We start from the raw sequence: 110,794 nt of genomic DNA, 5'->3' as shown, positions 1-110,794 counted from the left end.
TATCCCTCTCTCCAGAATCTCCACTTCTAAGCTTCTCACAGAAAATGGAGGAACTGGTGTATGCTGGGACCAAACTCTCCCACTCGTTCGCTGCAAGCCCCCAGATATCAACTAAAAAACGGCAGGCCCCACAACCACCAAAGACAGCAGGCTCAGATCTCCCTCCTCCTCCTGTGAGAGCTCTCCGACCGCTGCCACAACGCCAGGGCCGAAACCCTCCTCCATCAGCTGTAGGTGAACCAAAAACAACTGATAACAGCTCTCAGATATGTGTCGGGTCCCCGCTATATTAGCAGCAACACTCACAAATGTTCACAGAACAAGCGGGAACCCAGTGTGCCTGTAGCCTTCTATATTTCTGTTTTGTCACGTGATAGAAAGTCTAAGGCCTTCTCAAACCGTACGGCTGACCCATCTAATCTGCGGCCTGTAATGCGTCAATCTAAGATTGCTGTAGAGACAAAATGTAAACATTCGCTCACTAAAAAATAAATCATTTCTGATCAATGATTTTATAACCACAAACAACCTAGATTTTATGTTTCTAAATGAAACATGGCTTGAAGACAGCTGCAGTGCAACAGTCCTCAATGAAACAGCCCCTCCTAACTTTAACTTTACAAGTGTCTGCAGGACTGTTAGGAGAGGTGGAGGTGTAGCTGCTCTATTTAAAGATGTTTATCAATGCAAGCAAGTGTCATTTGGTCAGTATTTGTCTTTTGAATACCTAGGTATTGTGCTGAAAGGTGCTCCACGCATTCTGTTTATCATTATTTACAGGCCTCCAAAATACTCTCCAGCCTTTGTTGAAGAGTTCACAGAACTGTTATCAATGATTTTGTCAGAGTTTGACTGTTTTACTATTGCAGGGGATTTTAATATTCACATAGATAATGCAGAAATCAAAACTGCAAAAGAAATTATTACTGTTTTAAACACTTTTGATCTGATCCAGCATGTGCATGAACCCACACACAATTGTGGACACACTCTAGATTTACTCATCAGTAAAGGTCTAAACATTTCATCCATTGTTGTTAAGGATGTAGCACTATCTGATCACTTCTGTATTTTCTTTGATATATTGATCTCTGTTACCACTGAATCTAGATCTGTCTCTGTCAGAAAGAGATGCATTAATGAGAACACTAGTGCGCTATTTATGAAGGCTATGTCTTTAACACCAAGCATTTCTGCAGACTCTGTTGATCTTCTCTTGGATTCCTTTAACTCAAAAGTTAAGAATGTTATTGATGATATTGCTCCGACAAGGGTCTGCAAGAAGAATGGCAGACAAAAATCACCATGGAGAAAAACAACAGCAGTTCAGAGTATGAAAAGACAATGCAGAAAAGCTGAGCGGATGTGGCGGAAGACAAAACTTGAAATTCACTATAGCATCTATAAAGACAGCCTTCATGCTTTCAATGTGGAACTAGCCACAGCTAGACATACCTTCTTCTCAAACCTTATAAACAGTAACTTAAACAACTCTCACACTCTTTTTGCTACTGTGGAGAGACTGACAAACCCCCCAAGTCAGATTCCCAGTGAAATGCTCTCCGACAGTAAATGCAATGAGTTTGCTTCCTTCTTTTCTGAGAAGATCAATAATATCAGAAAGGAGATTGGCATATCTACTTTTGCAGAGGTCACACAGATTCGACCGCAATTTCAAAAAGAAGTGACTATGTCTGTTTTTGGACAATTTTCAATCTGGTTTCCGAGCACATCATAGCACAGAGACAGCACTCATTAAGATAATAAATGATATTCGCTTCAATTCTGATTCAGGCAAAATATCAGTTCTGGTACTACTAGATCTTAGTGCTGCGTTTGATACTGTTGATCATAACATACTTCTAGAGAGACTGGAAAACTGGATCGGGCTTTCTGGGATGGTACTCAAATGGTTCAGGTCATACTTAGAAGGGAGAGGTTATTATGTGAGTATAGGAGAGCATAAGTCTAAGTGGACGTCCATGACATGCGGAGTCCCACAAGGCTCAATTCTTGCACCGCTCTTGTTTAGCCTGTATATGCTCCCACTAAGTCAAATAATGAGAAAGAACCAAATTGCCTATCACAGCTATGCTGATGATACGCAGATTTACCTAGCCTTATCTCCAAATGACTACAGCCCCATTGACTCCCTCTGCCAATGCATTGATGAAATAAACTGTTGGATGTCCCAGAACTTTCTTCAGTTAAATAAGGAGAAAACTGAAGTCATTGCATTTGGAAACAAAGATGAAGTTATCAAGGTGAATGCATACCTTGACTCTAGGGGTCAATCAACTAAAAACTAAGTCAAAAATCTTGGGGTGTTTCTGGAGACAGACCTTAGTTTTAGTAGTCATGTCAAAGCAGTAACTAAATCAGCATACTATCATCTCAAAAACATTGCAAGAATTAGATGTTTTGTTTCCAGTCAAGACTTGGAGAAACTGGTTCATGCCTTTATCACCAGCAGGGTGGATTATTGTAATGGTCTCCTCACCGGCCTTCCAAAGAAGACCATTAGACAGCTGCAGCTCATCCAGAACGCTGCTGCCAGGATTCTGACTAGAACCAGAAAATTTGAGCATATTACACCAGTCCTCAGGTCCTTACACTGGCTTCCAGTTACATTTAGGATTGATTTTAAAGTACTTTTACTCGTTTATAAGTCTCTAAATGGCCTAGGACCTAAATACATTGGAGATATGCTCACTGAATATAAACCTAACAGACCACTCAGATCATTAGGATCGAGTCAGTTAGAAATACCAAGGGTTCACACAAAACAAGGGGAGTCTGCTTTTAGCTATTATGCCGCCCGCAGTTGGAACCAGCTTCCAGAAGATATCAGATGTGCTAAAACATTAGCCACTTTTAAATCCAGACTCAAAACTCATCTGTTTAGCTGTGCATTTGTTGAATGAGCACTGTGCTACGTCCGAACTGATTGCACTATGTATAATCACTTTCTATTCTTAAATGTTTTACATTCTTTTAAAATAAATTTTTAAATCACTTTGTTTTTATTGTTGATTTTTATTATTTTTAATTTCTTATTATTTTGAATGACTATTTCGCTTCCTTTTATGTAAAGCACTTTGAATTACCATTGTGTATGAAATGTGCTATATAAATAAACTTGCCTTGCCTTACATGCTGCTAACTCGGAAATTTCAAGATATGCGAGCAAAAAATGCTCCTGACACTTAAGCAATACAACACGAGCAAGAGTGCTGTTTTTGTTTCGTTTCTGTGTTCGATCCAAATCCGCGTTGTCTTGGGCGAATCACTGATTCACTGAGCCATTCATACATTCAACAGTCATTTGATTCGCTCCTGAAGGATTCAGCCGTTTTGAAAGAATCATTTGAATGACTCAGTGATTCAATCACGAACTTCTGCCACCTGCTGGTCGTTTATATGTTTCCCGTCTAAAAGTAGGCATATTACATTATTTTCCAACATATTTCTATATTCAGAATTTAGTATTTAAAACATGAATCTCATAACATTATTTATGTAATTATAAATACAGTCTAAATTAATAAATGCCACATCAAAATGTCACTTCATGCAGCTTCTGTGCAGTTAACATTAACATTAATTAAGTATTCAGAGAATAATATTGTCTGTTTTCACTTACATCTATTTATTTATTAAATTTTGATTCATTTTGTAGAATTTAATTATAAATTAAGCTGGTATAGTATCATAAGACATTTTTATGGTATCGTGACAACCCTATTATACACCACATTCCTTGTTTCAGCTTAACCTAATTCCCACATTTCCTCCGTCGAGTTTAATATCTTTTTTTTTTTAGATTGTTCATTCATTCATTCATTCATACAGTAGGCTAGCGTCACTGGAAAAGACGCCTAGTTGGTATGAGAGGGTCACAGAGCATTTTCTTGAAAAGGAACGTAGGGCAGAATTTACATATAAATAAATGGACAATTTTTATGAAGTAGGCCGAAAATGAGCTTTCCCTCTTTGAAAGACCAGCAGCCACCACTGATTATAGGATTACTGCTGTTGCTTTGACTAAATGATGCAAGAGATGGACAATCATTTCTAAGGAATAAGAGGAGATATTATTAAGGGCATTAAAGCCTGCCATCTAGCAACAGACACCTTTCCCGATGATGAATATCTCATGATTCTTCTATAATTTCTTTCACGTTATAAAATGGTGGCTCATGGTGACAAAAATCCAATTGAAAAGAAGGAAGGAGAAGGAAAATTCTATTATTCATTGTTTGCTCATTAGTTTGTAATGTATGTAAAAATGAACACTAATACTAATAGTCACAGTCAAAGAGGAGAAAAGTGTAAAGGGATTGCAAGAAAAAGGAGTGGAGAAATAAGTGGATAAAATGTATAGAGAAGACAAATGGAGCACATATTAAAAAGAAAGGGATATAAGAAGATAAATGAAGATGTTAGATTACACAAGAATCCAGAAATATGTGCAGTTTCACATGCACACATCACTCCACAAACGCAAACAGCAAATTATTTCATATTTAACATTAATCCCCCCCCCCCCAAAAAAAAACAAAATAAAACAAAAAAAAAACACTCAGCTAGCATTTGGAGTACTCATTGTGTACAAGAGATTGAAAACTGAAAGTTAGAAATTTAAAGTTTATTCATAATGATTTAAAAACTTTCAATTTGCTCAATAAACTTCCAATAATGGATTCCATGACTGTTCAGTGACAAAACTGTAAATAGTTTTCACTAATCTATGCCAAGCAAATATGGGTATAGATTTTGTGAGTTGGCTGAGGAGCTTAATATTACATTTGACCCATCTGATGTTCAAGACCCCCTGTGCCCCCCCACACACATCTCGACATGCTTCATGTTTCTGTCTCCCTCTGGTGGTGTGATGTTTTCCTAGTGGTCTTGGCCATATTGGTCATGTTAGGGCATGTTCCAACTCTTAATTTTTTTGGTCAGACTTACCTTTGAGAGTCATTTTGCCATGCCTCTGCCCTACATCTTATCTAGGCTTGAAGTTGGGATGCACAATTTTTAGTTTGGAGATGACCAAGGACATCTTCAGGGTGAGTTCAGCCCTGCTTTTACATTGTGCATGTGACGCTTCTATTTATTGCTTGAGTAGTTATTTTGTATGAACAACATTGAGCTATGATTGTATGAATGCATTGGGTGAAGACTATTTTGCTACCTATGGGCCTTTCCAGTCTGTCTGGGGTGAAATCCTCTTTTTATAGGCCCTTGTAAACAAATAAGGCAGGCTGAGGTTAGTAGTCACGAGGGCTATGTAACGTTTGCCAATTTATCTGTCGGATCATCTGTCAGTTTAGACAGCACGTTTCATATTACTCTGCAATTATCAGAGTAACATGAAAAACAAAGCTCTTTTATATACATATAAACTAACAGATCACTGCAACATTACTTCACCAACACAAATGAGGTGTAGACAAAGACTGTGGGAGTGACCTACCACAATAGATGTTTGAAACTGATGCTCATGTTAAATTACATTAATTGTTGTTTTTCAAAAGGGTAAAAGGAGATATAATTAAATTCCTTCAATTCGGTTCACTGAAAATCTTTTCAGTTTTACAATACTTGCTCTCAATGATCTCAAAACACCTATACACTGGGAGTCAAAAGTTTGGAACAATTAAGATTTTTGAAGGAAGTCTCTTATGCTTACCAAGCCTGCATTTATTTAATCAAAATACTGTGAATATAATAATATTGTGAGATATCATTAAAGCTGAAAGCTGAATTTTCAGTAGCCATTGCTCTTCATTATAACAGGATACTTCAGAAATCATTCTAATCTGCTGATTTGCTGCACAGTGTTAAAAGCTGTTGAAGCATCCAGTTGAAAACAGTTTTTTCCCCTTCTTTTAAGGAACCGTGAACCGTGGTTTTAAAAGTTAAAAAAAGAAGCATTTATATGACATCCAAATCTTTTGTAACATTATAAATATATTCAGTTACTTTTTATCTTTTTTTTTGGCTTAATACAATTATTAATTTCTTTTTAAAAATAAAAACCTACTATGTCCTTTTGAATAGTATCAACTGTTTTCAACATGAAATAATTAGAAATGTTTCTTGAGCAGCAAATAAGCATATTAGAATGATTTCTGAAGGTCCGTGGGACACTGAAGACTTGAGAAATGATGTTGAAAATTCAGTTTTGCATCACAGGAATAAATTAAAATATAAAATATATTCAAATAGAAAACAGTTATTTTACTCTGTAAAAATTCTTTATTTGCAACCATGCATTTATTTCAGTTGCAGTAATATGTATTCTGAAATTTCTTTTTAGAATGTAGTGGTAAATCAAATCATCCCACAAGATGGGTTTGTAATAATTGAAAATAATGTGACCTTTGCGTGACACTCAGTGGTGATGATCACTAGTGGCCAAGTGACCAAACCAAAAAAAAAAAAAAAACACTCCTGTGTGACCTGCAGATGGCAGTATAGACCCACTAATGGAAAACCAAGCCCTTCACCACATCTCTGTCCACAAGTCTCCAATCCTCATCCCCACCCTCCACCATATTTTGCATGTAACATTTTATCAGCTTAATTATTTTTATCTTTTATTCTTCATAATAGAGAGCTGTGCGTTTTTACACTGATACCTTATTGTGCTTAATGTAAAAAAAAAAAAAAAAGCAAAGTCAATCACTAGAAAAAAATTCCTGTCATCTGATTCATAAGCATATACATTGTTTATTATAGATACTATATACCAGAATATCCTGAAGGGTTTAGCAGTCAGCCCTTGTGAGCTTTGTGTGTTTGTGAGAGATTGAAGTGTGCAGTGGAGCTGAAAAATCCCAGTGTGGTTTATGAGAGTGAGGGGCCTTCTGAGGGAATACAGGAACAGACCCTTTCAAATTTCATCCTTCAGCGCCACACTCTCCTCCTCCAAACGCTTGTGTGTGTTCAGTGTTTTAATGTGGACCATAAAGAGTTAATCCCAATCACAGATAGATGTCATAAATTCCTATGTAAACAAAAAATGTGAAGAAAAGACAAAGTGCTGTTTTCTGTGTTTGGTTTGAGGACAGAGTGACTGTACAGCATTATATATGTAAGTGTGTGACAAAGATGAGGTTCGCATGTGTTTATGTGTGTTTGCATGAGAACACGGGCGTAATGAGTGTTCCACCTGAGCACACAGAAAGAGAGGGGCAGTAATTACTTCGACACGGGGGGTCGGCGTCCTTTCACACCTACACACACTCTTTTCAGCCCTTTCTCTATTATTCTGTGACAAGGTAAGAAGTGGTACGGACCATGGGAGGCCTATTTTTTTAAAAAAAAAATACCCGCTCTGTAATTACTGGGAAGAGAAAACATTGCTGCCCCATCTCTGAGTGACATTCTCCTTCAATCATCCTCAGAACACTCTGCATAGGTTTTCGTAATTCTGTAATTAAATTTGGTATTCAGTGGGAGTTTATTAATAAATCAAAATGTAAAATTAGATTTTTATCGACAGAGACCATCATTCGTTTAATTCTACATTTATTTATTTAATATTTTCGCTGATTTTATTATTCTTTTAACTACCAAAAAGAGTGCAGTACTCTAAGCTGAAATGACCACATATTACCATGCTTTCATTCTCCAGGATTCTACAGAGTTTTAGACCCAAAGCAGTGCAGAAAATGAGGGAAAAAAGATGAAGTGCATGGCAATGGTTTCCCTTTGAAACTCCGATCATGTGGAGATCCTGGCTGTGTCCCATGACTGAAAAATGCTGCATATAAAAGGTAGGAAGGCAACAAGGCATATCCAAATCCAATGATTGTGTCACAGCATGTCCACTGAGATACCTTCATCTTATCAATTTTTAAAGGCAGCATAGATGTGTCTTCCTCTGCCTGTGATATCCCACTATCCTGTGCATTCAATTCCATGACCGTTGAGCTAATAATTTGGCATCTGAAAGTTGCGATTGTTGGTCAGTGTGTCAATGTGTGTTTTTTCTTCCACTTTTTTTTTTAAATTCTATGAAATTAGTATGGTAGCAATTAAATATTTGCTTAGTTAACACTGACAGTCTCTCTATTTTATTGTAGATCATTAGACCGTTATGCCACTTCAGAATCCTGTCTGAAATCATGTTCGGGAAGCACCTTCGTATAAAAACGCTGCCTTACCTGTTAGGGCAGCGAGAGAAAAAGTCAGCTGCATAAGCTTTCAGACGCAGCCGCAGTGTAATGTTATTTAAGTTAAAGGTCAACAGATTTTCAAAGTTCACATTGATTCTGCGAGCTCAAATCAGGCTTTATGGTCAAAGTTAGTTTTGGCTAGTCTCATGGGCCTATCACACTGAGTATGAATGAAAACAATAGATCACTATGGAACTATTCACACCCCGCACGATTAGTTTTTTTCCCCTCATCGCTCCGCAATGAAACGAGCCCCCCTATTAGATTCAAGCTTTAGATCACATGTCCAGAGGTGCTGCTGTTGCACAAAAGGCAGATTGGTGGCTCTATAGCATAGAAAGCTCTTTTAAAAACTAGTGTAAACACCAAAGAAATGTATTGTATATATAACCATTAAGAAAAATGCAATATTTTATTCTTCAAGCACAGCATACTACATTTTTTGTTTTTCTAACAAGGCAAATAGAATGATAACATACTCACCGCAAATCTATGGAACTCTCTGTGCTATTCTCTTTCCTCAAGAATAGGGTGTACTTTTTATTTTCCAATTTCTCATTTAGTAATAAAAATCACAGCTGCTGGTAAAGAAATCAATTTGCTTTCTTATTGTGTGCTTCTTACTGGCCCGGTCCCAGAATTAAATCACTGAGGGTGCTTCTAAAATTAGTGATGGTGCTCTAGCCTTAATGCACATCTATTTTGACATATACATTTTGACCCATCCACTGCTATGGTTATCACTATGCCAATCATTGCTTTTTCTCGAGTGAATCCGGCATTAATATGCAGATGCAATTTGAGTGGTGAGTGAATTCTGCCTAACTTAAACGCTTGACCATTGCATTCAAGAAATCAACACATGTCTGTGATTGGCTACTGTTGCTCAACGCTGCAAAAACATGTAAACAGAAACCTTTGATGCTCCACAGGGTGCAAACATAAATACGCATTAGAGCATTTGCCAAATATGTTTTGCCAATAGTCTATTTTTACAGCCTCAGTTGAGTGTGCACTTGCTTTTGTTTTAGGATGCTTAGCACCCCCATAGAACCGAGCCTGGCTTCACCAACATTTGAGTGATTCTTCTTCTCAGTGGTCAAAGACAATAGGCTGAATAGTGTGCCACCTAGTGTGTAGGTGTAAAATGCATTCTTAGTCAGCGATTCATCTGTGATTCGCTTTGTTGTATTGCATTGTGCTCAGTGTGAAAAGACCTTTACAGAGCCAGAACTTTATTATTATTATTTTATTGCATAGAATTTGCAACTGTGGTAACTCATCCAAATAAAAATTCAATGGGAAAGGCTGTATAGTCAACAAGGCAGTAAGTTTACTTGCTACTAATACTAAACCATTTATATCTTTGAAAATCTTTGGATTCTTTGGACTTTGTGCTTAAGAATGCAGGAATCATGTGCTAATGATGGGTCTTCCATATGAAAAACTCTTCTCAAGTTTTTGCATAATGATGCACTTAATAGCTGATGGCCATTATATCTCTTTTTCTATTGTGCTATTCTGTCAAATCCTCCTTCAAAGGGCAATGGGTCATTGGCAATATTAGTCATTAGCCATGTTAGTCCAAAATGTGCAGTGTTGGGGGCTCTCCAGGACAGGTTTAAGAAGACCTGCTTTGTTACACATTTATTCTAATCTCACACACTATTTTGGATGGATAGTTTGCACACTGGCTTACTAGAAACATCCAAGCAAGTGTGATGGAGCAGTTTGGAGCAGAGCTCTGCAGAAAGGAGGTCCTCCAAGAATAGCACTGGAAGTCCAAGCTTTAGGCCTACTTCCAATTTCTAAATGCTAATAATTTCAATAATTTTATGTTAATACATTTGAAGTTTTGTCAAATTGATAAGTTTGTCCTCAAAAGCATTCATTTTTGTAGCCTGAAAAACCTTGTTTGGACAGAATGACAGACCAACAAAAACCTGTGCACAGCCTAAGGTATGGTTCAATTTACTGTCTGCTGTTGTGTTTCACACAGTGTTGAGTATTCTTTGAGTATACTTCTCTGAGTATGACTTGCTGTCATATACATTTTTTATTTAGACCTCTGTATTTCATTGTTTTTATTGGCATATTCCATCCTCTTCTCCGAGTAACTCTTAAAAGCAATTGTCCAAATGTGATTATTGCCACCTAGTGGATAATTCAAATAATAATATGCTATGTGCAGGAAGAACACTGGCAAATGGACAACTGAAACATTTAGTTAGTAATCTTCAATTGCGAGCAAATGTATATACAGTTTTATATATATATACATGCGATTTTGGATGTGATTAATCATTTGACAGCACTGATATATATATATATATATATGTATCCACTGCTAAGAAAATATATCGTCTAGGCAATTTTCATTGTACTTTGATTCATGGCCCACTAATTTTAATCTTAAATACTTTAAAACTAACATAAAAGAGTAGTCTGGGAGGCAGATTGGTTTTTGGCTGAAGTCTAATGGCATGATCTCAAACTAACTGATTAACTGGAAGTTATTTCTGTTTGTATTATTCATCTTCAAAGCCTCCTGAGGGTCCGTTACACATACAAACTTTTAACAACCCTTAACCGCAGCGAGGGGGACTGAAACTCTCAATGTGCCTGTGTTTGGAGAGGAGACTCTCAGTGTTTTTGTATTTCTGAGTGTGAGTGTTTGCCGGTAGGAGGGTCTTTTGTCTCTCTGATTGTATTTAGCAAACACACAGCAGGTCTATCAGCATATGAACAGCCCAACAGCAGAGGTTACGCATAACAGAAAGGAAGAGAGCCACGAAACCACAGAGTGCACATTCTACACGCATCCACATGAATGCGTGCACATCTATGCAGGCACTCATAAACTTACAGTGTTTACCCTGGACATCAGCCCAACACACCAGTGCTGTTATTGAATGCATTCACTGAATCCTTACATTCATGAACTGCACCCGATGCACACCTCTGTTGTGTGTGTGCTGTTTGAAGATGAATGTTAAACACACACGCTGAGCATGCCACTAAGTCTTTCATCATATACTTTTGCAGCATTTCCTTATGGAGCTGTCAGAATGATTAGAAGCTGAAGAGCAAGTATGCGACAGTGGTAAAACTGTTATGTTTAGCAGCACTTTCACTGGAATACCTTATTATACCTCAAAATTTAACACCTTACACACACAAAAAGCACACATTTTTTTTATGCCTTTCTTATTTATATTTTTAAAAATAAAGTAACAAACTGTAATACTGGTGTTTGAAAGAGTTTGAAACAGTTACTTGTACTATGCCAGTATGGCTGAAAGCATTCTTGAATATGGCTTTTTTCATGATGCATTTTATATTAATCTTTACTAGCTAGTTAAATAGTGATGGGAGAAACTGTGTTTTGAAAAATGGAATCAATTGAACCAATTTTCTTTTTTATCTGTTATACACTAGGAATGGAAGAAACAAAGTTTTTCAAATCTCAGCATCAAATGAATCGCTCGATCACAAAATGATTCACTGTTTCAAAGCACTTGAAACATCCCAGACTGGCAACACCTGCTGGTCAAAACTATGTCAATGCAACGAAAACTCAGTCCAAACATGCATCAGGACACCTTTTACAAACCAATTACAAATGTTTTTCATGTGTAATCTATGAAATGTACACTACAAATAATAATTTGTTTTCTCTTTTTCACATGCAGTGCTGGTTTTGTGGGTTGTTAGGCAGGGCTTGGCAAACTAGATCAATTAGAATAAATTAAAAATCCATCTCCTTTTGTTTTATACACCGATACGTTTTTAAAATGAACTAAATTAATTAAAAATGACCTCCATTGTGAAACTGAAATGAGATCAATTAAAACCATTATAAACATGGGTTCACTAGATCAATGCTATCTAGCAGTGAACCATCTGATTTTGAAATGTTTCAAAACCAAGGTTCATAAATGTTTTGAAGCTTCATGAAACAGTGTTGAAAGTGCCCAAATGATTGTCATTAAAATTTAATTTAATTATTAAAAAAAACAAAGATTGGTTAAAACAATGTTAGATCATTGTTAGTTCAAGTGTTCAGCAGATCATTTCCCGCTATTGGTGAACAATTGAAATTTCTGTATATGGTGTAACCAAACCTCGTTTATTGACTTTGCCAGTTGGATATGGGCTCCAAACTACTGATTCAAAACAAAATATTTGTTACGGTATTAAAGCTTCATTAAGCAGTTTTGAAAGCATCTGCCACTATCTAAAAGGCATCTTATTAAAAGACATGTTATTTGGGTTTACTCAGTTGAATGTGGTTAGGTTCTCCCTGTGGAGCCACTGTCCATCACTGAAGCAAGTTCAGCCAGTTAGTTATTTTTAGACCTCACAATCATCAACAAAACCTCATTATACCTCATAACACTCCACCATACTTCAGTAATTACCAAATGGCTCATAGCATTGTATGTCCATTTGCTATCTGAATGGAAAATGGCCTGACCAGCATGTGAGTTAGTGCTGTGCAGGGTAGCAGATCTCCTGCTGGAGCTTTGACCTTCTTCTGCTGACTCTGTAGCGAGAATCACAGGTCAGACAGTAGGTTATGGAGGCCATTACCATTGTGTGTTGTTGTGCTTGTACCGAGATTCTCATAACAATAAGGCTTGTGACCTTTGTGTTGCCTTTCTGCTGTCCTTGGCAACCCCTGACCTTACCAAAGTTCTGCTTCTAGCCATTGATCTATAGCAGGGTTCCTCAAATCCTTCCCCGGAGGGCCAATCTGCTGCAGAGTTTAGCTCCAACCCTGATCAAACTCACCTACCTGTGATTTTCTAATGATCTTGAAGACACTGTTTAGCATGCTCAGGTGTGTTTGATTAGGGTTAGAGCTAAACTCTGCAGGAGTGGGCCAGATTTGAGGATGCCTGATCTATAGCCTGTATTCTGTCAGGTCCTGTAGTAGAGAGGCTGACTGCACTCTCTTTTGTGGTTATGAATATGAAACTCTTGTATTCATGAATTTCGAAGTGCAAGCAGCAAAATCATTTCAGTGTGCTTCTGAAATACTTCTAAAAAGTGCTTCCGACGTACACAAAAGTGTGAGTCAGGCCCTCACACTGTCTGCCAGTAAAGTCTGTCTGTAAACTCTCTCACCTTGAGGCTGAAATATTTTCTTTGCATCTGTTGCTAGTTAGAATTTTACCTTTATTACACACATTCTCAGCATGGCTGTCTCTTGTTAATGATAATGAACCACTTTTATGGCTAAATAGGTTTTTATCAACAGCATATGTGACATGGTGTCTGTTATCACAGACAATAATTTTAAATTGTCCCCCGGTTTCTATAAAGAGATAATTGTGTTCATTAATTGTGTTACGAGTAATGCACTTACAGAAGTCTAATGGAGCAAGCTATATATGTTAAAGTTGCTCTAAATAACTTTTTTGTTATTAAAAATTACAGAATTTCTATTAAAAATCTATTTTCAAACTGTGTTATTGCCTTATCCCAATTCACTACGGCTTCAATACTGATTTAAATTTTGAGTTGTTGGATCTGATTTGGTCAGAATTTTCAGGCTTAAATAATTTTGATTGCATGTTTACATCCATAAACAACAAGAAAGTCAGTTTATCATGTGTGTGTGAATGCTTGAAGCCTGCTGCTCCAATACTTGGCATTGTACACAGAATTGGAATTAGTCAGCTATCTAACATTTAACATGGACATGCCATGCCGTTTGGTTCTCTCACTGACCTCTGGAGCTTCACCCACTGTCAAAACAAAGAAACCTTGAACAGCGGGTATCAAGCAGGGAAAGCGACAGATGAGCTCCTATGACTTTTTGTTCTGATATTTTTTTTGTTGGAAGATCTTCTTTCTGTCAGTGAGGCAGATCTGCTCTGGTGATCACCATAAACATGTCGATTCTTCAAAGCATGAACCTAACTCTCAAACATAATCAAAACACAACTGATGTAAAAGAGCTACTTTGCAACAGACATGCAATTTTATGTTTCAATCACAGATGGCGATAGTGAGGCCAAAGTTTAGTTGTGTAGTTGTGAAAAATATACACTAGGTCCGTTCAATTTGGCAGTAAGTGCTCTGCGAAGTGGACTTCACAGGGTGTTCCACCATCCGAAGGGAGCGAACATGTTCAGTTCGAAGGGCACTGTGAACAGCACAGGGAATAAGGGAACATCGACACATTACTTCACAGGAAATGGAGAGGGAAATTTACCCTGCTGTCATTGCTCATTATCCCAGTACTGCATCTTGTTTATCAAGTACTTTTTTTTATTTTATTGAGTTTCATTAGTCACAGGTATGCAGTTATTCACAAGTATAAAGTGCTCAAGGTGCAACAATTACAGTACAACTATCATGATTATGGTAAAATATAATAAAATATATATCTAATCTCATTTATTAAAACATTTTAATCTCTATTTTTAAAATATCTCTTTTATATAATAATAATTATTATTAATATTAGTATGATAAAATGAGATTTAAAAGAGAGGTACAATTTTTTTTTTATAGAGATTTAAATTTTAGATCATTTAAAATAATTTACAATATATATTTATTATTATCATTATATTATTATTATTATTAGAGGTTTTAAAAATTTATATTATAAACTAAAAAAGTGGAAAAAAAGGAAAATCATAAATAAATATATCTATGTATGTATGCATACATGCAATTAGATTTGTTTCTCCAATTAGTTCACCTCTAAGAAGTAGTAACAGTAGTAACCTGTTTTAATGAAATAGTGCTAATACAGTTTCATGGGCTGTAAAAATATTTATGGCTGGGAAATATTTTTAAGTCATTGGCCATGGGTGGTGTGCCAAAAAGTTGGATTTGTGTCTTGATAACATGTATTAATATGAATAGCATACTAAACCTTAGAAAAGCTTACTAAAACAGTTCCACCTCTAAATGGTTGATTTAGCAACTAAGTGTTTTCTGTGATAATCAACAGCATGATACAGATAAAATTTTATTGAAGCCATAATATTTATTTGACCTAACTATCAGTTGTGCAGTATTTTAGCTGTTCTTCTGTTTTAATGTAAAATATTTATTACAACAGTCTTTGGCTCAGAAGGCTCTGGCTGTATGAACTTGAGTATGTGTGTGTGTGTGTGTGTGTGTGTGATGCTTGTGGCAACAGGATTTCATCTCTACGAAGCTGAAGGCAGGGCAGCTCATATTAGTCTTTTATGTGCTGAGACAATAGCTGCCTTTGTGCAGAGAGAGAATGGCTTGCATTATACCGCTGTATAAGGTGTATTGTGTGTGCACGTATGTGTGTTTTTGTGTTTGTGGGTGTGTATATCTTTTGTGGTTTAGGAAATGGATACATTGGCCTGAATTGCCTTTCAAACACACAAAAAACGGCATGTACTGCAACACAAAGACTCGCGTCCTGCTGTTTGAGGGATTTAACTTATGACTTGATGGACGACGGACCCTCCTTCCCTGAAACCATGGTGACAACAATCAGATGCACCGCAGAGTCGAAGACAGAGTCGAAGACAGCAAGAAACAACACAAACTCAGAGCAATAGACATTTCTCTCTCTGTCTTTGTCTTTCTCTCTTTCCCTCCCTGTCTGTCCCCAATGTGTTTCCAGTCTGCTGAGCTGAAGGTTACTGAGCTCCTCTGTGATCAAAGAGTTTACTATTCAGACCACTGACCCTCCAGCCCACAGCTAACCAGAGCACCCGAGCACTGAGGGCCCCTTTACATCTCCTGTTCACTTTCAGCCTCTATTTTCCTGTCCATCTCATACTCGCTTGTGATATATTCACATGTCAGACAGTGCAAAGGAGTATGGAGGAAAGAGAAGGAGGTGTCCCTGCTGTCACTGTACAACATCTTCACTGCCCTGTTGACAGTGAACATGAAACGGCGGAAACACACTTTAGTTCTGTAATGTGACATATTCCTAAATAAAACAAGATATTCAGTGATTTTATCAGTTGGGAATTAATCGGATTGTGAAAAGCAGATGGTTGATTTATAGCATCAGCAGTGTTGACAAAATAAAAATGTGAACATAAATCATACATTTCATGTAAAATGTGAAAAAAAAAAGAAAAACACTTTCACATGTACGCGTCAACTCGAGAGCTGCTCTGACAGTTCATTTCACCATTTCATTTCATAAAACTACCAGAGATACACACATAAACTCAAAGGACTCCACTACAACCCACCAAAATGAAATTTCATTTTAAAACGAAGAAATTAGGACATAAATATATTATGATAGTACAGTAGAATGTACTTCTCAGAGTAATAATAATACAAATAATACTATGTATTAAAACATCATTTTTAAGGAATATCACACAATATATGTTGTGCAATCAATCAATCAATCAATTAATCAATAAATAAATGAATAAATAAGTAAATAAATACAATTTTGGTTACATTTTTAAAGATTAATTAAATTGTTAAAGTTTTGTGCATTCATTTCGTTACCATTGTTTTTGATAATAAATTTGTATTAAATCATAAAACATGGAATCCAGAAAAAATAAAATAGTTAAGTCAATAAAACCACACACATTTGAAAGAGCACTGCTATTGTTAATAAATTATTAAATTGTTAAAGTTGCATGAATTCAATTAATTACACATTCTTTTTTATTATTACAATGTAATTAAACAATTGAAACACAATCTAGAAAAATTAAAACAGAAAAACATGGAGTCTTGGGAATAAACTAAAACGAATTGCAGTAATTATGGTCACATGGGCTGGATGTTGAACTGAGTGTTCATGAACCAAGATGGAAAATTTTAAATTGTATACAAATAATGCGAACAACATTAAAATAAACAGAAATGCAAGCTATGCATTTTGTGAGTTTGCGAATGTACATGATCAATCATTCATAGTTAGAATGTGTGTTAAAGAAAGTAAATGAGTCTGACTGCATATTGACTTTAACTTCAAAAATCAATCTGCAATCAGTCTAAAATCAATAATTAGCATTAGCGTATTTGGGAATCAATAGACTGCAGTTGGCCATTCAATTGATGATGGTTTATCAGTAACCCCAGGCATGTTCAGGTTTACTTTATCTAATCCTTCTACAAGTGAATATTCATTCATTCTTTATAAATATTTACATTGCTCTCTGGCTAAGAAGAAAAACAAGCGCTGATTATCATTATCATTACTGAACATCTTTATGCATTTGCATTTTCTGAATAAAAATCTAGCCTACTGACCGTAATGCTCATTACTAAAATATGCATTTATTCTTTTATTTGTGTTTGTCTCACACTCAGCGGTGTAGGTGATATGCAGCTGTGATGTTTCTGGTCGACAAACAGCATGTTAAATGTTGTTTAATCATGCATAAATAAAGTCAGAATGTGAACCATAGTTCACACTGTTCTTTGCTCTTTATCTTTTTTATAAATAGCATGTGGATTGGTGTGTGTTTTGTTCTGTGATTAACGTAGTTCTTTAAATTCTCATTCACTTCTGTTCACTGCTTTGAACAATCGTACACACACCGTGTACAGAGACTTGTTAGGCAGCTATGCATCCTGCAGAGACCCTAAGAAAGAAAGACCCCCAACAGGCTTTTAATAAACCTTACTCAGACCCCTCGCCCTAAGACACACATAACAAAGAATCTGAAGTGCCCCTTCTTCTCAGAAATAGAGAATAAAGCTTTTACCACAGTCAGGAGAGATGGAGAAAAGAAAATCTCGGACAGGCAGGTCATATTTTTTAATAACCTTTCAGATTTTTTGCTGTTCTTATTTTGCCCTGCAGACTGACAAATTATCATTATTTTTTTAAAATAAAAAAATTCCATGTAGTCTTTCAATTAATTTGTATTAATAATAATAATAATACCAACATGCAAGGATTAGAAAATGACAAAAATTTTCCATATGTCAGACATTGTTTTTACACTCTCAGAAATAAAGGTACAAAAGCTGTCACTGGGGTGGTACCTTTTCAAAAGGTACATGTTTGTACCTAAAGGGTCCATTTTGGTACCTTAAAGGTACATATTAGTACTTAAAGTGTACATATTTTAATCTAATAGGTACAAAAGTGTACCTTTTGAAAAGGTACCGCCCCAGTGAAAGCTGTTGTACCTTTATTTTTGAGAGTGTACAGTGAATAATATAGTGTGTTAACATATTACAATTTACTAAGCAATTGTCGCGTTTCATATATTGAAAAATGTGACTATATTTTTTTTTACTTAACATAATATATTCAACAATACACTTCTATACAATATGTAATCAAAATTATAAGGATTTATTTATTTATTTAGTGTGTGTATTTATTTATTAATTTTCCTCAATCTATTAAATTAGAAATGTTGTCGGCACTAATAATCTGGTGTCCCAAGTTTGAGTCCCAGCTTGTGGACCTTTCCAATAAGAAATTCAATAAAGCTATTGCAGCTTTTGTCTTCATTGCATATATTTTTTAATACGTATCGATATATAGCCATGCATGGTCCATGCATATATTGTAGTATATTAATATATATATATACATACATACAGTATATGTGTGTGTATAAGCAGGAGTTTCCTATATATGGAAATGTAATATTTAATAAATCATTTATATTACATTTACATTTAGTCATTTAGCAGATGCTTTTATCCAAAGTGACTTACAAATGTGGACTATGGAAGCAATCAAAATCAACAAAAGAGCAATGATATGCAAGTGCAGTCTCAGTTAGCTTAACGTAGTACACGTAGCAAGGTTTTTTTTATTTTTTATTATATAATAAATAAAAAGAAATAGATACATAGAAAAAGAATAGAGTAAGCTAGTGTTATATATATATATATGCTTATATTATATTATATTTTTCAATTATGTTCCCATTTTGTTTCATTATGAGGGACATTGCTGTCCCTGATTGATATGTCATGTTGACAGCTCAAATACATGGTTATTAATGTATACGTTCGCAGTGTGCAGAGGTTGATGCTGTAATTGAGTTTATTGGTCTGTTGATGTAATAATACACGCAAGCCCTTTGTTCAGCAGTGAATGTGTTTTTATTGCTGTGTTTGTGTGCTGGGATGGGAGCAGCGTGTTATGACAGTGATCAGGTGCTCTTGTGTTGTCTGGCTGCTTTTTTGTGGTTGGGTTTTTCCGTGACCCTCCTCCCGACAGCACGCACATGCACTCACACACACTCTGCCCCAGGGACAGGCCCAGGTGAGTGTGTGCCACAATGACGTATGCCTTTAGAGCTCCTTTATTTCTCTTTAAGAAGTGAAGTATAAGCATTTTTACCTGTGCAGACCGACACACACAATCCATCAACACAACCTAGTGAGAGTGAGTTTATAAAGTGTAAACTTGTGTGCTTTTAACACACACTTCATTTGAATGATGTGTTATTGGCTTAAAGCGAGGGTGTCAAAGTCATCTCAGCGCCTGCTTTTCTGGCGCTAATAAAGTCCTGAATTAATTTATGCTGCTTTTGGGAATATTCATTGAAAAAAAAACAGTATTGACAAGAAAAAGAGGATGTTCTTAGCTGTATTTCTTTAGTTACTTCAATTATCCATCTAAAACTGAACTTTTACATGAGCGTAAAAAGCAACTTTCCATTAAAGTCGCCTGCTTCTCAATCAAACTCTGATTCAGTGTTAATGTATCATTAATGTAGACTTGTAAACAATAATGTTTCAGTTGAATAAATAAGTAAATAAATAAAAAAATCAGGTACCTAACCATGTCATCCTCATTGCAAAAATCAACTGTATGAGTTTTGCTGGACCAAAAACCTACAGATTCAGTTTTAGGTGCTGAAATGCCACACATAATTAAATAAATCATTCTACTATTTGAAACATGAGACATACTATTTAATTAAATTAGAAAATTATAAAAGTTATTGTTAATTATAAACTTACTAGACTTGCTTTAGCTGAAATAGAGTATTATTTAAAATGAAAATTAAATTTCACAAATAATTACAAATAATCAGCAAGTGACACATTGAATTAAATGTGAAATTTCAAAGTAGAAAGACTGAAACAGTATTTACTTGTAAAACCTACTCCATAATATTTGTTTTATTTTACATCTTTGAAAGAAAAAAAGGTATTAGAAAAAAAGTATTTGAGTACTGATTATTTTTCGGTAACACTTTATTTTAAGGTCGCTATTAAGAAACTATTAACTACGACTTTTACCTCAATAAACAACTAATTTGCTGCTTATCAATAGTTATAAGGTAGTTGTTAAGTTTAGGTATTGGGTAGGATTAGGGATGCAGAATATGGTCATGCAGATTATAAGTACAAATAAAACAGCCAGTATGTTATTAATAAGCATTCTAATAAGCAACTAGTTAACAGTGAGAATTGGTCCCTATACTTTTTGTTTTAACATACTACATTTTGATTTTTTCTCCTTAAATCATCCCACGGTCCAGACATGGTTAAAGGCCTTGTGAAATATATTTTTGCTTTAAACCTTCCAAATACTTTGCTCCATAGACTTCCACTGGAACACTGTATTAATGCAACATTTCTCCAGTATATCAATAACTGTATCTGTCCATTTATACCTATAATGATTGTCCAGATTGGCAAGGTTTGGTGTTCAGTTCAATGTTTGAATAAATCTTTTATTTTCATGTGAATGTGCCTGAACTTTATCCACCATACTTTGAGATCCAAAATGTGAAAATAATAGCACAAGCCAGTCGTATTGTGACCACTTCAGGATCTACACCAAAAAGGGGAAAAGAAACACCTATGTACTAACTGTGATCTCACTTTTTTTAGACTGGTTTTACAGATATTCACACTGCAGGATGTAAGTGGCCCAAATGTGAAGGTGCGGTCACACTAGGCTTAAAACTTGTGAAATTACTTCAAACCCTGCAGTGAATATGGGTAACAGGATATGTTGTCACACTCTAGGGCTTCTGGTTCTCATAATAATCAATTATATAAAAACATTCTCTATTGATTAAATGTTCTTCACTGTTTCCAGGAGTGATTTACACTCTTCTGTGCTTGTATGCATATGGAAGAATTTGAATAGAACACAAAGCCATGTGTGACTAAACCTTGATCCTTTTTGATGCTTGTCATGATTTTACCTGCACAGTGTGAATGATATTTGAAAACCTCCAAAAAATGTGGTCCTACGTTAGTGTCACTTCCAATATGCAGCCTTGCAACACTAGTGTGAAATGCTGAGTTAATGTGTCTTTAGCATCTCACATCACTGTGTTGTTATCATTCATAAAAAAATGTTAAATGAAACATTTTAAATGAAAATGAACAAGTCTGTCATCACTTACTCACCCTATGTAATTCCAAACATTACGTACTTTATGGTGCTTTTTCTTGGAGCTTGACAACTCTGATCCCTATTGCCTATACAGTTTTCCTTTCTCCTTTCGTGTTCCATTGAAGAAAGAATGTCATGCAAGTTTGGAACAATGGCAGGGGGCTATTCCTTCAAAAAATGGAGCGGAGCATGGTGATAGATTAAATCGAAATTACAAGAGATACTTTAGATCAAGGGAAAGTGTTGCATTTTTTTCTTTTGTAAATGTCCACATATAAGTCTTTTCAGGACTGTGAAAATGAACATTAAAGCCTGTACGATGACCATACAGAGTGTAGTCTATCGCAACAATCTACTTAAATGACTAAAATATCCTTATGGTGAATATAATGTGCTTGTTATTCTTTGAGTGCATTTAGTGAATGTTAGGTGCATTTTAAAACACTTCTCATTGGAAAAAGTCTTTTGTAGCAGACCATGAAGTGTACTGTAGACACCTTTCCCAGAGAATAGGCCAAATGATAATGATACCTTTTCACATGAAAGACATAGGAAGAATTTTGTGCAGCACAGGGTAATTGCTAGTTTTTAATCACTGAGAAAAGACTTTAGACATTTGTCAAGACTGTAGCTTTGGGGTTGGGAGACGTCATGTTGCACTTATTTCAGTAGAAGTGCGAATCTAATGAAAACATGGTTAGGACAAACAAAGTTCACTCCAGAAAAGGAAAATAAACTATCAAAATAATTATTCATATTACTTTAATACAATAATAAAAATCATCCTGTCTGGTCACAATAATCAGTGCACAAATTAAATGTAGTGTTAAATGCAATAAAGGCCACCAAATTTAAATAATGGCAATAATTTAAATGCTTAAAACTCAGCAATAAAATAAATATACCCTTTTCATGATGGTAATTTTGTAAAATCCATTGTAAAATGAGCTTTACATATGTTTATTGGAAAGGGTTTAAACAATGTTTTTCATGCTTGTTCAATGAACCATAAACAATTATTAGCACATGCACCTGTGAAACAGTCCTTATAAGACTGTAACAGCTTACAGGTGGTAGGAAATTAAGGTCACAGTTACAATAACTTAGAACAGTAAAGAGACCTTCTGTAACGGGAAGTCAAACTTGATACAAAGGTGAATTAGAATCAAACAGACAGGTTTGTTGAACAGGATTGAGGTGACCAAAGAACTGGTGAGTATTGCAGACTTAGAGTCTTTAACAGAATAGAGGATATTGACAGTTATATTCTTGATTACCAGGTCGGATGGAGACGGTGAGGATCGTGGGGTTTCCAGGAACTGGTGTAATGGAGCTGGATGCAGGCAAGTAGACGGAATGTGCACACGCACGCAAACACAGGAGATCAAGGAGTCGTGGAACAACAGGCAAGTAATACTGCATACGTTTGAGTCCTTTTCCACTTGGGAGACCAGACGATGTGGCTGTGTGGACTGTGTGTTCTTATAGTGCTGTGTGGGTGATTGGTGAATGACAGTCAGGTGTGCGTGATTAGTATTCTGGTGAGTGTGAACGCTGATAGGTGAAAGAGCCTGGCATGTTCGTGACAGAACCCCCCTCTCCAAGGCCCACTCCTGAGGGCTGAAGATACTGACATCGTGGTGGGCAACCCCTACTGCGTGGAGCTGGATCATGAGGATGGGAGGAGTGGAATTCTGTCAACAGATTGGGGTTGAGAATGTCATTTTTTCATCTTTATTTATATAGCGCTTTTAACAATACAGATTGTGCCAAAGCACTTAACAGTATCAAATTGGAGGATAGAGTGTCAGTAATGTATAATGATAAGATTAAACACTCAATTTTCTCAATTTTCAGTTAAAGGCATTTCATTATTGAATTCAGAGATGTCATTGTCTAGCTCAGTTTAGTTTAAATAGTATCTGTGCAATCAAATCGATGATAATCACTAGAAATTAAGTGTCCCCAACTGAGCAAGGAACCCATAATCATCCCTTGCAACCCATGATCTTTCCTCGGGGCCATACTCTTCCCAGTCTACGACGTACTCCAATCTGCCACAACGATGTTGGGAATTCAGAATCTCCCTTACTGAGTATGTTGTTCCATCTTCCAGCACCATCGGGAGAGGGGGTTTGTTTGTAGTGCCAGGCTCTGTGGAAACGGGGAGAACAGGTGGGTGATAGGATTTGAGCAATGAAACATGGAATGTGGGGTGAATCCTGTACTGGGATGGAAGTTTGAGTTCAAGCGTAACTGGGTTGATTTGCCGGATAATGGGAAAGGGACCAATATACCTGGGACTCTTACAGGGCAGGCGCAACCGGATGTCCCGAGTGGAGAGCCATACTTCTTATCCTTGCTGGACAGTGGGAGCAGGGGCTGTCCTGACATCAGCATGGTGTTGATGGCGTCTTACTGCCCTCTGTAAATGTTGGTGTGCTGAGTCCCAGACCCTCTCACTCTCCTGGAACCAATGGGTGACGGAGGGAACCTCTGAGGGTTCCCCTGACCAGGGTAACAGAGGTGGCTGATAGCTGAGTACACACTGAAATGGAGTGAGATTTGTGGAAAGTTCCCGGAGGGAGTTCTGTGCGTACTCAGCCCAGGCAAGGAACCAGTTCCAGGAGTTCTGGTGACCATGGCAGAAGGTACGGAGGTATCGGCCTATCTCCTGGATCTTTCGTTCCGTTTGTCCATTACTCTGTGGGTGATATCCTGAAAAAAGTTTGATAGTCACACCTAGGAGTGAAAAGGCTCTGCATACACGTGAGATTAACTGTGGACCTCTATCAGATAAGATATCTTCAGGAATGCCAAAATTACGGAAGACATGATTAAACAGTACCTCCGCAGTTTCCATTGCTGTTGGAAGTCCTCTCAGAGTTAAAAAAAAAAAAAAAAAAATCGGTTAACAGTAACCAGGATGCAAGTTTTATTGTCAGATACAGGGAGGTCCGTGACGAAATGTACACCCAGGTGTGACCATGGACGCCGGGGAACAGGGAGAGGTAGGAGTTTGCCAGTAGGTAAGTGGCGAGGTGTTTTAGCCATGGCATATTCCCGGCATTCTCTCACATACCTTCAGATGTCATTTGCCATTCCAGGCCACCAGAAGCGATCTTTCAACAGTGAGAGGGTTTGATTGGTCCCGGGATGACCAGTGCCCAGGGAGGTGTGCGCTGAATGAATGAGTAGTGTTCATTGACTGCGGGGAACATAGATGTGACTTAGGGGACACCCTGGTAGAGCAGGATAGGAGACAATGGCTGCTGCAATGTCGTCATCTAGGGTCCATTGGATCAGGCTAACAATGAGCTCAGTGGGGATGATATTCTCTGGATTCTTGGGTTGTTCGTCAGGAGCATGAAGTCTTGATAGAGCATCTGCTTTGGTATTTTTCGTCCTGGGACAACAGGAGTTGGTAAAATTAAACTGAGTAAAAAAAAAAAAGCCCACCTGGCTTGTCTGGGGTTGAATTCTGAGTTCTAGGACAGAGACTTGGGCTTGCCTTTCAGGAGATTTGTTAATGATGCAGTGATGGAACTGTAGTTCAGGATGAATTGACGATAGAAGTTAGAAAAACCTAGGAATCATTGGAGTTCTTTAATTGTGGATGGAATGGTCCAGGTCTTGATTGCTTCCACCTTCCTCTTGTCCATATTGTTCGGCCTCGTTCCGGGAGTACACTAGGATGTCATCGATGTAAACCAGCACGAAGCGGTGGAGGTAGTCCAGGAACACCTCATTCATGTAGCCCTGCAATACGGAGGGGGCGTTGACTAGACCATTCAGCATCACCAGATATTCATAGTGCCCTGTGGGTGTCACAAAGGCCTTCTTCCACTCGTCCCCCTCACGTATCCGGATGAGGTTATAAGCACTCCGGAGGTCCAACTTGGTGAAGATCGTGGCTCCACGAAGGTGTTCCAGAGCGGATGGGATGAGAGCAAGGGGTTATCTGTACTTGACAGATCTTATTGAGTGACCGGTAATCAATACAAGGCCTCAAGCCTCCATCCTTCTTTGCCATGAAGAAAAAGAAACAAACAAACAAAAAACTGGAAGCAGCAAGGGACGCGGACGATCGGATGCATCCTTGTTGTAGGGCCTCAGAAATGTACTCCTCCGTGGCCTTCTGTTGGAAAGTGAGTAGATTTTACCTTTGGGCACTGGTTCATCAGGAAGAAGGTCGATTGCACAGTCCCATGGTCTGTGAGGTGGTAATTGGGAGGCTTGTTTCGGGCAGAATACGTCACTGAAGGGGGCGTAGTCGGTGGGAATGTCAAAGGAGCGATTTTAAAGGGGACTTTCAATGGATGTGGAGTTAACTGGAAGCACTGAAACGGACTTGACTGTTTGGGGAGTTCTGGGAAACAGTCTGGAAAGTCTTTACCCCACTTCAGAATCTCTCCGGTGGACCATGAGATAGATGAATTATGGGAAACGAGCCATGGGCTTATGTAACCAAGAGTAGGGTGTAGGGTGCTGGTGCTGGATTGACCATGGGACTGTAGATTGGAGCCGAAGAAGTAGTACTGGGTACAGAACCCGGTGCTGGTGCTGGTGCTGGTGCCGGTGCCGGTGCGGTGGTGGTTTGACTGAGAACTCTTCTCATAGCATCCACCTGCTCCTGGGATGGATTTGATTCATGATGGTATGGTCTGGTCTTCTGCAACGGGAAGTCAGACTCGATACACAGGTGAGTTAGAATCAAACAGACAGGTTTATTGAACAGGATGGAGATGACTAAAGAACTGGTGAGTATTGCAGACTTAGAGTCTTTAACGGAATAGAGGAGGATATTGACAGTTATATTCTTGATTACCAGGTCGGATGGAGACGGTGAGGATCGTGGGGTTTCCAGGAGCTGGTGTAATGGAGCTGGATGCAGGTAAGTAGACGGAGCGCACACACACACACACACACACACACAGGAACATACGAGGGAAACACAGTAGATCAAGGAGTCATGGAACAACAGGTAATACCGCATAAGTTTGAGTCCTTTTCCACTTGGGAGATCAGACGATGTGGCTGTATGGACTGTGTGTTCTTATAGTGCTGTGTGGGTGATTGGTGAATGACAGTCAGGTTTGCGTGATTACTATTCCGGTGAGTGTGAACGCTGATAGGTGAAAGAGCCTGGCATGTCCGTGACACCTTCCTACTGCTTTAAAATAAAATAAAAAACACCAGAAGAAAAATAACGTGCCATAATCCTGCTGCAGGGAGGCACGAGGATAGCAGATGTGGCCAGAGTAATAGCCTACAGTGCAATGTAAGACACATAAGAATGCTACAGGGAGACAGGAAGGACCATCTTTGCAGTGGCAAACAGCGTGTAACCATGTGTCCCCCCAGGAGTGTCCAGGAACTTACAAATGTCTTGGAAGAGTGGAGTAACATCACAGCACAAATTTACAAATCTGGTGAAGTTCATGAGTGCCCACATAAAATACTCACTGCAACTTTTGATACTTTTGATTTATTATTATTCCATTATTCCATTTCTGTTCGTTAAATTCCTGTGAAACGTTTACAATGTATGCCTGAGTTGTTAAGTTAGATTGCATTACAGTAAAGGGAACAGGTTTAGCTATCACAAACATTGCAATAATGGGAAAATGTGGGACAGTTCACTGAAAATCATTTAGATTAAACTTGATTTATAAATATTTATTTTATGATGCCTTTATAACCTAAAGTCTTATGGGTTTGGAAGAACAGGAAGCTGAGACAATGATAGGGTCCCTTGAAAATTTTCCATTATTTTCATGAGAATTATAATGTCATAAATTTGGCTTAATTTTGGCTTAAAGTAAGATTTGGGAGTTTCATTCAGAACCATTAACAGAACTAAACACAGTGAAAATCACTGGTTCCAGTTTTTTGGTTGGTGTTGTTTTTAAATGCCACAGTTTTGAACAAGAACCGTTTTTTGATTCTCAACCTTCTTGGAAACATGGTAAATATCACCTAGACTCACCCGCCATACAGTAATGATAATTCAGTTACTTCTGCTTTACAATAATTTGGTGACCTTTTGAGCAGCTTGTATTTGTAAAGGCAAACCCTGTCTCTTCTCTCTATCTGTCTGTTTTTCGCAATATCAGATCCCAGGAATCCCAGCCGCCCTGTATAACATTATGGGGATGTTCAAACACGCAAGAGCATCTGAGAGCAGCAAACACCCAGGAATGTGTGAATGCAAAGGATGTGGAAGCCTCGGTCTGTAGAGAGAGAGACCATAACAGTGAAAGAGCGAGCGGAGATGGAGGCTGCATATAAATGTGGCTTTCTAGAACTGGGCCTCTCTGGGAATTTGCCACAGCTCTGTGTGAGGAAATGTAGTGACCACAGTATGTGTGTGTGTATGAGAGAGAGAGTGAGATTTTTTTTAAAAGGGTGTGATTCTTCTAGAATGCCTGCTAAAAGCAAATGAAGAGCCACTTGTGCTAACAAAGACAGGAGAGCATTGCCTCACAAACAGACATCTGATGTCTATCTCACATCAGCTGTCTCAAATTAGGCCCATTTAAACCCCCTCAAGCCTGCATTTGGCTTTTAATGCATGGAGCACTGTGTTGAACAGGACATTGATTGTTTAAGGTTTCAGATAGAGGTCATATCAGTGAAATTGCATGTCCAAACACTCCTCCCTGGATAAACTCCAGAATCACAGAGGATGACTGCATTTATCTCCGAGGAATGCGGGATTACCCGTAGCGTGTATCTACCTGTGCTAAGATAAAGAAACCTTTTTTTTTAATACAGGTTGAAGGCATTTGGATTTATTAATGGTTCTAGGTCGTCTGCATTTGCCAGTTAACTAAATAGCTACTATTCAGCTTAGTTCAGTTCTGTGTTGATTCAGTTTAGTTCAGTAACAGTGTTCATCAGTTATGAAACAAGTCCAATTCAGTTAAATGCAGCTTTACAGAAGGCAATGGTGTCATTATTCAACACAATAATGATTCAGTTCAACTCAATTCAATAGCATTGTCAATGTTGCAAAATTAATCAATTATGAAAGTCTTCTTCAGCTCTACAGATGAAAATAGCTCAATGCATTTCTTATCCAATAGTATAAAATTATAGCCTAAACTTGCAGCACAGTCATTTTGGTCCAATTTAGGAACTAATGACTCTAAAGAATTAAACAGACTCATAAATTATTTCTTAACCAAGAAAGTCTAAATAATATTTGATAAAAGTTATCTGTTAGCATGGTAATTTCAATGACAGTTGCTTGGGTGGCCCATGCAGCCCTTAAAGTATGATTTTATATCTGCCATCTTTTGGGTGTTCTGCTTTCCGGTGTTCAGTTCTGCATCCTGCTTGTTTTGAGCAAATCACAAGCCACAAATACTAACATGCATTGTCCATTTCATGCTTTTAAGAGCCCTGTAAAAATAACTGTGCACTGGCAACTTGAATATCATTAATATGTCATTATATTATAAAACGTGCTTGCAATTATTTAATTTTTTTTATTGCATCAGAGTTCTCATCCAAAAAATACTCATTGCAGCCAGATGGTGTAGTTACAGCATCTACCAGCAGGGGCAAACAGGGCTGTGCTACCCAGCAAAACCTTGACTCTTTTTCTCCAACAGTATTGGTTTCCAAACATTTTAACGTTTATTTGAGATTTATGGTTCTCGCACATATTATTAGTGACTCAGCAAGAGGAAAGGAATGGGTTTGATGTGACAACTGCATTATTAATAGCTCACATTTAAAGCTGTGAGATCCGGGATGTTCTGGTACTAAACGTCTATTGTTCCCTCCTCACATCCCTGAGCTTGTTTGTGTGTGTTCTAAGTCTTAAATTTGAGGTGAAAATGATGATGAATGTCTAACTCAAGGTGCTTTTGTGTTCATGTTAAACGGAGAGAAATGACTTTTATGTGTGTATGTGTGTACATCTGGAGTGTTTGGTCAGACTCCATTAACCAATGCTTGGTCTGCAGGTACAATGACAACACCATGAATCAAAGCCCATAAGCCTGAGGACTGTGTGTGTGTGTGTGTGTGTGTGTGTGTGTGTGTAAGAGAGATGGCAGTGCTTGTTGAAATATTCCCCCGCTGGCTGATGTAATTACAGTTCATGCAAACCCCCTTTACAGAGAATAGCTGTGATTTCTCACCATTTAACCTATTATTTTATTTCCATTCAAGTGCACTCCTCTAAAATCCTAACATACTTACAAAATCCAGTGCTTGGAAAGCAGCTATGTGGCTGCGAATTAGGGAAGTATTTAGATTGTTAGCTGGTCATCCAAATGATATTGACTAATCTCTTTTTTTCATAGTTTTTAACAATGTTGCTTTGAAGTTGATGAATTTAGAGATGCAGATTCCCTGAGAGGATTTTAGCATGCTTGGAACATATATAATCTCATCCTTAGACCACACTGTCCACATTTACAACCTGTAACTGCATAAAACTGCGGTTCATGTCCAGAATAAGCTTTAGTTTGGTATGGCTATCCAGCTTATTTTGCAAAGCAGAAGTAAGCTGTTTCTCTGAATTTTTATAACGAATAATTAACCTAAAATACATATTTGCTGAATAGTTAGTTACCCTCAGGCCATCCAATCGTCATCAGAAGGGATTTGGAGACATTTACATCACATTACATCACTTACTCACCAATTGATCCTCTGCAGTGAATGGCTGCCGTCAGAATGAGAGTCCAGACAGCTGATAAAAACATAACAATAATCCATAAGTAACCCTCAGGACTCCAGTCCATCAATTAACATCTTGTAAAATGGAAAGCTGCGTGTTTGTAAGAAACAAATCCATCAATGAATTTTAACTTTAAACTGTCGCTTCCGGACAAAATGCCAGTACATAATCCATAATAATTCCTCCAGTGAAAAAGCTAATCTCCACATCAAAATCAACCATCATATTTGCTCAGATCTGTTTTGGACTGTTGCTTATGAACAGTGCTTGATCTGTGCATATTTGTCTAATGATTCAGATGAAATGGCTTTTACACTATTTTAGCTGGTGACCCAAGTTCAATTTCCATCATGAGGTCCTTTGCTGATCCTGTTTCCCTCTCTCTGCCCCATAGTTTCCTGTTTGATCTGTAATGTCCTAACCAATGACGGCACAAAAAGGCCAAAAATATAACTTAAAAATGATTAAGCTATGATTATTGTGACTTCATCAGCTGTTTGGACAACCTTTCCCAACTTTCCACTTTGTTTATCTTAACCATAACTAAAAAGGCCAAAAATATAACTGAAAAATGATTAAGTTATGATTATTGCGATTTCATCAGCTTTTTGGACAAACTTTCTCAACTTTCCACTTTGTTTATCTTAACCATAACTATACACATTCTTTGGTAAATTCTTGAATATACCAGCCCAGACGTGTCTGACCTAAACATCCAAAAGATTGGCCACTACTGAAATTCTAGAGAAGTCTCTCATACGATCTTGGATACCTGATGCTATCAGTGTGTGTGTGTTTGAGCTTATGTGTATGTGGCTGTAGTCTGAGCCAGTGGAGCAGATGTTGGGTGCTCAGCTTACAAATGACTTTGGAGGATTTCCCAATGAGATGTGGAATGGCTTATTCTCCACCGAGATTTCAAAACAAGGGTCTAAAAATAAAGTCTGTGCTAAGTCTCTCATCAGTAAAGACATCAGTTGTGCAGCTCTGAGTTTCAGCCCACATATTTAGCATGCAGAAGGATTGTCAGCATGTGTTGGGGTTCAGTGTTTATTTGCAAAATATTTGCATTTCAGAAAATTTGAATTGAAACTTGCTTCACATGTAAAGGAAGAGTTCACCCAAATATGAACTTTTTCCCCCCCCATTTACTCACCCTGTAGAGAGTGCAGTCACGACAAGTTTGCCATCAGGGATTTGATTCTTTATTATCAAAGAAGGAAAGAAATCATTTTCTGTGCAGTAATATTTTATTTCAACTATACATGCCGTGTTAAAAAAAGTCAACAAAAATATTCTTAAACAATGACTGTAATTATTTACACTTTCACAGTACAGCTTTACAATATCTACACATTAAAATATTCCAGAAAGGAAAAGCTGTATTTCAACTGCCAATGTTTGCACAGTATTAAAAATAAAAGGTAGACCAGTCTGGTTTCTTTGCACGTAGAGTATTGACTGAACAGTAAAGGCTTGAAGTCAGATTGCAGATTTATATTGCAATATACAAGGCAGCTCAACACAGGACAACTTGAACCAGAGCACAGGATCAACTCTCTCTCCTTTAATAAAACTGATCTTTAGCAGGTGATGATGCACCAGCCTCTGCTCAGCTGCTCTAATACAATCAGAACATGTAAACAAACATGAAGCTTTGGGATTGAACAGGCAAGTTTCCCCTCAATATGCTGAAATTCACAAGTTATTAAAAAAAATGTGAGTCTCTAATCGTAGATTACCCACTATAAAAGCACATCTCGATTTGACCCCATTAAATGTTGTGAAATATTGTGAGTTAGGTGATATACATTTTAGATTCATAATACATTCATTGCATGGCATCTCATCATCGCAAATTAGCACCTTCCAGAAATGCATAAAAATAAAATGGCAATAAGAAAATGGCCAAGTAATTATTATAATCTTTTTTTCTAAATCTCATTTCTCTAAAAGAAAGGTCATTCGGAAGGTCCAACCATATCATGGTCTGCCCATCCAGGGCCGTAGCCACTGCAAATATTGAGGGGATGCACCTGCCCCCACTCCAATTTTTCAAATTACTGGACAATCATTATGGGTTTTGCAATGATCGATTCCTAAAATTTCACCCTTAGGTAGCCTCCCTGCTCATATCCAACCAAAAATTATTTGTCTGATGATAGTGAAATGTCCCAAACCAAACTGCGCTCTCATGACTTTAATAAGGCACACAAATACAAGGATCCAGGTAAACTTGCCTTGAAAATGTCCACACTTAAATAGTTGTATATTTACAATAACGCTATCACTGGCACGACTCTGCAAGACACACTGGTAGGTATTGCAGTGATTGTACACTTATAGTGAGTATGCAAATGAGGCCTCTGTTCTTTTAAACAAGCAAAGTGAAGCGCAACTCTCAGATAGGGTCTAGTATGGAGCTGAGGTTGGGTTTTACCACAGAGTTGAGTAGTGGTTTATAGTAACGAATGTGCTGTTTGCAGTTTTATGTAATACTTTGCCCAGGAACCAAAAAGCAAGCTCTCTGAAATGGTGTAAACTGCAAAGAATGTAAGAATTCAAGAATGTAAAAGGAGACAAAAATTGTCTTGAACTTCACAGACCCAACAGCAGTGCTTGCTTGGCATGTAGGAAAGGAGAGAGGTTGATCAATGATCTGCCTTACGTCATAGTTGAAAGTTGACTTTATGGGATTACAGGATTCCCAGTGATTTTCTGGAACTAAAAATGACCAAAGAGAACATTGTACATTTTACCAGTGTGATCCTGTGCTGAGCCTGTGGGTTTAAAAGCTTGACGCAGCTTGGCACACAGAACCGCTGCATAGAATGCACACTGGAGTCTGTTAAACATTGTCATCGTCTACACTTAGCAGCACAAATGTTGAGGGTACTTTTACCCTGTGAGTTTTAAAATCAGTAGTCCAAGCAGGAGCCTTGGACATTTCTTTTGCACACAGAAATGATTAATTAATGTCTGGATTCTGTGTCCAAACACATCTGATGTTAATGCACCATAAATGGGATTTAGTTTTATGACAGCGATGACTCAAGCTTGTTCTCAGTTTACTGAAAAAAAAACATGGTCAATGAATGCACACTGGTTTGCCCCAGAGACTAATCAAACACAGACACGCAACTTGTCCCTTTCACTCTGCCTGTCTTCTGGAGCGATATCCAAGCAAGAATATCATATTTTCCAAACAGTCTAACAAAAACAGTTCACATTGACGGGGAGAACAGTGCATAGGGGAGCATACGCTGCCCCATCGCCGCAGCAACTACGCAGCTGCTTTATGCTGCATGTCAGCTGTGACCCATGACCTCAGGCGTCCCTGCCGCCTTAAAGATCAGAATTCGTCACCTGCCACTGAAGCGTGACAGGACAACGTCATTGAGAACCAGGCACAACTACCCGAAACAGAAGCTCTGCCATCCAATTCATTTCCCTTCATAGGGAACGCAGACTGGCACGCCATATCTCTGTGGGCCAAACGCATTTACTCCCACTGTCCATTCATCGAGTAAGATCCTGCTAAGCATTTCAGTAGCTATACTTGTTCACTGCCCTCATTTGTGCAGTCTGTGGTGCAAAACCATTGGGTTTGGGGGGCACATCGGGCTTTAACGATGGTGTCCGTTTGATGGACGTTCGTGGTAAAGATCCATGACCACTGTAGCTGCTCTGCCGGGATACAGAAGGTGTCATAGCCATTGGTACCCCGTGAGAGTCTAGTCTAGTGGGTGGGGTAGGAGTTGGGGGCATGTACCCACCCCTGTTCATATTAGGTTGCCGGGACACTATGGCCCCGCTAGGTGAGTGCAGCCCTTTGGGCGGCGAGGATATGGAGTGTCGCTGGGATGAGCTACGGTGATACCGTTGTCTCTCGAGAGTTCCCATCTGCCCTGTGGGCGATGTTGGTGTAGTCGGGACATCCAGTCTCTTGGTCGGACTATTCCTGGGCAGAGAGGAAGAGGGAGAGTACAAGGAGGCCTCTCGGCTTGGGACTTTGGGGGGAATCTCTGTTGGGCTTACAATGGGTTCCAGCATCAGGTGCTGTCGGGATTTGGGCATCTCCACCATGATGGCCTTTGGGTTGCTATCATTCAGATGCTTCAAGAGGTCATTCAGCGTGTTCCTGGCATCCACAGTGCGCCGCTGGTCTTTACGGCCAGATTTGGAACCATGTTGATCACTATTCTGGATCTTCTTTTCTGCTTGAGGCCCTTCAGGAGTACTGAAGGATGCCTTGTTCTCATGTGTGGCATTGGGCAGTACCACGGCACTGGGGATTTGGGGGTTGCTGATGGTAGAATGGGGAGGGGGACTGGAGGGAAGGTACTGCGGGCTGTTGGGTGGCCCATCTTTGCGGGAGCCACTTATCTTTCCATGAGCTCTCTCCCATTGGTTTTTAATTGGCTGAAGGCTCTTCTGTTGAAGCACAGGTGTGGACTCGGGTGTAGGCAGTGCTGCTAGTTCTGGTGGCTGTCCACTCAGGAGCATCGTCTTTGTGTCTCCGGTGGTTGGCACCTCCCTCCCATTGCTCAACAGGTTGGTGTAAAGTTTGGGAGTATCCATAGTTGGTTGGTACTCTTTCACAGGACTGTCGAACAGACCGTTAAGCTTGGCAAAGCTACCAGTGGAATCAGTGCAAGACTGTGCTGACTCTGCATCTTTTTGGATCTTGCGTGGAGTGCGAAGGAAGGCATCTCTATAGCAGTAAACGACCATGCCAGCGATGAATGCACCAAGCAGAAATGCAGCTAACACACAGGAGATAAGGATATTCATGTGCACCATCTGGTTAGATTCACCTGCTTGTATTTCCCACACACCTGCAACACAGATACCAAATACCATGTTAACACACTCGCACAGCTGATCATTGAACAACTTTCTTAAAGCAAAAAGTCCTTTCCCCCCCACAAAGGATGCTTAACAATTTGGTGTGAATCAAAAGCATACAACTGTTATTTCCAGCACTTTAGAAGCTTTTTAAAGAAATCTACCGAGCATTCAGAAAATACAATGAGATATCCTGTTATTATATTAGTGAAGGAGGCAAATTAGTAAAGAGGTGTGGTGGAACATTTTATTGCACATGGGTTGCAGTATCAGGTGAGTTAGTATGTTGTTGTTTTACATGAGAGTTTCCCCAAAGAGAATTAAGCCCGCTTTCTTCGTCTATTACCCGGGGGTGAGTGTTGTTAGTGTCCGCATATATTCGAAAGAGTTAGTCGGTGAATAATTTTGCTCGAGAGGTGATTAAAAGTGTTGCTTAGTGGCAAGGCCTTTGGAAGATTTCCTAAAACCCAAAACCAAGGGCAGAGAAAGAAAAAGATGAAATAAGATAAAGATGTAGCCATCTAAGACAGACTGAACAAAAATGTCATAGAAAATGCATTAAATGAAAATATATAGAAAATAAAGTTAAACATGGAGGACAAATCATAGTAACAAAAGATTTTTAAAAATAGGGAAAATATAATAAAGAGCTTTATACGCTGATGGAATCTAAGTATAGCTGCTTGTATCATCTCAATACACTTAAAGACAACAAGTCATTGTGCTGACCTGAAAGTTTTCAAGAGCACTTGCACTAGGAGTCTGCATCCCTACTTTGCTAATGTAGTGTGACTGACTGTAGAATTGCTTATCATGCCATTTTGGAAAAGGAATGGGCTGCTATCAGAGATGTTTGCACTCTCTCAGTAGACTAGCAGCACTAATAGCAGCTATTACCCAGAATTCCATGCAGCAGCGCAGAGCGCTCTGGTCAAGGCCTTACCCTCCAGCACACCTGGTATATGCTCAACAGAATGTGAAGTGGCTGGGTCATCATGGAGCACAAATTTCCGTGAGCCAAAGAGTTGGGGTATCTGAGTGGGGATGGTTTGGGGTGATTGTATGGGTTCAGAGGTCGCGGGCACTGTGACTGACGATGATGGCAACTCCATGTCTGTAGCGACAAACAAACTGTTATAGAATCGGAGCCCATGATAGGCGCAACGCAACGATCGGGGTTAGTACATACTGACAGAACTGTCATTCGTCAGTTTATACGATTCATTGAGGTTAATTTTTAGAGATTGACTCTGATGTTTTGAACCATTACAGGAAAGTAATGGCTGTGCAGAGTCTCAGGTAAGGAAAATTGCAGCCTGAGAGGAGGGAAAGGATGAAGATTATCTCTAATAGAATGAAGAGACAACAATATACCCCAGGGAGATGATAAGGTGGAGGCAGCACATATCCATGCAAGAACGAAAGAATGAATGGAGGAAATGATGGACAAGCTGGTGCTGAGAGATCAGGTGCCTCTCAATGATAATGCTGATAATATGATAAAAAGCACAGAAATAAGGGTAGGTGCAGCAGTAGAGGAGAAAAGAAAGGGTGAAAGATGAACTCAATGAATGAAACCAGTGCAGTACAAGAAACTAACCAGAGGTTGGGTCGCCATATGATTTGAAATCTGGCGCTGATGTAGTGGCCAAAAATTCTAAAAGAATTAAAGGAACAGGAAATCAGCATAAAATAACAAAAATAAAAGTTTGAAATTATAAAAAAATGCTAAAACTGTTTTTATTAAATTACAAAATAATAAAAAGTGTTTGTTTTCCTCTGGTTTACACTGTATCGCTCTTTCACTTTCTGTAATGTTGAGGCCTACACAATGTATGTGTGAGTGTTTAATTGTCAAAGGAATTAGTATGATGTCTGTGTGATATGTGTTAATTGCCATCAGCTGAGAGTGTGAGGGGGTTACTGACGTCACAACTACTAACTAATGTTTCTGAAAAGGTGCACGTGTTGATGAGCTCACCATGACAATCGCCGAGGTGAGCTGTGTTGCCATATTCAACATCTTGCTCATAACCAGTTCTGAAAAAGAGTAATAAGATAATGAGTTTGTACTAACAATGTCAATTTTGGGCAACATCATTAATATACACTGTTTTGCACAGCAAAAAAACCCCAGCATGCATCAAAACATAAAATGTGTATTTTATAAAGAAGAAAAGTGGAAAAGATAACTGTTAAGAGAGAAGAAGAAGAAGAGAGAATCTAGCTCATCTTTGTAGGAAATTGGTTGCAGTGATAATTATTCAGATTAGTGTTCTCAGTATATCCTCCTTGCATTTTCAAGGTAAATTTGAATATTTTTGTGATAGACTTACTGCATAGCTGCAGGAATACGCTCACAAGCTCCATGTGACATCCAGCCACAGTATGGGTCTCTAGAAGCAATGCAAGACCTGCAACACAAAAACAAATATTTATAACTACACAATATTGAAAATGAACACACCACACAATGGTTAAGGAGGTTTCATGCTGTTCAGACTACAAAAATGAAATATATTTTAATTGGATATGCCAAAAAAATTTATTGTGCTGCCTGTATAAACAGACTTGCATTCAGGACTCACTTTTGACAGGAACTGTGTCGTTCACAGCGGCTGAGTGGTATTCTGACCACACAGCTGGAAAAGGCCACATAGAGTGTGTGGGTGTCTTTATCTAGGTGGAAAGACAGAATTCGCCGATCGTCCTCATTGCTGGATAAACACCTGGGAGAAAAACAGAACGGAGGGAGGGAGACAGTGAAGAACAGATAAATCACATGTTATCGGATCTATCCGCCAGTCACTGCTTTCTTCAGTCACACAGTTCAGCAGAAGGAGAACAAAAAAAAAAAAACACACTGACGAGGGAAATTGAAAACCTTTCGCTTTCACATTAAAAAGATCTAATCTCATCTCAAACGATCCAAAACTTTCATTCAGGTCATAAAAGGATAATTTCTGGGTAAATAGCCAAGACTGCTTCATAAAATGATTGCGTCTACAAATAAGTGTCCCACAATTTAAATACAAAGAACATGCGTTTAGAGACTGATCATGAGATAATTATAGGTTGAAAAACATACTTGGCTTGGTTGAAAACGTCAATCTCCTCCAGTAGGACGCTGTCATTCAAAGACAGTGGGGATGTCTTGGCCAGAACTTTTAGCACGATGCCTGCCTCAGAGCCAATGAAAACCACTGTGTAATTCTTGTGGGGTCCTGCGCTGTTATCAACGGCGAGTGCCGTGAGCCTGTACCTACAAAGATGAAGGAAAAACACTTGAGTACAAGGCCGCTTTTCAGTTACATGGAGACGCCTAATTTACAACAGCTTAACTTGAGCTGACACAGGACAAAACATGTTGAAACGTGACACATCTATCAAGACCTGAACTAGTTAAATTAGGCGTGCCAGTTGTTTCGAACATGAAACCAACGCTCTTTGCTGGGAGGGATATAAAATGTTTACCTGATACTTATTTAACAGCTGACACTGGGTCTAGATGGCAAACTGCTCAGTGCGCTGTTATGTAATTATATGTTTTATGTAAAAATCTGTGCTAGAATTTAATTTCTTTCTGACAGATATTAACCATTTTTTCTGATTATACAGATAAACCAAAGAGAGCTGGTGACTTTTCCTATAAAAGTGGGCAGACTGTGCTGTTTGTCAAATATCTTGGTTGCAGCAAATCCTGTGAGAGTGTCAGATCAAGGTTTTTCAGACTGGGCTGAATGATGGCACTGTGCCTGTACCTGACTCTTGTTTTGGTGAACCACGGTTCGTCTCCAATGGAGGGGACTGAGGCGTCCATGAGTGGGTGTGACTTGATGAACTGAAGGGTCTCGTCTGGAAACTCGATGGAGGTTTTGTAAGACTCTGCTGAACCGTGTCCCGCACAGCAGCCGGGTCTGAAAAGACAAAACGCACACACATGCAGTTCCGGTTGAGGGAAAGAGGGCAAAGAGCCATGTGCCACATGCCTGTAAATCTATACCCGCCTCCATATGGCCACTGCACACACAGGTTAAATATGCAGCATGTCCAATTATAACTTGTTAATTATTAATCTCACAATGATTAGCCCGTCACGCACTAGTGCGTGCACCAACCTGGGCTTGGGCAGCTTCTCCTCTGGAAATGGTGTCCACACTGAATCTGGCGTCTTTTGCTCTTTGAAACGGCCACGGAATGCTTTCTCGATGTCTGCCATGGAGAACGCACACACCGCAGAGCCAGGGATACTAAATAAATCAGAAACAGCGGCGTTAGTCCTATTAAGTCAGTTTCCATGTGGAGTTTTTGTGGAAAGGATTGTGACAAGCTTTACCTGTTCAACTGGGTGGTGAAAACTCCAACCACAGAAGGCACCCCATTAATGTTGATGATGTCCGTAATAGCCTGAAGGACGTCAAAGTAGAAAAACGATTCTCCAGGAACGGAACAGTTCAGGCGAGCCTTAACAAAAGATGTCCAGTGTTTTTCCAGCACCCGCTGAGACCCTCCCATGTCATTTTTACAGATCCGAGCCACTCTGGAGTAAACCGCCTGCAGCGAGAGAAAAATAGCAAGAGAAACTCAGCATCGCTCTCTAAATAATAGATCTTTCTCCCCGATGGCTAAATTGAATCTAAATATACGCAAGAAACATTTTTTTTTTTTGATAGAACAAAACTGCAATGTGCTAGAGGGCTTGAATTAGCACCATGTAACCATCTTAATAATTCACTACTGTAAAACCTGCTCTCAGTGCAGGTGTTGACTGCAATATTAACTAAACTTAAATATTCATTAGTTTGTGGTACAAAGAAGTCATTATATGGGCCAATTTAAAGCAAATCCTGAGGCAACGGATGATATATTGACCCTCTGGGACAAACATTAATCTCTAAATAAAAGCCTAAGAATACTACATTAACATACAAATCAGAACTACATCATTACAGTTCAGATACCAGGGTATTACCATCTGATAACATCACTGTACAATGGTACCATCACATTACTTTTTTGTGCGTGTTTTGTGAACTTTAGCACCCGTAGCAATGTTAGCATTACACATTTCATAGCAAGTCATACCTTTCCCAAGTTGTTGTGCTCGGCTGCGATTTCTCTGAAAAAAAAGTAAACAAAATCCCCATAATCCACGGCATGGAGAAAGTGTGGCTCTGGAAGAGAAAGAGAGAGAAGCATTAGCATCTCCGCCACTGACCCCAAGTTAAATTTTGATGCGTTTTTGTTGGCTGAGTGGAATGGCTGAGTGTTGACCTAGATTGTGCCACAGGAAGCTGGATTTTACATCAACACCCACCATTTTCTCTTCTCTCACACTGACCCACTTCTTTAAGGTACAGGTTATAGGTCAGAGTTGCACTGGGTTCAGCAAGGTTAACATAAAACACAGACTAGTGTGTACATGAATCAGACAAGCAAGAGTTTCTGTACCTTTTAACCACTTGGAGTCATACTTGATGGTGCGAAGGGCAGAACCATCTCCCATGCTGCGGTAAATCACAGCATCGCTGGCCAGGAAGTCTGCCACTGTTGCTGAGTACAGCTTACCATCTATGACATAAATACGTGAACTTAAAATACACTTTATCTTCATTACATAATTATACACACAACTCTCCAATATACACATCTCAGAACACTAAAGGATTATTCACACTCTGGTTGTTCTCACTCATAAATGCATGATACAATGAACAAAATATTTCATAACACATTTTGCATTTTACTTCCTTGTTCCTGCTATTTTATATGTTCCAGGTACTGAAAAATTAATAATCTTTCTGTCATAATAATAATAATAATAATTTATTGTTTTAAGCATGAATCTAGTTAAATTTAGAGAGTTTAATGTTTAAAAATATTTAGATATTTGAACTGGAGGTTTTTTGTACAGACTCATTCAGATGTACACGTGACATCACAGTGCACTAATTCTTGTCAGGTTATGACGTTCCTGTCTATATACTAACAGAGCTGGTGTGAAGACAGGACGTTCTCGCGGCTTCTGATTTATGCGCAACATCAGTCTCGGCTCTCATCGGAGCGTTAATTTTATCCAAAACCTTTAAAATTCATGGCAAAGTTATTCATCATCCTCCTCATTATCCTGACAGCTCTCATACCAGCAAACAGGGCAACGTTCGTCTGCTTGGCGTCAAACGGGCATCGGGCCAAACCGCTGATCTCTTCCCCATCAAACTCCAAGTTATCCAACTAAATAAGAGAGGGAGATCCAGAGTTCTTATCTTCATTGTACTGTAAAACTGCTCCTATCCACATTAACCAGTCACTTATTAAAAGCAAAACAACAGGCAGACAGTCACGTAGCCCTAACAGCGTGACCTACCCTGTAGTAACGGCACATGGGGTTGAAACCATTTGTTCCGCAGATGAACACAAGATCATCGTTTCTTGGAACCAGGACTTTAATGAAATTATGGCACTCGTCCTGAGAGGAAGACAAGACAGTGAGATTTATGGTTACTTCAGTGCTGTAAATACTACAGAACCAGAGACGGCTGATTTATGCTGAAAAGGTGGAGGACTCACTCTGTGCTTTCCCTTCATGGCGCACGTTTCCCTGTCCGCCTGTCCCGACCGCCACGTCAGCTTCTGTGACATCACACACCATCACCATTAGACACAGTTTCCCACACTCTTAAACATTATCAATGTGCTACACTATGGGCAGGGACAGAAAGACAGAAACAGAAACCTAGCGATTTACAGAAAGTGCTTCAATGACTGGAATTGGAACTTAGATTAACAAGAGGTAGTTTTTATCACTTGGCACGCCTCAATGGGACAAGAGCACTTTGGTGATACATTAATTAACTGTGAACCCACCCTGTATGGAATAATCTCGTTCCTGTAGGACTCTCTCAGACTCACTAAATACACCTGGTCCCTGCAAGAGAGAGAGAGAAAGAAACAGTTTACACACAAATTACTGCTCATAGTTCATCAAACTGCTTGTCCGAACAGGTCAAATGATCGAAGATCTCGCTTCCACATCCTGTGCTGACCTACCTGCCCGCGATGAAAAGCGTATCGTGTATCTTGGTCATGAGCTGAAAGTCCAGTCTGTGCTGAGATTCGTTGCCAGAGGGACGTCCACGAAACACGGGGTACTGTCGTGCATCTGTGGAACAAACAGATGCGCCGTTATTCAGTATTAACATCAACAGAGATCGATGTTGGTATTGATCGGCTGTGGCAACTGCATGTTAAACTGCCCTGTAGAAAGACTTTGCTAAAGTAATGAATGCAGGTTCAGCATTGACGTCCAGCGACTGCACTGTCAGCATGCTGGAGTGTTTTCTCACTGCAGAGCACAGCAGCGCTAATGCAATGACTCTATATGTGCACGTCTTCTTTTAAAGCACCTGGTAAACATCAGTTTAATTTTAGAATATTTTTATTGTGTGCCCAAGTGGAATTTTGTTAAATTATGCAACAAGTGTGACTGTTTTGTGCAATACACAAAATGCAAACTATGAAATTTTCTGTCGAAAGTCAAAAATAACAAAAAACTATTTTGGGTTGTATGTATATCCTAGCCTTTGTTTATGGGAAATGTGATGGAAAAAAGTGTGCTTCATGGCAAAAAGCCTTCAGTGCCAAAAGTGCCCTTAGTTGAAGCAACACCAGTATTTATTTATTTATTTATTTATTTTTGGATAAAGATCTTATGTAGATGGGGGCAATTCAGAAACAGTGTGGTGTCTGGTTCTTACAGTGTTGGTCCACAACGTCTAAAGGGATGTTGTCCTCAGGAAAGCTCACAGCCTCCAGATGGGATGCCACCAGCAGCAGTAGCAGCAGCAGGTCAATCGTCAGTTCTCGCCACCCCATCGCTGGCACAGAGGGCACACACCTCCTGTACTGCACTTATGTAGATGTTACCTGTAACACACACAAACACATGTAGACGTCAACAACCATCAGCCACTATTTTTAACTACTTGCTCTTGTGTTTTTGTGCATGACCTCTGTCAGGATTTGCTGTCAAGATTAAAACGCCTGGTTTTTGTGTATACACGTGCAGGTTCACTCCCAACAGATCATTTAGTGTGTGTGTATTTGGCAGCCAATACCTATGATTGAAAATCTGTCCATGAGAGGAAGGTCAAAAAACAGACAAAGACGACAAACCTGAATGCTGTGTTATCAGCTAGCTCTGATGCACATGTACACTGTATTTTAGAATGGAATTTGTCTACTATTAAGTGTGCGTATGTGTTTGGACCGAGTACTATGATTGGGAGTGTGTTTGCTGTGCCTGGCACAGAAGTCTCCAAATGGACATTCAAACAGGAAGATTTTCAGAGGTCTGCGTGCTGTGGTTGGGGTCGTGTCCTGGAGAGACAATCATCTGTGCATATTAATGAGCAGTGTAAAGTCAAATATTTATAAAGCTACAAATTATTCATGCCAGCAAAGCCCGAACGGATATAAACAATTTACATGGAGACAACAAACAGCTTGGCAGAAATAGAGAGAGTGAGTGAGTCAGGCCTCAACCACTTCCTGAGCATGTCTCGCCACACATGCTCACATACAGTATTGACATTTTTGCAATTAGCGGGCCTGCGCACCTGCTCCCATGCTGTAATATGCATATGCTGCCTGTACCACCCTGCTATTATTGATTAGCTGTTGATTGATCAGTTCCTAATTGATCAGCTGAATGGGATGTGACCTAGGGAAATTCTCCTTATGAAATGCAATCCACAGTCCTTCGAGGAAGGGAGGTTCTCTGCTCAACTGTTGCCATAATGGATCTTCATTTCTACAGGCTGACTGCAAGGGATTCTGGGCTATCGTGCTTTGATCGGATCAATAGAAATGACTCTTTCTCTGGCAATTTCTTATATGAGATGAGAGAAAAGGTTGATGATTTGAGAAGACAGAGTTATGAAAAGAGATGGAGAGTCAAAAGACGAGCTTAGAAACAAAGACAAGAAAATATAAAGGAAAAAAGGGAAGGAGAAAGGAAAGAGACAAGGCGAGACAATAAAATGTCAAGATGAGAAAGAGGAAACAAGAGGTGGATGAGGAGAGCATGGAGAGGAGCTGAGAAAAGGATGAGAATAGAATGTATGAGACAAGAAGTGAAGAAATGGAAAAAAATGAGAAAAGATGAGAAAAGAAAGGGTAGAGAGGAGACAAGAGGAGCAGAGACAAGACAAATAGTACAGATGAGAAGGACACACCAGATAAGATGAGACAAGTAGAAAAGAGAGACAAGACGAAACCAGAGACATAAGAAGGAGAGACAGGATGAGAAGGAAAAATGACAAGATGAGGCAAGAATTGAAGAAAAGAGAGGCAAGGAGAGGACATGAGACATAAAAAAGAAAACGAGAAGATGAGACAAGAAAGAGAAAAGAAAGGGGCAACGTGAGAAAAATAAGACAAGAGAAGTGGAGATGAGACAAAATGGAACAGAGAAGGACATGAGACAAACATGAGAGACAAGAACCGAAGAAAAGGAGAGGCAAGATGAGAGACAATATGAAAACAGAACAGATTATACAAAAAAAGAAGAGAAGAAAAATTAAAGAAATATGAGTCAAGGTGAGAAAAGACAAGGTGACAGGGACAAAAATGGAGACAGGATGGAGAAGGACAGACAGAACTAGGACAAACAAGATGAGGAAGACACACTGTGTGAGATAATATGAGATGAAAAGAGAAGGATCAAGATGAGAAAAGGAGAAGAGAAGGAGAGACCAGAAGACGAGACATGAATGAAAATGTAAGTTTCCCTTGCCCATGTGAGCTTGAGCGATTAAAAGCTTTAATGTTTGGACACTCAGTGGAAGTCAAAGGTCAAGGGGTCAAAAAATGTGTCCATCATAACAGAGTTACAAATGAATTTCTTTTCCCACACGCATCCTTGATCCGTACAGAAGTGCACACATCAGCAGAACGGCGCTCTCGGAGGGGTCGGGAAACACCGTATGGATTAAGCGATGTGTACAAGAGGAGCCCCAGTTTAATACAGCACTGAGAGTCTAATCACAGCTTCACAGTGCCGTATCATTTCCTCCGCCTGGATATTACTTCAAGAAATAAAGAAGGATATTTCCAGCACCCTGGAACATATTCATTGTCAATGACAGAAATTCCTCACAAGCTCTAATCATTATTCATAGAAACACCACAGGGAGTTACGCAGACACGCTACAATACCACAACAATTCCGGCATACGAAAAACACCAGGCTCGGGCAAAGAGAGCGAGAGAAACCTAATGCAAAACAGAAACAAAGGACATACAAAGGTCAGCCGTCTTGAATTTCTTTTCAATATACAGCGAGCGCAACGTTTTTTCTATTGAATGTCTTGGTTTGGTTTTCCATTCTTGCCCTCCGGTGTATGAGCCTGGACAGGCCCTGTGTGGAGAGAAGCGACTAGTCACGCAACCTGTTAGTGTTTAGCTGCTCCCCGGCTACTCTCATTACAGCTGCTCTCCGTGCGACGCAATCGCACACTCGTTGATGTTTTTGGCTGCGTTTCCCGGGATGCTGGCACGCCGCTTGTGTTGGCAGGTCGTTCCAGTAAGATTGCCTGCAGCAGATCCACCCAGCGCCCGCCCGCGAGAGTCCAGCTGCAGGAAATGCGAGAGTGAAGGCCAAAAGAACAAAGCCGGTCGGTGACGTTCTGTGGCTTCAGTTAACCTTGTGAAATAAACGCTCCCCAATGGTGCAGCTGATGTGTTAAAGCTAGTTTCACGCGTCCTGATGCAGGAGAGAATTATGTCACTTAACCAAGGAGTTGCATTTCACAATCACTTTGCTTTGGTTTAACATGAACCCTGCAGGTCTGCCTGAGGCCTGACACTGAGAAAGAAGGTGAAAGAATAAATCACCAGAAACTATAAAATAGGTATGGCGAGTATAGGTTAATACCACACAATGGCAAAAATGTGCCAGCTGCTAGAAAATCTATACCGTGGCAGATATATACAAGCAGATATCAGTGCTCAGGCGTGATTTACATATAAGAGAAAAAGAAGAAACCTGGAAAAATGTGATAATGCAGTGCCAAACTTGTTTTTGAACTTGTATTTAAGTGTAGAACTAATAATTAAGGGTATCTGTTAAGCACAACACAAAACAGAGTTTAATCATTTATGATTGGCAAGCAACTTTGCCAGGTTTCTGCATTAAAAATAAAATAAAATAAATAATAATAATAATAATAATTTGTGCTGTGGTATTGTCTTTACTGTTTTTCATTTCAAAAGGTATTGTATAAAATCTATTAAAAAAACTTATATAGTATAATAAATATGCTTAAAACAATTCATATGTAATATAGAAAACTAACATGCAGTCACAGGTTTGCATATATCAGCTATTTTACACTGATCTGCTACACTGGCTCATCATATAAAAATTTTGAGTCTAAACTATTAGTTTAACAAAGTATCAGTTTAATAAAATAACAATGTACTATTCTTTATGAATAATGATATATTTTGGTTTGTACCCAAATATAAAAATTCTATAAATTAATACATACATAATAATCAAAAAAATGTATATAAGTAACTGGATTATGCACATTTTTAAAATATAAATAGGGCCTATATATAATATCTATATTAATATGTAGTATGTAGAGAGTATTTATAAATAGTATTTTTATAAATAACTATAATTACATATATAGTTAGTTATAGTTATTATTTATAAAAACTATATTATTTAGTAATAAAATTAAGATATTAGTAAAAATGGATAAGATATTGGTAAAACTGACATAAGATATTGGTCATACTGCCCACTAAAACTGCAAAATGATCTTGAAAAATGGGCCTTTGTATCTGTTTTCACAACTCAGCAGTTGTGATGTGTGTGGTTTCAGAGAGACTCACGCTGAGATTAGAGCTCTCCCACACAAGAGCACTGGAATCATAAAGTTGTTTACAGTAGGATTACAGCTGAGGAGTCACAACTTGTTACTCCACAGCTGTAAGACGGGCCACTGCCCCACCTGTGCAGCCTTACTCTCCACCCCCACTCTCCCAAAGCCATCTCCTGCAGGTGTGTGTGTGTGTTATGGGAACAATAGAGAGCTCAGGGTCCGTTCACTCTGGGCCAGTGAGGAGACCTCTATGCTTTAAAGGTTAAATCAGTTACTCAAGCCTGACCGAGGCTGAACACAAGACAGCAGGGCTGGCGTGGGCTTAGTGGACACAATGTGGCCAGCTGTTGTGACTGACTTTATTCACACACCCACATGAAAAGTGCTGAGGCTGCTTCACGGGGAAGTTTCAGAAAAGGTAGATGTTATCCGGCGCTCTCTGAAAGAGGGTTGACAGGTTCAGCAGAGATAAGAGGAAATGCAGGGGGGCCGTGCACTCTTGTGGTTTGCATTTATAGTATTTCTAAGAGATGAACCTCTTAAACTCGATGTCACACATTAATGAAAGACAAACTAACAAAAGCATGCATTAGGAGATCAGCATATCTCATTAACTTCCATATGGTCAAACAGCGAGAAATGGTTAGAGAAGAGCAGGGAGTGTTGTAATACGGAGTCATAACCGTTTAACCAATTAAAAATCGGCTAGAGGGTGAAATCATTATTATAAATGACCAGCATATACAGTACATCCACACAAGCTATTGCTCACATGTTAAAAAAATCCTTTTTTTCTTTTCTATCATTGTGGATATGCATTTAAATTGACTTTTGTTTATACTAAGCAAATTCTATTTTCTATTCCTGACCCCTAAACCTAACCCTCACAAAACTGCTTTTCTGCATTTTAATGAAGACATTATTTAGTTTGTTTATTAAGTTGTTTTCCTCCTGGGGAACTAAGCTGCTTCACACAATGTAGGTGATTTCAGGTTTTACTGTCCTTGTGGGGAGATGCGGTTCTCAAAATCTAGACAAAAGCTCAGCTCAAACATGTTTTAGCTTATGTATTGGTTGTTAGCTTATGTTTTATGTATTTGTTCTACATTTGTTGCTTGTTGGTTTTGAATTAAAATGTTTTCTGTTTGTTAACAGTTGTGAATTACCATGTTTCACATAAAATACGTGGACTGAGGTTATGGTATAACAATTGTTTTGAAGAAAATTAGCTTTGATGTACAGCAGATGTACAGAATTTATGTTTTCTGTTTGTCTTACAGCCTCAAATATGGTAGCCTATGAATTTGTGAGACATCAAATAATTTTAAATACATGTTACCTCTGTCTCCCCTACTTCATGTTTTGCACTCAGTGTTGTGCCTCAACACGCAACATTCTGCGCGCGCAGAACTAAACGAGATAGCTGTGCAATTTCTTTCCTCTAACGACTCATTCACTCATTAGTTCATTCATTCAAACTCTTTTCGTTTCTCTATGGCCGATTCATCCCAGATGAACAGCATAAAGCATCTTCAAACTAAACCTTCTCCGCTCGGAACCGGACCTGAACTCCGTCTCTGAACAACAGAGCATGTGAATCAAAGCGTTCAAGCTGGAGCCGAGGCGTGACGAATCTCTTGAGTTGCAGTAGCTAAATGCATAAAGACAACAGAAGAGTGTTGGGTCGGTAATGGCTTCTGCTGGGAAATTGATTGTGTTAATGCATGACCGTGGGCTCCAAAACCCACTTTACACAACAACGGCAAACACACTCTCTCTCTCTCCCTCCCTCTACCTCGGACCATATTCTACAGGCAGTAGAGATATTATTGTTTTGTTACTCAAGAGATCGTATCAGTTTGAATTTTATGATGCAACTCCTAGGCAAAGGTTAGATGAATTTAAGGCTCTAAATTTGCCTTGTGCTACTACTATGCGAACTTGGATCCCTCATCATTACGGGACAGGAGGGGTCTGAAGTGCATTAGGCTACATCTGTTCCACCCAATGTCAGAAATTAACTGGCATTGATTTTCAGGGGCATTTATGACCTTTTTGAGGGCGTTTCCCCCCCTCATATAAATCATAAGCAATGGCAAATATTTAAAACGAATCAACTAATTGAAATTGACCCTAAAGTGTATGAATAAAAGTAGCCTATTTCATAATATTTCTATTATTTACCTTTCAATTGTTAGCTAAAAACATGGGGATTCACTGTAATAGCATGTTGCCCCCGTATTTTGATTATCTGTAGTATTTTAGAGTTAATTTCTGACTCTTGTGCCATCTCTCCGTTTTATTATACATACGAAGAAACGATGCAATTGAGGAATAACATGCTTAAATCAGCTTCCCACATTGATTTTTATTTTATTTTTTGTAATTATTTTTCATTTGTATTATGATAGTAGCTATCAAGAAGAAAGATTATACAAACATTATGTTGAATTATTTTTTCCCCTTTCAATCGAATAATAAAAACACTGTATCAACAGGATGTGACAGTAAGGCACTGCTTTTCTCTCATTAATAATGCCAAACACAATCAGTTACTTTTATCCAAGCGCTTCCATCCGTTTTGAGTTAACAGTCTAAACGAAGAAAAAAAAAGTTGCGGTACAACAAAATGCTCCATTTACTCCAACATATGTGTGACAACAAAATATAAAAAGGAAAACAAATCCTACCTGAATGTTCTCCAAACGAGCATGTAGACTACGATACCCTCTCCGCGTTATATTCCAAAATGTTTTACGCTATTAAATCCAGTGAAGATCAGACAGCATGTGTACAGCTCGATCCATAATGCCAGAAGATTCCCATGTGTTTGTTTTATCCGAACCACTCAAAACAATTCCCAGAGCCCGTGGGGTTCGTCCAGCTCGTCCCCGGGATAAAGCTTTGTGATCTTCAAAAGCTCACCGATCAAATAGCACCAAGACCCTCCCTCTCCTCTAGTACCATCCCCCCGTCATTCACCAAACCAAACCAAACCAAACCAATACAACCCAAAACAAATAAAACCAACTAAGTAATTACCTCAAGAGATCTACTCTTCAGAATGAAGAACTTTAAGCGCGTGCGTCAGTCCGCTTATAAACAATCCGAATCGGTGTGAACGGGTAACAGGGTGAATAAAAATAGCTCCAGTTCTATTTTTTGCGCTGCACCTAGAGTACTTCTGATGTTTTGAAAAAAAAAAAAAATTCTTGTCACTTCTTTTCCTTTTTCCCATTTTTACCGGCTCAAACGCTCGTAACGCTGCATTTTCTCTATTAAATCAACTCACCTCATCTGAATCCGTGATTCTCTTTACGCGATTTGGATCGCAACAACTCTGAGTCAAGCTTGATGTGTCTCTCTCCGTTCTGAGCGGGGAAAAACAAACTAATGCACGGCAAATGGTGTAACTCGATCCATCCCGAGTCCATCCATCAGCAGAGCCAACCACAGCCTAGCCTAGAAACTGATCCCTCCCTGTTCCCTCTCCCTCTCTTTCTCTCTACTCCCTCTATCCACTCCAGCGCTAGTATATGTGGTTTTTGGCTGCTTTCCCTTGCTCTGCTGTTTTTCCTTTCTCCTGCCAGAGTGTGAGACCTTTATTGTCTGTATGTGTACCTATTTATGTATATAAAGATATGTATATAATATTTATTAATGCATTTGCAGTGTAAACACTTTTTAACGCACCAATAAAGTGTCTTGAATCTCTTGTGTGTATATATGCGAGAGGCCCTCACATCTTGGTGACCCTGAGGGGCCCCCCTCTCTTCCCAATCCCTTCCCCCAGCAGTAAGCCGCTTGTTAAATCTTTTCCACAGAACTGTTTTGGGAAGGGAGGACAACGAACCACACTCCTTGGAACTGCTCTTTGGAAGGAAATCTTGACTTTCAGCTTGAGGCGAAAAAGGAAAGGAGCGAACAGAATATATTTTGACACAGTGCTCCCATGCATTTTCACCATCAACCTTTCAGAAACGTTTTCAATAATGGAAGGCCAGCATAGAAAACATTCTCTTAATCTGTACATTAAACACAGCTGTGATCAAAGTTTTCAAAGTTTATTGTTTGCATATGCATGTCTGCACAGATAAAATTCAAGTTTGCAGTATATGTGGTCAAGTATATTTCAAAATGTTTGTTGATAAATTAAATATTAACGCAAGCTGCTGTATGAATTAGTTACAGATTCACTTAGGCTGTATTGTGTACGAGTGTGAACATTAACACATACGAGCTGATAGTAAAACAAAGAACGGGGCAGAGTGTTAGAGGATTTGGCAGCTGTGCAGAGACACTGCAGTCAACATTATTTAGTATTGCGGTTCTTATAAGTGCATAAATTTTGCTGTGAAATGCACACAAGCATCTAAAAGTCAATATCATCTCTGCTCTCAGCAGTCGCTAAATCCCTCTTTGCTTCAATCGGAGTAGATATAATGATTAGAACATTAAATGTAAATATAACTGTGGAGAAGCAACTCAGAATGCCATCACATCTTACAGGTAACTGGACAGACACACATTGTACATACAGGTAATAGTTTGAGAATTTGTTCCACTGACCTAGTTGAGTCTGCTGTTAATAAACTCATCAGCACAGGTGAAGACGTGACAGGGAAATAGAGCAGGTAGAGGAAATTGAAAAGTGAAAGTTTTATGTCCTAAGACCTCCCAAAGGATGTTTTGTTATTCAGAGGTTGTTCTTTCATAAGCTCACGAGACATAATCAAGATCTCAGTTACAATTCATTAAAGTTTAAACTTTATCATAGAAGTTTCTACCAAAATTTCTTAAGAGAAATATTCATAATCAATTGTGGACATATAGTAAGAGAGCTATAGCCTATATGTTCATAATTAGATATTTGACTTGTGATCACAGACTGACATCTTGGAAAATCTAAACATAGTTTGAGAGACTATTGAGATCCCTTCAGAAATGTCAGGTTACACACGTGGTTCTTTTTCAAAAGAGATATATTAGAAAGGACAAAATAAATACATTATTAAAAAAAAATAGAATTTTCTTCCAAATGGGCATAGCATTTAACACTGCATTTTCATGCTAATCAAATGATTAATCTATACATAAAAAAAAATAAAAAAAATAATAATATATATATTTTAATTTCCTTAAACTGTAACAGCTAGATTAAATCCATGCAGAGGCTTAATAAAGTCTTCTACGGGGGTCCAGAGGTTGGGGCAGTGATAACACCTGACCCTTCCCCCATACATCTTTACAATTACATACATGCATAAACACAACTCAAACACTCCCAGTACTGTTCGTTAGCATGTGAATGTTCAGCAGGATGGCAGAACGACTTCTAAACTACTTGCCACTGGTCTGCCATTGTCTACTGTATGTGCGATTGACAGCAGAGGGACAGAGGTGGGCACTCCCAGCCTCTTGAGAGCCTTGTGGGGGGTGTAGGGTGAAGGGTTAGCCAGCAGACCTCTGCAGCCCATCCGCTCTCACTGCTCAGCCTGATTTAGTACCGTCCAGCCCCCACAGATGGCACAGAGAGACACACACAGAGAGACAAGGCCATGGAAGTGCAACACTTGTGTGACAAATGGAGCCCAGACCAGCATCATGCCACAGACACGCTCTTAATCGGGGCAGTGTGTGTGTGTGTGGGTCTGGAGCCTCTGAGTCCGACTGCTTGACACCCAGACTGCATAACTTGCTCTGTCATAATGTCATGCTGAATTTCTGTGCAGTACTGTTTAGTATAATTCATTTGGACAGTTTCATATTTCCAAGGGAAATGTCCATCAGTACAAAAATGTAATACTTTAGATAAATTAGATTTTGAATAAATATTGGTATGGTTCTTTGGCAGAAAGGGCAGTTTTGTTTTTTATGTCTAATCATGAAAGCCACAGTGACCCAGTGATTCTACGCTCAATTCCATCATGGGAAATATTTTTTTGTCACAACCTGTTGGTGAAATCGCGTGCGTAGAAGGTGTGTTATTTGCTTGGAAGATTATGATTCAGCGATTTAATGTTCATCGTACTGAGAGAGTGAGAGACTTAACCAGGCTCGGACAAGCCCGACCCCTCCCGCTACAGAGACCAACTGCTCTGGCATGTAAACCTTCAAAACACTTCACACAGCTGAACACAATAAACGGTCCATAATTACACTCCTCCGCAGACGACGAGTTCTCCTTTATTTCTTTCTTTGGATAGTCACTTCCTAGAGAGTATTTAGAGAGCAGATGTGATAAAATATAACTTCATAATTTATTTAAAAACAGTTTTTGTCTGTGCCGTATTTTTGTCTATTTCCTACATTACTGTAAAAAAGACAGACAGATCTATCTATCTATCTATCTATCTTTGTTGACACTTACATTAATTATGAATGTACTGAGCTATCACCATGGCTCAGATAGACATAATCAACCTCCGCAGACGACGAGTTCTCCTTTATTTCTTTCTTTGGATAGTCACTTCCTAGAGAGTATTTAGAGAGCAGATGTGATAAAATATAACTTCATAATTTATTTAAACACAGTTTTTGTCTGTGCCGTATTTTTGTCTATTTCCTACATTACTGTAAAAAAGACAGACAGATCTATCTATCTATCTATCTATCTATCTATCTATCTATCTATCTATCTATCTAAATAGATAGACAGATAGAAAGAAAGAAAGAGTTGAATGAAAAGACAGGACAGATAGACAGACAGACAGACAGATAGATAGATAGATAGATAGATAGATAGATAGATAGATAGATAGATAGATAGATAGATAGACTCGGTTGAATGGATGAATAGACGGACACAGACAGACAGACAGATAGATAGACAGACAGACAGACAGACAGACAGACAGAAAGATAGAAGACAGACAGAGAGATAGATAGACAGACAGACAGACAGAAAGATAGAAAGATAGACAGACAGACAGACAGACAGAAAGATAGATAGATAGATAGATAGATAGATAGATAGATAGATAGATAGATAGATAGATAGATAGATAGATAGATAGATAGATAGATTAGATAGATAGATAGATAGACAGACAGACAAACAGACAGACAGTCTGTCTCAGTGGGTGGTTCAGTGTTGGCAGCAGTTTTAATCTTACAACATGAATATTGGCCAATAAAAATAAGGATGAGTGTTTTTGCTCTGATTACACATTGATGTAAAGTGTCATGGTTCTGGGTCAACGAGCTGTAACTCCGGTCAACCACCTCTGAAAGTGCCCTGTCCCTGAAGACACAGTCCTGCACATGTCCTCCGAACAGTCAGACCCCCTTAAACATTAAAAAAAGTCCTGTTTGTTTCTTCAGTTTCTACTCTATCTACTAACACAGTTCTCCTCTGAGCTTGTGTTTACATCCCAACAGGAAGCTGCAGAAAGGATGTGTATATGGTTTAAGACTATGGCACAAGAACTGGAGATTTTTGTTGACACTTACATTAATTATGAATGTACTGAGCTATCACCGTGGCTCAGATAGACATAATCATATTCATAGTCGCTGCCGTAGGTAATTTCCAGAGGGATATGTCAGCGTCCGTGCGAACCAACAGATTGAAGACAGGAAATGACATTCGAGCTCATTATTTATTGACTCATTGCCATGAAATTTATATGCGAAATAATTTTCATTTTTTAGAGATTCTAGAATCTCATTCTCCCGGAAAATGTCATATATTCTCTCTCATTCCATCTGTCTTTTGGACTCAGGTGACATCTTCCCGCTCACCTTAGCTGCTCTTATCTGGTCCTGATAATAGCTGTCTGTGCTGGGGATATTCTGCTCAGCGCTCATAACCTGTTGTTTGCTGAGGGACGTGTGTCTGTTGTTTCTTCAGATCAGAGACTGAAACTAATTAGACATTAAGCTATTAATCCGCATCAGTACACTGGTCCTGACTGACATTCTTAATGTCGTTCTCATTCACATCAGTATCAGATCTTCTCCTCTTGTCAAGTCACAAAGGATTTTTTTTTTTTTTTTTTTTTTAGCCTGATGTTGCAGGTTCAAGAGGTTATGTTTAAGCTCTGCATGATAAGACTGTCTGACTGTATTTGACTTTATAATGTTTGAAATTCTGGGACTTAATCTGTTTCCTAAACAGCCAGTCTGTTGTGGTAAATTATGCCATGGTCTGTCTGAATACTCGATTCTGATTGGCTGGCAGGTGTTGATTAAATTCGTTGAACTGCACAGGTAGTTCCAGGTCAGTTAAATCATGTTCATCCCTATGCCCTACTCCCTTCGAAGGGCAGAGCTAGTATAACAGTATTACTGTCTAGTATAAGCGTTTGGAACTCCTTTGGCCAAGGGAATGATGGACAAAATGTTACCTGACAACGCTAGGCTAAATTGCTCAAACATAGGATCATTCAGCGCTCCAACAGTTGTTGCAAATAAATATTTCTTCTTATTGTTATTATTTTAATCAAATACTGTCTAATTATGTCTTATTTACTATTAAACTTTTTCAAACTAAACTTGCTAACAATACAGTCTTAATTTTTAATCACTGACGAAAATATTTTGTATTACATAAAAATAAAGAAAACATTTATTAGCTTATTCTACTTACGTTTGTATGTAAAGTCAAAATAAACCCCAACTTTGCATTAAAATGCATCGCAAGATCTCCTAAGTGAAGATCACATGATCACAAACTGTGACCATCGCATGTTCCCTTCACTAACGGACTTCTGGAAGGGCGCTTCGTGAACAGTGTTGCCAACTAATTTTCAGAGAAAGTTGCTAAAGGAAGGTCAATTTGTTGCTAAAAGTTGCTAAATGACGTTGTGATGTCATTGCGCGATGACGTCATTGCGTAATCACGGTGCAAAATTGTCACAACATCAAATCTCAGCAAAAATATATATTTGATATATGTTAATTTAGATTTGTTTGTAAAATAATATGCAAAATATTATATTAAAATATAAATAACTGTATTTTAAAATACATTGAATTATTGAACATTTACACATTTTTGAATGATTACAATTTCATTTTTTTTTTTTTACATTTTTATAGCTAGTAAACTAGTAATATAACACATTCTCAACAATAATGCTTTAAATATTAGTAGTTAGTATGCTACACTCCAAGAAAAGGCTGTAAAAATAGGGCACAATAAACTTATGTTAATATGAAAGAATTTTCCGTATTGGTTTTTTACCTGCATTTTAAATTACGCATTGTGTTTTCGGGTTACAGGGTTACAATGGATAATGGATAACATCCTGGAAAATTACTAGTAGCCTATCTTTTCCATTTTTCTTACAGCGTACTAACTGATCAACAATCGCAAGTACAAGCTACTAACAAAGTGTATCATAAATGAACAATTATTCAATTATTCAGTTATTATTATTATTAAATTGAAGAATTGCAAATAGCAGCTAACTCAATTCACATGATGGGTGTACTGCTAGGCATCTTTGGTTTTCTTTTTGTGTAATTTGGATGGAAAATGTGTCTTATCACTTATCAAAAGTTGCTAAAAGTTGCCAAATACATTTTTTAAAATTGCTAAATTTGTTGCTAGGTGCTTTTGGAAGAAAAAGTTGCTAGGGTAGTCTGAAAAGTTGCTAAATTTAGCAACAAAATTGCTAAGTTGGCAAAACTGTTTGTGAAGGGATTCAGTTGCTCACTGTCGTTTGGAACGTCCCTGCAAATGGCGTCCCTTTCCCGAAGTGCCCTTCAAAGGCGCAAAAAAGCCGTTTGGAATTCGCCCTATATTAATGCGCTTCGCCGCTTCCTATAAACATTGGTAACCATAGTAACATGGATAGCGGAACGTACCAAAAGAAGGTGGGGCCGAAGACGGGGGGGTGGGGGGTTGGGTTTGGAGACTTCGCACACTAGCACGATGGATTAGAAGTGGCATTATAATGCATTATAAATGTACCAAATCCTTGTTATTGTAACAAATAAAGAGTGTAAGATTGTACCTTTTACCAGGGGCGCCTGCAGGATTTCTTCCGAGGGTACGCACAGAGAGTTTCTTTTTGTTTGTTTTTTTGGGCTTATGTAATGGTAAAGTGGTTATATTTCGTTTTGTTTTTTATAAAGCTAATTTATAAAAACGTTTGGAGCACTTTTTGTTCGTTAAATGTAATTTTTTTTTTGAGTAACGACCAAGCGGCCAGCAGCAGACAGTGAGCTGATCATAGCCTATGTTTGAGCAATTTAGCCTTCTCAAATCATCACGACTTGCCTAAAATAAAATCTATAGATATAAACAGTTCAAGCATATCAATGTTAGTTTAAATGTTTGAACTATATAAATGTGCGCTAGGTGCATATCTAATCGTTTGTGTGAAGAGTGGAAGCTGAAGCGCGCTCTGCAGGACATGGAGGCGCCAGAGCGGTCACTTGCATTTATTTCTTGATAGTGGAAACAAATTAAAATATGCCGTAATTTTTGCTTATAAAGGTAAAAGTAATACATCATTCGGAACTGTAAAGGGTCTACTTTTATTTGTGTGCATTCACAATATCAACAAAACGTTGTGCTTTTATTAAAATAAATAGGAAAACAAATTCTCGTCTTGAATAGGATTCACAATGATGAACCGAAACTCAAGGAATTGAGTCACAAATATGATAAATATATCTATAGAAAGCTTTAAATTACTAATTTAAAACGAAATCATTCAAATCTAAAACAAAAACTCTTCCATTATGTAATCCGTAAAGATGCATTTCTCTCTAAAGGCACGTCCAATGAGGAGATGGAGAGTCATTTTTCATCACTGTCTAAAATATAAAAATAAGGAAAAGCCTAAAACAGGCCCGATTATATTTTTTTTCTGATTTTTATGTTGCTCTGCTCTGAATTCCTTAAAATTTAAAGGAATTTTTTGCAACGCAATTTTTTCTGATATGTGAATCCTATTTATTAGCCTATTTTTAATCCATGCAGCAAAACAGCTTTAAAAATTACTTTATTGCATTCCAGATGATTTTAAAGAACTTTTCACTATAAATTTTACGGGTAGCTTGAATGTAAAACATTGTCATGAATTCGTTGTATTCCCATTTGTAAAATAGGCTACAAATTAATTGTTGTAGTCTAACCCGATCTCATGAAAGCGCGTGTAGCACGATTTTCTCTTTCCATTTGACGTAATGTTTATAAGCAGACATTGACTTTGGCATGCAAAAGACTGATACATTCATTATTAATGGCATGGCTGATTCAGTCGACAGAAATACGGGACACACGGTCCTATAATTTACTGCTGAAATGATCCCAGGACAGTCTGAGCGCTCATGGTACGCACAGTGCGTCCAGCCAAACACCTGCAGGCGCCATGCCTTTTACATCCTAGTCTAAAACATTAGACAAATACAAAATAATAGGTAGGCTAATTCACTTAGGTTTCTTACAAAATGTTTTATTTAAATGAGTGTAAAATGTTATAAATGAGCCAATTAAAATAAAAATATGTAAAATATTATTTGAAATATATGAACTTGTTTCGTTTTTGAACGAATCTCTTGATTGAATGATTAGACATTTTACATTACATTTTAACGGTAACTGTTCGCTACCTTCTGGCATAACGTAACATTTATAATAAGCAGGTGCTCAGAGGATGCTAGATCAATGACAGGGGGAGCTGGGCAATAGTAAATATGACCGAAACATGTTATTATTATTATTATTATATTAATAATAAAATCGCTGTAGGTGTATTTCAAGTATTTATGAGGAGAGTAGGCGGCAGGCCTATTGCGCTTAATTTATGACATGGGGGCGCACGCGCAATCTTTTTTTTTTTTTTTCCCTGCGAAAAGAACATAAAATACTTATTCATTTTTGGATGTGCTTTCTGTCGTCTCATGCAGTCTCTGTGGATGGAGCGCGTCGCAACAATGCACCGGCTCACAGACATAAACTAAACTGAAACAAATCTATAGAAAGCTTGAAATGTCTACGAACTAATTCAAATAAAAAAAACAAATATTCTCTAATTAGGCTATTTAGTCCGTATGAAAATGTGCACGTCACATAGTATTCCATTGCACGAGTTATGCATGTGTAAGTAGACAAATGTTTCTGTATAATTTAATCTCTTAAACTATGAGGGTGCTTTGGTCTTTTTAGGGGTGCTGGAGTACCTGCGCCGCCCATTACAATCATTTTAAGCGTAACATCAGATCCAAAGGCCAGTTTCTCATTTTGAACGCGGCTGCAGCAACATCAGAGTCTATATCCGGACTATGAACTTTTATCCCAATACTTTCATTATTATTTAATGTTTGCAACACAGAAATGTAGCCTACTGTGTAGACTGTTTGTAAAGCCGTTTCAAACAAAGTTTATGATGAGCTGCTCTCTCTGGGTCAGCGGCTGCGCGAAAACAGGTTTAAATATTCCGATTGTGATTTTAATGGTTTAATAGACATGGTCTCATCAACATAGCAATAAGATTGAGTGTGTTTGAATCAAGATCGCGATCTTTTAATGAGTAATCCATATGAGCCTGTAACCCAGGCCCGGCTCCACCCTGGCCCCACACATAACAGCCAATCACAAAATTGTTGTGATATTCAATTGAGGTTCATATATTTTTTCTTTTTTGTTTTCTTACCGCCCACACCCAAATACGTGCTAATACTGTATTTTCGCGCATCAGGGAGCCGCTATCAACATGGGCGAAATTGAAATGCTTTTGAATGAGCGCTCGCGCCATTCACTTTCACTTTCGATTTGGCGATCACGCGTACCCCACTGAGCAAAGACACGTCCAAACAACGTCTTTTGTACTTCGTTTTTGAACGTCCAATTTTGGTCCCCTGAAGGTGCAGACTGTGACGCCAGATGACGTCTTTTTCCAACGTCTAATGAGCGTCCAGTATTGGCGTCCACAGGACCTCTGTATAAGGGCTAATTGTAGGCCAAATGTGGTCTTTGTGGACGTCTTTTCTACATCAAACTTAAACTCATTTTAGACATCATGTACTCAATAAATAAATATTTAAATAACAAATAATGTTTCATCACAGGTAACCTATATTGATATTCATTAACCATGCTGATAAGAACAATGTTGATATTTGTCTTAAATAAAATAAATATTACATTCATTAATAATGTAAATTTTCTGCACATGTCTTCGACGTTCAAAAAAAGTTACCTAGTCCGACGTTCAAATGTAGAACTGCATATTGACGTCCAAATGGGGTCTTGGTTAGACGTCCAAATAGGGGACCTAGTTTGCACGTCGTGTAGACGTGCAGAATTGGTCTTGGACCGACTGACGCAATATAGACATAATCTGCACGTCGGTCAGACGTCTAATGTTTAGTGGGACAGTGCACTGTGTAAAGGGAGAACATCTTACAAGATCAGATATTTGTCAATAAGCTAAGAATCTGTTGATGTATGGTTTCGTCAGTCTCAGTGGTGTAGTGCAGGGTATATTCAGGTATAATAAGGCTTATCAGTCGGCTTTGCGTAGCCTATACCTACTTCTAAATACCCTCTGATGCGCATTCAGTGGTGTCTCGCATTAGCCAAAATAATGACAGTCCACCACATGATTTGCTAATCAAATCGTCTGTGAATAAATGCAAATATTCCCTAAAAACACCCAGTAAAGACAGTGATGCGGTCAGGACGCGCCGGCTTCCCTTTAAATATGATTGATGATTGAGCCCGCGCCTGCTTTGTCCCCAGACAAGATGGCAAAATAATAATTAATTATTGATTTCTAATTTGAATCAGTACATTATAATATGAAAAGAAAAATCAAAAGGACCAGGTTTTTGCGATCAGATATTTTTAAACCGGTAAACTCCTGTAAACTTTTCAGTCCAAGGATCCAGTAAACGAACGCGTTCAAACAGCAAGTTTAAAACAGCTCTAATACAGAGAAAACCCGAGATCAGAGATTGCGGAGATTGCGGAGAGTCGTTTCAGCTTGTATTTGGCTTAAAAGCACGAGTGTTTTATAATGGATTTTTTTCACTATATATAAAAATTGTAAATGGTATGGGGAGGGGAGGAGGGATTACATTTGCCCGTCACTGCCATGGGAGAAACAGTCAGTCAAACATAGGAATATGTACAATTCTGGAAAAATGTATCTCTTTTGTTTTTGTTTTTCAAATAGAGATCATATTCTCCTATGATTCTCAGTAGACAACTAAACAAATAGCTTGTAATTTACTAGAGGTTCTGACAAAATGTTAATTGCTGCGGTCTATTTAATTTTTAAAATTTGAATTATGTATTGCAAAATTTGCACCTCTGTTGTGGCTAATATTAATTTCATAATTATCCTTACTCCATGAAGTAGCAGAACTTGCGTGAAAATGTGCAAATGGCCCATTTTGGGGTGAATTAAATGCAAGTCTTAAATGTCACTGTTTATAAGGCATTCATCCTTTCACTTAAAAAAAAAATGGGGGCATAAAAATAGTAGTCTATACCCCCAAAAAAAAAAATCATAACCCCTGCCCACCTGGAATATCACTTGGCCCACCCTTCAACTCGTACCTGGAGCCGGGCCTGCGTGTAACCTATGTATTTTTGTATGTCATAATTTGTACCAGACCTCAAAAGTTACCCGGGCCCAGGCCCGGGCGGCCCCCCCCCGGTTCCGCGATCCATGCATAGTAACATACAGTTACAGTTGAATACAGACGTTTTGGTCAAATATTGCAGCGCATATATTATTAACATCTTTAATATGTGAATGCTGGCAAATGACCATGGCATAAACGGGATAATCAACGGCTAGCTGTGCATTAAACGATTTGAATGCACGACGTGGAGGCGAAGAACCGCCCGACTCGCAGCGGAGGCAACCGGCTCTTCGCCTCCAAGTCGTGCATTCAAATCGTTTAATGCACAGCTAGCCGTTGATTATCCCTTACATGTTTTATGCGGTTATTCATCTATGCATAGACTCACATAGACATAAAGGGATAGATCACGCAGAAATGTAAATTCTCTCATCATTTACTGACCCTCGTGTCATTCCAAATCTGTATGAATTTCTTTTGTCTGTGGAACACAGAAGAAAATACTGGATCAGCAATGGACCTCTTTGACTTTTACTGAATACATAAACTTAAAAAAATATATCATTTTTAGATGAAAGGAATACATTTTTTCTTCTTCTGTGAACTATCCCATTTAGAATGAAATGTGCACAAGCAGACTTTCAGTGCATAAACCTGCGTCCTATTCACTAACCTAAAGTAATTCAGCTTAAGCAGGCAAAAATAACAGTATTTAAAATGAATAATTGTTGTTATTTTCAGTATAAACATGCCTTTCTATGCACCCTTATGCAAATAATAAATTGTAGCCAAAATATATTTTAAATATATAATGTATATAGTGAAGCTGAATGAAACATATATATAAAAAAAAAAAATCTAGTTTCAACCTTAAAATCTTTCAAATATATTTCTGACGCAAGAAAATACATTTCCAATCTTACAGTAGCCTACATTTAGGCGAAATAATGTTTAATGTTTTAATATATATTGTAATATTGTAATTAGAGAAATCTCTAAAAATAAATATACTAGAATGTAGAGCGCTGCACGGGCCTCAAATTTAGGCCGGCCCATGTCAGACAGCTTATCAGAATTACCGACCCGAGCCCGTCTTTTTTTTTTTTTCTCCCAAAACGGCTCATGTTTCAGCTGTTAAAATAGTTCAGTTTTCTATGTAATGGCAAAGTGATTATATTTCGTTTAGTTTTTTTATTAAGTTCATTTAGAAAAACTTTTGGGGCAATTTTTTGTTCATTAAATAATTTTTTTTCTTTCTTAAAGTAATGACCAGGCGGCCAGCGGCAGACCGGCAGGCTGACCATAGCTTATGTTTGATTAATTTAGCCTTCTCAAAATAAACAAAAATAAATCTATATACTGAAACAGTTCAACCATATAACAATGTTTAAACGTTAAACCTAGATAAATGTGTGCTGCATCCAATAGTTTGTGCAGAGATGGAGGCACCAGCGCAATCAATTGCATTTTTTTTTTCAATGGAAACAACTTAAAATAATTTTTGTTTATAAAGGTAAGAGCAATAAATCATTTGGAACTGTAAAGGGCCTACTTTTATTTGTGTGCACTCACAATATCAACAAAACGTCGTGCTTTTATAAAATAAACGATGTGCTTTCTGCCGTCTCATCTTGAACAGGAGCGCTTCACAAAAATGAACCGAGAGTCAGTGAATATATGCATCACAGACATGATAAATATATATATAGAAAGTTTTAAATTACTACTTAACGAAATAAATCAAATCGAAAACAAAAACTTTTTCATTATAATCATAATCTGTGAAGATGCATTTCTCTCTAAAGGCGCGTCTAATGAGGAGATGGCGAATCAGGATCATCATCTTCATCTTTGCGACACTGACACAGAAAATACTAGTTTATTAGTAAATAATTCAAATATCTCATTACTATTTTCCCCAGACACATTCATGGCAATTACTTTTGCTGTGGCTTTATGGCAAGCTTTATTGCGTGTATTTGAACGCAAAACTCTTCAGCTGTGCTGACGGCACTCGCTGCTGCTGCTACTGGACACTAAACACCGTCGAGTCGCTCTTCACAGTCGCAGCACAGTCTAGTGTTGTTTCCACCAGGGCGGCTATTTTTTTCATCAGTAATTGATGGATGTCCAAAATATAAAAATAAGGAGAAGCCTAAAACAGGCCCTAGGACTGAACTATGACGTGAAAATTGGCCCGAAGCCCGGCCCTAGGGACGTAAAAAAGTCGGGACGAAATGCAGGGCTCTACGAGAATGTATTTGAATTGCATGCTAAGTATATTACAAATACATTTAGATAATTATGTACTTAATAAAAATGCATTGCAGTTGTACTTTTAGTATACTAAACTGATTTATTGAAAGTATTTTTAAAGTTTGCTAAATTGAAACTAATTTTGCACTTAAGGTACTTTAATTGTGCGGAAGCAGTGCTGAAGTAACTAAATATATACTGTACAAAGGTATATTTGATTGCGATGAAGTGAAAATATTGCAAGCATACTTCAGGTACACTTATACTTTGCATTAAATAAATATCTTGCATTTAAAGACCAAAATTATTCAAAGATCATCAGTAGTGACATTAAAACACATTTTAGGCTTAATATAAAGAAATGTCCAATGCACACAAGTAGAACTCCAAATAAAGTTAAAATGATAAATTTCATGTTAAGTCTCAAGCGATGTGTCAGTAAATACGTAAATAGATTTTTAACTATACTTGGCATGAAATACATGTATTTTAAATAAATGTTCCATAGAAGAAAGAAAGTCATCCAGGTTTGGAATGACATGAGGGTGACTAAACAATGACAGATTTTTAATTTTTAGGTTAAATGTCTCTTTAAAGGGAGTTGACTTCATACACTGGCTGAAATAACAGCCAGGCCAGTTCAAAATACATTGCAAAAACAGCTCAGAAAAATACAGTGATATTCAGACTTTTTGTGAATGAGGCTGATGTGTACCTTTAAGTCACTGTATACCCAATCTATGTGTTGTAACACCATAGAGATGCTCCTGTACATCTGCTCTGTGTGTGAGAGGAAGTATTGAGCGGATGATGGGGGATTGTTTTGTGTATTTATGACGTCAAGGGTGTGTCTGTGTTACTTTACTGTAGGTAAGTGGGCATATTTTATTTGCCCTGCTTGTAGCAAGCAGTAACCAGCCTGGATTACCTTTAGTCTAATTAACACACACACACAAACACACACGTGCTGTTCTGCTCTGTACACCAGATCCACTCCAATTTGCAACAAGCCTCAACAAGCTTTCTCAGTACCAGTTGTTGCAGCTAAAGTCTGCTGTTAGGGTGTGAGAGTGGTTGACCGTGTTTATGCATATGCTTCTTGTGCATGTGTTGTGCAAGTGTGTGTGAGTGTATCATGGTTGAAATATACCAAAATGTGAACTGGGCTGAATTTGGCTCGCGCTTTCTCCTGAACGTAAACAATGCTGATTACGTTGATTACGTTCCGGGGAAAGCATGTATCATGGTACTCTCCAAAATGGCAGAAGACGGTAACCCGGGGAGAAGAATTGTTTAATAAATTATGTTACTTTTGTTTTCTTTGTGTACAAAAAGTATTCTTAAGTTGAGCCTCTGATGTCACATGGACTGTTTTAACGATGTCCTTGCTACGTTTCTGGACCTGGGACCATTTCAGTTGTGCTGCTGTCTATGGAGGGCCAGAGAGCTCTCAGATTTCATCAAAAATATATTTGTGTTCTGAAGAGAAACGAAGGTCTTACAGGTTTGGAATGACATGAGCGTGAGTAATTAATGACAGAATTTTCATTTTGGCGTGAACTAACCCTTTACGATTGGGTGAAATATTTATCCACTGAAGGATTTTTACCTTGGTTGAAAAAATGCCCAACAATGCAGGAAATGAGGTGAGGGTATCATCTTGTTCTTGAGTTACTTCACACAGTGGTTTGTGAATTCATGTCAGAATTGATCAAGCACAACTTCAGCATTCATACAACCCTATAATAGCTTTACTACCACCAAACTTTACTGTGGGAACCAAGAACTTCACATTATACTGCTCTTCTAGCAACACCATGACATTTTGGATGCTGTTAGATCTGAAATAATCTGGATTGTGTAAATATGGGCCTTGGAAAAGGTTAAATGAGTTCATTGTGCTCTGGCTACAGTAGGTAGTTCCAGTGTGGACATCCCTTCTGCAGGCTGCATCATGCTCTGTGAGATAAACAATCACTCTTTTCATAGCTTTTCCAGCTTGGCATTTCTCCTGTTTTTCTAGCAAAGACTCATCACTAAATGGAAGCTTAAAGTGAACGCCTGATTATTTCAGGGGCCTTGTCACAAGTCCATTATTTATTTAATTTCTGTGTTACTTTTGCTGTATTTTTACACTTAAAACAATGATTTGGTATTCCTCTTGTACCTTTTCCCTATTTTGTGCAATGAGTCTCCTGACAGTTTTCTCTCAAGTCGTTCCCTTGTTGTCAGAATGATTTATTGGGCTATGACACTTTTAATTGTCAAGAAATTAGTTCTCTTTAAATGTTTCAGTTCAACGTGCTTACCTGTTGAACAAAAATTGCCTTAAGCTTATACAGAATTTTTTTTATTTAGCTTTATTTAATAACTTTCAGGAGGGTTTACTAATTTTTGCAACACAACATTTTATTCATTTGATAAGAAAATCGTATTTTTTCAAATATTTTTGACATGCGTCTTCGGTAATTGATTATGCAGACCTGCTGGAACATTATATCTCTAAAGAACCCTAACATGTCTTCTGAGTAAAGAGTAATCGCTGAATTTGTTAAGTTTCAGAGGGGGAGTACTCATTAGCGCTGTGCACTGCATATATATTAAAATGTACTTAATTTACATTATATTACTTCATTTTAGCCTGTTTTTCACATACAGCTATTGCATAACTTTGGAAGACTCGTTATATAGTCATATGGACTATGTATGGTAAATACTTTTATGGTGCTTTTGTAGACAGCCCTTGGTCACATACTACATTTGTTGTGTGAAAAAGAAAGAAAGAAAAACATTTGTATTCCACAGAAGAAACACATTTGGAACAACATGAAGGTCAGTAAATCATGACAGCATTTTCATTAAACTGCTCCTTTAAGAATTGGTGACGGCGGCAGGGGTCCTCCTGATAGACTCATCAGAAGGTTTGTACGTCCCCTGCAGGGCAGGAACAGTAACATATGTCACACATTTGCTGTGTGTATGTGTGAGATTAGACCTTCATTTTAGTAGCCTGTTTGGTAGCGATGCGCTATAAACCCTGATTGGAGAGAATTGCCTTTAAATGACTGAATAAATCTGTGTTAAACAGAGGTTTGCGGACAGCTCGGACTTCACATAATATGTAATAGGATTTTAAAAACTAGTTCTCTGCAAGGTCATAAATCACCTTGCGCATGCGCACAATATGCGATAAAGGGAGAGGCTGGGTTTTCAAGGTTAATTTTTCAGGTTAACACCTCTCTGTTTGCTCTGGCGCAATACTGTGGGCAAATCTTTTGTCTTGAGGTGAAGAAATTATTAACATAATGAAGGAAGCAAAGGAATAACATGAAAACTGAATAGAATCATTAAAGCAACGTTCTCAGAGGTGAAAGAGCTCATAATAGTGCCTCTCTGTCGCCTCGATGGCTGCGTCCTGCATGTTAAAGGCGGCGCTGCTCGGAGACGTGCTCTTTGTCTTGACTTTGCTTTTGTAAATGAGGTAATGTTGAAGTGGGGATTTGTGAGGGGATTTGAGGAGGTCTGGGCGGTGGGACGCCTGTGAGGGCAGAGCTGAAGGGAAGTGATGAATATTAAACTGCTGAATGAATGAAAGAATGAGACAGAAAGATGTTCCTGGGGTCATTTACCTCTCGTAGCATTGTCAGTGTGTCATCTGTCTCTTTTACTCACATTTCCTTTGGCACAGGGACAAAACGAGGAGAAAGTCAACAACTTCAATTTGCACCATTGCGTTACTGGCATTTTCTGAGGAATGTATCACCAGTAGTAGTGTCACAGTTTAGCAAAAAAAGATTTTAAACTTACAATTAAGAGTTTGTTTAGGTTTAGGTGACCCTCTCTGTGCTATGAACATCAATTATACCTCTTATATTGTGGCTTAAATAGAGGTGTGCTGTTACTTTTTAATTTGATTATATAACCTAAGCTCGCTAGTTTTCCAGCCTGGTCATAGCTGGTTTGCAGGCAGGTTTTAGAGCGGTTTTGACCACTTCTGTTGCTGATCAGGCTGATCTTAGCTGGTTAGTCTGGTAGGCCAGCTGACCAACAAGTTAAAACTAGTTGAACACCAGTTTGGCCAGACCAGCTAAAATCAGCTACTTCCAGTTTAAACCATCTAAGACCAGCCAACCAGTTTGGCTGTTTATTTTTTGTTTGTTTGTTTTTTGTTCTTCCCCAGCAGGCAAACTTTGCATATGGTGGAGGCCAAAAAACAAACAAAAATAATAATAATTAAAATAAATAAATAAATAAATAAAATAAAAATGCTCTATTTATATGGACGGCTTGACCCTTAGAGACTGGAATATCATTGAAACATCTTTTAATGATTTAAATAAATATATATATATATATATATATATATATATATATATATATATATATATATATTGTTTATTTTATTTATTTTTAATTTTTAGTGGATTGCTCTCCTCATCAGTCATATTGCTTTAATTAGAAACTACAAAAAACAAAACAAAACAAAAAACAATAGAACCCACTATCAACAAGCTCTGATTTTTGAAAGAGACGCACAATATACAGAAACTGCAATGCGGCTGATCATGCTGTGCTCATTTACAGTATTTCACATTAAACACTATATAGTATTAGAATTTTCAATGTTTATCTAAAATATCAGGCTATCGCTAGCAAGCACGCACAAGGAGTGACTGCTTTTAATGAATAACAGGGGAAAAAAAATACTCGCTACAGAAGCTGTCACTGCTTGTGTTTGCTTGCTTATATATATACTGTACAGCTCCTCCTTTTGACTGACACTAGAATGTTTTACTACAGGAAATACAGCTTGGGTTGTGCTGTGTCACAAATGACTTAAGTGTGTGTGTCAGGGTCTGTAAGTCATTCACCTGCACTGAATAGGCCGTGGATCTGTAAAGCTGTGGTTTATGCTGCCGTGGAGATGGGGACAGTTTAGATAAATACATATATTTTCTCTTCTCGTGTCTCAGCGGCCTGACTGACTGAAGCAAGCGGGCCAGACAGTGTCAGACTCTTGGAGAGAGAATATTACGTCTGTCTTCTCAATGTGTGTGTTATAGAGCTGTAAGCTGATGGGGACACGTTCATTGCTCTGACCTCATTAGCCTCTGCATGATTAACTTTAACATTTCAGCGCTGCAAACAGGCATGCTCTCCGCAGCTGACATGTGTGATCCATATTTTGTAAGCCGTTTGTAAATCAGGCTTATTATTCCAAGCTATTTTTGGGTTGCATGCTGAATGTTTGCCAACTGCAGCTTTTATCTGGGTTTTGGAGTGGAATTCCAGAGAAAGAGGCCACTTTAACACTTGCATTTATCTGTTTTATCATGTTAAAAGATTGCAAATATGGCTACGGTTACAGCAAGAATGACAGTTAGCATGTTAGCGTTAGCTATTGTGTTGCAGTTGACACTTTTTTACCAAAAAATATATTATAAAGATTAGCTCAGATTATGTAACGCTATCATTATGTGTGTGTGTTTATACATCTGTGGGTGTGAGAGAGACAAGTTTACACCTGAGATGATTATAACACACCTTTAGGGAAGCGGGTGGAGAAATATTATGGGTGTTTTCACATTAGAGCTTTTGTATGGATCCAAGTCCATTTGACATCAAACTTCAGTGCTTTCGGTAAATGTGAAAGCTATTTTTTGATCAAAGGAACTATACATGTGTGTGCTTGAAAATGGATATCTAGGGTGTGGTTCATGTGAATTTGTGTACTCCAACTGCTGTTTATGACAGCCTTCAGTCTAGTAATAATCAGGATGGAAAGTTAACTCTTAATACAAAGCGATACGTACACTTAGTGTATATGTACTAACGAACATATAGCCTTTTAATGTATACTCATTTGATGGAGGGCAAACGCAGCCGGTTGACATATATGCACTAGAAATTTCATTTTCTAGAAAGTTTCAAGTATATTTTGGCTAATTGGTGGCCATTCATTGGTGGCTACTTACACCCCACTGAGGTTTAGGAGTGCACCTTCATGCTTAGTTTGTTTCTGAATATCATACATTTTTGTATGAATCAGACCATAAATATTCACAAGAAATCACCAAACTCTTTAAATAGTTGCATTATTAAAAATCCTTGTTCTTTCTTTAATTTCATTGCTGTTTAGGAGAAGCACTTAAGATATTGAGGTGAACTTGACCTTTGAAACTTTGTATTGTTAGCACTTATTGTGTTATTGCCTCTTTTGGATGAAAAAAAGTACATGTAAAGTGTAAATGCAAGCAGTCTAAACAAGTGAAACAGCCTGACTTCTGCTTTCTACCTCTCACACAGAGTTTAGCATAATCTGAAAGAGCAGCAGGTGTATGTGCGAGTCTGAGAGACATTCTTGACTGAATGCCAAAAGTTTAAAGAGGTCTCTGAAAAGTCCTTCAACAAAACTGAACAGACAGAACTCAAATTAAAAAAAAAAAAAAAAAATTTGTACAAAGAGAAGCTGTATACCAGAAATAACCTCCAATAATCTGCCATGTTCTCTTTCTTTCTTTCTTTCTTTCTTTCTTTCTGTCAAATAGCAGTGTTTAGTTTACATTAATATAATCGTTCATGTTTATATCTGAATTAATATGTAAATTGATTGAATTAATTGCATAAAATGGTGATGAATTAATCAAAATAGTAGCAATTAATCAAATATATAAATATTTTGACACAGTGTCGCCTTTATCTTGCTCGCTTGGGGTTGTAGAGCAGTTTTCTCAGTAAAACTGATTTTAAATAATATTATTGTAAAATGCTATACAAATTAATTTGAATTGAAATATTAACAGAGGATAAAAAATGTGTTCGAGATAATAAAATGTCAATATATTTCAGATATAATTTTAATATTTTGCCTTGGCTTCAGTACATTGTGACAACATAAAATCAAATTATTTAATTTTAAACCAGATAAATTTAAGTCTACAAATTATCATGGATTATACTTTTCTAACACAATGTAAATATATCATCGTATTTTGGGCTCCTCAACATTAAAAAAATAAGGATTAAAATCTGTGCTTTAATAAACAGTTTGGTTAATTTGATTATTTATTCAGGTAGCAATAATATTCAGTGCAGTACACACAGCTCAATTTGACCACATTTAGATGTATTCTCCTGAATTTTGCGAGAAACCCGCACAGAAAATGTCAAAAAAAGGGGGGCCTGCTTTTCAGGACAGCTGATCAATACCACTTTCAGGAAATGTGTGTGTGTGTGAGTGAATTATGATCTCTGTACATCACACTCTGTCAGTGCCTAATGCACCCTGACACCCACACATCCATACTGATCTCTTTATCAGCGCAAGAGAGACAGAGAGAGAGCATTGTGGGTTTTTCTCGAGAGAATTGAGGCTCTATTGTGGGTTTAAATCGACGTTGTTCGGACCCCTGAGAGTTTTTTAACCCCCACACAAAGTGGCTCTCATTAGCATATGAATGGGAGGGTGGCAGGGTCTCTTTATGGACTGTTTGCAAAGATCCCAGCCCCCCCTCCTCGCCCGTCTCTGAACACTGGCCTGCTGGCACTCACATGGCTCTGTATGGGAATGTGCCCCAGTAGCATTCACACAACCGTATTTGTTCACTATAGAGTTTCCTCCCCTCAGCAGCAGAACTGTCCTTCTTTCTCTCTCTGTGTGTGTAGGAGGTGAAGGTTAAATATGTTTTGTTTTGTAAGAGGTCAGAGTATAACACATAAAGGTCTTCTCTTTGCCAGGGACATCTGGTTGCTAGGTGAATAGACCTGCAGCTAGAAACAGTCATCTGCTGGTTTAACCTGTAATGGCTCCAGAATTAGATGCAAGTTCCAACATTCATGCATCAAAAGACCTGAAATTTATGTTCCTTATTTTAAACCACAGTATCACTTATACGCCCTAGTGCTTAAAAAGGGAGAAACGGGAATTTACACCCATTACGCCCATCTATCATAGATCTGTTTCAAAATGTGGTGAGTTGCTTTCCTAGACAATGTGTTCCAAACATTAGAAAGATTTTTTTTTTTCTCTTTGTAATCTTTAATAAAATATTGAAACGACTTTCCTTTTCTACTGATGTCACTTGGTCCGTATGAATATGATTGAATAAATGAAGCCATTATTACACTGCTTACGAGTGAGAAAGGGAAATTATACAAATGGTAACTGATTGCAGTCATAATCTGTACTTTGGCACAAAATAGCATAGTTGGAATCAATTGTTTTGGTACGCTTTCTCTAAGCACATCCCATAACACTCACATATTAGGTCAGTGTGTAGCGAGAAGGCCGTCTTTTGTTGCTATTCTATCGCAATGTGCTTTCAACTACCTCTGAAAGTGGTTGAAACAGTGTCCACTTGTGATCAGATTGACAAAATGCAGGTGTAAACAGGATATTAGATGATTCTACCTAAAAGCTGGATATTTATTGGCATTGTATTGGAAAACTCACATTCAGGTCTGGATGTACTACTCTGCTTATATGAAATCTAAATTTACAGAAGTAAAAATATGAACTTCTTATGAACTGAACTTGAACTTTCAAAAGTATCAAATACAAGTATCAATCACAAAGTTTCAATGTATTGAAAAAATTAACTATTTTATCAAATATGTGTGTGTTCTATGTTTCTGTGCTTGCCAGAGTGTCAGCTTAGCAACATGCTAACATAAATTGTGACTTGTGACTGTGAGTGGCTTGCTGAAATGTTGCCCAAATCAATGACAATCACTTAAGAGGTTACATTTTATGATGTTGCATTAGAAATCAGCTCACATGGTTTTGGAACAAAGCTTTATGCATAGCAGTTTTCAGGCAAAAGCTATAGGACACATGCTGTATCATCGTCTGACTATAAAATTGCTGATACAGGTATTAGTCATTTATCAGACGCTCTCATTCCCAAACTGGCTTACAGTATACCGACTTTTACAGTACTTCCTGGGGTAATCATGCGGTGAATGACCCAATAATGATACAAGAGTACAGTAATTTGCCTGTTCATGAATCACCCGTCTGGGATTGGGACCTATCATGATCCTTAGTGGTCCGACTCTTACCTGCTGCTGATTGTTAAGAGTTTAATATCAGTAAAACCTAAAATTAACCTTTTCTATTGGCTTTGTTTGTCTTTGGTAAAGTTCATACCGCATATTCTCCTGAGCTGCTGTGATATTTTGAGAGCTCTCTCTCTCTCGCCCACTACAGTCCCTAATATTGATCACCTGTTCAGATGGAGTAGATCCAATCTGGCTCCAGAGATGAAGCAGGTATTGTGCAGAGACTCAAAAAGAACACTTTAACAAAAAAGAAAAAGGTTTTAGGGCAACATATCTTCCTGGGGCAGAGCGGCTTCTCTCATGTTATTAAAGGATTGGAAGAGTGGGTGTGTTTTTTTGGGAAGTTCCCTGCGTTTTACCTCAATTCCACATCTAGAGGAAGAGTGACTCATGCATTTACACACTGACACACGGCGTGATGAAGCTGTTTTTGCCATGTGAAGTCTCGTTCTGGTTCAGTCTGCCTGCATATGCCTGTGTCAGCCTTAACACTGAACAGATGGAGTCAGCAAAGATACTCCACCCTCTCATCCTACCACACGGCTCCTGCAGACGGGTCTGTACATGTGTCCATTGTCTCTCAGGGTAAAGCTGTCAGCTCCTTGAGGTAAATCATGAGTTATCTGTTATCACAAAGGAGGAGTGCTCCCACACTGCTATCAAAACTGTGTGTGTGTGTGTAAGTCCCAGCAATGACCTTCAGCTCCATGTCCAGGATCAACACACTGGACATAAGCCAGCCTTCAAAGTAATGTTCCAGATTCAATACAAGTTAAGCTCTATAAACAATATTTATGGCATAAATTCGATTACCACAGAAAATGATACATCTTAAAAAATAAAACAAAAGAGAAAAGAAAAACAAAAGTCACTGTTGCAGTAATGAAAGTAAAGGGGCCCAGCTTGTTTAGCGGTTTAAAAGCAGAAATGTGCAGCTTTAAATTCTTTCATACAAACATTTGTCATTTGAGCTGTGATGTTTCAATGCAAGATCTCTCTGATGTTCTTGTATCTTTGTGTGTTATGTGTGAAAATTACTGGCTTTTACTGCCTTTACATGGTCATGACATGAATTTAAATATTGGATATCACTTTGTTGTTATATCCAGACAAGATCAGAAAGCAATGCTACCATGTAACTTACATGCATGAATTTGAAAACAGTGCACATTTTAGAGTTTCTTATAAAATTAATAATCCTGGTATTTATTATATTTTTTTATTTGTCAATATTTTTCAGTTCAGCCATGTTAAAATACACAATATAGCAACAGCTTCCACAGCAATCGTATAATTTTGCAACACCAACAACATGTTACTGCTCCATTCTTTTGAGTCGTTTTTTTTTTTCCAAGAAACACTTTTTTCCCCCTAATTCGAACAACATGTTTTAACTTGGGCTTTCACAGAAGATTTGCTTCACAAACAATAGACAGTGATTTTCATACTCAATACCAATAAGCAATAATCAATACCAAATATTGACGTTAGTAACTTCTTGTGGCAAGAGTTGTGTGCACCCTTGCTCTGAGGATCTTTTGGTGCTTTTCATATTTTGAACGGAAATGAACAATTATACGACTTGTTAACTGGAGACTCTTTCTGACCAGATCATTGAATCAGTGAGTTGTTGATTTAGATTTCCAATTTGCAAATTAATCATCAGTGTAATGTGAAAAGTGATTTAACGAGTTCATTAAAAATAATTAGCTTGTTCAAGAATCTTGGAGTGGGGTTTTATTTCTTTAGTTCCAAATTATGAGTAACTTATAATATTCTGTTTTATAATTATATAATATAATCTAGTTATAACATATTCAATTGGTCATGAAAAAATGCTTAAATGCCATGAATTTTCAATTCTTTGGGGAAAAAAAACAAACAACAACAACAACAAAAAACCCTCATGAGTGAAGTCAAGCAATTTTTTTGTGGCACGTACCATTATGCCATAAATGTTGTCACTAGATCTTGAACCCGAAAGATTCCTGTAAGGGCATCTCTGTCACACACTGACACCTCCGGATCACTCTTTTTATCTCTCAGGCTGAGTTTGAGTCACAGCCAGTCTGGCACTACTCATATCCTTCTTTAAAACCCTCTGAGAGCTGTTCTATACACATGTACGGGCGGGCCGGACTGAGCGCTTCTGTCTTTCCTCTCTGGAGTGCAGTCTAATCCCCTCCGCTCCGTCCACGGTGTGTTGTCAGGCCTGCTAATAAGGAGAGAGCTGTGGCTCTACCGGGCCAGTTTGATTGCGTGGCTGAGCCCATCGAGTGGCCGGCACCGCAGATGCAAGCATTAACATGCGGTCTGAGAGCTGAAGGATAGTGTTTCTACATTAGCTAAAGCCCTCCAGAGCGCCCGCTCTGTTTGTTTGAAATAACGGGGCCCGGCAGAGCACAGGGCCAAAAAGGGGAATTATCCTGCAAATAGAGAAAGGTCATAATCACACACACACACACACACACACACAGCTGCAGTAGGTTTTCATCCACCATTATTTTCCTGCTTGGCTTTACTAAGGAGCTGACCCAAAGTGGAGGCATTGTTGGTTAAAATATGCAGTGATGTTTCGATCCTCACCAAGTCAGTGAAAGGGAGCTAATGCCCTACTTTAGGGCAACAGTTGAAGAGTTCATGGATGTACGTACACCAAGCAGTTGCAGAAATGTTTAAATTTTTTAGCCTACCTTTTATCTTTTGAATTTTCACTGCCCTAAATTTGAGGTCAGGCCGAAAGAGCCAGTATTTTTAGTAGTCTGTTGTCCTTATATAACATCCCTTATATAATGTTAAGTTTTAATAGCCAGTTTTATTTACGGATGTGTGTGTGTTGCTTGTATACACTGGACTTTTTAGTTTTCCATTTGTGATCATGGTGTTTGGTAATCGATATGTTGTGATGGTGGTAGCTTAATAGTTCGGCGAATTCAATGACAAGGTGACTTAGGGACTAGTTATGGAGATCAATTATGATGCATTGTCCACTAATAATAATAATAATTTCCATGACTGTTATGCACATAAATCACACTCTTATTCACCTGAAACTGTTCCCTTTGCTGTAGTTCTTGGTTCACATAGGTGCACCAGGTTTGACGTCAATGATGGCAAATGTAATGGGGCAAACTTGGTGCTCTATATTTGAAATGAATGATATTTCAGAACTGCAGCAAAAAAAAAAAAAACCTTAAATGTCACTTTGTTCCCCACAAAAAGCTATGAATGGTTTTAAAAGACTTCCAATAGTCACATTTAATAGTCAAAAGATTTGCACCTGACACAATTTGACAACAGCAACCAATTTTGCCTTCTCCATAAGTCCCTCATGACTTCAGTCCTCAAACCCATCATAAAGGTCTGCTGGATGTAGGACAGCTGCCTGATCTGTTCCAGACTTAATCCTAGCTTGTTAAGTCCTAAGCAAACACTAATTGTTTTCCCGGAGACAGACGTGTTACTTGTTTACTTTAAGAAATGCTTGTCCTAAACCTTTTATTACGGTGAAGCTTCACTGAACCATGAGATTTAGCCATTCATTCACTTCCCTAAGTGCAGTTATTCAAAGCTGTTATTACTGTATGTTATTCAGAGTGTGTGTGTGCAGGTAGTATGGTAGATGTGCTTTGACAGTACTTATTATATCACCTCAGATCAAGTATCAGGTCTTGTAGGGAGATGCACTTGCGTATACGGGTAAATCTCAGGAGGAAAAAAAAAAAGTTTAAACTTTATGTAAAACATAAAATGAAATTTTTTTTATATATAAGAAAAAAGGCCTATTTTAGGACCATAAAGTACGTTTTCCCCTAAAACTCTCAATAACTGTAATTAATTAATAATAATAATAATAATAATTAATTATTTATTTCTTTACCTAAAATAAGCATGAATTAATAATAATAATAATATTATGTATACATGTAACGAAAAACAAAACATTAATTCTCGTAAAATTTAATTTGATTATTTTTAATGCAATTTATTTTCTTTTGGTTTTGTAGTGTGAGAAAATACACCTTCTTGTATAGTTGTTATTTTATTTTTTATTTTATTTTATTTTTAAAGCCTGGGGTGGGTGGAAACAATCTCTCTTACATGATTTTTTTTTTTTTTTTCAACAATTGAAATTGGATATCAAAGGAAAGTGAATAGATCTTTTCATCTGGTCCCGCATGAACAATGGTTTTCTTTGATGAAGAATCCCTGTCTGGTCACTCCTATCAGAATAAACATTACAGCAGTCAGAGACTTTAGCAAGCAGACATATTGTGCTTCTGTCTGAACAAAGAAGGTCCTTTATTTCTCCCTGCCTCTCTCTCTCTCTCTCTCTTTTTCTGTGGTAAATAAGATCTGGCACCTGTGTCAGTATTGATCATTCAGTCATAACTCAATTTGATAGATGAATGATGATTAATGTTGGGCTGGGGGACACTGGCCAGACTGTCTAATATATAATAGTAAATATTTACAGTGAATGCTGTATTATTTTGGCTCACATTTCTCAGAATGTTCACCCTGGGGCACTTATAGAGAGAGAGAGCACATGCGAGAGAGTGGTTGCAGATCTTGGCTAGAAACGATGTGAAAAATGGAGGGAGGACTCATTATAAATTGTATCAGCTTGGCTCATGAATATTAATTGGGTGACGTAACAATTTTCAGGGCTAATGTTCTGTGCTAAGCGGTTTGCTAAAAGGCGGTGGCTGCTAATGTGCTTGTTCAGTCAGTCTTGCTTTAAGGCATATCAGCATATGGAGGCCATCTTGAAAATGCTCTGGGTGGCTATTTTGTAGGCAATATGAACACAAGTACAGCTCCTGTCTACTTGAATGTAAAAACATATCCACATAGAGTGCTGCAAGGATGACATTTTTTTGTAGACCAAAACCCAGAAACAAGTTAGCATTTTAACACTTGTGCTTCTATTGTCTCAAAGTCAAGTTTTTATTTATTTATTATTATTTTTTTTTATGGGTTTTTGGTTAAAGGCCTAAAATAAGGTGGTTAACACAAGCTCAGGATGTATTAAACATTTATACCCCCTTTTTTTTTTACTTTTACTTATCTTGAACAAGGCTAATATGTGGCTAAATTGGACTACATTGTTGGGGACATTAAACATCATCACACCTACTCACTAGTCCGCTCTTCAAAGTTCTATTAAAAGTCAATCTTTTAGGGAAAAAAAATATTTAAAAAAAAACTGAAAAACTAAAAGCAATATAAAAAACTGAAGCAATATAACCATGGTGTAATTAATTTATAACCTATGTTTAGCTTATATTTAGGCTTCAAACTTCGTTGTTCACGGAACTTATTTTCTGCAATAATCCAAAGGCCAATGGAAAATCTTATTGTGTTTTTGTTGAATATCTGATTCGTATTGCAAACCAGTTGTTAAAAATATTGATAACACATGTAAATAAACCAGCACAATTACTTCTTACTGAACTTCCTTCATGAGATTGTCCCACTGTCAAATATCACCTGCCACCAACTAACAAATAACCAATCGTGATTTTTTTCTAGTTAAGCCCAAACCCCGTTCAGACAGTTTTATTGGTCATTTTGTAGGTGATCCGGACTGTGCTTGACACAACCAATGAAATCTTCGGAGTCTGTGGTGGAATGGGGTTTGCACCTAACTGGTTTGGAAAAACAAAATCCCTTTCAATAGGAAATCAACAGTAAACGGTTTCACGGTGTCTTTAAAGTCATTGTTGCTATGCCTCTGCAGCAGATAATGTGAAAGAATGTGTGTTTGAGCCACTGGCAGTAGAAGGAATGTGTATGTGTGTGTTGGTAATTGAGAGCACTGGTTGTTAATTAGAAGAGTAGAGGACATGACGGGTTTTGGCTCGTCTGACCCAGCAGTGCTGTTTCACTGTCAGTCGTTTAGCCGTTTAGCCTGGCCAGGGCGGCGCAGCAAGAGGGACACATTACGGGGTGTTAGAGGAGATAGCAGGAGCCGACAGAAGTATAAATCATGCTAGCTGTTAGTATGAGGCGAGGCTCACTTCCCGAGGGGGGGACGGAGAGAGGAGCAGGGCAGAGGAATCATGTGGTTTGTCTTCACGTCCCAGTAGCTTTCAGGCTAATAAACGGATTAGAGTCCACTTTGAGCGAAAGACAAAAAGGGATTTCTGCTGTTCATGGAGAGAGAGAGGAAGTGGGAGCGGACTTGAATGAGGATGGTTTGGCTCTGAAAGCAGGCCAGCACTACAGGGAGAAACTGTGTGGGCTCCTGTCGAGTTTTGAAGCGATTGGAACGCTTAGCGCTTTGATGAGATGTTAGCGGCATATTGTGGCACTTATGAAGCGGCACAGAAAAAATATCTATGAATCAGTACTCACCGAAACTGCAGGCAAACGCTCTCAGAGTACCTGCAAATAAATGAACAAACGTCAATCTCAGCATTACACAAGTTTTGCTATTAGCATTTGGCTGCACAGTTTAGGCTGTAGAAGTTTCTGCCTAAGAATATTCTGTTCGAAAGTAACCTATATGTTGCAAATGACAAGGCACTTTTAAAGACTCCATGAATCAGACTTTAGTTTACTTCAAAGCTATGAATCATTATTTGCTACATGCTACTGCTTGTCAGAAGCAGGTGGTATTTATAACTTAAGAGAAAAGGATTTTACCATTCTAAAGACTTATTATATTGGGGGGAAATGCATACTCTTCTGCAGGCAAGATGAATCATCAATATTTTTGTAAGATTTTCCCTGAAAAGAAAGTAAGTTTTAAATGCAGCCCTCATATATACTAGCATATAGATTGACCTCAAAGATAGCAGTAATGGACTAAAAGCCACAAGACATGAATTTTTATTTCATTTGGTGGTGCTTAAAGGTTTGAATACACTACATGACTTTTGTGCAGATTTTCAGTCTGGCCGAATTGACGCTAGTCGCCGAAAGTCAGAGGCTATCTGCAGCATAGTGTATGATGGGCACAGATTTAGAATTTCAAGCTTCAGATTCAGATATTAAACACCATTTACAAAGCTGGCAAATGTATGATGCTTAGTGTTTCAAAATCTGTTTTAAAGTTGTGTAGGTATTCCAGCCTTAAAGCAGATTACAGTCTTAGCATTTTAAACAGTCCGTCAGTGTAAGTCTATGGGATTTTTGGGAGTTTTGATTGTCCATTTCCGGAAAAAAACGAAGTCTGATCAGAAAATATAGCAGCCTGAGTTAAGAACAGTCTGAAGTTCTGATATATGGTTGGTTGTTGTATAGCTTTACATTCTAGGAGGCGTTAGAGTCATAAATTTAAATTTCACAAGAATAGTAATCATTTTAATTTGAAATACAATATCAGTATGTTGTCTTACTCAAAATAACATAATAAACAAACTTATTATGAAAGGCACTGTCCCTTTCTATCCTATACACAACCAAAACGTAATTTAGGAAGTCCGTAGGAGTGGTTCGGTATTGTCTGTCCCAGCTTTTGTGTAACTTGTTTAGTGCTACGTCTAGCGTGGCGAGGAGAGGGGGCAGTTTTGCCCCTGACCTTGTCAGACTGATCCTGAGATGGCCGCTCAGGGCCCCTCACCCACTCAATGCGTTCTTTCAGCTCTGCTCTGGGATCAGCCTCGGGGTCACAGGCAGAAAGACGAGCCCTGGGTGCCGAATTTAGAGGAGAAAAACGTTGTTTTGTGAAGGTTCTGAAGGAGCTTTACAACTTCCGAAAGTTTCTCTGACCGCCCCAGTAACCCCTTCCCATGATTCTGAGTTTTGTATGTTAATACGCATCAAATGCCGCTCAAACACAATGAGGAGGCCTGGGTTCGGAAACAACAAGAGAGTGGGCGGGAAACCGACCCAGCATTTGCTTGTCTTTGACCTGAATATAATTCTCTGGTTAGGAGCGTCAGCTTTGATACTTCCATTTGACTTAAACAGAAAGACTTGACTCTCAGTAATGTGCCAAAATGGAGATTTACCACAGCTGGGGAATATCTCAAGTCAAATAAATCCATACGCATTATCTTTGACCTTTTTGGCTTGTTTGTTTTTCATTTTTAAATGCTACAATGGTGATATAGGCCTAACTGTACATCAACTATACACCATATCATCAAACACATGCTTGCTCCTTTTTGAGAGCAGTAAATTAAAAGAAAAACAAAGATTTTGCTAAATGAAAAGAGAATAATTCCTCAGGGCTACAACTACTTCTCACAGTAAAGGCTTATAAATTTGTAATTCATACTACAGTAAATTGACATTCCCAGAGGAAAATTTATTTTTTTCTTTCATAACTAAAGAGAATTAATTGAGTTCTCATGCTTTAAAAGGTATATGCTACTTAAAATGATTATTCACCCAAAAATGAAAACTGATTTCCAAAATATCATTTAATCACACTCATGTTGTTCCAAACCAGTATGGCTTTCTTCTTCAAACATTCTACAAAATTGAAAAAGAAAGAAACAAGAAAGAGAGTCATACAGGCTTGGAATGACATGAGGTATAAGTGAACTTTTTGGGTGAACCATCCTAAATATCATGTCTTAGATGTTTCTCCAATAATTATTTTTGATACTTAAAAAATCCTACATATAGTAAGAGTATAGCGCAAAAATTTGGTATTGGAAGAACTTGACAAGAAAAAAAAAAAAAAAAAAAAACAAATAGAAGAAGAAGAAGAAGAAGAAGAAGAAGAAGAAGAAGAAGCAGCTTATTTTGAGACTTTTGATTATTGCAAACATTGGTGTCTTGGTAAGTCAGAGCTCAAATATCTTTGGAATTTAGAGTTTGGGAATTTAATTTGCTACTTTTCAGTAGAAAATTCTGAAAGCTTGACTTAAGCAAATGTCTGCCTTCTAGGAGAAATAACTGGGGTACTAAAATCAACACTTTTAACTTGTTTGCCCTCTTAACATTAATTTTCAGGCTGACATCATGAATCCCTATATATTTTTCATAATGAACATCCAACATTGCATGTTGACTTGAACAAGATCTCACTTGTGATTTTTATTTTCTACAGGATGCCATATAACATTTACCATGTTTAATTTTTTAATTCAAATTTTATTTAACCTTTATATAGGCTAATTATTTTTCATTTAAAATATGCATGGAATATAATTAATCGTTTTGATAACAAATTAAAAATGAGCTTTATGTGAAGGAGTATTTAAAATAAAAGCTGCACTAAATTAAATTAATTTTCTCAATTTTAGTCCATTAAAATGGACAATCTTGATGTAGGTCTTTGACTACAAAATTGTTATTATCTTTAATTATATTAAAGGGCTGTAATTCCTCAGTACAGTTAAGGGTTTGTCAAATTATACTTTTTTTGATAGAAAGTGTGTACAAACCATCTGTCACTACAGTAACTCATTTACCTCTCTCTCTCTCTTGTCCATCTGTCTCTGGCTGGTATACTGTATAATATGAGAGATGACCTACTGGTGTCCACTGCCTCTGGTACACACATGGTCGTATAAAGGACGTCCCAACCTTCCCTCACTCACTCTCTTTCTCTCTCCCACAAGGTGCCAAACTCTGCTTTTTAATTATTCATTACGCAGCCCTGCCCTGAGAACGCCATCGTGCTGAGTTTCGGTCCAGACGTGGACGGCTGCCATAGTGTGGAGCAGGCTCGTTCTATCCCACTGAATGTTTGCAGCCATCTGCCTAGGTTCGTCGCAGCAGCGTGCGAGTGGATGTTTGATTTTTTTAACACTCTGTTTAGTGTGTGTCCTGACGTGTCAGACCCATATTTCCTTCTGGTTGGACTCTAATGGGTGCATACGGGCGCCTGCAGGCTGAACCTGCTCGGCTAATATTCCTCTCACACAGGTCGTAGCGCGCTCGCTGCATTGATTACGTGCGTGTGTGTCTGTCCTCTTGCATCTCATCAGTTTCTCCTTGCCAAGGCGAGGAAAACCAATATTCGCAAGCTGTATGGTACCCTATGCCCTCTTTCTCTCTCTCTGAACATCCCGTCCTATCGCTCTCTGTGTTGACTTTGTTTGAGACAATCCATTATTTCTGATAAGCTCATTTTCTCTCCGTCTTATCGAACTGCAGGCAGAAGCGGGAGAGAGATGTGGCCGAGGTTCCTGAGGGCCGATGGGGGCCGGTGCTGTAGGGCCAGTGCAAACACTAATCAGCTTAATTTCAGCATCTCATCATGAGGGGCTCTGTGTGTGTGATCTGTATTAACCGCTCAGTAATGGGTCTTACGGCACTGCAGCTGTTGAACAATAATCTCGGACCATTCACAGAATGTCCGATGTGTACTGCATACAAAAATGGCTAAATTTGCCAACTCCAATCAATTGCCAGGAGATGGGGTGCAGGTTTGCACCATAAGTCATGTTTACAAGTTCCCAGACTGCTACAATGAATGCTTCCAAGAACTAGTCACTGGATTTGCCAGAGGTTTAAGGTTGTAGGATTGAATCTTTTAAAGAAAACTACATTACCATATTTTTTCACCTGAAAATAAGTCGCTCCAGAACAAAATTGCATTGTTGAGAAAACAGAATCTTGGGTACAAGTCACATTTGATTTTATTCACAAATAATTTAAAAAACATTAATTTCACAACAAGTAATTTCAGTTGAATGCTATTCAGAACAGGACAGGAGATAAAAATATAAAACAAAAATAAACAATAGTGGCATTCATTATAAACAAAACTTTTAGTGCTGTCAATTGATTAATCGTGATTAATCACATCCAAAATAATATAATATATGTGTATGTACTGTGTATATTTATTATGTATATATAAATACACATACATACAGTATATGTTTTGAAAATATTTGTGTATTTACTGTATTTATATTCATATAATTTATATTATATAGAAATCAGTGGCATGCGGTGGTGTTTTAAAATGAGGAGACAGTTTTATATATATATATATATATATATATATATATATATATAATTCATGTTCTTGTTACACTTAAGTTTGTCACATTTTCTTGGTTAAATAAACATTACATAAAGAAGAGAGAACAAATATAATTCTATTTTGTATTTGATTAACATTATTTTTTTATTTATTAATAACTTTAAATACTATAAATACTAATTACACATTTCATAGTGTTTTATGCATTTTTACATTTATTCCAAAACAATAACTAAAAATAACAATTTAAACAATATTTTGAAAACACTTTATGATAAGGTCTCATTAGTTAACTTTATTTAACTACTTTATTTAAGATGAACTAAGAATGACAGCATTACAGCATTTATTACTAAGAATTACAGCATTTATTAGTCATTTATTAACAGCGGTATTTTCTTAACTATAAGAAAATTCGATCCCAGGTCGTTCGGGTTAAGGCTAAAAGGGATACAGCTGCAGCTACTGGGTATACTCACATCAATATAGTGTATTTTTTTCTCACACTGTACAACAATAATGACTATTTTGGCATTATTGTAAGGGGTTCATTCAAGTTCATTCCGGCTTGCACGAAAGTTCATTGCAGACTTGCAAGCTTGCACGAAAACAAGAGGCGGGATTTATCGCACGAACCAATCACATCCAATCATAAACGATCATATCCAGTCATATTGCGATGGAGGCTTTAGGCGCGTTCGACTTGAAGCAGCGCTGCGCAGAATAATCACTGTATGACATCAAAGAACCTCGAGAGCCTATGCATGCGAATCGCTCTCGCGGTACTTTGATGTCATACGGTGATCATTCTGCGCAGCGCTGCTTCAAGTCGAACGCGCCTATTGCCTCCTCTCACGTGATTTTACCCCATTCATTCTAAATTACCCCAACTAAACCTACAGCACGCTAAGGGATCTCTATTGTAAGTCTATGGACTGAAGGGAGGCAAGCCTCCGCTGTAACTTTAGCTGCGGGTGTCACTGTTGGGCAGTGTTACTTTATAAAAACAGGTGACTTTTATACTTTGAATGTCACATTTAGTAATATCTGCATTGTTTTATTTTTGTAATATATTTTAATAACCAGTTTTTTGAGGAGACACTCCCTTGCCTCCAACGCAAGGTTAATATACAAACATAACATATTTTTCTGAAATATATACATGCATTTGTGTGTATTTATATATAAATAACAAATATACACAGTACACACACATATATTATGTCAACAAAACTTTTATTTTAGATGCGATTAATCGCGATTAATCATTTGACAGCTCTAAAAACTTTTAATAAACATAAGATCAGAAAATTTAATTAAGGCGAAACTGAAATTAACGGCATAAGAATGTTATACTAATCAATTTGGGCTAATCTCCCATTTGAAATGGGTGAAATGTGTTTTGTGTGACTTGTTTTCCAGGAAATACTGTGTTTTTTACTGTGAAAGATTGCTTTTTTTTCTTAGCCCAGGAATGTAATTCAGTCATTTACATACTCGGATGTTTCTTCAAAAATGTGCTGTAGGAGTATAGAGGTATAAAATGAATTTGAGAAAATTAGAAATGTTTGAGTTCATATTGAGACTCTCATTTTTAATTGCAGGCTTTGGTATCTTAGCAAATCAGAGCATACTGTTGCGATTTTTTGAAACACTAGAGGAGAAATGTGAAATGACAAGGCCTCTAGAGAAATACCTGAAAATAGTATACTTAAGCAAACGTTTCAATTTACCTTTCGTTTAATCTGATTGATGTCTAGGAGAGATCATTCAGAATCAAATATTATATGACAATTCCTGAATTTCCCCATGAAAAACCAAGAGTATACCATCTGTTAAAACATCACAGAAGTCATGAAAATACAAAGTATGTGTTTTTAGTTTTACGCTCCTCAGCTGTGGTGTGAACTGCAGTGAAACTATTCCGATTGGCTATTGATTGTGTCATGTCACACCCCATTTTTCTGGTTGGGACACGTTGTGATTCCCAAGCTCACAATAGTGTGCAATATTTGCTGTTTGAAAACAAGGAACACGGATGCCAACAGTATAGCCTGTTTCGTGTTAATTATTTTTGACTAATGTAACATTAGTGACCATAGACATATTATGTTATTATTTATCTGCAATATGAATGTCACCAATGAACCAGACTCTGTACCCTTGCAATGCACCCTTCTGTCTTCCAACTAAATATTGAGGAGGAACTGTGTGTGTGTGGACGGGGATGATTTCTGACTCTGTGTTGCTGCTCTGTTCCCCTGACACCTGTGTGCTAATTAGGGTCGTATTGGTGCATTCCACGCTAATGACTTCAGGCTGCATACAGTGGCTGTAAACATTTACTCTCATCGTCTGCTGGATGCTGTTATCTCATTGATGGCATGTGTATGTGTGTGCAAACACAGAGTGTGTTTTCGCTGTGCTTATTAACGCCTGCCATAGATTTTATCAGCTGTTTAATAGATCTGTAAATATACACTAACGCACATATAAAAGCCAACATGGACTCAAAACTGACCTTTTTGCTTTCTGAATAAATGCCACTGGACTTATTGTGCATGATTCATCAATGCGTGTTTTTCTAAAGTTTTTATTTTTATAATCTTCCACCACAGCATTCTTTCTCAGTCTCTGAAATTACTTTTCTTTTGTGTTGATGTTACCAGTTCTGTCTTCAAGTCATGTTGGAATAATCGCATTTACAAGATGTGCGAACATAAACGTCACCACAATGGCATAATTACCAGTGGGATTTTCTTTGAGCGCTGTTTTTCCGAGTTCAAATCATTAAGCAAATTGGAAGTGGTCATAATAAGTTTTAATTGTGAATGTTGACTGTTCGATTTGTTTTATTTTTTGTAGCATTGATGGACAATAGCAACAAAGCTTGCAGTAAAGCAAGCTTTATGAGGCGACAGGCTTATGTGACTAAACATAAAGCACCAGTTAAACACACACTAAAACACATCGTTTGCTCTTCATTTGCTCACACCAGCATTTAAAAAAGCTTCCTGTGTTTGTCATTGAATGAAAAAAGAGCAACATGAAATTGCCTACTGGGTCTGTTTTGTCCTACTAAAACAACAGGCACATTACAGCATAGTTATGATTCGTAAGTAGCAACTTCTCTGGCGGACTTGAATGTAGCACGAGGATGTGAGGGAAGAACAAAATAACATTGGCCAATAATTTCAAAGCGTAACATTCATGATCCAATCAAATCCTGTTTTTGTGCCATCTTACATAATGTTCTGTTTTACTCAGAAAAACATGACATTACAGAAGTTAAACAGGTTGTGAATGTCGTTTCATGCTGCTTTTACAAAGTGGGAGGGTGTGTTTCAGTATCCCATCACTAATGTTGATCCAAATGTTTGTGTTTTGCAGCTGCCAGTGCTCTGGATGAAAGAGATAAACAGCACAGCCACCAGCACTTCATTTTACTGTGATGAGAATTTCGAGGCAAGGTGACATGTTCTGCTATGCCCTTCAATCATGTGCTGCCTTCTCAGAGCAAACAGAAAAAGATTTAAAAAAAGAGTTGCTCATTATTAACTTGTACTTTTTTTCCCTACCAGACGAGATCAGATTAATCAGAGAAATGACATTTCAATAACATTTTTTGCAGTTTAATTAGGTAAGATTAATTGGCAAGATTAGCTTTGCACTTCTCAATTTATGAAAATGTAATAAATAAATAGATATTGCATGTTGATGTTTGATTGAAAAAAAAAACACCTTTAATTCTCTCTTTAATATCTAAGTATTTACACTACTGTGAAACAGTCTTAGGCCATTAGTATTTTCACAAAAAAAAAAAAAAAAAAAAAATGTTTTAAACCAGCTTATTAACCAGCCCATATCTCTTCTTTCTTGCTGTATAGTTTGTCAGTAGGAAATATAAGTTTACATTTCCAAACATTCCTTTTGCCATTAGTTGTAATAACCTAGTGAGATTTTTGAATGCACAAAACATTCTGAGGTATGATCTTATCCAGTCCATTTTGGATGACATGAAGAAATAGAAAAAAACTGAGACAGACTAAATCCAGAAGAACTGTGGTAAAGACTCTTGAGGATGTCTCAGATCTCAATATGATCTCAAAATGTTCTCATCAAATTATTTTAATCACCATGAAATCAAAAGTCACAATTAATTGAATTTAATGGAATACTGCAGTGCATATTACAAATTATTTATCTGTGCACATCATTATTATTTATTTTTTAATCAAAAACATCGATTAATGACCCCTTCCTCGCAATCACAAAAGCACAAAAGAGTTTTTGCTTGTTTGAGAATATCTGAGAATCCTTTGATAATAACCAAGAATAAAAACGACGTAGCCTATAAGACATTAGTTGTGCAATATAGACATCTTTTTGATAATAAGAAGACTTTTCACAAGCGAACTCATTCAGTAAACTTACGCTACACTGAAGTGATTGACAGCTTTTGTGATCATAAAGGTAGCGTTCTTTGCTCACTTTCTGTATATGACCCACTCACAGTTTTGAATATATATTTATTTTATTTGTAATTTTTCATGCTGTTAAGCACACACTGCAAAGTGTTGGGAGTGATAATTATATTTAAATGTGGGATTGAATCTGAACATATTTGATAACCATAGCAATGGATAATACACTCTCAGAAAAAAGGTACAAAAGCGGTCACTGTGGTGGAACCTTTTCAAAAGGCACTGACATATACCTTTAAGGAACAATATGGTTAAATAAGGTAGAAATATGTACCTTTTGAAAAGGTACTACCTTAAATTTGATACTTATTTGTGTTTCTAATGTGTTTCAAAGATTGCATGTGTGTGAGTGTGTGACGTGAGAGTGTGTATGTGACTCATCAATGTCGTGCTTTCTGTAGTTCAACTCAGAATCACGCTATTGTTTGCTCCACTGAAGAAACACACGATGCTTTATTCATTCAGACAAAAGCTCCACTGCTGCACTCTTAATTTAACGTCGCTGTGGCCGCTCTCACAGGCAGCCATCAGATTACACAGGCGCTGTATATACAGCCTAATCCACAGGAAGCACTACGATCACTGCTCTGACACACTGATAGATAGCGTCTGATGGAACATGTACAGTGACTTTCAGAAAAGAGCAACAGTGTTACGTCTTGCGTGATGATTATAATAATAATCTGTCATCTGTTACTTACTCTCATGTTATTCTTTACCTGTATTCTTAATTCTGTGGAACACAAAATTAGATTTTTGCTACATTTTCTGAGCTGCTCTATTCCATGTAATGAAAGTGCTGTCAAGCTTAATAAAAGCATAACAAAGTAGTCCAAATAACTTTCTGAAGCCATATGACAGTTTTGTATATAAAATAACTGTGTGAATATCCTTTAAAATATAGTGTTACACGGAAGAAAACAAGTCATACAGGTTTGGAGTCATATGAAAATAAATAAATGATAACCCTACTGTATCATTTGATACGCAAGGCCTACAAATGATCAAAACTTTGATGATTTTTTCTAGCAGTTAAAAGGCCTTTAGTAAAAGCTTTTAACTGATTTTTATAAAGTGAATGTAATAATTGTCAAGGTTCTGGACTGTCTGTGTGTGTGTTTGCTCCCTGTGACCCAGTTTCTCCCTCATGTTGATTGTGTAAATTTGATTTCAGGTGTGTCTCGTTCTTCCCCAATTATCCTGTGTTTAAAAGCCCTAGTCCATTCAGTTCATGTTTGTCAGGTCTGCTTGTTGCTACGTGTTTATCAAGCGCCTGTTGTGGATGATTCGAAGCGTTTCCTTGATTAAAGACTGTTCAACGTTTCCTCGGTTCCCTCGTGCTCCTTACCACAGCGAATCGTGACAATAATACATTTTATATTGTTAATAATATTTAAAGATGAACACTTATTTAGCTGAAGCAACTTAGGCTATACAGATAATTTTTAGAAGAAAAAAAAAATCATGTTAAAATGTATCAAATATGATCCATCAGTCTTTTGAGGAGTGTTTGTATGCAAATGTGTTGTTTAATTTACTCCTCGAATATGAGTTATATCATTCAATATGAGCATAAAAGCCTGATGGTTCTAATTTGATACTCAACAAAAATTACATGTGCAGGTTTTTTTTTTGGTTTTTTTTTAAGATTTTGTCTGAAGGTTCAATAATTGGTTCTATTTAAGTTGCCCTCTGATGAAACACCCACTCATCTGCAGCCAAGCTTGTGGTGTTTCCTGAGCATGGCCTCTTGCCGGCTCAGCACTTTTGCAAGGGTGAATCTCATTTGAGTTGAGTGTAGGTGGAGCCTTTACTATGTGCTGGTCCACTAGAGACTTGGAGTGTGAGGTGAGAGAGAGAGAGAGATCTGTTATATGACTCAGTAGGAGATTTGAACAGGCACTTACATGCCATATGTTCACACAGGAAATACACCAACACAGTGACACATACAGACTCACACACACACACACACACACACACACACACACACTCTCTCTTCATGTGATGCCTTCAAATGCTAATGATTTACTCTTGTTTCTGTCAGCATAAGCTTAATTTGTCATGGATTTCATGTTTTGAATTAACCTTAAAATATGAATATAAAATGGAGAATACTACAAATAAAAGCACACCTAATATGAACATTTTTAGTTAGTTTAGTTTAGTTTTCAATATACACTTTTTTTAGGACAGGGAGGGAGGTTTTAAGTACTGAAAGTTATAATGAATTTTCATTGAACATCTAACTTTTTTTATATCAAATGTGAAATTAAAATGTAATACCTTATATTTAAAACAAAACCCACCTTAAAATCTCTTAATCTTTGTTATTTCCTCTCCAAGTAGTTTGACAAGGGACAGAGCTTTTCTGTTCAGTGTGTGGGTGCAAATGAGAAAGTGTAGGTGCAAGCTCCAGAAATAATACAAACTTTGCTGCAAGGTGGAAATGGATGGAAAATGGTCTGAAATTGTTCATGACATATTTATATATTTAGTTACAGTTACACCTAGACACATTTTATAAGGATATGACTAACGAAGAAAAGTGTCAAAACAAATAAAGTTAATATTACGGAATTCTATATTTGGAAATATTAATATTTTCACTAACAGCAAACCCGGTTCATGTTTGTAATAATAATTAATATATATATATATATATATGGAAAACTGACCCAAGTCTGGTCTGAAATTGGGCAGTTTGACACATTAGGAAGCAGACCTCTAATCTGGCCTGATTTGAAGGATTGGAATGATCCAGGATCCTTTATAGTTTACTGTCAGCCAGAGGACCTTGACCCTGGTAATGAGATTCAGTTCATTTAAAAGAGACCTTAAGTAAGGGATGAGATATATTTAGCCTTATTTCTAGGCTGTTGGTCTGTAAAGACAAAACACTAATCATCAACATTTTTCTTTTTCTTTTGTTTAATGTAGCCTTTCCCTTCAGGCTTCATAACAGTTAATACTTAATTCACGAGTTCACACTTACATATAATAAACTGAGTAAAGGTTATGCGTATTTGGCGTGCTGTCCAGGGAGAGGGCTCCGAGCTCGGTAATTACTCCCGAGCCCAGGGTACTCCCCCTGTCCGGGGAGAGGGGTCCGAGCTCTGCATTTAGCCCACCCCCGTGCTGGGGTAGGTACAGGCTGAAGGTGAGGAGTCGGGGTGGTGGAGGGATGCTGAAGGACTAGAGCTGATGGAGGTAAGACTGCTTTGATTATTTATAGGGGTTCTCTCTCGAGCTGATTGGATAGATGGTGTGATTACTGATGATGAACTGGCTGTGTTAATTATCTGCACGCGATCCTCACGAAATTTGTTAATAAAACATCACGTCAAAATACTCCTATCTCAGTTTAATATGCAGACAAGTCAACTACAGACAAGTCATTCATAGGCTGATTTTCTACAAAAATCTAGTACACACGGGCATTGAAGTTATCATAAGAGATCCATTTTCTTTGTTGATAAGATAATTCTAAGGATAGCCAGACCACTCAAGCATTGTTAGGCCATGGAAGTGAAATGAGTTTGAAAATCGAATATGCTTAACTGTCCCCTATTTTTTCTAGTAACACAGCCAGCGAACCTTAGTTTAGATGAAATTTATACTATTGCACTCAAAGCATCGTTACATTTTAATGTGTGTTGCCAGATAACTTCTAGATCACTTTGTGTATGACAAAACTGTGAGGAAATATGTCTATGTCTATGGATTTTGCAAACTGTTTTAAGAAAAACATGAAAATATGCAGTTATGGTTTACAGCGTGTTCATTTGGATTTAGTTGAGTTAGTTTGGAATCATCTGCGTTTAGGTGATTTTCTGTAATCCTTATCTGGCAACAGTGCAATGTTGTGTGGTTTTCTAGTGCATGAAATATCCCATATGCCAACCAACCAATAAGAACACAGAACAATGTCCACGATCCATAGCAATAGAGCGTAGGTGCCAAAGCTGTAATCAAACCACTTGTCTGAATCCCTCTGTAACTATATTGCAAAAATACTACAGTTTGGCAATATAATCATTTGAGGGCTGCAACATGAATATTTCCAACATCTTATTATGTAAAAATTATATTAATATTAATAAGTGAATCCCTGCTCGCATTCTCTCAAGTATATTTACCGCATGCTGTTGGACCACAGGTATGTTTAATGAGTTTATTTTAATTTTTTTTTACTTTGTTTTTTAGACAACTATGGAAGTGCGGCTGCTATGGGCAGAGGAATCCAAATGTTTGGGTACAGCTCTTGCAGGTGACTTTCATGAAAAAAAAAAAAAAAAGGCTGTGATCATGTCATATACAGTATATATATTTTTTATTATTTACATTTTTTAAAATGTATTTATTTATTTTTGCGAGGGGTCACAAATTTAATTGTCCTTTTTATTTAAAGGAATTAAGTGATTTAAAGGGATTTAAGATAATAGTAAAAAAAAAAAAAAGAAGAAAAAAAAGTAAAATAACATTTTTATTATAGAGTAGTCTAATGCATTTGAACTATTTGCAAATAATTTTTTCTAAATGGCTTGAAGGCAAGCCACGTAACCATGTTCATTAAATTAATTCACATCATGCACATATTCATTCTTAATCCTAGGGTTAATATGCTGAAAACGTTAATGTTTCTTGTCTCGTCACATTCAATCACAAATGACCAATTTGTCCATATCTGATTACTGGGGGACCCGACTTCTGTTAAATTTCCAGGCATTGCTCATCATAACACAATTAAAGTAGTGGTTTGACTAGAGGCACTATAATATGTAGCCTACTCATTTTACAATTTTAATGAAGAAACATTTCAGTGTTAGAACTAGCTGTGAATCAGATTTCATTCTCAATCACTTTACTTTGACGTTTTTATCCTACTATGTGATCTGCTCATTTCTCTTTCTGTTGGGAGCTTGGTGTGCTGATAGGCTCAAGTGTAAATTATCAATGGCAGGGTCTAAAGATCAGATTAATCTCTATGCTGTACAGTTTAAGTTCTGCAGTAGATCATAAATCATAAACTGTTATCATAAAACATTCCTCTCAAACATGTTCTGATTATCTCCAATCAGACCTAAGCAGATTGACCAGCTTTTAATCTATCAGAGGTTAGTGACAGACTCAGGTGTGAAGCAGTATGTCTGTATAAAGGCATAGGTTGCACTCCAGCATGAAGACCATATGGCTGTTTACCCACAATCCCCTTCTCCGCCACCACACTCAGCACACCGGTACACAATAAGTGTGACACGTTGTGGGGCTTGTGTGTGTGTTACAGTTTGAAAACTGGGGGAGTCTTGTTCTCTTTCATGAAGCAGAATTGACATTTCTTCGAAGTCTTCTGAACATTTGACCAAAACAGATAACACGTCTTTGCATTATCATTTGCTGGTGTGTTTTTTTTTTTTTTGTCTGTGTTTGAGTATGGTTTGCTGATCTCAGCTCTCTGTTATGTGGTGTGCTGTGCTGAGTTGCAGGTGCTGCAGATTTCACCTGACTCACTGACCTCTGACCTTGACCTGACTCACTGACCCTGTGAAATGAGGCTCTAATCACAATGATGTTATTGTATGAGGGTGGTTGAATCTTTGGATTGTTAACAATGGCTTGCCCTGCTGAAGTTGTATCTCTGTTTTAAAATCTTGCTGTTGACTGCCTTCGAATGCAGTCGACAGCAAGTCTTTGTTTTTTTTTTTTACATGTTAGTGAATGCGTGCTGCATATGGTGTAGTCTTTAAAAGTATGCTCCATTTGATAGTTTAATTTTTGTCCAGTGCCAATACTATTTCTTTCCAGAAGTTATGGCCAATAAAATATCATTGTACTCTTTGAAACTAGAGTTGTGTGTATTTTTTAACAGACATGCGCTTGTCAATGTGGGTATCTGTTTTTCTTGAAATATCTGGTATTTTGTTGCTGTTCCGTCTTTTTCATTTCCAACTGTGAAACAAAGGCCTGGACCAATGTCGCATTTTGGACAATCCAATTAGTGCAAAAAATCAGCGTATTTGAGAAACCTGTGTACACAGAGTGTGAACTCTGAACACTATGCAAGAAATATATATATATATATATATATATATGTGTATGTGTGTGTGTGTTTATGTAAGCATGTTGCTAAGCTAACAATGCAATTCTCTAATTGCACTAAAATACATAAATAAAGGGTGAAACAGTCAAATTTATTAGCGTTTATTAGTATTTGTAGACCACATGATATGAAAATTAAAGCTTTTTTTAAAATGCATTTTGGCCATTCATTTACGAAGTTGCAAAGTGCAAGTTTTTGAAAATGATACCATTATTATCTCAGCGTGAACTATAAAATTGTAATTTGTGAAAATGGTGACTTCATTTGCATGCAAATTATGTGTTCAGTCTATAGGAATGCGTAGGTTTCTGTAGTGATATTGCCAGCTACTGGCCTGGCATGAATAATAGTGATTTTAGTCGTTTTTATTGATCCGTGTAAATGGGGATTGCTTTGTCTTTAGGCTGCATGAAACTTTTCAAAAATGCAAAGGAAAAAACTTTTCCATTTTGTAGCACATTGTTGTCATTAAAACATAGCCTTAGTCAAAGTCCACCTGTTTTAGGTCTATGTAACTCTCTTTCTAGTTCTGTAAGTGTGTGTGTATGAGCATAATAGTGTGTTTCCTTTGACAAGCAGAACGACAGGATAATGGTCTCTGTGATCATATGTGTGTGTCCACAGATGGACAAAAGAGAGCTTGGCACGAACAACGTGCAACTGTGTGTCTCGTTTCTGAATGAACAGAAAGACAAGCTTCAGTTATCTTTACGAAATAATTACAAATTTGACGCTTGTTGGAACAGATTTTGATAGACTTGATTTAATTGCTAACTATTGATGTTTCTGTCAAGAGGTGACTGCCACACAAGACAAAATTAATTTCATCCTTCAGAACAGGTGTGTTTTCCATGACAAAGTCTTGGAAATCTTTCCGTATCTGTGATCAGGCTTGTGAAACGTTAATTAAATCAGCGTTGTTGTCTGTTTGATACACTCCAGATCTGGCTCCAGACATTAGCGTAATTGAAAATTTGTTCTTGTCACACATTTTAGCAATCAGGGTCACTCATCCGAAATTAATAAACATCTTTTTTTTAGAAGCAGAACTCTAACAAGGCTTTTAAACACAATGTTCCTGGGCGGATATGAATCATTTAACTATGCGAGTGTATGAATAGACTGAGAAGTTGTTAATCAACACAGATCTGATGGGTTGATATAATTGCACAGACTTCTATCCCGTAATAGAGAAGCATGAAGCGGCTTGCGTTTAATTCAGCAGATTCATTCAGCGCTGTCTCTCTAAATGAATCCGCTATGAAAGTGACACCAGTTCAGGCTAGAGTATGTTAACTTCTCTATAACATATAAAGCTGTCATTACTGTTGCCCGCATTTGCATTCATGCGCGAGTGTCTGTGTGTATATGAAGTGAGAGTGCTCTTTAATTCTGATTACTGTGCCAGCAGTTAGTGTTTATGGTAATATCTGAGAGACGAACAGCAATAAAGCCATCTGCTTATGGCTTCCATTAAGCTGATTGTATGGATGAAATTATGAAACACACGTGCATAGACCTTTATTAACTTCTAGATAAATTGATAGGCTTTAGCTGGTGTAGAGGGCAGTTGTTGGTCACGGTGTGAGGTTGTAGGGGAAAGACTCATGCTGTCTCATAGGAAGTATGTCTATAAACTTCAGATTTATCACAGAACAGATAATGATGATGGCTGAAAATAGTGTTTGTCGCTTCAGGCGAGCGTGACTCTACCTAAATAGAAGATGCATTGTGGGCTGACAGGTAACTCAGGGTGCTTTCACACTAGAAATCCTGGTGTAAGTCTGTTTGACATAGAGTTCAGTTTGTTTGGTTGGTGTAAATCAGTCTAGGGAGTTAGGTAGATTAAGAGTCTGAATGAGTCTAAAAAGCATGAAATGGACTTTTATTGTTCCTTCTGTTCTGGCTTTAACATCACAGTTTGGATAATCATTATCCTGCGGCTCTTGAATAATTAGTCACATGACAACTGCCGCTGAGATGGGATTGGGAACACTTTTAGCTTATAATAGATACTGTAGGTATTACAGACCTCCTTGGTTCAGAGCAAACAACCTAACTAAATTTAACCAAGTTTCAGCAATTTTATTTCTCCGTTCCTGTGCTTACTGCCATGGGACACTATTATTGTTTGAGGTTTACATTGTGCTTTGGCCCACCAGTGTTTCTTCTGGCGTCCACTGCCAAATCCTTCTAGAGCTTGTTTTTAGAATCTTTCTAGCCACTTTTCACCTCTGAAAGTTGTAGGTCAGAGTCTGAAATGGATCTGTAAAACTCTGTGACTGTAGTCTAATAAGCTCAGCAGGAGCCAAGAGTTAAGCTGAGCTCTCTCACCAATCTGCACTGTCCAAAACACCTCAGAGGAGATATTTAATACCCCAGTCAACCCCCTCTGCACTAACGCTCTCTTTTTTTCTTTCCCTTTGGTTTGGGGTTTAAAGCAAATGAATCCACTCTTGAAAGAGTGTTGAGTACACTTTAAACTTGAACAAGCTGAATATAATCAAAGAATTAGAGTAAACGCATCACCTCAAAGTAATGATTTCCATCAAGTAATCAGGTTCACTTATTTTAGTTCTCACAGTGAGCCTATTTAAAGGAGTCATATCATGAGGAATCACATTTTCTTTTCAGAGGAAAACATATGGAAATATACTCTTAGAACTTAAAATTTCCTCCCCATTTACAAAAGTCCATCTTTTGAAACTCAGTTTTCAAAAACGTTTTTTTTTTTTATTTCCTCCTGAAGTTTACTTTTAAAATGTCAACAAGGTTAATACATTATATCATTACCAATTTTATTGGTATATTTTTGCAATATATTTTGTATTTTTCAATTTTCAAATTCATTCATTTTAATTAGTTTTACTTACTTTAACAAAAATAATTTTAGCCCACAAAAATAACATTTTAGATAACAATAAAAATTGTTAACAAGGACCTGAAGCCGCTGAAGCCTGATAGATGTGTTAATGTTAGTGAAGGGCTGCTGATGGTGCTGTCCTCCAGTGGGCTGTGTAATGTTTTCTGACAGACTGATTCATGTGAGCTCTGCCTATGTTTATCTGTGTCTGATCAACTCTACAAACCTCTGCCGTCCACCACAGTTTCAAACACTGACACTCAAACTCACATAGAAACCAGAAACATTTATGTAAGGGAAACTCTCACTCTCCCTTTGCCTGACCACAGCACTTATAAAAGCAATGAGCTGCTCTGTGATTAAACAGCCTGAGATGATTCAGCATTGGATAAAAGCATTTTGTTGTTTATAGCAGGAGGTCACAGCACTGATGGATGAGAGTAAAGAGAGAGTGTGATGGAGGGCAGGAAGGAGGGATGAGAGTTTGTTTCTGCTTGTGTTTTACTGGGGCTCATGCATAGGGCTCCAGTATCCGTCATCATAGCCAAAACATGCTCTGCGCTGTGTCCTGCTCTAACAGAAACACTGATGCAATTAGCTTTCCCATAATGCCCTTGAATGACACATGATACAGGATGTTTGTATTTACAGATGGTGGGTGTGGGGCAGTTGCAGGGGCAGGGGCAAGGATTTGGGATTAAAGAAAGAGAGAGAGATTTTCCTTTATGTTTTGAAATTAAAGAGTTCATTGTACAGTATGTATAGACATACTTGCAAAACTCAAAACATCTCATATGAAAAAGAAGACCATAAAAAAAAAAAATCTAATTTCAGAATGTCTTGCAATGTACTGTTGTCAGGAATATTAATACATTTGAACACATGAACACAAGCAGCCAAATGTATGCATCAACAACCTCTATTCAGTTTTCAGAAACTTAGCCCACCCAGGAACAGTCAGGTAGTGATCAGGGTAAAATTTGGTAAAGCCTTGTGCTGTTCCTGGCTGTGTGTAGCACCTACAACTCTGCAGATAGTATGAAGGTATAGTAGTAAAAATCTGTTACATTGAAATGGTCATAGAGGGGGTGAAATCTGGCAATGAATAACTAAATTGACTGTTTTTGGTGAAATATATCTTGATTAACATAAGTTAACTTTTGGGAAAATAAAGCTGTTTTTTTCAACAATTGGTTGTACTTTAGGGTCAAAACTAAAGTACATGTACTTCTTCAGTGATTAAGGATGGATTATGCTCATTATGTCGGTCTGCCATTCAGAATATTTATTTATTATTTTATTTATTTTTAAATGTTCTATTCATGTCTTGAATTTGAATTGAGAATACACTGTAGACATTTTTTCGTAACACTTTATTTTAGGGACCAATTCTCAATATAAACTAGTTGCTTATTAGCATACACATTACTAGCATATTGGCTGCTTATTAGTACTTATAAAGCATATATTAATGCCTCATTCTGCATGAGCATATTTTAGATCCCTAAATCGACCCTATACCTAAACTTAACAACTACCTTACTAACTATTAATAAGCAGCAAATTAGGAAAACTCTTAGTTAATAGTGAATATGTGTTCCCTGTTCTAAAGTGTTACCATTTTTGGTAACACTTTATTTTAAGGTGTCCTTGTTACACGTTACATGCACTTACTATTATAATAACAATAAATGATGCATAATTACATGCAAGTAACCCTAAGCCAAACCCTAATCTTAACTCTAACCATGTAGTAAGTACATGTAGTTAATTGATATTACTCAGTACTTAGATGTATAATTACATTGTAAGTACATTTTTTAAGGTTTTTTTTTTTTTTTTTTTTATCAGTGCATTTTATGTTTATTGCTTTTATTATTATTTTAGAATTATGTGTGTTACCATGATGGTGTTATGTATCAGCAGATAAAAAGAAAAGAGGAAGAAGAAAAAAAAAATCACTAGAAAATCAAAGTTTGTGAAGACCAAAATGTGTTGACAAAGCCCTAAAGTTTTCAGGTCTTAAGGACAGAGAAAATGACAGTGCACCTACGCTCACTTACAGCTAAATCAGAGGTGTTTTGGAGCTTAACTCTGCATGAAGGTGGCCCTCCAGGAGCAGGATTGGACATGCCTGAACTAAAGGAACCAAAGATGCCAAAAGGACTCGCTTTGCACAAAAAGCTCTATGGTAAAACGCCCTAAAATGATACAAAACATTGATAGGTATGAAGCCTTTAAAGAAACAAATGACATTTATGTGTGTGGCGTGTGTTGGTGTGTGGTATAGTGATTAGTGATGGGGTATGTGTGAGGTTCAGTTCAAAGGCTGAAGTTCATCTCATTTATCTGTGCTGTCAGTGTGATCTGATCAAAGCAGCAAAGGATCAATGTTTGTGTCACTCTCCATTTATCCATGTTTGATCAGTACAGACACACCTCTCCACGTGGACGTTAAATCGCTTTAAAAACATCTCAACATATGTCAAACAACAGAAGGTGTGTCAGTCCACTTGTGTCCTTTGTCATGTCCTCCATTTCATAATTCAAATGAAGGTATGACATCACTTGACCTCAGCACACACACACACACACACACATATGCGTCAGCAGAGTAGGGTACCACTTTAGATTCACCTCAGCAGATGACTCACTCATTGCATGCAAACATAAGCATAAAGAACTGTGCTGGTACAATCGAGAGGTTTATTATATCAGATGTAGACTCTGCTCTCTGCCCTATGAAACAAACCTGACTGCATTGAATCATCTATCACACTTTTTTATAGCAGTTCATGTGCATTACATTCAGAAGCAAAGTTAAAATAATACTTGAAAAACACATTACAGTCTTTAGGCCAGTGTGAGAGAGTTTTAGGCCCCTGTCAGTGGTATTATCTTAAATCTGTTTATTATGTTCAAATATTTTAAGTGTTGCAAACTTATTTTATTGTCTGTGGTGTGTAGAACATAGTGGTAGGTTGGAGCTGATTTTAATATGTCACTAAGCTACATAAAAGCTAAAAAAAAATCTATATATATACAAATCAGTAATGTTTTGCATCATAAGCCACTGTTTTCCATACATGTCACAGAGTTAAATGATAGCTTTTCTGTATATTTAATGGAAAATATAAATATGTACAACTATACTTATTATTATTATTACTAAAATTTGACTAAAAATACCATATTTTTGTTGGCGCTAGTAAAAATGTTGTAGTAAAAAACAAAATTGGAGTCTTTGGTACATCTATATGTCAGACTTTCAGAAAATACCCAGTTTGTTTCTCCATTTGTAGCTGATTATGTAAAATAACGACTTCCAAACCTAGCCGTTACATAGATGACAGACTGAACAAACAGTAAGCGGTAATCCTGCCATGACTAACGCCTTCTTACCAATGTCTGTCTTTGAGCAAATCAGTCAGGATTACAGGGTGAATGTCACCTCATATAATTAATATTCATGAGCCAAGCTTCCCCCATCAAATCAAAGAGTCACTTTGTATTCTGTTGTACACTCTATTGCCATTCACATTACATGTTGAATGATAGTCGTTCACATTAAATTAAATTAAACTTTTTCAGTGACTACAAAAACATATTTTATATTGTTTCAGTATTTCGGATAATTATTTTATTTCTAGTTTTCCTTTTTTTAATCATTTTGTTTTTTCTTCCTAGTGGTTTTTATTTTCAATTATAATACTGGTGTGTGTGTGTGTGTGTTTGTATGTCTGCGTGTGTGAGTGTGTTTGTAAAACCACCCTCCTCAGAGGGTTCCAATAGATTTCCTGCTGCTGAAACATATGAGTCTTCCTCTATGAAAATATTTAAATGACAACAAAAATATTTGTGATATATTTTATTTCATTTTGTTTCAGAATGTATTTCAAATAATGTTTTATTTTTCATTTTCAATCTATTGTACGTTTACAATTATTTAATTTTTATTATTTTGTTATATTTGTGTTAAATAATTTCTATTAGTAATATTTAATAATACTGATAACAATACTGGTAAGCATTTGTGTGTGTATAAAACCCCCTCCTAAGAGGGTCCTAATAGCTCTCCTGCTGCTGAAACGACGCCAGTGACTAACCCTAAAGAGCATTCTGAGGGCTGTTTAGTGCTCAGAACAGCGGTGAGGGCCCGTCTGCAGTCACAGCCAGGAAATTTCCCCTGACCCTTGATCACCCCAACACACTCACTGTTCACACACCCACAGGGCTCTCTGTGGGGCTGCGGTCACGCTAAACTAAATTAATTTTAATGGGTAAGCAGCATAATGTGAGTTCACTAAAGGCCATAGACCGTGAGGCGAAATTTAGGGGTCATAAAAGTTTACAAACGTCTCCTAGAGAACCTTGGACTCTGAGTTTAATTGAGTACAGAGTACAAAATAAAGGTTAAATGATAACGTCTCTTCCTGGTTTACTGTTTTTGTTTAAACGTAAATTGGATTTGTAAGGTTATTGTCCTTTTGTCTTCAAGTTTAATATGGTTGTCTGGTTTGGACGCTTCCCAAAGAGCAGAACTGTAAATCTGGCTCTGAGGTAGAGTTGATTGTAATCTCTGAGTGTCTCTGGATACAAAATCTCTGTAAAACAAAGCTTTATCTCTTTCACTGTTTCTACCAATCAGCTATTTGCCACACTGCTGTTTATTTAAATCTTACCTGACAGAATTCCATAAATTGTAGGCAGTTAGGAAGTAGTTTATGATTTCTGTCATAATTTATTCACACTACTCACAGACTAAAAAGGCATAAATGTCAAAAATCATAAACATAGTCAATATGACTGGCTACTGTTTGATACTCCAAACTTTTATCCTGTAATGCCTTGAATTGATCAGCCATATGAACCCAGCTGACAGTTCTTCTTTAAGGTTCTCCAAACCAAATAGCATTTTTGACCTTGGTGACCCTCACGACTATGGCTTCCTACTCTATACACTAAGAACCATGCGTGTTACTCAACCAAACGTAGAATCTGAGAAGAGGGAAAGCCAGCCACCCGTTAAGACCCATCCAAACGTCAAACTAAAGCAAACCGCTTAAAAGCCAACTGAGTAACATGGCAGTTCATAACTACTGCTCAGTTTTGAACCCTGTAATCTTCTCTAACCTGCCATTTTCGATTAGACCTTGCAGAACTGATGGAGGTATTGCTGCCTTCAGGTCATAATGGAATGATCTTATTTGTGAGATGAGTGCACTTGAACACTAGAGTCATAATTTCTAGTTTGGGAAAATAAATAATAAATGATGAATGAATGAATGAATGAAACACTGAGATTGTCTTTAAGCCCTGAATTTCTGAGTTGGCAGCATGTCAACTAAAGAATGATCATGGACACTTTAATTAATTTTAATCGGGAATTCTTACTGTACTACTCAATTTTACATGTTTTGTGAACTATTGATGAAGAACAGTGATAAAGATTATTAATTTAAATGGTTAAGGAGGCAAGGGGCCTTTTTCATGGTAAAAAAAAAAAAAAAAAAGTATTAGATATATTTCATTATTAATTCATAATTTTTGGGAGTTGTAACAAAGGACATTTTAAAACCTGATGTAGCCTTTCCTTGTCATGACAAAGGTCAATATAGAGCCTTCATAAAGTCAATAAGTGCCTTTAGGTGTCCTCTATGACAAAATGTCCTATTTTTTTATGCGTATTTCTGAATGTTGGCTACATCACATGTTTTGGCGGACAGGAGTTTTTAAATATTAATAAGCAGTGAAGGAGTTCTGTTTCCTAAGAAATAAAAATACAAGATAATGTCAAACTACTTAAAGTTCTTATTTAAAGAACTTAATTCTTACATCAGGATATTTATATCACCCCAACATTCATGACTGATTATAGCCCCATAAAATATAAAAATCGATTTAAATTCAGAAACTGAAACATACTTTTCATAAAAGAGGTGTATTCAGTCTATTGTATGTACGAGTGGCATTTTTAATAAATTAATAGATCTAAATAAATAAAATGAATAATAATATCCATTATTATTATTATTATTATTATTATTATGGCCAAAATCACTTTAGTATGCACTTTCGAGGGACTTCAAGGCAGCATATCAGATAAACTCACAGCTCACAAAATTTCATCATCAGAGACCTTGAGCCAAAAGAGGGCATGCAGCCCAGTACTTTGTGACCGCAAAGGCAGTAAAGGTTAAAATTAGCTGCTCTGGCCACAATCTGCACTGCTTCAGTGAACTTTAGGACCTTCAAGTGCTGTCCGGTTTCACTGCTGAGTAGGTTTATGGCAGGTTTGTGCTAACTCTATTTGGTTCTGCTCAGAGAACCAATAATTCTCCATTAATACTCCACAGTTACTGGCTATAATGATGGCATCATTAATGCAGCTAGAAATGGAATATATAATCTCAAATTTGAGCTGGTGGGTGGGGAAGTGGACAGCTGTATTCGGCAGGGCTAACTGCATATAAAACCCATCCAAGCGTCAATACAGCACTCTCACTTTCAGACTCAGCAGATTACAGAGGCTGTTCAAGAGGTTTGCCGATGACCGATAAATGTTTTCCATAATTGCTCATTCTTGATGAGTATCAACACCCTGTGAAGTGTCTCAAATGTGTCCGTGATTGCGACTAGTCCTCTGGAGCAGATGTGTTATTAAATATGAAGCTGCTGCAGCTGTCTGACAGCTCGCTGCTGTTCTGCATTTGACAGTTCTGATCAGGGTTTGCACATAGAAGACCTCCACGATGGTGCTCTCACTGAAAACAACTCATTTCAATGTAGACCAACATGTCAAAGGTGCCTATTTGCAGAACTTTTGGTTTGTTTATTTGTTTGGTCTAAACCAGGCTGGGGAACTCAGCTCCATCCCTGATCAAACTCACCTGCCTGTAGCCTTGTTTTAGTAATCCTAAAGACCTTGATTAGATTGTTCAGGAACGTGGATCCTGAGGGTGAGAGTCAGATATACATCAAAAAGCCAACCTGTATAGGTCCACCTGCAATTTTACAGTTTTTATACAGTAGTAATTCCTGACTAGTTGCTCAGCTGACCATTGCCTGGCCAACATATTGGTTTTTGGGAAGGAGGCTGGACAGAGAGACACAGTGGGGTTGATGAGTTTTTTATGAGTCATGCATTTTTAATAGGTTTATCATTATGGTTGAGAGAACAGGTGACCCATCTGGTGTAGAACTGCTTCTCATTAAAATCACCGAAAATTATTTCAGGATGAATCCATGTCATGAGGCTCTGACCCAGATGAGATCACGGTGCGAGATCATCACCAGCATTGGGGAAACAATGTTGAAACAGTAGTTTGATAAGTTACAAGCTCATTATGTAAAACTTGTAAAAATAAATTGAAAAACTGAATTAGATTTTGCAAATCTACATATACGAAAAAGCAAAAGCTGTAGAAGAAACAAGATACTGCCTGGTTGCTTGTCATGGTCTCAGTGTACCTTTATGCCAACAATTTGTCTCATTTCTGTCTGTTTTTATTTCTCCTAAGGAATTGTAGGGTAAATATATTAGACAAAGTTTCATTTAATACCTCAATGACATATAAATGAGAACTCCATTTAGTCTCATGAGCTATGATATACCAGTGCTGAGCGATAACATTTTCCTCCGGGTGTATTTTTTCTGGAGAATGTTTCATTATTGTGTCTATCCGCGTTTGAGAGAATTTACTGCTGTCTTACCTTTAGAAACAGCAACAGATGAGATTTCATCTCATTCAGTGGGGCATGAAGGAGGACATCGCTGTCAGGAACGTCACTTTTTCACAGTCCTGTCCAGAAAAGAGACAAGAGCTGTCAAACAGTCCATCTGAAGAAAAACAGTAGGCTATAACTACAGTAGATACTGTGGTAATAATTGTAATTTCACAGCAGAGAAATGCCAGCATCCTCTATCCGAGCCTTACAGATAACAGAAAAGTGTCAGTCAGGTGTGTTTTTTTTTTTTCTTCTTTCAGTAAGCCCAAAGGTTTCAAACTCTCTGGACAGTTTTCATCCAACCCAAGAAAATTCCCAACAGACTAATCTTTCCGAGCATGTGATTCATTTTAATCTGCAGGCATGGATGAAGAGGTTCTGTGGAGTTGCTGTACTATTAAAGATTAATGAACCCAATTTGCAAAACTGACCTTTTGCGGTCAGACTGTGTGGAGCGTAAAGCTTCTTAATGCCTTCAGCTCAAGTACAGCCCCGCAGATAAGACCCGCGGAGAGAAAAACACGAGATGAACTAACTTTAAGTGTTCTGTTCCTCTGATCAGTTCAAAGACATTTCAGAGGAAGGAAAAGAGTGGATTGATGAGTTTAAACTGTATCACACAAACACACACACTGGTATTCAGAAATGTAGCTAACATTCTCTGAACCCTGAATGCTGCCCACATTCACACTAAAAATAAGTTAAGGCAGACCACAGAGTGTATGTGTTGCTAAATATGAACAGTTTAGTCTCATAACTTACTTTCTCTCTCAATAGAACAGAAAAAAGAACATAACGATCAGATATGGCTTTGCACACACTTTCAAAATAAAAGCCTTTAAAAGTCAGAAAAAAAGTTCCTCCCTAATGATTTCACATGTTGCATTGTGACGTTATTTCTTCATTTTTAAGAAAAGTATCCATATACAAACATGGAAATAATAGGCTAATGGGGGTGGGAATTGATTTGATCGTGAAAAGTGGAGGTTATATGAAAGAAAAGAGCCAGGTGGTTTTATGGAAGGGGTTGAAAAAATAAGAGGATGATATTTGTGAAATCAGCCGAGAAGAAAAGTATTTTCTGTAGTGGAGCAAGAAGGTTTTTTTTTTTTTTGGCATTATGTCCACACACTAATTATGAACAAAAACATCAGAAATGCGTTTTAAAAAATAAAAAGGGTCTGTTTTGATTTCATGTTGACTTGAAATAAAGCACAAAGGCTGGTTTGCATTGATCGCGAGTGTTATTGTGGTGTTTATCACATCAGACAGCATGAGAGTGAGTTTTAGAGGGAAGGCTTCGTGCTGGGCTGTGAAGTCAAAGCTGTAATTTAGAGTTAGCAGCGTAGCAGAAGAGCTGATCTGAGAAAGATGTCTGCTCTCACACTGGCATCAGGATTGATTACCGCTCTGTGTGTATGACATTAGAGTATGTGTGTGTGTGTGTGTGGTACAGCACATGGAGAAGGCATCAGTTTAGTTTACTTCAGATGAGTGTTGAGTAGGGGCTCTTTTAAGGAAACTGTTCGCTAGATAATCTGTTTGCCTGAAGCTTTTTGGTATCCATTACTCAACTGCTGCTGTTTGCTGCTTTTATAGTTCTGTATGTGTCATCTTTGACCGTCGGCTACATTATATCAAACTGATTGTTCAATCTGACAGCCGGTAACTTAATATTCCATCCTTTCTGCATTTTACAGTGGTGCTTGCTAGAAAGTATCACTATTAATGTTGTTTATATTGAGGATTATAGATTTGAACAATCCCCACTAGTAATTGTTAAACTTTTGGCACAAAACTAGTTGCACACAATTTGTGCTACAGAAGCGAATAATACCTCAAATTGTGCACCTTCTTCAGGAGAGGTGTGCTATTACTTGCAATTTTTGCCTGACAGATGTAAAATCCCATGGATCTACACTGAAGGAAGAACCGGAGTCATATCGACACCAGAATATTATATAGAATCGGGGGGTGTAAACTTTTGACCTTGACCAGTAAGCAGTCACCTAGTAACCATTCAGAACAACCTAGCAACCATGCCCTGATTATTCACATAGCAAGTTCTAAAAACCACAGAACACCATAACCATATAGTAACATTCTGGCGCCTACACTTCACTATCAGGAAAAAAAAACCAACAACAAAAAAAAAACCAACATGCACAAATTTTACCTCTAGGGGTACAACAACTTGTCAAAAGGGCAGAACCTTTAAATGGACATTTTTGTACTTTATCTATAGCTTCAAGTCAAATCTCTAAGTTTATCCAAAGCTGTCACTGGGGCAGTACCTTTTCAAAAGGTACACCTTTGCACCTAAAGGGTCCATACTGGTATCTTAAAGGTACATATTAGTACCTAAAGTATATATGTTAATAACTAAAAGGTACAAAGATATACCTTTGAAAAAGTACTGACCCAATGACAGCTTTGTACCTTTTTTCTGAGACTGTATGCAGGGAATGAATGTAAATGGAGGAGAAACTTGACTAGACTGAATAAACTTCTTTGTGAGGGAATAAGTTATCATTTAATGGACTGACAGCCTATTGGATAATCATGAGTGTTTGCCATTAAATGTTAATTTTGGATTGATCTATTTTTAGAGACTACACCAAAAAAGAGAAGTTAGACATTTCTTTTTTTTTTTTTTTTGTGACAGAACTCAGTTTCTCGACTCCGAGAGAAATTCAATGACATCAGGCTAAAATGTGGTTATCAAAGCATGACCCAAGATGACCATTACTCCTTCTCCAATGGTAGAGCCACAGAGGGTGGTATCTACTCATAATAACAACACTGCTGTCCGTACCCTTAAGGTACTACTATGAACCTTTTAGGAGGAAATGGTACAACTTACAATGCAGTGTTGTTGTGGTAAGTTTTGCAAGGACAAAACATTTTCCATTGTATCCTCTTAAATGCCTTGATGTGCTGTTCCATGGTGCATGTATAGCAATCATTTAGTACCATGGTAAATGTAAACATACTATGTTACTGTCATCTGATACCATCCCTGTTGGATGCATCTTTAAACTGTTAAATTGTTCATGCAGTGTTACACAGAACAAAAAATGGTTTTAGCGTGTTTTTTTTTTTTTTTTTTACTTTAAGTGCCTTGGATTACTATATAAAAACCATTGCACATAAATATGGCACCACAGTAGAAAACCCACATTTCCCCTCACTAATGGCACCTTCTGTAAATGCTGTTGCATGGCAACCGAAAGAGGGAATAAGTTCTTCTGAGGAGTTCTTCAGGCTGATCACGAGGATTTGCAGAATAACTTTGAAAATTTGTTTGAAGCACCTGCACTAGAGGAAACCAGGATTAGGGGAGGCCTGGTCTAAATTCAGCATGTGCGTTCAGGTCGTGATGTTGTGAGCAGTTTTTCTCTGCATCTTTGTGTTGGCTGTTTGGGAGAGTGATGTCATTCTCCACTGCAAAGAGCTCTGAAAAGCCTCAAGTAAGTTGGGTCGAGACGGGTCGGGTTTGTCTCCTCTGCTCTTCTGTTTGTCCTCCGCTGCAGTTCAGAGCCGATTTCACAGTTTTCCTTTGAGCGCCACTGAAAGAGGGCAGATTCCTTCCTGCCCACAAACTCTCACACCGAACCGCATGGCAATCCTGGGAAAATCCAAACCTTTTGGCATCACAACAACCACACCGGGCTGGACTTGCGCATACACATAGAGCTGGATGAGGGATGGTTTGTAAGTGTGTCCGCTGCCCGGCACGGTCTATGTTTGCTTTCGGTGGTTGGATGTATGCAGCCATTGTACTCTCTATGAGGCCTGACCCTGCCAGATGATGGAGAAGATAGAGAACCTTCTCTTCTGTTAAAAGACAAGTGGCTTCACTAGCACAGGCTGGCGTCCTGCCGGGTATGGCCCACGAGAGAGAGAAGAGGGCAGCCGTGCCAGGCTGTTTCACCCTCTGTGCCAGCTAAAGCAAGTACCAGCCGCAAACAGCCCTAAAAGCTCTGTTGTGTGCTGGACGCTGGACGCTGGACTCCAAGCTCTTCACAATCACATACAGGCTCAAGCTGAACTTTATGAAAGCATGGTTTATGAAAGATGAGGCTGAGTTTAACTAAACACAACACACACACCCCTCTGAGCTGTTGAATGTGGGCTGGTTTGGCTCCCGCCAGAGGGGTCTTTTCTCTCATTTGGAGGGTGACCTGATGAAAGGACACAGCTGTGACCCTCTACTGGACCCTGGCATTACTTCTGAGCTGTGGGCATGATATTTTGAATGTAAAGGACAAAAGAATGAGAGTGCGGGAGTTGAGAGAGATCATGCGTTTATGCCATATGCATATTACCCATCAACCCTTTAATCCATCCACACAACTTTTTTTTTTTAGCAATTTTTTTTTGCTGTGAGGTATTCCTTATTTCTCTTTAGTTTTATCTCACAAAAAAAAAAAAAAAAAAAATAAAAATATCTGGCAACCTTCCAGCCAACTTGTGAGTTACCTGGTTGTAGCCGCTCCTACTTAAAGAGACAGTTCATCCCAAAATGTTGTCATTTATTCACCCTCAAGTCATTCCAATCCCGTGGATTTTTGAAGAGTATTTCATTTTTACTTGTTTATAATAATTGTTAATAAGGCAGAATTGCATACAGTTTTAGAAAAAAATTTGGGTGAACTATCCTTTTAAGCAGCTGTTCCATCTTGAATAGACACCATTGTGCATATTTAATAATAACAAAACATAGATGTGCTCGTATAAAAAAAAATTATGGGTTGCTCTTTCATAATTTTGAACACCACAGATCATACTTTCTCAGTTTTGTTTCAATCAAGTCTCAGCTTTTTCTGTTACGATTGACATATTAAGGAGGTGATTGTTTTTTCCTCCTGGTTCTAATGTGCCTGGAGACTCCGCAATTTACTGTTTCACATGCCAGTCATCAGACTAGCGATTCTCTCTCTTTCTCTGTTTGATTGGGTTCCAGCTCTGTTCTGAATAAAGGCTTAGAGAACTCTGTTTCCCACAAGCGAACAAAAGCAGTGACAGACAGAATGGAGCGGCTCAGAGAGGGAGGAGAACAGAGCGATGAAGAAATGCTCTCAGTCTGTAGGAACTAATCAGACTCTCGTTTAGCAAACGCAGGCATTCCTGTTGATGAAAGGATAGGAGATGTAAGGCGGGACGGGGTCGGACTGAGCTCTTACAACAGCGGAACAACAGCAGGCCGACTCCATTATCCACCGTACGGCCTCATTAACCAGTGCTCCACACACACTCAACACACGTAACAAACAACAACTAACATAGACTCAGCTCTCAGACACACACACAACTCACTATTGTGACCCTGCTCTCTCCAATACTTGATTCTGATTGGTCAATCGTGGCAGAGTGCACTCAAATATTTTTGTATAAAGAGCGCTTAACTGTATAATTGACTTTTGTCCCAGTCAGTCGGTCATTATCGCAAAATAAACACTGGCAGGGTGATCAGGACCCCAATGATAAACGGTTCAACTATTTTCAATTTATTTAGATTTCACTGCTTTTATGCTTTTGTGAGTTTATGTCTACTTTTTTAGACTTAACTTAAACAGGTTTTAGACTGTTAGTTACTAAACTGCTATCAAAGCTTGGCCTGCCCACATGAATTAAATGTAGCACTGTCCCAAACATATGCCATTGTTTGAGCTCGAAACGGACACACATTTGGAAATTACAACATTTATTTATTAATTATTTTAATTGTGCACATCATTATTGATTTTCCACAAATAAATACATACATAGCCTTACATGAAAATATGTATAGTGTGTCTTAATCTTTTTATTACCACACAAAATTATCAAGCATCAGCTAAATTAATGCATTATTTAAAGCCAGGCTGCTAGTGTGTAAGGTGCTGTGAGCTCTTGGG

At 37.7% G+C, this 110,794-nt stretch overlaps 1 protein-coding gene across 7 annotated transcripts; it reads right to left on the bottom strand.

Annotated features, from left to right (window-relative positions):
* Positions 1 to 31,373: 31,373 nt before the first annotated feature.
* On the bottom strand, positions 31,374 to 104,926 carry sema6dl (sema domain, transmembrane domain (TM), and cytoplasmic domain, (semaphorin) 6D, like). 7 transcript variants are annotated; one of them, XM_058751657.1, is made up of 20 exons: positions 104,880 to 104,926; positions 79,180 to 79,209; positions 42,814 to 42,982; positions 42,107 to 42,218; positions 41,924 to 41,984; positions 41,627 to 41,689; positions 41,424 to 41,525; positions 41,200 to 41,290; positions 40,508 to 40,627; positions 40,142 to 40,230; positions 39,393 to 39,610; positions 39,175 to 39,306; positions 38,818 to 38,973; positions 38,145 to 38,318; positions 37,645 to 37,785; positions 37,393 to 37,470; positions 37,038 to 37,096; positions 36,657 to 36,713; positions 36,000 to 36,170; positions 31,374 to 35,046 (listed from the first exon to the last, which is right to left on the bottom strand). In XM_058751657.1, the coding sequence occupies exons 3-20, from the start codon at positions 42,929 to 42,931 to the stop codon at positions 33,755 to 33,757; spliced, it is 3,234 nt and encodes a 1,077-aa protein (XP_058607640.1). In that variant the 5' UTR covers positions 42,932 to 42,982; positions 79,180 to 79,209; positions 104,880 to 104,926; the 3' UTR covers positions 31,374 to 33,754. The 7 variants fall into 7 exon arrangements, with proteins under 7 accessions (XP_058607640.1, XP_058607639.1, XP_058607641.1 ...); XM_058751656.1 differs by lacking the exons at positions 79,180 to 79,209; positions 104,880 to 104,926 and adding an exon at positions 50,246 to 50,374; XM_058751658.1 differs by lacking the exons at positions 79,180 to 79,209; positions 104,880 to 104,926 and adding an exon at positions 49,644 to 49,886 and having other exon boundaries at positions 36,012 to 36,170.
* Between the last annotated feature and the right edge of the window lie 5,868 nt (positions 104,927 to 110,794).

This window comes from Onychostoma macrolepis, chromosome 18 (genome assembly GCF_012432095.1).
Source record: "Onychostoma macrolepis isolate SWU-2019 chromosome 18, ASM1243209v1, whole genome shotgun sequence".
Taxonomy (NCBI): Eukaryota; Metazoa; Chordata; class Actinopteri; order Cypriniformes; family Cyprinidae; genus Onychostoma; species Onychostoma macrolepis.
The sequence above is the reverse complement of the archived record's forward strand: the minus strand, read 5'-3'. Positions and strand labels throughout refer to the sequence as shown.

Excerpts from the sequence above, each read along its gene's own strand:
- sema6dl (XM_058751657.1), bottom strand. The coding sequence starts at position 42,931 with ATGGGGTGGCGAGAACTGACGATTGACCTGCTGCTGCTACTGCTGCTG. Across the intron at positions 38,974-39,174 it reads GAGAAGCTGCCCAAGCCCAG|ACCCGGCTGCTGTGCGGGAC; the intron begins GTTGGTGCACGC and ends TTGTCTTTTCAG. Across the intron at positions 35,047-35,999 it reads TATACCAGGTGTGCTGGAGG|GTGTGTGGGAAATACAAGCA; the intron begins GTAAGGCCTTGA and ends TCTGTGTTGCAG.